The sequence below is a fragment of the Carex rostrata genome, chromosome 30 (genome assembly GCF_964058835.1).
Source record: "Carex rostrata chromosome 30, lpCarRost1.2, whole genome shotgun sequence".
NCBI classification, from domain to species: Eukaryota; Viridiplantae; Streptophyta; class Magnoliopsida; order Poales; family Cyperaceae; genus Carex; species Carex rostrata.
In genome coordinates this window covers 2,676,109-2,795,316 of record NC_135947.1, presented here as the reverse complement: position 1 = coordinate 2,795,316, position 119,208 = coordinate 2,676,109, and the positions used below count along the sequence as shown (strand labels likewise).

At 35.3% G+C, this 119,208-nt stretch overlaps 2 protein-coding genes, 4 long non-coding RNA genes and 1 pseudogene across 13 annotated transcripts; 4 read left to right on the top strand and 3 right to left on the bottom strand.

The window, feature by feature from the left end:
• Window positions 1–11,668: 11,668 nt before the first annotated feature.
• On the bottom strand, window positions 11,669–106,125 carry LOC144546675 (cytochrome P450 CYP72A616-like). Of its 7 annotated transcripts, none has more exons than XM_078295210.1 (5): window positions 105,725–106,100; window positions 14,232–14,452; window positions 13,423–13,667; window positions 12,624–13,014; window positions 11,669–12,238 (listed from the first exon to the last, which is right to left on the bottom strand). In XM_078295210.1, the coding sequence occupies exons 1-5, from the start codon at window positions 106,026–106,028 to the stop codon at window positions 11,810–11,812; spliced, it is 1,590 nt and encodes a 529-aa protein (XP_078151336.1). In that variant the 5' UTR covers window positions 106,029–106,100; the 3' UTR covers window positions 11,669–11,809. The 7 variants fall into 7 exon arrangements, with proteins under 7 accessions (XP_078151336.1, XP_078151335.1, XP_078151332.1 ...); XM_078295209.1 differs by lacking the exon at window positions 105,725–106,100 and adding an exon at window positions 73,871–74,259; XM_078295206.1 differs by lacking the exon at window positions 105,725–106,100 and adding an exon at window positions 23,611–23,984.
• On the bottom strand, window positions 30,168–31,696 carry LOC144546989 (uncharacterized). Its single transcript, XR_013508936.1, has 2 exons — window positions 31,645–31,696; window positions 30,168–30,352 (listed from the first exon to the last, which is right to left on the bottom strand). It is a non-coding gene; the product is annotated as an uncharacterized LOC144546989 (long non-coding RNA).
• On the top strand, window positions 35,725–39,479 carry LOC144546685 (cytochrome P450 CYP72A616-like; annotated as a pseudogene). The gene is made up of 5 exons (XR_013508856.1): window positions 35,725–36,154; window positions 36,657–36,872; window positions 37,485–37,700; window positions 38,170–38,577; window positions 38,770–39,479. The product of XR_013508856.1 is annotated as a cytochrome P450 CYP72A616-like (transcript).
• On the bottom strand, window positions 41,122–42,769 carry LOC144546687 (uncharacterized). Its single transcript, XR_013508858.1, has 3 exons — window positions 42,506–42,769; window positions 42,072–42,193; window positions 41,122–41,584 (listed from the first exon to the last, which is right to left on the bottom strand). It is a non-coding gene; the product is annotated as an uncharacterized LOC144546687 (long non-coding RNA).
• On the top strand, window positions 52,321–53,624 carry LOC144546996 (uncharacterized). Its single transcript, XR_013508948.1, has 2 exons — window positions 52,321–52,474; window positions 52,827–53,624. It is a non-coding gene; the product is annotated as an uncharacterized LOC144546996 (long non-coding RNA).
• Window positions 94,963–100,372, top strand: LOC144546681 (cytochrome P450 CYP72A616-like). The gene is made up of 5 exons (XM_078295218.1): window positions 94,963–95,438; window positions 97,382–97,602; window positions 98,498–98,742; window positions 98,978–99,368; window positions 99,680–100,372. The coding sequence occupies exons 1-5, from the start codon at window positions 95,144–95,146 to the stop codon at window positions 100,106–100,108; spliced, it is 1,581 nt and encodes a 526-aa protein (XP_078151344.1). The 5' UTR covers window positions 94,963–95,143; the 3' UTR covers window positions 100,109–100,372.
• LOC144546686 (uncharacterized) lies at window positions 104,565–105,660 on the top strand. The gene is made up of 2 exons (XR_013508857.1): window positions 104,565–104,718; window positions 105,010–105,660. It is a non-coding gene; the product is annotated as an uncharacterized LOC144546686 (long non-coding RNA).
• Window positions 106,126–119,208: the final 13,083 nt, after the last annotated feature.

Sequence of the window (119,208 nt, the reverse complement as noted above, 5' to 3'; positions counted from 1 at the left end):
CACGCTTTCAGAGGAGAGAGGGTTTCTTCTCCATCTAATTTTAACTCACATCTCCGACAATTCTTTTGAGCAAACAACAAATCTAATGTTAGGAGAGTACTATACTCGATTTTCTCTTTTAAATGAGTTCTATAATGCCTTGGTTTAGTCGGAGTCGCCTTCTTGACATTTTAACGAAGAAGTTCAAGGCGGGACATCAATGGCTTCTTAACCACGAGATACAAGCTTGCTTGTATGTCCGCAGGGGCGGATCCACTGTAGCACAGGGGGGGTCAGCTGCCCCCCGCTGGATTTTCAAAAATAGTGCTAAAAATTTGCTTTTCGGACCTCTGCCCCTCCCTGGAATTCAAATTGCCCCCCCATAGCCCATTCTGAAATTCTAATAGACGGAACGGAGCCCATATAAACTCTGAGCGAAACAAATTAGCATAGTCCAAATAGGCGCTGATCCCAAATAGCGAAAATTAGTTGAACCAAAATTCCCTATAAATGTTGAATTGTTGATTTTTTTCAAGTAATTTTGGATTTTTATTATATTGATTGGTATTTTTTTTTGTTATGTTGAATTGTACCCGATAAGCTATTGGATTTGAACCCGATAAGCTATTTGCATCCGATTATTGCCCCGCCCTGACAAAAATCCTGCGTCCGCCCCTGTATGTCTGTCTCTTTCTCCCTGTCACACATCTTGCCTTCTTAAAGAAATATGCTCTGTCCTACGCACGAGTTCAGATTGATAAAGATTCTCATCGAGTGAACTCCGTTTTTACATTTTGTAAACTTATATTTGATTGAAGTTTGTTTTGTTTGTTTCCTCTTCCTAGCTAATTTCTTCAATCAGCTCATGTTCATTGCTATTTGTAATGCTTCTTTGCAAATTTATATTTTCATTTCTATCTTCAATTTACAGTTTAGTTTATGAAAACTTATTATAGCTAGTTTATTTATTTCTTCTATGCCAGTTTGGAAGAAATAGATAGTAAACAGTAAACTAAAATAAACTACAATATTTAGTTTTATTAAACAATATATTTCTTCAATGTTTAGCTTCTTTTTTTTATTAAACAATAGATATGCTAGTTTTATTTAATGCAAATAGATATTAAATATTTTAAGAGAATTGAACAAATAAAACATAAAACTAGCTAGAAGAAGTTAACAGTATAATTTAATTTTATAAATTTACTTATCACATTTCGCTGTTAGTATTTTGTTGAATATGCATTTTGTTTATCTGTTAATATTCATCGTTATGAAGCATTAATCAAAAGTCAAAACTCAACAAAATCACAAGTTATTTCCTATTATTTTATATTTTAAATGAATGTCTACTTTCACTATTCTAATTGTTGAGTCTACCGAACACGTTTGGAATAGACCGGAAGAGTGATCAATTCTCAATTCCACAATTCTTCTATTCTCTTGCTATTCCTTACCTTGCCGAACAGGGGAAGTAGGCCCGGATCCAAGCCAAATGTCAACAAATACTGCGGGCGGCAAGTGCTCAGCTGAGATACAGAAGCTAATTTAACCCGAATTCGTATCCTCTGAGATATCTCAAACTTTGAATCCCAACCATTTAAATATGTTCTGCACGAATCTCAAAGTAAAATAATACTGGCCCCTTCGCTGCACCGTACACGTCGGTCACCTGAAAGTTGAGATATCTCAGATGATTCACACTCTTTTAACCCTGCGTTTCTCCAACCGAAATTTTTTTTCTTAACACCCTAAAAAATTAGAATTAAATGAATAGCATTCAGTTATTTCGAATTCAGATTCCACCACGAACTCGGACCCAATCCGCGCATGGATTCAAAATCAGAACTCCAACCACGTATGCGGACCGATTGGTGCCCGTAATGGATACGCGTACTGACCTGTTCGCGTACTGAGTCGGCACACTGACCCGTTCGCACCCTCAGTCCGGGTTCCTATTCGGAACGCTTAAATGAATAAATTAAATGGTGCGTTAATGCAGTGGATGAATAAATTACATTACTTTTCGTTCCCTTTTATATTATTCTATACTCTGTGCAGATTCCACCTAGACGGCACACGATCCTTCTATATCCAGCAACACGTTTTATGGACGGTCCCGATTTCAAAAAAGCATCGACCCCAAAAAAACATGTGCTTTTAACCACCCTGACATCTCTTTTCAAACTAAGATGTTTGGACCAGGTGTAGAATTTAAACCTACATACAGTAAAAAAAGAAGCTAGCTCATTCGGTCATTTTGTCATTCTGTTTTACTATTCAGAGGTTGCACCGAGCTCATTCGGTCATTCTGTCGTTATCATCTGAAGTTTTGAACCCACCAAAATTGCTCTACTTTGTCGTCTAGCTAATATCAGTTGCTTTCGATGTAACGGCGTACACGCTTTTTCGTAACACTGAAAGTGGGCCTCAGAAAAGAAGCTAACTAGATATTAGGTTCTGAATAGGAACTCGGACTGAGGGTGCGAACGGGTCAGTGCGCCGACCCAGTACGCGAACGGGTCAGTACGCACACTCATTAGGTGCACCAATCGGTCCGCATACATGGTTTGAGTTCTGATTTTGAATCTGTGCACGGATTGGGTCCGAGTTCGTGGCAGAATCTGAATTCGAAATAAACGGGTGGTATTTATTTAATTCTGATTTTTTAGAGTGGTAAGAAAAAAAATTTTGGTTTCTCCAACATATTATTGCGTTCGTATGTTCTGTTTTTCACCGAGACAAGCAGGTTCTTGCGATTATTTCATCCCTTTCCGTCTAAAATCTAAATTATTTTTAACGGTCTGATTTTATATCACGTTGATTTGCGTTACATTGGCCTACCCCTCCTGCCCAAGGTTAGGGGTGTTCATTGGATCCGGTTTAGTTGGTTTTGAACCGAATCGAATTAGTTTGGACCAAACGGTTCGGTTTTTCAATTTAATGGTTCGGTTCGGTTTGTTATTTAAAACGGAAGTAAACTTCGGTTCAGTTCGGTTTAGAAATTTTCAAAACTAAAATAACCGAACCGACCGAACTTTTATATATTATGAATTTGGTCCGGACTATCTTGTTTAATTTCTTAATACCCGATTTATTTCTTAATCAATTATTTTAAATACTTCGATTTATTTCTTAATATCCCGATTTATTTCTTAATATACATCAGTTTATTATAAATCAATTACTTTAAATAAAAAAAATTAGCTCAATATAAGTAGAAAACAAGCTTTTTATTGGATTATTTGAGTGTAATATTTTGTCTTAATATAGTATTTTTACAAATTATTTTTATCAAATTTTTCCTATTTTTTGGCTACAAAATAAGTTTCTGCCAAAAAAATCCGAGTTATCAATCCGATTCTTCCGATTCCTATTTCACCGTCAAGAACCCGATTTCGATTCCGATTCCGAGTTTCAGAACCATGACAGTAAGCATAATTTGCGAAGATTTTTATTAATATCCCTGAAACAAATCAAAATTTTAAAAATGCCCCTGTCCCTAATTTTTTTTTAAAAATGCCCTGACCGCCTGGGCCCAGGGCGGCCCAATATTCCCTTTGAGGCGCCACCCTATGGGGCGGCCCATAGCACAAGTGAGGCGCCACACAGCAGGGCGCCCCATATCTAATCTGATTTAAACCCCGTTTTCTGCCTCTGTCACTTCTCGATTTGAGAATTTCGCTCGAGGCGAGAAACTGAGTGAATAGGTATGTTTTTTAATTATAATAATTAGTCATTACTGTAGTTATTTTTTACTGTTGTAATTACTGTTGCGTACTGTACATTTACTATTGCGTACTGTACATTTACTGTTGCCTACTGTACATTTACTGTTGCCTACTGTACATTGTCTGTAGCGTACTGTATGTTTAGGGTAGCAATTTAGTTGTACAAGCACTGTAGCGTACCGTATATTTACTGTAGCAATTGCTGTACACGTACTGTAGCAACATTGTAATTTTTTTTTAAAATTTTTTAATTATTTTTCAATTAGTCATTTATTTTTCAATTAGTCATTTATTATTGTACCCATTATTATGTCATGTAATACTTGTCATTTTTTTTTTAAATGTAGTTTGTTAAAGAAGAGATGTTAGTTGCACTGTATGTCGGCGGCAAGCTAGAAAGGGATGAAGATGGCGTGCATTACACGAAAGAAGTCGCATTTGGCTTCGAGATTAATGAAAATACCACATTTGAGGAACTGAAGGAGCTAATATACGAAAAGACATCTGTAAACCCCAACAGGTATGAAATAGAATTGGCTACACGGATTGACAACTCACGTGTGGGGGGTAGACCTTACTTTGTTAAGTTTCTAATAACAGATGCCAATTTGTGGAGAGTTGTGTATACTCAATTTGTGGCTTGTGGGGTCCCGGTGATGGACATATATTCGAAGAGGGTTCCCCAGACGAGGGCTGGACCTTCAAGTTCGGCTGGGGCGGGACCTTCAGGTTATGACAATTCGGGTTATGACAACCAGGGGTACCACCAGCACTCCCCTTATGACAACCAAAGGTACCACCAGCACTCCCCTTATGACCACCAGGAGTACCACCAGCAATCCCCTTATGACAACCAGGAATATCACCAGCAGTCTCCTTATGACAGCCAGAGGTACCACAGCCCCGGTTATGACAACCAGGGGTACCACAACTCCCCAGAAAATACTGAAGAGTTGCCACCACCACCCAGACAGACACCCATAATCCCTAGATTTCCAACTATGCCAGAGTCAGGACCGGTACCCGTTAATCGAAATGATATTGATATTGATGTTGATGCTATTGATGCCATACCAGAAAGGGAAATGGAAACGGGGGACGAATACCAAGGGGTTTGGGAAGCTGATGACTTATCAGATGGTGATGCAAATGTACCAGGTTTATCCAGGGCAGAAAAATTCCCGATTACAGGTCGGGGAAGTAAGCATCTGGTCGTCACATTCAACGACACCACAGCTTTCGAAGAGGCAGACATTAGTTTCTTCGGTCCTCGTGTTGAATACAATAAAGAACTTGCCGCAGGGCAATTTTATACCAACATAGACGAACTTGTAAAGAAAATAAATGAGACTCATGTTCACGGCAACTGGGAATGTATACTACACAAAAGGAACCGAACAAGGTTAGTTGTGCTGTGTAAAACTCACCCGCGCTACGAGTTCCGCCTTTTTGCAACCCCTGTGGGTTCAGGGGAAGCATGGATGATTAAGAAGTGTGAACCACCTCATACATGCAAGTCTGCGTCCACAAGGACAGACCATGCGCAGCTGACGACATCACTAATTGTCGATGCAATTGAGGAGGACATTAAGTTGGATCCATCGATGAGCATCAAGGCGGTGGCTATGACCGTCAGACACAAATACAAATATGTAATCCCAAAATACAACAGGCTGTGGAGAGGTCGTGAACTTGCTATTTGCAGGATATTCGGTAGTTGGAAGGATTCGTATGGCTATCTGGCACCATTGCTCCAGGCCATGGCAAGTACAAATGTCGGCACCGTATATGAGCGATGGCATGGCCCTTTTTTTGATAAAGACGGAGTACTAATAGAGGGAGCTCAACAATTCAAGGGCATAGCATGGGCTTTCGGTGCTTGTATCCAGGCTGTGCCATACATCAGACCCGTTATCAGCATTGATGCATGCTTCATGTCTGGCCGTTACGAGGGGAGGCTACTGATAGCATACGCATATGATGCTGAGAACCAGCTATTGCCTTTGGCATTTGCAATTGTTCATAAAGAGGACGGCGAGAACTGGGGATTCTTTATGCAGTTTTTAAGAAGACGGGTGATTGGGGAAGGGAAGTTTTTCTGCGTGATATCAGACCAGCACAAAGGAATAAAATATGTTTTTGATCGTGAAGATTACGGTTGGTCAACACGTACTGGCCAGTGTGTGCACAGGTTGTGTATGCAACACGTTGCGGAGAACCTTTCCAAGGCAACCGGGGGCGACAAGTGGGTTACTGATACATTTAGATGGAATTGCAGAAAGAAAAAGCCGAGAAGGGTGGTAGAGATGACTAGCAGTTTTGCAAAGGTACATGTATTTCAATTGTTTACATATATTATTGTACTTTAAGAAAACAATATTTTTTAGTACAATTGTTTACTTACATTATTCTATTTCCTTATTTTTTATGTAGTACATGCCAAAGGCAAATCTCTACTTAATGAAGGTGGACAAAAATAATCCCCGAGATGTCAACGAAGATCCAGCATACGAGAAAATTTATCAATCCCGTGATGGAGGTTGGCGTTGGGGAATTATGACCACCAACGGGTCCGAGTCGCTGAATGCAGTATTCAAGCAGAGCCGGATGTTGCCTGTGGCTGCAGTTGTAGAGGACACATTCTACAAGTTAAATGCCTGGTTTCAGGAACGACGTGCTAAGGCCGCAGAATTAATAAGGATGAACCAGTCATTTTCAACAAGGGTGGAGGAGAAACTAAGACGACACAGGGACAAAGGTGCAACTATGACCGTGATCCCGATGGGTAATGATGGAACAGAATTCGAAGTGCAAAATTCAAATGAGTACGTTCCTACCAGCCGTAAACCAGACGGCACTATGGCATTTGTCAAGAGGGCTTGCAAGTACGCGGTTAAATTCGGAGATGCCAGGGCGGTAACCTATACATGCCAGGGACCCCAACTAAGTCACATACCATGCAGTCACGTGATGGCGGTATGCCGAGTGAGGAACTACTGCGAGGATCACTATGTTGCTGACATGTACCGTACCGATTACCTTGCTTCCACTTGGGGTGGATCTTTCCATTCTTATCCCGATCAGCACGAGTGGCCTGCATATGTCGGTGATAGAATACTCCCTTCAGAAGGATGGATAAGGAAGGGGAGGAGGAGACATAAACGTGCTATAATGACCATGGACGAGATGGGTGGTAGGAGGCCATCGGGAAATCAGGCTCGCCGTTCCGTTTCTGACAGGCGCAACGCAGGTATGTAGCATTTTTCGAAATTCATTTATGATTTTATTATATTACTAACTGAATTGTATTCTTATTTTCAGATGCCATAAACGCGCACAACGAAAGAGAAAATGCTAGAGTTGTTGCTGAAGCAACTGGTAGAACACAACCCCCCCTCCTCCGAGCCAATCATCTAGTAGCCAAGCCTCTACAAGTAATGCCGCACCTGCAGCTCATACCAGTACAACTAGTCGTTTGTTAGGTTTATTGAGACGTCGTGGTAGGGGCAGATAAACTTGCTATTTTGCTTGTGTGAACTTTTTTGTTTATTGTAATATATTTCTGACTGTAGTATTTTTACTATGGGACCGCTGTATTACATTGGCGCGCATATTTTATGTTGTTTGCACTTTACATTTCGTTATTGTAACACAGTTTAATAATACAATTAAAGTTGAACAATATAATTAAAAGCGTAACAATATAATTAAAACCGTTAGATGTTCAATCTATTATAAAATATGCTTGGAGACCAAATTTTACATTTTTTGACATACTCATAATATTTTATTTTTTGACATACACATATACATAAACCCTAAACTTTTTTCACAAAATTATTCAAATCAAAATACTAAGATTTCTCTAAAAAAAAAAAACACACACACACACATGAGGCGCCCTGCTGTGTGGCGCCTCACTTGTGCTTTGGGCCGCCCCAGGGGGTGGCGCCTCACAGGCTTTTTTGGGCCGCCCGAACCCCAGGCGGTCAGGGCATTTTTAAAAAAAAATTGGGAGCAGGGGCATTTTTAAAATTTTGATTTGTTTTAGGGATATTAATAAAAATCGCCGCATAATTTGGTGCTGGTTTGGAACTTGTTGTGAGTCTTCCTCTATATTATAGTCCGTTTTTTATGCTTCATCAATTGTTTCAAAGTTATAATTTGAGGGGCGTATGAAATTAAAGTACTTTTATTCAATTATATGATATCGGTACAAGAAAAAAAAATCATTTACTTATTTGGCAAAATTACAGCTCAAAACTATTTTATAGTCATTGATAAATATAAAATTATATAAAATTATATATTTTTTAAGTTATTCATTTATTTACGTAATGTTTATACATATTATAGTGGGATTGATTTATACAATATTTCAGATAATATTATTTAATTAGTATTATCCGTTTTAAAGTAATTGGATCATTTAAAGTAATTTATTAGTATATTTCATAAGTACTATTTATCCATATAACGTGTTTAATTAAAAAAATGAATAAAAACAGATAACGGGTATGTAATACATCTACTTGATCCATACTATATCATAGCAGTAGATGCTGAGAAAGAGAGAAAGATATAGTATTGAGTGATTTTTCAAGTTTCACAAACATAATAGACGTAAACATGACGATTTATAATTCAAATATATAATTGAAAAAATATATAATTTTTTAAGTTTGACAAATATTATTTTATTATGCAAATGTAATTTTGTTACTTGGACAAGATGAATATTAGCTTAGAGAGAGTGTTTTTGGCATGATAGTGGAGCATGCATAGTTTTCTTCACTGTATCTTGGCCTATATATATGTCCATGCATGTTAGACAAAGACAAACTGGATTCTTGACATGTCTTTGCCAATTAATTAAATTGCTACATATATCATTGTTAAGTTTGACAGTATGTAAAACTCTTTTGCGCAACAAACGAGTTCGGATAGAAGAAAAGAGAAGAGAAAATTTGTTCACAGGAATTAACCTATTTAATTAGATTAAAATTAATTTTGATTGAGTTTATACTAGTTGAAAATTGTCCACAAGAATTTATACTTGTTGAAACTTAGTACAAACTACAGACCAATCTTCACTATGCATAGTATCATAGCCTCATTCATATTTATATAGATTTTTTAACCATTAAATAAAAAAATCGGTATTTGATAGATGACATATTTATATAGATTTTTTAACCATTCAATCCCTCTCGTAAAGTACTTCTGTTGCTCTACTACTTGAGTTCCAAAATATTTTGAAAATGTTAGGCACTACGATTATCAAGAAATCTAATTACTTATTTTTAAATGAAGATTTACTTCTGGGGCGGTCATTGGAGGATGAAAAATGGAGGCCAATATCAAGAGAACAGAGCAAAACGGGAGACCAAAAACGTTGCATATTTTCATATCTAGTACTGTTGAGAAATAGCCACATAATATTTCATCATAAGCTAGTTTAGGCAACAAATATGCTAGCATCCATCTTGTAGATTTCAATTAGCTATATTTAATGTTCTAAATAGCTAGCTGTAGCTTTTTCAGACCCTAAAAGCTATGGTGCTATGGACGATATATAGTTAGCTAGCGCTATCGGCGCTATAGCTAACTACTTAATGCAATTACTTCTTTTTTTTTTAACCGTCCCGCTATACCGCTATAATTGCTATTTAAACCATTGGCTATATTTGATACCTAGCTCAATTATGTACTTAGGGTGTAAATAGGTAACAAATTCAGCAATTGTAATTAGGAATAAGCCCATTGTCTAGGAGTAAATTAGGAATTAGCCTAACAGCTAGTAGGAATACTAATGTAGTTTAAGGTATAAATACCCTTGTATACATGATGTAAAAATTAGAACAACAATCAATAAAATCACTGTTAGTCTATTTTCTATTCCACTTTAAAATTCATTATGATATCAGATCAGAGATAAATCCTGCATGTCAAGAGAGATAGAGGCAAGAGCCAAGAGTCAAAGAGCCAGAGATTTTTTCTCAACACAAAAAGACCCGAAACTTCAAAATCTGTTCTTATCAGTTTTATTCCAGCAAACTCTACTTAACAACCCTCGATCCTTATCAGCAAACATCACAAAAAAAATCCAACAAACCACACAAATTAAGCAACATCTATTCTTATTAGTATTACCACAAAAATATCAGTGTATCACACAAAGAAAGCAATTAACCAGAAACCACAGATGTCTATACCAGAAAATCATAAATTCCTTTACCAGAAATAAGAAAACTAGGTATTTCGTTACCAGAAAACCAGAAACCAGAAACCAGAAAACCCTCTACCAGAAACTAGAAATCCCTTTACCAGAAAATCAGAATTCTTTTACCAATAATCAAGAATTAATTTACCCAAAAAAAAAAACAGAAATTCTTTCACTTATCTGGGTCTATCGAGTCAAGCTACGATGCAAACCGGTCCTAAGTCCTTGCATCAGCCGAGATGACAAGCTTCGATGATGTCATGGCAAGAACTGAAGAAGAGCAGTCTAAGCGAGTCCTCATGGACCATTGACAGTGGAAAACCTCCAAGAACAAGGCTTTTAAGGTAAACAACTCAAACCCTAACTTTAGGGATGCAGCCAAAGTGAGGGGAGCTCCAAGCATCGATCGGTGTGACCATTGCAAGTGAGCAGGGCACAACCGTGATTGGTGTTGGATCCTCCAACTCCATCTCTGATCGATCCGAGAGCAATGGTGGCATTAGCAATGGAGCAGACCCTAAAGCTTAGCTCCAGAAGAAGGTACACAGAGGAAAGGGAAGGAGAAATCACTACTGTCCGGAGGGGAGATCTCACCAGCCCGCCTGGTCAGGTGTGCCTTCACCTGCTCCAAAAGGGAGAATTAGAGAGAAAATAGAGAAGAACGGTTACTGTGCAGAGGGGAGTATCGTGTAGATTTTTGGTGAAAACTTTCCCTCCCAAATCGAAGTGTAAGATTACTGTGCAAAGGGGAGACTCCCCTCCTTCTTCCCCTTCCTTTCCATTAATGAGGTTTTACCTCTGGAGCACAGCTTAAACCCTTCTCAATTAATCAAGCCAACCCCTATGGATTCTTTGTGGCTCAAGAAGTGCAGCTGATCCAACTGATAACCCAAATAAACAGTTTGCTACAACAACAAACTTCAGGTTTTGTACACTCTAAATCGTCTTTTACTACTAATTCTTGCAAAATTGACAAAAATTTTAAATCTGCAAATATATGTCACAACACAAATAAATGGATTATTGATTTATGTGCCACTGATCATATGACATGGGACAAAAATAAATTAGAAAATATCACCCTAAACCCTAAATCCAAACCCAAACACTAATCCTAAATCCTAAACCCTAAATTATAAACCCTAAAACCCTAAATCCTAAAAAAAAATATTTTTGTTTTTAGATTCATAAAATTTCTCATAGATCGTTAGAAATATAGATGAGATTGAACGAAGAAAAAAAACCAACCTCTAAAAACGTGTATGAGGGAACACCCATGTAGTTTGACATTTGGTTGGAGAGACAATTATTTATGTAAAAATTGTTCACATTATAGATATAAATAAGTCCATTCTTAGGTATAAATACCTTTGTGCATAAATATTAATACTTTAGAAAAAAAAATTAGTGATAAGAGTTTTTGTGGCCCCCCATGATAATTATGAAGTTAAGTGAGAGAATAATACAGGGATAGAGGTGAAGGGACAATTATAAGATCTATTATTTTATTATGCATATGTTTTTGTTACTTGTTGAAAATTGTCCACAATAATTAATTCGTATTACGTACCAATAAACGCTATGCATAGTACTTTAGCCTCACTCATAATTAAATATAGATTTTTTTAAACATTAAATAAATAAAAAAAGGGTATTTGATAGATAACATATCTATATATATCTAATAAGTAATACCACAATTAATCCCTCGTGTGTACTTTTTGTTGCTCTACAGTTGCAAAATCTATAATTTGCATATTTTCATATCTAGTACAGAGTTATAACATTCCACTATTATATTTTCAACAAGCTATTCCAAACTACCCAGATTAACTATTCCTACATTATACAATATAATATGTAAAATCGGTCTCAATCATATCCTGTGGAACTTAATTGGTGCACCGTACTGAGGATGTACCATAAGAACAGTGTATGGAGCATGCTGGTATTTTTCTGACAGCTCAAATTTGAAATGTTGGAGAATCATACTCAAACCCATCTTAGCCTCAAGAAGTGCAAAATTCTGGCCAATGCATATACGTGGGCCCCACCCGAAGGGAAAGAAGGCTAACTGCCCATCCTTTGTTGCCTTTGAGATGCCCTCAGCAAACCGTGTTGGTTTGAACTCGGTTGCGTCAGGACCCCATATGTCAGGATCATGATGGATGAATAGTATTGGCAATGCAAGAACCACACCAGGGGGAATGGTTACATCTCCAAGTTGCATGGTTTTGTATGTTCGACGGGTAATCATAATAACCGGACTATACAGGCGAAGCACCTCATATAGTATCATGGTCACCTAAAATTGAAATTCAATTTCAAAAATATGAATATAACAAAATGTAAAGGTGAGTTCTTAGAGCAACAATTGTATAGTTAGCATTGTAGAAGGAAGTTTTCCCTTGTGAGTTCACAACCATTAATGTTAAGGCTTTAATAAGATCTGTTTTATTGGGATACACATATGCCTTGGCACTATCAGAAACTGTTGTCATAAGAACTGGATTCATAATTGTCTTATATCCATGACCAGAAGAAAATAGTAACTATCGCATACAGTCATACCATTGGACACACATAATGATAGCCCTTCTGATATTGTGTGAAAACCAAATTTGTCCATCTTTAGAAGAAGGTGGCAACATTATCTCTCTGCATCCACAAAATTAATATTTAAAACTCACAATTTTTAGTCGGCTCAAGCCATCAAAATCTGGCTTATTCCTCCCAAAATGTTGCAAGACCTCCTCACGCGCCTTTTCTTGCCACTCAGGATGCATGCTCAACACGACCATAGTCCATGTCAGTAGCACTGATGTGGTCTCCTGTCCCGCAAAATAAAATAGCTTGCACTCCTTTATCACATCTTGAGTTGTCATACCAAGACTTGAGTCTGATTTCCCGTTTTGCCTCATTTCCCTCACGTTTGATTCCAACAAAAGACTGAGCAGATCATCTTTTGTGGTCTCTCCATTTTTTATGGCCTTCTCCCTTTTTGCAATTATGCCAATGAGAAGTGTTTCGATCTCTCTTCCGATCTGCTTCATCCTCCTATTGTTTTCAGTTGGTAGGTACCTGTGACACCAGTGAACAACTTGTAAAGAATATTGACAAGTATTTCAGTTCTTGAGAACCAGCTTTTAGTCTAGTGGCAAAGGGAATGCTCACTTGTTCGAAACCCGGAAGGGGGAATTAGAGGAGCATATATAGAGGTTAACCAATTTGACCTTTTCTGTTCTTGTTTGTCTGTTTGCATGTTTCTTTGTTTATTTAACATAGCTCTTAAACCTTGTTACACAATACTGCTATAATATATGAAATGTTGTGGAGAACTTGAGATACATAATACGGCAGAAGAGAAATTTAAATTGGTCAGCTGCTGCACGTTGTCTTTTTTTTTTTCTTGCTCAGGAATCATTAAACTGATCCCAAAATTATTTTCCAAATAAAAGGCAAAATAATATAAGGTAAATGGACTCATACCAGCTAAAAGGCAGGATGAAGGTTGGAGCAGCTTTGATGAAAACCTCAGCTAGCTCACTTTGCAGCTGGAAAATGCGTCTCCCTTCCTGGTAACTACTGCCAAATGCTGCCCTTGAAATTACATCTCCAGTTAAATTTTGCATATCTGGCCAAACATCCAGCTCAAATGACCCATCAGGCCCCACTGAGTTCTCCCATTTGTCAACTAACTCATCACAAGAGGTAGAGAATGCTGGTAGCATCCTCTGAAAAAGAAAAAAGTTTTAATTGGCTTCCAATTAAGAATAATAGAAGTGTTATGTCCATATAGTCAAAATTCAAAACATAAAAATATATAACACCATTTTTTATAACTTGCAGTGTTTAATTTGACATCCTAAAACTGAATGGTTGCCATTGAAATTAACACCGTCTCATAAATATTAGTTGATATGGAAATGTCTACTTAAAACTTTGATTATTAAGGCTTAAGCCTGATATAAAAGGACAAACTGAGACCAGCAGTACCGATTTAATACATAATTTTATAGAACACATCATAAACCACTACAATGCCAGTACCAGAGAAAAACTATTGGCACTAATTTTATCCATCAACATTGTTCCTACTTTTCCCACAAGTACAAATTAATAAGGTGCAAACTAATTAAGTTTGGTCCAATGAAAGAATTTTCTATCATAGATAGCTAATTTGTTTTTGTGTGGAAGGTTACATTTATCAGCAAAGCACCTAGATCACAAAGAAAGAGCCAGGAATATGTCACAAGCATTTAGTACTTTCCCAATTTTTATTTTAAGACATAAATTACCTTTAACTTCTCTACATGAAAGGCAGGGTTGAGAATTCTTCTATGTTTAGCCCATTTGTCCCCTTCATAACTCACAAGGCCATCAACTAACAACTGAACCAATCGGCTTATTTTCTGTTTCTCAAAGTGCCCGAATTTGTTGGATAGAATTTCTCTCACTAATGCTGGATCCCTGATGGTAATTCTTGGGATGGGCCCTAACCAAGTAAAAGACTGTTTGCCTATATTTTGTAAAAGTGAAATCACATATTAATCCAATTACAGGTTAAAAGCAGTGTTATAAAAACCGGACCGGACTGGTTGGTTGACAAACCGGTTTTCTCATAAAACCGTGGGCCGTGCTGCGTAAAATCAATTTTTTTACAAGTTTGATTCACTTCATTTTTTTTTTGTTCTTTTCTTCCAGTCTCTTCCTTCCTGGATTGTTCGTGCTGGACTCATATCTTTGGTTCCTTCTTCGATGTTGGTGATTCGCGACGATGTTTCTTTCTAAGATCCCCTGTAGTGGTGGTGTAATTTGACTAATTTTCACTGCTCTATTGGGGTGCTCACTGAATTTTTGGCCTTTCTTTGATCATCTGTACGAACTGATTTGATATACCGATTTTCTTTTATTCTTGCTTCTATTTTCATTCAACTATTTTCCTCAATACATGCAGTTTCAGTGTGATACGCCTGAAGGGCAGCACAACCTTTCTCAATACATGTTTTTGGATGGTTCAGAATTTTCAGATCAATTAATTTTCTTCTAATCTAAAAAAATAGTAACAAAATTCTAAAAAATGTAAAATTTAGTTTAAATGTACATATTCATATGAAGACTATGTTGAATCTGGGGAGGATCTACATTCACCCATACGGGTGCTAAGTCACCATATGATTTTAAAATTTTAGTTATGTATAATGAAATTTAATGAAAATTTATTTTTTTAGAACTTTTTATATAGCCTAGCTCCTCTCATAAAATATGGAGAAATTTAGATATATACCCATCAAAACTTCTTCAATTAGATATTTCCCCATCAAAACTTTAAAATTAGTTATTTCCCCATATAAACATAACTATATTATAAATATACCCATTACTCAATTAAATCAATTAAAAACACTGGTTAATAATAATAATAAAATAAAAAGACAATTATACCCCTTTTAATTAAATCACTGCTATGTCTCTCATCAAATATGATAGGTGGGACCCTTTTTGTATGTCTCAATTAAATCGCTGTTATGGTTCTTCCTGAACTCGGAGTTAATGCACCCTCTTGAATTTGCTTGCTGGCTCATGGAACACCAGACTCCTGAATAAAGAGTCTCCTTCCTCCTCAGTCGCTAAAGGGAAAAAAAAATGGAGATTTGCGAATAAGAATAAAAGGACAACAGCAGCGAAAATGGAAACGGGGAAATTGGGCTCCTTTGATTGATTCCTTGCAATTACTGAATGAGGAGGATGAGGAGAACATACTGGTCCTACCAATTTGTCCTACGGTTGCAGGAATAAAGAGAACACCATAGTGCTTAGTTCTCGGGCTTCTCGGGTTAACTTAGTCAAACTGAGCAATTGAGAACATAATAGTTTAAATCACTTGTACAGGGAGAATTGTGACACTCATACGAGACCATTTGAACGACCAATTTGGTACAAACAGTAGTAACAACTAAATACATGAAAAGATTGCCCGAATAGATCACCATAAACAGAATGTACAACGTCAGACCACTACCCTGTCATATTTTCTTTTTTGAAACCTGATTATAGTAAAAGATATTTGGCATAATGATAGAGTCATAGAACCCAAATTCATTTGAAAAGAAAGCTTAATATAAGGATGACACTATTAAAAACCCAAACCAGTTGAAAGTTGAAAAGAAAGCTTCATATCAGGGTTTAAGGGCTGTATGTGTCAGTCAAAGCAGTATGCTAGAATATGTAATAGGGTCAATTTTCTATATACCCTTCAACTTGTCTTGAGTTTCTTATTTATCCCTCTAGAGTTGAATATATTGTATATACCCTTCAACTCTTCAACACATTTTTTATTTCTCCATAACAGTAACAAAAAAGTTTATCTCAGTCAAATAATATAAAAGATTCACTAGTCATATTTAGTTTATAAAAATGGACGAAATTACCCCTATAAATTAAAGAACACCAGTTCTTTCTCTCCTCTCCATTGTTGTATTGTATCCACCAGTGAAACTCTCCCTCGTCCCTCCTTCTGACTGTCTCTGACATTGTTCCTTTTAGAATCTATTAATTCGCTCGCTCCAACACTCTCTTCTCGATAATAATTTTGCTTACTCTTTGCTCTCCAATTTGTGATCTAACGTCCTTCAAAGCGGCCGGCTGAAGGGGACTCGTTAAATTTGACATTGACGGTAATCAAATTGAAGATGCTTGTTGATCCAAAATGCATATGATGGTCAATGTTTCCAATTCATGTAAGTCTTTAAATTGGTTGGTGAGTGGTTATGTGATTAAAGACATACACTTGATGACCAATTCAGTTTTTTATAGAACTTTTCCATCGCCATTAATTTCTTAATTAAATTAACTCTTTGCTCTTCGAGATAGAAATGATGAAGTGATAGTAATACTATTGGGCGTTAATGTACATTTCATGGTGTGATACTGATAGCTCTATAACACGTGTCACATGCTTCCTGGTGAGGCATTTTATGTGTTTTCAATTATTTAGCTAAAGAGTTAAATTTTCTTTTTGTAAATTCATCTCACAATAAAGTAATCAATTTTGTACATATATTGTCATTCATCAAATATATACCAAGCAAGAGCAGGATACTGATATAAGCATGTTTATTTGATAAAGGTGTAGATATATACCAGTATACCACCCTGTTTCATCAAAGATATTTTAGATAATAAAAGAATATTACTGTTTGTAATTAATACATCATGTAGGTACTGTGGTGATATATAATTAGTTAAGAGTTGATAGTCAATGTCTTTGTTTATTTATAGAGATGTTCAAATTATCAGCATTGGCATAAAAAATCAAAGGGCTTTTTCTGAAACAAAGTGAAATTAATGTCAAATTATTACCAAAGGCACTGTTAAATTGGAGGGGGATCACACGGTGGGGGTTTGTGTGTGGGGGATGGGTGGGAAGATAAGGAGAAGAGAGAGGATCCTATCTTCAATTGAAGTATTTTACATTATTTGGAGTTGCATAGCAACGATAGGGCATCAAAGAGAGAAGGGATGAGGCTGGAAAATAATGATACGAGAATAAGGGATCATTTCGTCCTTCAAGACAAAGAAGGGTAAAATTGTCTTTTTAAAAAAAAATAGAGGTAACCATGGTTTTCCATAATTTAACTAGAAGGCTAATTATTTAAAAGACAAATAAGAAATAACTTAAATTGTTAAGGGGTAAATAAGATAAATTAAAGAGTTGAGGGATAAATAAGAAATCATAAGAGTTTTGAAGGGTATAGGAAAAATTAACCCTATGTAATAAAGCACAAGAACTACACATATGACTTTCGAAGGATACATAGTACCACTTACCAGAATAATAACATAGATACTTTGTTCAAGTCAAAGTTTCTAGGGATCTTAATGTAATTTTTGTTCAATTTGGTACTTTTTTGACATTTGTCTCAAGTCTCAACCTTGAACAATTTCAGTTCTGATATGATATATGGGTTGTCCCTGATACAATGGGTCGTGAGAGAGCGACTAAGCTCCGATTAAGCAAAGAGGTGGAGGGATTTGTTGACACAGCATCGCTCCTATCAGATCTCACTGACACTGATCGGATCTCATAGACGCTGATGAGAATGGAAGCAAATAACACTGCTGATTTTACTGATGAGGAGGGAATAACATTCCAGAGATCGATCAAAAGAGAGAGCGAGATGGTGATCGGAGGCAGCAATAGCTGGTCTTTGCATTAGATGCCATTCCAATCAAAGTGCGAGATCTAGAGGCGCAATCTGCAAAGCATTGTTGAATCAGCTGTCGTATTAAAGAAATCTCACCTTTCGTCTAACAACATAGATGACGATGCAAACAACAACTCTTCTTGCACAGTGAATTTCCACAACCATGGGATAATATCTAATGCTTTGCCAGAAATCGAGGCAAAGATGACAAAACAAACAGTTCTGATTAAGATCCACTGTAAAAACCGTAAAGGAGCCTTAGTGAAGGTCTTGATTGATATAGAGGCACTTGGTTTTAGTGTTACCAGCACAAATGTGATGCCATTTACCGGCTCGTCTCTTGACATCACAACTACTGTTCAGGTACATATTAACGACTAGTTTGTCTTTATTTATAGGTAGTCAGATATTATTGCTTTAAGTTCACAAGTATGCCATTTTGAAAAATAAAGACAAAGAGGTGAAAGATGTCATGCAACTGTTTGATAAAATGACTCAAAGAGGGGTACTATTAGCATTGTTGCCATTGTATTACCATCTACCACTTGTTCAAGGAATCGTAATGTTTGATACGTGAGCTTTAAAAGTTTGATTTAATAGGTTAAATGTTTGATACTTGAGTTTTACAAGAATAAATCCAGATTTGTTATTCTTATTTGTGCATCAGGAAGAGATGGTGAAAAATGGTAAATTAATATAACTCTTGACTAATTATTGGTCTCAATTCTCAGTTTCTCACCCACCCCGTTTTCATCACTTTTCATCAAATCAGATAGTCAAAATTAGATTGTCAAACTTCAATTATGTGAATAGTTATTTAGAAAATGTTTTGAGTTCAACTGCTTGATTCCTATCCCTGTTGCAGGTCACCTGAATCTAATGGCCACAATTTAGCTTACAGAGAGTATTAATCTCTTATTTTCATATTGTTGTTCATCCAATATATTAGACTACATTAATTTTGCAATTTCTGTTTTGAGGTAAAGAGGTGAGAGATGATATAGTTTGAATCCACCTAATTATTTTCGAGTCAACTCCTTCCACGATAATATTGGTTAGAGAAGGAATAGTTGAAGAAAATAATAACAGATTCTGGCAATTCCTTATTTCAAACCTGCTAAAGCTTGAAGGCAGGTATGGAATTCATGTAGTTTAATTTAGTGTAAAATTTTATTTCAACTTTCAAATTTTTTTATTTAGTTGATCGTTATGTTTGAATGCTTCATTCTTTAGTTTTGATTGCTTGATCATTGAGGTTAAAATGTTACATCTCACTGTAAATATATTGCATGCTTATTATTTTGTTAGTTGTCAAGTTTAAATGCTTGATACATGAGGATTATACACTTTATTCTGGAGATGTGAAGTGTTATTATTTGAGGTTTAAAGGTTTTCATGATGAGTGAACTTTAAATGTTTGAGTTTGTTTGTTAGATACATAATTGATGTGTCATTTTTGTAAACAAAAAATAAAATAGATGTGAGGGCTTATAAGCAAAATTTAAAGGATAAATATGTAACTATATGAGAATACCTCATAATTGAGCACCTAAGGATTCAAATGAGATTGCTACTTCTTTGAAACCAGAAATTTTGATTTCAGGACTTGTATGGATGATGAAGAAAATGGCAATATGCAAACTGCACCTAGAAGTAGCAACGTCATTGTACACATTTGTTTTTGTTTCTAAATTATTGACTTAAACTAATGTCATATTATTCTATCATTTCTTCTACTGCTTTACTTATCCTAATCATTATTTATACATATTTCAGTTAATGAATCCGAGCTACGAAGACTAAAATATAGAACATTATTTATACATATTTTCAATTAATGAATCCGAGCTACGAAGACTAAAATATAGAACATTATTTATACATATTTTCAGTTAAGTCTCCTATTAAAAAGCATTTCAGGTTCGTAAGTTTTTTTTTTTTTCTGGTAATTCCTTCCAATTACAGATTTGTCCTTCATTGGATATCTTTCCCATATTTATGCTTTATTGATCTATTCATTAACATGAGAACTACAAAAAAAAATATATATGTTTGATATGAGGTTTAATGCTTGACTGTAGCATGAGTTAATTTAAATAGTTTTCATGTCGGGTTTAAAAAGTTGTACACTTAGGTTTAAAAGCTTTAGAATATAAAGTGCTCATGGGTTTTAATTTAAAAAAAATAAAAATAATGATTTGAAAAAAAAATCAAAAATATTTCTTCATGGATCTCATTTGAAATTTTTTTACAAAATACCCTTTATTTTCAAATCAACAAACAAAATACTTCTCTCCCAAAATTATTAACAAAATACCCCTGTGGACCTCACTTTTTTCTCCATTTTCCCTCCCTTCCACTTCTCCACGTTTACTCCCCTTTGTTTTTTGTGGTATGTGATTAAGAGCAAGTTATGAGTTAATGACAATTATTGTGCATTCTTCAATTCGAGTAGGAAATCACAGACAATAGATATATGTTCAAGTACAGTGAATCGTGTTATTTATAATTTCTCCTTCTTAAATTTTGTAATGACCATAAAGATATTTAGAATGAGAAAATTATTATTTTGATTAAATCAATTTTTTTGGCATGCATCAATTATTTTTGTACAATGCTTCACATGAAAAGATATTTTAGTTCTTTTGCAATCGAAACTAACCAAGGTTCATTATTTTACAAAACTTCACATCTGCATAAACTATAGTTTGCATTACTGATAAAATAAAATAAGTCAGAATAATGACTACATTCTCTTAAAAAAACAATGACCACAAGTACAACCATTTTTTAATTTAAGCCAAAAATCAGCAAAGAAGGTCATTATATTTATAGGTATGGTAGGATCTCACATAAAAGTTTTTTATTAGTAATTTTATATACTATTTTTATTTCAGAAGGCTAGCATGCATGGATTGACATTTATACAGAGAGTTATATACTTTTGTAATATGTATTCATGTATTTACTAATTAAATCTCAAAGGATTAAAGGAACAAGTTAAAAGAAAGAACTCTGCATCCTCTTGAGTAATTGCACTAAAATGTTAAAGCAAACCCCACCGCATCACCATTCGCCTCCGCCTCCACTATACCGCTCCACCTCTGATTCCCTCTTTTTATGGTTCTCACCGAAATCGGTGTTTCTTCTCTCTCACGCATATACACGAGTGCCACGATGAACCCAGCTGAAACAGTTCAAGGAGTGGTTGTATGTGCAACCAACACATCCAAAGAATCAGACTCGTGCAACGACATAGCCTCCCCGTCCTGTGGAACGACACCAGGAATGCAATCAGGTAAGTGACACAGGCTTTACTTTTGGGGTTGATAGCTTCTTTAAGGAGCCAAATAATGGAGGCACATGGTATCTATTGACAAATTAATGCAGGGAGTTTGGTTCAATATGGAGCAGGCTATTGTGTCCATGCTTTCTCTTCCTTTCAAATGGAGGCACTCAACCTTTTCCGTGGAATGCAAGATGTTAAAAGAACTGGGAATAGTACACAACAAGAATGAGACACCTTTCGCGAGGATAAAAAAGTGACTTTTTGCGACGAACTACTCTCATTCTTCAGCTTTTTCTTTTTGCAACGGTACTTTTCGCGAGGGAGTACCGTCATAAATTTGTTTTTTCTCTCGCAAAAAGTATCTACATTGTTGTAGTGAGTAGAATGTGTGTTTCTTACATATACGAAGTTGTTGGTAAATTATACAGGTTTCATCAGGCCCATACTATACCTAACATAGTAAGGATTCACTCTTTGGTTTATACCTGTTTCACGTACCCTCTATGTACTTATAATGGATTTAGGGCCTGTTCGGATGTAATCCCGAAAATACTGTTTACGTGGGAAAAAAAAATTCACTCAGACTGAAATTTTTTTTTCCCACGTGAACAGTAAATTTTAATTCAAACTTTTTCTATTCCCGTTCCTATTCTCATTCCCACTGTGCAGCCGAACAGGGCCTTAGCATGTAAACTGCACGTACCACTAGCATGGTTCTTGAAAAATATCACTGATGTTGCTCTTGTAATATTTTATGTGGTCTTTGTAATATTCACTTGTAACATGTAATGTACTGAACACTTGTTCAATAAAAAAAAAATTCATACTGGACCCATGAACACAATTTCCTATACGAATTGAAGAATGCACAATAATTGTCATTAACTCATAGCTTTCTCTTAATAACTTACCAAAAAATTCATGGGAGTAAACGGGGAGGAGTGGGATGGAGGGGAAAAGAGAAAAAAATGGGACCTACAAGGACATTTTGTTAATAATTTTTAAAGAGGGGTATTTTGTTTGTTGGTTTGAAAATGAAGGGTATTTTATAAAATTTTCCTCTCATTTGAAAGATAAAATCGAGTAGAAAACATTCATATTTTTATATTCGTAAAATTTATTACGGATCATCGAGAAAATAAACGAGAATGATCAGAGAAAAAAAAATAAAAATGGGTGAAATGAATCTTTCTTTTTTTTCAGGTAGAAGAAAAAAGTAGTTATGAGTTAAAAATATCCAGATTTAGAATTTAAATAACTTTTTATAGAGGTTTACATGCTTCAAAGCAGCACTGTGAATACTGATAAATCGAACTTTAAATGCTTGAATATTAGCGTTGAAAATGGCAATTAGACATTAAGTACTTGGGGGACTTATTCGGGGTACAATTATCAGGCTCATTATTATTAATCAGTATTTTTAATTTATTTAATTGAGTAATGGGTATATTTATAATATAGTTATATTTAGATGAGGAAATAACTAATTTTAAAGTTTTGATGGGGAAATATCTAATTGATGAAGTTTTGATGGGTATATATCTAAATTTCTCTAAAATACAACATGTCTATGTGGAGCCTACTGGTTAGAGTTTATTTTGTAGTTGTTGAGAGCTTGGGTTCAATTTCAATCAATAACATATTGTTCATTTTAATTTTAGCATCCCTATCATGAATTTCTAGTTTCGCCTCTGTGTTGAATGGTTCAGATCGCTTGTTAGGTTTTTCAAACTGAAAATTTAGATCCATAGCGCAGTCTAATATGCACTATGCATAGTACCATGGCCTCTCTCTTATTTTTATATATATAACCTTGATATCTAATAAGTATCTTAAAAAAACAAAAAGATCATCGGGTGGTCCTATCAGTATACCCGTCGATTCAAAGCTTTACTTGGTTAATGTCTGATTCTTGATAACAATATTGGTTAAGAGGATCAATGAATTGATTATGCCAATGATATTAAATATATCCGTCGGTGATGAAGTTTAATTTCGGATATTGCAATTTGAAGACTAATTGATAATTTTGAATTTTGGGTGGGGCACAAAAGAAAAATAGCCTTAGACTAAAATAAATGAGCAGGGAATGGATAAGCATATTGCTGGAACAAAGATAGTTCCCTCGTAATTCACCAATCAAAACTAGAGAAAATAATAATAAGGTTTCTGAGTTCGCACCATATTCTTTCATTCTGCGATGAAGAAAGGGCGCAACACGAGGGATAATATCGTGCGAAAGTGGCATGGGCTTGGCACACGCTTCTTTTTTGAGCCGGATGTCCTCCTTCGTATCACCAGTAAGGGATCGGTACACCGCACCGCGCAGCCCTTGATTCCTGAGCGCCCGGTCCAGGCGCCTCGGCCTAAGCCACGCCCATTCAAGTGCTCGGGCTGCTCCCCATATGAGAAGCAAGGAGAAAGCGCCTATGAACAAACTCCACGCCCATAAGTTGGATCCAAAATTACAATATATTTGTTGCATCATTTTTCTTTTCTTCTCTTTTTGCTGTTCTACGTAGTATTAGAGTGGACGAGGGATTATAGAGTGAGTGGGTATAATTTGGGGAGGATTGAAGTGTTGGTTTACGAAGGGAAAGAATAGGAAAGTATGGCTTGGAAACGAAGCCACGATTAAAAAATAGGGACGTGATATGAGTGCCCGCATTCTCATCTCTCTATTATCCCTCCAATTTTATTTGTTCAATCTTATTCACATTTCTCATGATCTATAAGGAATTTTACGAATCTAAAATCACGAACGTCTTCTACGCAATTTTATCTTTCAAATGAGATTCATGATGACATACTTTCGAGTTCGTCATCACACAAGTATTTATACCTCGTCATTTAAGTATTTATACCTAGTATTTTTCACATATGACACTGCTGACATTTAAAAGTATTAATATCAAGTATTACAAGTATTTATACCTATGCACGGAAGTATTTATACCTATGTGGTCAATTATTTTTGTTAGAGAAAGGTTGATGCAGGGACGATTAGGGAAATGTGATGCGGAGATGCGGGGTCCACGATTAGGGATAAAATACTTACAAGTATAGGTATAAATATTTGCACGATGAGGTATAAATACTTGCACAATAAGGTATAAATACTTGTGTGACGATGAATCCGAAAGTACGTCATTATGGATCTCATTTGAAAGATAAAATTGCGTAGAATACGTTCATGGTTTTAGATTCGCAAAATTCCTCATAGAACGTGAGAAATGTGGAAGATATTGTAAAAAAATGTGTATGATTCTTCTCCCATGTAGTTTGAGTGGTGCCTCTATATAGTTATATCAAGTTAGACATGCAAATATTAATATCTTAATTTGAAAGTATTAATTTATTATCTTCTAAGTATTTATACCCATGAATTTAATTAAACTTGGAAGATACAGTGTTGTGAATAAATTTAATTAAACTAGTTAGTTAACTTAGTTTATGGGAAGTTAAAATCTGTTTAAGAGATGATGATACAATGCGGGTACTGGAGTGTGGGGATTGAAATAATTATTCTAAAAAATATATATGGTCAACAATTATTTGGACGTGGAGCGTAGATAAGCACTCAGCGGTGATACGGAACCTATTTCATCCAAAGATCAATGAATTATGATTTTATTGCGTTCATATCTTGTGTCTCTTCTCCAAGACAAGCTGGCCCCTGCATTAATTACATCCCTACCGTCAAAATTGTTTCAACTATATATTTAGATGAGTTGCGTTACTTTGGCCTGCCCCTCCTTTAGGGTCTAAACGGATCGGATGTTATCCGATTTCGTCCGGATTCGAATCCGAAAAATTATCTAAATTATCCGATTCGTATATATCCATATTCGTATCCATATCCGAAAAATTATAATGGATAAGGATACAGTAAGACATTTAACTATCCGTATCCGACCGTTTATATTTTTAAACCACATCAATTAATGTGCTATATGTTCTTAAATTTATTTATTAAATTCCATATTATACCCAATAATTTATTAAATTGCATATAGATATATATTTTGATGAACAATGTAATACTATGGCATAATTGGTGACTAATATTTTAGTAATATAATAAATATTTTGTAACCAATAAGCTAATTATAAAAAATATCCGTATCCGTCCGATATCCGATCCGTATCCATAACATTTAATATTCAATCCGTATTCAGATACAACTATCCGTATCCATATCCGAAAAATTATAACGGATACAAATACATCTGTATCCGACCATTTACACCTCTACCCTCCTGCCCAAGGAGTCAATATTCCTGTGGTACCGAAGGATAAAATAGCCTTCTAGTATAGCTAAAATCATTTCGATCCCTATTTGAATTATATGCTTTCAGATCTGTATTACATTAAAACGGACAATCCAATATTGTTGCATTAGGGTACAACAATGGGTCCAGATTTTTCTAATTTTTAATTTATAGAGAATATAATATTTTTTTAAAATTTATAGATAATATAATAAAAAAATAGAGGGGAAGCGAAAAAAAAAAATCTTGAAATTTCGATGTATATATGGATGGAAAAATAATTTCCAATCCAAAGAATACATTTTTTTATTTTCTAGTTGTTTTTTAATTTCCTGTAATCTTAGATAATTATATAACAAGTTATACAATGATAATATAGAAATGATGTACAGTATGACCCACTTAATTACCATCATAGTCAGAAGATTTGCGAAGTATTCACGAATAATTTGTTCTTTTTGTAATGCTGAACCAAACACCGAATTATTGAGTTGACCAAACTTTGACCAAATTATTCATGAATAATTCGCAAATTTATGAACTATTTCTGAATTTTATGAATTTTTCCCAAAACAATTTTTTTTTGTTGTTTCCTTGGAGGACTGAGATCTCTGATCCAAATAATTATAAATAATTCTCGAATTATACTCAAATTATTTCCAAATCACAAATTTTGAACTTCGCGCGAACCGAACCTGAATAATTTGTTTGTCACTATGCTTACCGTAGGTCAAATGAGTAAGTACTACAGAAATACGGTTATAGGTCGCATCATTCACATATGATCCAAGACAACTGGAAAATTAAAAAATAAACTCCCCAACTAATTTTCTTAGATTGTTTTTTACTAATTTTTAATTTTTAGATAGATACAAAATTATTATTTTTAAATAGTTCAAATTCTTCTGATTTTGTATTTATCTAAAGAGATAATAAATAATTTCCAACAAAATATAAAAAATTTAGTTTCCAAACATATTTTAGTATGAAGAACATATTGAGTGGTTCAGATCAGTTATTTAAATCTAGAAAACAAAGATAATAATATAAAGTATGATTGGAGTATAAAAATAATAAGACATTTTTTTACCATAGCAGCGTATAACTAATTAGACCAACTAATTAATTACCAACCATCGGAGCAAATCATTAACCAAAGAAATGGATTGAGATTTCAGTGCCTTAATTTTGCTGGAAAAGAAAAACAAAAAAAACAGCTGCTTAATTTTATGTTCATCAATGAAGGTTTTCATCAGCTATGTCCATTCTTCGCACTTCGTGTAGAGATAGAAGCCATGAAACGAGTTGGGATACGGTGCAAGCCGTACATTGTGCTTCATTCCGTTCAACCACGTAATATTTCAGCTGCCATTCTATGAGTATGTTGTATCCCGCAGCAGCCACCAACACCGGCGGGAACTGCTCCTCTAACTTGGTTGTCATCCTGAATGGGTGTGCGCACTCATGGTTTCGATTCGCCCCTTCGGGCAGGAACACCTTCCAGTACCAGTCTATTTTCTCTGTGGTGAGAACTGAGAACCGGGAGGTTTTGGTTATATATAAGCATCTCCATCGGTTCGCTCCTCGCCACTGAATATTATTCGAAATTCGGTATTGCTGCTTTGATGTTGATCTGATTGATATGAAAGTAAAAGAAAATTAATTAAGTAATTAACATTGAATTGACAACAGGTGCTCAGTTTGAAGTTTAAAGAGGAAATTAATTGAATAGCACTTCCACATCTAAATTTTTTGACCAGGCTCATATCTATGATTGGTGCGCTAGATAGACGATATTTGGTTTCAGATTTATATAAATTTCGTACTTTCTACGGATAAATGGTATGCTAATATCGTCATTTCCAACTTTTTGTAATTTTTTTAAAGAGAGGGAGAGAGAAAACAACATATTATTATTATTACTGCTACTACTTTTTTTATTTTTTATAAAAAGAGAGAGAGAAAATAACCTATTATTATTTTTAACAACGTATAAGCAGTTTGATCCCAGGACCGAAATAAATTAATTGCTCAAACAGTCTACATAAGCATCTTTCCTATTATTTTAATTTTCTAATGTTTTTACAAAATTAATTTCTAGATTAAAAAAATACCTTCTCCCAACTGTCAACGGTAGTAGCCCATCGGTGCACCAAGTGATGAACAATATTTCCACCAGCAGTATCCCTGGCCGGCAAGAAACAACTTCCCAAATCCACATCCAAACCCGACAGGATATCATCAACAGACCCGAGAGGCTGAGACTGCCCGAATCCAAGAACCTCAACACATGAACACCATCATCATAAAATGGATCCTTCATAGATTTAAAATAAATGTTAATAAAAATGTTATTTAAATTGATAAATTTGTGAGTTTTTGAGGTTAATTTAGAAGGATAAATATGATATGAGTAGAACTAAGGTGTTCTTAAGCTTACCAAGTCCCTTTGTGAGTTTAATTAAAAAATCTATTGAATTGGTTTCAAACGATGCATCCAAATTGTTGAAACCGATCTACTTCACGAGTGATGCGTTTATATGTAAATTTATAAATTTTCGAACTAATTTAGTATAAAGTCAAACGGTCAAAAAAAGATGGTTTATAAATTAATTTTATTGTGTTCATTTTTCATCATTTTTGACGGTTTTGACTTTATATTAAATTAGTTCAAAAAATTTAAAACTTGACATGTAAACTCATCGCTCATGAAGTAGATCCGTTTCAAAGGTTTAGATGCATCACTTGAAACCAATATGATGAATTTTTGAGTTAATGTCACACCCCCGATCCGGAAGTGCAACAACAACCTACCGCGTCTATTTACCATTCAATATACATAACACTAATTAAGCATGGATCTTGTTATGCATTGCCAATATCATCCATTATTTTTGCCACATCCCAATTTATTTACAATAATTATCTGACATTTTATAGTGGATGATGCTAGAGATATACTCTCTGCACTCTGTCAAATATAATAAACCCAAATCTCATACCTTTAGGTGGCCCTACTGTCAATTATAACCCGGAAGCGTTTCTCTGACTTCGGATAATGAACCTATAACTCACAAGGAGAAACGAGTGAGAAATAATTGGATTCAAAGAAAATCCATATTCAAAATGAAATCACCGCACGAGAAACAAACAGTTCATTTGATAATGACGAATGCAAATGCTCAATAATAGTATCCAATTGAACAACAAAAATTATATAAATAAATAAGAACTCTAAGAATCTTATCAGAATAAATGGTTTGGGACAAAATCTTTTAATCCTTTAAGTTTGATAACGTTTGGAACCTAGTCTTTACAACCACTAAGTCTGGTAACATTTGGTTTCTTAACTTTATAATTTCTAGTCTGGTAACACTGATAGATACCATAACATGTATCTGTCGTGCCAGGGCTTATACCATTCTTACTATCCTGACAACTTGTTAACAGAAACAATACGAAATCAATATCACAATAATGTCATTATCAGAAAAAAAATTAATAATAAGACAATTACCACAATTCATTAGTCTCACAGTCACAATTCACTATTTATTCAATATCTCCTATCCAACCGATACTGGGTTCAGTTGGGGTCATTCACCATATGCGCATAAGGGTCCTGGAGTAAAGTCTAGTAGCTATCTAGACTTTACAATATATTAGTCATTTTTCTCCACTATATGGAGATTCAAAAATTACAGTATTTTATATTCAATCAATTCAATCACTGTGGTCTCAATTAATCATTTATAATAAATATCAACCAATCGATGAACAATATCAACATGACAGTCAACAAACTTACCTGCAATTCAATTTCAGTTGTATTGGGCTATGCATATGATGCAACAGTTCAATCAATGCAGTCAATCAAATATTCAAAATGCACAATGAGTTATGATTTAATTCCTAGTCATGAATCTCAAACTAATCCAATAACCTCACACCTGACATCGTAGGACAATCAAGCGAGGTCACCAACTGTCTATTTTTCCTGAACATTATGTCTCTTCTGTCACTTTCATAATTACGCCTATTTTAAAACAATAAATATTTTCCGATCAATTTCTTATAATTATTTTAGTTCAACATTAAAGAATAAGACACACATAAATTATAATACCAATCCAGTTACCAACAAGAAGTTGAAAGGAGAACTAGAACCAAATTTAGGCTTATGGAAAATTGCACATTAGCCTTCTGACATGGGTTTATTATCAACATAAATATTTTACAGAACAATTTTACATGATTTAGAACAATCATAAAGAAATCCTTCATAATAAAATTAATTGCGGACTAGATTTGTTGTCCAACAGTGCACAGTCCACTTAATCAAATAAATTTCATAATATCCAAGTCTAAAGTCCAAAGTCCAATCCAGTACCACTTTAATTCAAATTATATTATTAATAACTATATATACCTAAAATGTATCAAATAAGTTTCAAAACAATATATGCTTTAATTGACATTACTATTCCACACTATTACAAATACTTTATACATTTTTAACCTAGTATTTTCATGAAATTCTCATGATAAGAGGGCTCTTCCTACAAATTTCTACATCCTGTCACAAAAAGGTCCCTGCCAGGGACTGTTTTCTAAACTAACTTATTTTCTGTCACAGTTCAGTCCTCAAATCCTGTCAGAAACGTATTCTTGCATTTTAGACCCTGACATTTACAAGAATCCACTCAATGTAGTATATAATGCTGGAAATTAACAGAAAACACCCTTAAATGATGCAGAATTGCTCCAGAACTGTACAGAAAACTAGTAACTTATAAAACAGACCCTGAACAGTATCAGAATTTTAATCAAAATGCTAAAATTTGCAGAAAACACCCTGCTTTCTACCAGAAACTTATCAGAAAGCTAGAATGCGCTGATACGAATAAAGGGCTTATGCCGATCAAGGGCTTATGCCGATGATACCAGTGGATAGTTGGATTAACATGTAAGTAGACGTTATTGTGCTCAACTACTTACACACAATCATTATCATGAGTACAACTAATCATCTTAAAAGTTTTCGATAGCGGAATTAAAAATCATTAAGAGCAAATCAAAGATCTTAGAAATCAAAGTCTCCACGTGTAAATCAATCAATTAGATTACATACCTTTATCCATTGTAAACTGTAGAACAATACTTTAAACGTTCTTCGCAAACCGTCAGAAGAACTGCAAAGCGATTTTTCTCCTCTTTCTCTTTCTAAGCAATGACAATTTGTTCTTTATGAAATATCAATGAAGAGATGATCAACCTTACTATTAGAATTTTTCATTATCCTATGCCTGTCATCAAAGCAATTATTTATAGGGAGATGAATTAACACAGCCAGTGCGCAGCCTTTTAATTCTGTGGCTAATAACAGACACCTTTTAATTAGGCTTATCTGCGCACCAGGCCATTTAATTAATCTATCAACAATATGTACTTATCTTGCTAATTAATATGCGCCTTTAAATCAGACTCTATCAACGCATCTGTTGACTATATGCACCAATTAATAGCATACTGTCAATTATTCGCACCCTTTAATTCAGCCTTTAATTAAGCCTTCTAATAGCACATCCTTTAATTATGATTTAATAGCCTCTGTGACAAAACGTACCTTTTAACCAAAGCCTTTAATAGCGCCTTTTAATTATTATGCAATGAATCTAGCCAATGCATCTTTTATTTATCAATGCACCCTTTATTTTATCAAACAGTATGCGCACTCTTAATTTAATCATGTCAGCACTTGATAACAGGCCTTTTAAATCAGCCCATTAGTTTTATTTTGGGCCACATAATTATATTTTCTTACATAACACACATATTTGGAATTACCCAAAGATAACAAAATCATACACACAAATAATAATAGTTGCTACCAATTAAAGAATTAAGCCAAGAGATCAAAGAACAAGGGGAGACAAAGAGTACCATGAATTAAATATGAAGAGAAAGATACACCATCATCACATAGCTTATTCCATATTCAGGGAGGAAGAGAGGAACAAAGTGGAGAGGACCATAGAGGGAATAATACATATAAATTACGCAAGAAAGAGCGAATAGATGCTATGCTACTGTATTGTGTGTGTGAGAGAAGAATATGGCTAAAGTCGGTAAAGAGAGCAAACAGCTCGCTCAGTTGATGTTCAATTGTGCTGGTGCATGGTGATTTTGCCACGTGCACAGTGAGAAAGAGAAGAGAGATTGATAGAAAAATTAAAAGTAGATTAAGAGTCTCACATGAATGACAAGTGGTCCCCTTGACCTAATTGTATTTATTTTAGTTTTAATTCTTTTTTTATTTTTGTTAATTTTTCATTTTCACATAATTTACCTTACAATTTTTGAACTTTGAAAATTAGTCCAAATATGCTTGAAACAAGCTTGTGTATTAGTTACCAATGTTACTTTACATTTCTCTGTCTCATATCACTCATAAAATGCAAATATTTGTTTATTGATATTTTAGAAATTTAATAAGTAACATTCACTTCATATAAGTCATATTATGATTTACTTAAAAATAACTTACTTATTTTATCAATTTGTTATATAAAATGAAATCTCACATTATAATGTTACCTATTTCACTCAAAAACACATCTAGACATATTGTATACTGCTTTTGATTATTAATTTCATATTTGTATTTTACATAATGTTACAGTTAAGCTCACAAATAGGCTTCATGAGCTTAAGAACACCCTAGTTCTACTCATATGATATTATGAATTTTAGAGGAAAAATACGTAATTTCCATTTTTTTTAGGGTTATACTGAAATTCCACCTTTTAAAATAAACATTCACACTACTACAGAAAAATACTTCTTCATTGGTTCAAAGCTGAAGTCGTCATCGGTTTCTGAACTGATGACTATTGTCCCGATAGTGAAAGTATACACATATGCCATCAGCTCAAAATCGCTGGCGTTGAGCTTCTATGCCATTGGTTCAGACTATTCGACGGTGTTGAGTATCCAATATCATTGGTTCGAAGTTATGGACAGATAGGAATAATAATTGTTCACTCATTAAAGAAGTCGTTGAGGATTGGTGAAGTAAAAGAAATTTTTTTTCTTTATTTTCTTAATAAAATATCTTCCTTTCTTAATAATTGGCTAAAATAAATAAATTCTCAAAAATAATTCAATGAATTTCTTAAATGATAGTAAAATATAATTAGCATTCAACATTAATTTTTAATGCTTTTTTTTTTTTTCTAAATTCCACTGTTATGATAATCATATTAGTTTTTATTGTACATAATCCCAAAAGCATTATAGCATTGAACATTCCAAATTAAGCACTATAGTTGTGCTGCGAACTGTACATATATAAATATTTGATGACAGCCAATAGAAATGGAACTTCTAATGTTTAAACCTTCCACTCATTACAAAATTTCTTGTAACAATTACGTAGTTTCCCATTTTCAAAGGTCCCTAATAAGTTATAAAATACTCTCCAAACGGTGAGGATTAACTGGTGAACTAAATGATCAATCCCGCGCACTAGTTGAATATTAATTCTGGAGGACGAACATAGGAAAAATATGCATACCAAGTCATTATTTATACTTCATAAAGAATATAACATGGGCTAGCATACCGTACCATACAATCACATAGCTGAAAGTAACATATATACTGCACCGTGTTATATATATAGCAAACAATAACATAACAAGGTTTGAAGGATGAACCAAGAATAAAGGTGGAGATACAAAGTCTGGAAAATGAGAGTGCCACAAAGAATGGTAGTATTCACATGACTTATACAACAACAAAGTAGACACTTTTCGTGAGAGAAAAAAATACATTTATGATGGTACTCCGTCGCGAAAAATCACTTTTTACTCTTGCAAAAAATTATAGTCACTTTTACATATTATGAGAAAATTTTGACCACTGAGAACTTGACAAAGAGAGATTGGAACATGCCTAGCACGTGTATCATGTACTACAAGGTTGAATAAACAATTACACATATTTTATTTTAGTATTTATATTTATGAAAGTTAACGCAAGAGTGTGGTAACTGAAAAAAGAAGACCATAGTATATTTTTTCTTTAATGGATCACTCTCTTTATAAATGGTTTTCATTTAGGGGTATTCCAAATCATATTTTCAATACTTTATGGAAGACTAAGATTCCTCTTAAGATAAATTTTTTGTTTGATTACTTAGACAGGATAAAATTCTAACTAAATGCAATTTACGTACTAGAGATTGGCAAGGTAATGTAGACTGTACATCATCTATTTGTTACTTGTTCATTTATTTCTACTTTGTGGACTTAGATTGGTAACCATAACAATTTTATTTTTAATTGCACATAAGTGTCTGACCTATGGAATTTTGATTATTGGATACCTTTAAAAGATTCATTGTTGGTTAAGTTAATTAGAGCAGCTACTTTATGGATTGTCTGGTTGATCAGAAATAAAATTTGTTTTTCAAAATACACTAGTACCAACTATTAGTTCTGTTGCATCTTCTATTATTACTTTGACTTCATATTTTAAATTATCATTGATTATGCATTTTGATATTTCTCCTCTGACACAGATAGGCACCCTGATAGTGATATCGGACACAGCCTCTCAGGACAGAGCCAGCTCTCCTATGGTTTTAGATGGGGTCCCTTCTCTTGGTTTAGGAGAGTCAGATGATAGGGACATCTATTATGCCATTGATTAGGCAGCTGGCTTATTGTCTCCTAATTGGTCTTTAGTTAACACTAGCTCCTACTTTGTTTTGTGGTTGCTGATATTAGTTGGTACTGGTAGTTGTTCCACTAGTTCAGAATATATAATTGAATTTTTGTATGACCTTTATTGTTTCGTAATGAAATAGGTGAAATTCCACTTTTTCAAAAAAAAAAAAAAATTAATGGAGGTGCAGAGATAAATAGAGGGTGGAGATGTAGGAATAATTATAATGATTCATATATATATAGAGAGAGAGAGAGGGTGTGACTAATGTGCATTCGTATGCATATGACTTGATATACATACAGTCCAAATTTGAAATTTCAAAATCAAAAACGTCGATCCGAACCGTTCATCTTGTTCTCCATATTAATATGTGCTTGGAGACCAAATTTTACATTTTTCTGAATTTTTTTACTATTTATTAAGCCACTTTCAAAATTGTTGATCCAACGGTGGCTGCTGATTTTACTGTTTTGTTAAGCCGCCGTTGGATCAACAATTTTCAAAGTGGCTTAATAAATAGTAAAAAAATTCAAAAAAATGTAAAATTTGGTCTCTAAGCACATATTAATATGGAGAACAAGATGAACGGTTCAGATCGACTTTTTGGATTTTGAAATTTTAAATTTGGACCGTATGCATATCGACCCATATGCTACCAAATGCATATTAGTCACTCTCTCTCTCTCTCTCTCTCTATATATATATATAGGTTGACTACTCTACTTCTATAAGCATATAAGGGTATATGCTTATAAGTCATTTTTTCATTTTCAAAATTCAAAAAGTCAATCTGAATCGTTAGATGTGATTTCTATATTGAAATGTGCTTAGAGATCAAATTTTACATTTTTCTGATTTTTTTTTACTATTTATTAAGCCACTTTGAAAATCGCTGATTCAACGGTGGTTTCTGATTTTATTGTTTTGTTAAGCTACCATTGGATCAACGATTTTCAAAGTGTTTTAATAAATAATAAAAAAAATCAGAAAAATGTAAAATTTAGTCTCCAAGCACATTTCAATGTAGAGATCACATCTAACGGTTCAAATCAATTTTTTGAATTTTAAAAATAAAAAAATAACTTATAAATATATATTCTCGTATGCTTATGTAATTAGAGTAGCCCACTATATGTGTATATAATTTTTTTTTCACACGAACAAAAATCAAAAGATAGTCAAAATTTAATGCTGACTTTTTTTCTTTTTCCTATCGGTATCCCTGAATCTTGTCGCCACTCGCCTGTCGGCTACCTCCGCATTAAATTTTGAGTATCTTTTGACACAGCTCGGTTTCAAAACCATACTTCCCTATTCTTGCCCTTTCCTATTCTCACTTCGATCATCCCCAAACTAATTCCAATCACTTGACTATTCTACACCTCAGTGAAACACTTCACTACCATTCTACTTAAGATGCAACAAACATTTTTCCAAATTGGATCGAACCTGTGGATATGGAGTTTGTTCATAGGCGCTTTCTCCTTGCTTATCCTAAGGGGAGCAGCTCAAGCACTTGAACGGGTTTGGCTTAGGCCGAGGCGCCTGGACCGGGCGCTCAGGAACCAAGGGCTGCGTGGTACTGTGTACCGGTTCCTTGCTGGTGATTTGAAGGAGAACACCCGGCTCAACAAAGAAGTGCAAGCCAAGCCCATGCCACTTTCGCACGATATTATCCCTCGCGTTGCGCCCCTTCTTCATCGCAGCATCAAGGAATTTGGTGCGAACTGAGAAATCTTATTTTCTCTTTGTTTTCGTGGGTGAATTATGAGGCAACCACAGAATTTGGTGCTTATCCAATCCCTGCTAATTTTTTTTTGGTCTATTTTTCTTTGTGGCCCTCTTAAAATTCAAATTTATTAAATTAGTCTTCAAATTGTACTGGATACACAAGGGTCACATCCATTCAAAATACACAATAGAGCGGATAAAATCTACCAGCTCACTGGTGCGCCTAACTGAATACTGGTTTATATTCTTCTTCTAGCGCTCAATTGAAATTTAACATATTAGTTATTAGTGTAGTTTACTTCTAGTTTAGCAGAATTTCTGTCTATAAATACCTTGTAATCTCTTTATTTAAGTCAATGACAAAGCAAGACACAAAAGCAATGTTAAAAATAAATCTTCATCACCAACAGATATAATTCATTTAGCATAATCAAACATTGATGTTCTTTAACATATTGGATGAATATTGGTTTAACTTCTACAAAATACAGGCAAACAGTCTATTACTTGGTATGGGCCCTTCCCAAGAGTTACTATCATGGATCCAGAATTAGTGAGAAATTCTATCCAACAAATTCGGGCACTTTGAGAAACCAAAAGTAAGCCGAGTCAGTCGGCTAGCTGAGGGGCTTGTGAGTTATGAAGGGGAGAAATGGGCTAAGCACAGAAGAATTCTCAACCCAGCCTTTCATGTAGAGAAGTTAAAGGTAATGTATGACATAAAATATAAATTAGAGAAGTACTAAATGCTTTGGACATATACCTGCTTTTTACTTTTGTGATCTAGGTGCTTTGCCTCTAAGTATATGTAATCTTCCACAGAGAATAATTAACTACCTATGATAGCAAAATTCTTTATTCTTTCGACACTTTGTCTGGCACCTTATTTATATTTGTGGTAAAAAAAGGAGGAGCAACTTTGGTGGATAATATAAGTGCCTCAGAAATCAATAGTTTGCTGTGGTACTGGTATTGTAGTGGTTTATGATGTGTTCTATAAAATTATGTACCAAATTGGTACCGCTGGTCTCAGTTTATCCTTTTGTATCAGGCTTAAGCCTTAATTAATCAAAGTTTGAGATAGTCATTCCGTACCAACTTGTATGTACAAGACGTTGTTAATTATTAACATCATTTCATCAATAATTTATTGATAAAAGGGAAAGTACCATTGCTGAAGCAACAGTTCGGTTTTAAGATGTCAAATTTGACTGTGTAAGTTTTAGAAAGAGAATTTTGATGTTTTGATTTTTGACCATGTAGATATAACACTTTTATTATCCTTAATGATAAGCCAATTAAAACATTTTCCTTTTCAGAGGATGCTGCCAGCATTCTCTACCTGTTGTGATGAATTAATTGACAGATGGGAGAACTTAGTGGGGCCTGATGGGTCATTTGAGCTGGATGTTTGGCCAGAGATGCAAAATCTAACAGGAGATGTCATTTCAAGGGCAGCATTTGATAGTGGGTACCAGGAAGGGAGACGCATTTCCCAGCTGCAGAGCGAGCTTGCTGAGCGTCTCATGAAATCTGTTCTGTCTTTCTTCCCTTCCATCTGGTATGAATCTAGTCCCTTACAATTTTGGCTTTATTTGAGAAATAAATTTTTCATCATTTGTGAACAAGAACAGACTAAATGCAGAAGTTGACCAATTTACTTTCTTCTTCTTCTTCTCTATTATGCCTTTCATATGTACTATTACTATACATTTGTTGATATTGTATAACTTAGAGATAAACATATAATATACTTCATTTTTGTAAATTCTTTAGAACATTCTTGAGATGTTAGCAGTATTGTGTAACCAGGTTTAACAGCTAAGTTTAATAAAAAAAACAATAGAAAACTAACAAGCAAACATACAAACAAACATAAACAGAAAAGGTAAAATGGAACGACGACTAAATATGCTCCTCTAATTTCTAGTCCCAGTTTAAGTCTTGCCTAGGAACTGGGATACCTGTCAATATTCTTTTGAAGAATTATGAAATGATATTGAGCCTCGTTCACTGGTGTCATAGGTACCAACTGAAAACAATAGGAGGATGAAGCAGATCACAAGAGAGGTCCAAACACTCCTCATGGGCATAGTTGCAAAAAGGGAGAAGGACATCCAAAATGGAGAGACCACAAAAGACGACCTGCTCGGTATTTTATTGGAATCAAACATCAGGGAAATGGGGCAAAACGGCAAATCACACTCAAGTCTAGGCATGACAACTAATGATGTGATAGAAGAGTGCAAACTATTTTATTTTGGAGGACAGGAGACCACGGCAGTGCTGCTGACCTGGACTATGGTTGTGTTGAGCATGCATCCTGAGTGGCAAGAAAAGGCGCGTGAGGAGGTCTTGCAATATTTTGGGAGGAAAACCCCAGATTTTGATGGCTTGAGCCGACTAAAAATTGTGAGTTATTAAATAGAAATTTTGTGATGCAGAGAGATTAGAAGGGCATATATTTATTTTTTTAATTGAAGTATGATTTTGTGTGTCCAATAGTCCGGGACAATTACGATACCATACCTGCATACCATACAAGAGTTTCTGATAGTGTCAAGGCATATGTGTATGCAAATAAAGAATTCATTTCAATTTTAGGTGACGGTGATACTACATGAGGTGCTTCGTCTGTACACTCCCGTAACTATGCTTACCCGTCAAACTTACAAAACCATGCAACTTGGTGATGTAACCTTTCCACCTGGTGTGCTTCTAGCATTGCCACTGCTATCCATCCATCATGACCCTGACATATGGGGCCCTGATGCAACTGAGTTCAAACCAACACGGTTTTCTGAAGGCATCTCAAAGGCAACAAAGGATGGACAGTTAGCATTCTTTCCCTTTGGGTGGGGCCCACGTATATGCATTGGCCAGAATTTTACACTTCTGGAGGCTAAGATGGGGTTGAGTATGATTCTTCAGCATTTCAAGTTTGAGCTGTCAGAAAAATACCAGCATGCTCCATACACTGTTATGACCATACATCCTCAGTACGGTGCACCAATTAAGTTCCATATGGTATGATTGACATGGATTTTAAGACGATATATATTATATTGCATAATGTAGGATTAATTATTCTGAGTAGTTTTGAATAGCTTATTGAAAAGATATATAGTAGGATGTTACTATGTACTAGTTCTGTTGATCTTTGCCTCTAGATTTCATCCTCCAAACCCACTAAAGTTAATTGATAGGAATATTTAAGGCTGATAGAACTGTTTTATCCAACACAACCAAATAAGCCTCCATAGCATGAGTCAATTGTTAAGATTAGAAACGTGACTTTTCTTAAAGTTGCTGGCATAGTTGCGGTTATTGGTAAAATCATATTTATATTTGTATTTGTATTTGTATTTGTATTTCTCTGTACATACAAATATATACGAATACAAAAAATTAAATAAAAAAAATAAAATCATTTTCCTACCGAATTGGTCCCGCGTTTCAATCGGAATTGTTTCGTTTTAGTGTTATAAACTTATAATTAAGAGGAAAATGTTGAAATATAATGATTAAAATTAATCTCTAGCTCTACGCCAGAAATTGTAAAAAAAAAATCCATGATTTTGTAACAAAGATAACAAATGAAAATGGCCGATATAAAAAAAAAATTGATATGTTATAAAATGGATGCCAAAATATGAGGACTATTTTTTTTAAATAACACAATATGATATGAAATTTGATAATTCAGAAAAAAAACACGGAGTTGCATATATCTTTTTTCTATTAAAAGAACACAGCAGAAATATTATTTACTTGAGAATTTTGGACGTCTGATGTATATCAAATTGATCAGATAAGTGAAAAATAATTAAGTACTGTATTCAACAGTACATAAGCAAATATAATTCAGTCAATATACAATCTACCCATGTTAAGCATGTCATATTTTTGTCTTTGCTGTATTTGCCTCCAATCAAGTCTATATTTAGTTTTTGCAATTTACATAACATTATAAATTATGGAATTATGAAGTTGTACATTTTAAAGTGATTGAACCATATACTGGGACTAGTATCGTACCCGTACGTTGTAACGAGATATATTATAAAAGTGAATAATATATAAATTTTTTTTTATTTATATTAATTTATTTGACTAATACGGACATCATTTCTGTGAGGAGGAATTTGATATTTACCTTAAAAAACCTCAAAATTACATATTTACCTCTTTAAAATTCATAATATCATATTTACTCTTGTAAATTTTAGAAACTCACAAATTTACCCAACTTACTGATTTTTTTTATTAAACTCATTTCAAATTTATAAATTATCTATTTTACCCTCTATTAAGAAATGAAAACCCCCCCCCTCCAATCTCCAAGCCAAAAATATGGAGAGTTTATAATCAAACAGATTCTAATTAATGTACAATAGTAATCAAATATTTCATTTCAATTAAAATGTAGATAAAGAGAGAAAAAATTATTCAGACCTGTACTCTATTCGGAAGATGCTCTATCAAGGCCAACCCATCAGAAATTTTTAACTAATTTATTTTATTTGCTGATATTTAAGTATGTTTTTTTTAAAGTCGGTAAGCTTGACCTACCAACATTTTCATTAATAAAGAATAATTTCCTAAACAAACAAGAAAATGTAACAGTACTTAGTTATACAAACTTCTTATACCAGCTTAAATATATTAAAAGAATAAAAAAACTGGAATGCATATTTAACGAAACCAAAAACCATTGATGTACACTCATAATAATTCATTTAAAATATTTTGTTAACCCAAAAAAAAAAATGTGCAATCATGCTTGTCTAACTATGCTTTATATATCTATGAATTTCCTGAATCAATTCCAAACAAAAGCTTGACTTTTTTATTTTCCTCTTATTTACTGGTTTTTCTATTCTAATTTACCAATTTTGATTCTCTGTTGGTTTTATCTCATTTCAACCATGCAGGGGGTTCTGATCATTGACTGGTACATTGGTAGACAGCTCTAGTAAGCATTTTATTTTCTTTGTTTAACACACAACCTTGGTACGCTTCTTTCATCCAATAAGTTTCTTGCCTCTATAGTAGTAGTCACATCAATGTACTATATTAATGCCTATCAAATATTGAAAAATGAAAAGAAATAATAATCAAGAAGCAAGAAATGATGCACCAGGTTATAAGAGTCCATAACAGTTGATTACTTAGAATCAATAAAAAATTATTAATCAGAGCATTGGAAGACAATATCATACTGTACTTATTTGTACCAGTAGCATTGGTATTCTATTTTTTCTTATGATGCTTTCACATAACCTGCAAACATCAGAACTATACTTGCATTTGATTGTGATATACATGTTCAATGAACCATCTAGCTATCTTCATGTCAGGCAGAGGTTCAAGGCTGCTCAGGTGTTTCGCTCATTGCTCCGGCCCAACTGGTTTGTGTCTGAAGAGATTGAAAAAAGAATAAGAGGTGTTAGGTTTTAGAACTGTACTTGCATTTGATTGAGGTAGATTTTACTATTTGTTTCCAAACAAATAATCTAATGCAGGGGCAGTATAGTAAAATGATGTAGCAAATAACAGTATTTTATATTTTGAAATGTGAACTTTGGAAATCCATAATAAATGATTAAAAAATCCTATAAATGTAAAATTTGGTTTCTAAAGTGTGTGTTTTTTTAGTCTTTTTTTATCTGTGAATTTGGTTTTGCCATTTGGTTATTGTAGCAGTTAATTATGTTCAGATATCTGAGACAGCTCATTTTGAGCATTTTATGTACCAGCGAAGTGCCATGAGCATTTTCAATACATCCCATTGCTGGTACAGTGCTGGATTAAGTTTCAGGGGCTGGTTAGAGGCAAGCACAACATTATGCCCTGACTGGTTGAATGCAAACTAATGTTCAAAGGGTATCAAACGGTATCAAAACCTTAATCTATCCTAGGTTAGATGTGGACGTAACGCTTAGATGCCTGTCCATCTCACCGAGCTCCCACGAGATCTCATTCATATCAGTGTGCAGCTTCTGCATGATGTTCGATCTGTCTTTAACTGGATCGTAATTGTTATGAATTGATGTAGTGTTAGAGTCAAATTTTGGTTAAAAATCTTGGCTGCATGGCTATTGGTATGCATTTAATTTAGTACATGATAAATTCAACAGGGTACTCATTGATAAACGTACCAATATGGCAATTTGATGTAAAATACTGTATATGATAAACTCTGAACGAAATCAATTAATGATACCCATCTCAGTAAAGCAAAACCACTCTAAAAAAATAGTAAAATAGAGATCCAAAATCTGGGAAATAAACAAATGGCTATAGGAGAAAATAGGTAGGGGCGGAGGAAGAATCAAACCTTGATCTTAGATACTCTTTCGTGCAGTGAGAGGGAGATTGAGCGAGAAAGTTAACGATCTGAGATCCTTGCTTGAGGAACATAGACGGAACGGCCTCTAAGACTGGTCCGTCAGTAGCAGATTCGAACTCGCTCGACCTAGTGCGGCAGGGAGAGGAAGGGGCAGGCTGTTGGCGCAGGGGCTTCTTCCGACACGTGCTATGACGGGTCGAGTGATAGAGCGATAGAGCGCAAGAGAGAGAGAGATGGCTGGGCACGGGCTGAGGCGAGAGAGACTAGTGTTGTGCTCTCGGGTAGGGTACGGGTACCTCGGGTAAACTCGGGACGGATAACGGGTAGGACGGGTAACGGGTAGGGCGGGTACGGGTAGAATGGGTAGTCGTAGGGCGGGTAACGGGTAGGGCGGGTAGGGTAGGATTGATAGTCGGGTAGAACGGATACGAGTAGGTCGGGTAATTTTTAAAAAAAGTGTACCCTACCCATTTCATATCCGTGCCCGTCTCGGGTAACGGGTACGGGTACCTCGGGTAGGGTACGGGTATTTTTTTTCTGGTTTTTTTCGGTTTTTAATACTGTTTTTTGTTTTTTTTTTCTATTTTTTTTGTTTTTTTTTTTACTTTTTTTTCTGTTTTTTTTTTTCTGTTTTTTTTTTCTTTTTTTTTGTTATTTTTTTTTCTATTTTTTACTGTTTTTATCAGTAGGGCGGCAAATTTTTTTCAAAATTTGAATTTTAAAAGTAAACAGGTAACGGGTAAACGAGTAAAGGGTGCGGGTAGAACGGGTAAAGTATGCGGGTAGAACGGGTAAAGTATTCAGGTAAATGGGTGCGGATACGGGTACAACGGGTCCGGGTAGACGGGTTTCGAGTACGGGTAAGGCGGGTATGGGTTGGGCGGATTTTTTTCTCAATTATTGGTACCCTACCCATCTCAAACCCGTACCCGTGTACCTGTTTACCCGCCTATACCCGGGCACGGGTACGGGTACAAGCCGGGCAAAACGGGTACTACCCGTTCGGGTTTTAGCAATCCTCTATTGGGGATTAGGTAGAAGAAGGGATCGTATGCGGCGCGAGCAGTGGATGCTAAGTGTTGAAGTGCATAATTTGGAAAATTCATCTATGTGCAATCTGAAAATTCAATGGCTGAGTATCCTTCTGCAAAAAAAATAGTAAATCATGATCCTTGCAAGATCTAGACATTAAGCTCCTTAATAACGAGGAGAGATAATATACCTCTATATTTTGTGTCTCAATCATGATTAATGCCTCTATTCTTTAATTTTCTTATATCAAAATTGTTACAAAATAATATATGCCAACATAAAATTATTAAATGTGATCTATATATGCTATTTTCTTTTCATACACATAAAAATTTATCACTTTTTAATTTTATTTTTATATGAAATAATAAGTTAAAAAATCAACATCTAAAAATTTCACATTAGAATATATTTGCATGCTCTTCATAAAATTTAAATGTCATAATCTTATACATGTACATAAAAAAAAATAGTTTTTAATTTTTTTTTAATTTTTGTATATTAATAGAAATTTCGGTAAAATATGGCGTCCCAAGCAATACGACACTATGTAATATGATATGTCTCAAACAAAAAAAATTGGGTAGGTTAAACAAATCAATTAATTTAATATCCACAAATAAATATTTATTTAGATTTCAAACCTATGATCTTTCACATATAGAGCCATGATTTTTATTAATACTCTCCGAAAAAAAAATCAAATCTACCTTCAAAATAAAAAATTCATAAACTATTTAAATCTACCTTCAAAATAAAAAATCAAATCTACCTTCAAAATAAAAAAATCAAATCTACCGCCCAATTGTGGGGCGGTTAGCTTTTTTCTTCTTCTTTTTTACAGAATTTTTTTTATGGGTAGGGCGCATTCTAGAGAAATAAACAAGAAGGATTTTTTTTTTCTAACGGTAAATAAACTATTTAATTATGTTGACATTAATTATATAGGATAATCTTGCAGTTTAAAAATAATTTGGAGAGATAGTTTGTTAAAATGCTTTCGATAGGTTCTCAACTCTTGTTATATATAATTGGTTTTCTCCAAACCTCCCATAAGTTCAACTTATGATATCAATGTTTAGAATTAAGAAAAGAACTAACAAATATGTTCTTATTATTTTAACCCCTTTTTAGGCTTAATTATGGGGCAAAATAATTAAAAGAACTTGGATTTGTGAATTGGAGTATGACAGAAAAGAACTTGGATTTCATTTCTCTAGGACGAATAGAAACAAAAGAGAAGAGGGAAGGGTATAATAGGTAATTTATATATTTAAAATGAGTTTTTATTAGAAATATGTAAATTGTGAGTTTTTGAACTTTAGAAGGGTAAATATGATATTATGAATTTTAGAGGGGAAAATATGTAATTCCTCCTTTTAAGAAATTATTACTCCTTTTAAGAAAATTAAACATAATTAATCTGAATTTTGAGTATATTTGATAAATACTAAAGTTATATTTGGTAAATAGGTGAGTTATCAGATTTTTAGATGGTAAATATGTAATTACAAAAATTTGAATGATAAATATGTAATTTTACAGTTCTAGAGTAGTATATATGAAATTCTCTCAACTTAGTTTGTGTGATGTACTGAGGATGTGCAATACAACACTACAAAAAACGATATTTTTAAAATTTTGCATACATAATACAGTCTTAGCTGGACGGTGAGATATAATTTAAATTACAATAAATGGAAAATATTACTTTAATATGTGTATTCTTTGTTCAATACTTGGACGGCAAGAAATATTAAATAGCATGATTTTGATCAGGTAGCTGAGTCCATAGTTTTGTTGACCGTGTCATGGTATGTGTCAGTGTAACAGTGTTAGATACAGATAAACTTTGATTTTTGACGTGTCTTCGCTAATTGCTACATCGTTTTTAAGTTTGGCTTTATGTGAAACTCTTTTTGTGTAACTAACTAATTGTAACATACTTGAATAGTTTGCTTGGGAGTTCGGATAGAAGAAAAGGAAGGAGAAAATTAATTTATCCCCAAGTATTAATTGTCGTTGCAAAAATATCCGCAAGTATTATAAGGTTCACATTTATTTTTCTACTTAAAAAAATAGAGTTTACAGGTGACATGATGTTCCGAACAAGCTAAATTATTCTCTGCTAATTAATTTTATTTTAAGGTCTTGAAAATTTTGCGGGTCCCTAGCATTTGTTGTGAGAGCAAAGTTAAAAGAGTATAACTAGGGTGCTCTTAAGCTCACCAAAGTTTTGGTAAGCTTAACTCTGAAACTCATCAAATCGATTTCAAATGACGAATCCGAACCGTTGAAACCCGCTTACCTTACGTGTGATGCATCTACATGTCAAATTTTTAAACATTCGAATTAATTTAGTATTAAGTCAAGCGGTCAAAATTAGAAGGTTAATAAATTAATTTTAGTGCATTCATTGTTGAACGTTTTTTGACCGCTTGACTTTATACTAAATTAATTTGAATGTTTAAAAATTTCACATGTAGATGCATCACACATAAGGTAGGCGAGTTTCAACGGTTCGGATTCGTCATTTGAAATCGATTTGATGAGTTTTAGAGTTAAGCTCACCAAAACTTTGGTGAGCTTAAGAGCACCCTAGTTCTACTCAAGTTAAAATATCTTATTTTTTCATATCTCAATAATGCTGAATCAGGTCCAACTGCCCTCCAATCAACTTCTAACCCCATCGGTATACAATTTGATAGAGCATTTTTTAATTCATGTAACACGTACCCAACAATAGAGTCAAAACTAAATTGTATGCAATTCCTGTGCGGCATGAACTAAAAACTAATTTCAAATGCAAATTTTGTGAGTCCCTAGCATGTTAAAATGTTCCTGCAAAATTTCCGAAAATTTTATTAATATCCAAAAAAATTAATAAATTTCAAATTCTATCTACTTTTATACGGGAATTCAAAAATTGTCTAAACCGGTCAAAATCTCACCGGTTTTCCAAATTGGGACCGGTGAGATTTTAACCGGTTTCAACAAAAGAAACTGGTGAGATTCTCACCGGTTTTGTTTTTTGTTTTTTTTTACAAAATTATATTTTTTTAAAATTTATTTATTTTTTGTATTGAAATATTAGAAATATTTAATATATTTATTTGAAAATAGATGAAATACAATATAATTTGATTTATTAGAAAGAATGTAACAAATAATCTTGATCAACATTTTTTAGGTCAAATTTTTCGCAGCTGTAAAAAAAATTAATATATTTCTTTATGTGTTATTGGAAATATATATATATATATATAGAGAGAGAGAGAGAGAGAGATAGGCTATGGTGCATTGCAATGCATAGGCACTCTTGTGCATTGGACCATAAATCACCGATCCAAACCGTTCATCTTGTTCTACATATTAATATGTGCTTGGAGACAAAATTTTACATTTTTTTGAATTTTTTTACTATTTATTAAGCCACTTTGATAATCGCCGATCCGGTGGTCCAGAAATTTTTACTGTTTTTACTGTTCACTCGGCTTTTCAGATTTTTAAAATGGCTTAATAAATAGTAAAAAAATTCCAAAAAATGTAAAATTTGGTCTCCAAGCACATATTAATATGGAGAACAAGATGAACGGTTTGGATCGGTCATTTGAACTTTGAATCGGTGATTTATGGTCCAATGCACAAGGGTGCCTATGCATTGCAATGCACCATAGCCCATCTCTCTCTCTCTCTCTCTATATATATATATATATAGATAGATGAGCTATGGTGAGCTATAGAGTAAAAAGGGTTTTTTACTCCATAGCAAAACAATTCCATTTTGAAAATTCAAACATCCGATCTGAACCGTTCATCTTGTTCTACATATTGAAATGTGCTTGGAGACCAAATTTTACATTTTTTGGAATTTTTTTACTATTTATTAAGCCACTTTGAAAATCACCGATCCAGTGGTCCAGAAATTTTTACTGTTTTTACTGTTCACCCGGATTTTCAGATTTTTCAAAGTGGCTTAATAAATAGTAAAAAAATGTAAAAATTTGTTTCCAAGCATATTTTATTATGGAGATCACATCTAACGGTTTGGATCGACGATTTGGACTTTCAAAATGAAAAAATAGCGTGGAGTACAAACGCGTTTTACTCCGCGTCTCACCGTAGCACATCTCATATATATATATATATATATATATGCTTTGAATTTGAGTTATTGATCGTGGTTTAATAAGTCACTTCTAGGTAATACAGAAAATATTGTGATCTTTCTAGTACATTTAATTTCTAAAAAATTGTATCTATTTTGAAAATTATTTTTGAATAACAATCATAAAATAATATTTTTTTTTAAAAAAATAGATACAACTTTTTAGAAATTAAATGTACGATAACAATATTTTCTGTATTTACTTAGAAGTGACTTTTGAACCGGAATCAATTACTCAGAATCCAAGCATTTTTTTCCAATAATACATAAAGAAATATATTAATTTTTCTTATAACCCCGAAAAATCCGACCTGAAAAATATTGATCTAGGTTATTTGTCGCAGTCTTTCTAATAAATTAAATTAGATTGTATTTCATCTATTTTCAAAGAAATACATTAAACATTTCTAATATTTTAATACAAAAAATTAATTAATTAAATAAATTTCTGTTTTGTAATAAATAAATAAATAAAAAAAATACAAAATCGGTGAGAATCTCATCAGAAAAAAAAATTATAGAACCGGTGAGACAGTTTGGATATTTTTCGAAATCCAGCTGAAAAAGGCTAGAATTTGAAATTTTTTAATGTTTTGGAATATCAATAAAAATTTCGGTAATGTTGGTGTGTAAGAGTTTTCTGCGACATACTCCCAAAATTTATGTGTATTAGAGCATCTCCAATGGTGCAATTCATTTGCAATTGCAAATACATGTCGGAAGTTAAAATGAAATTAACTTCAATCCTAATTTCATAACCCCTCCATCGGTGCAATTGCAAATACTGTCCCTTTCTATCTCCGCTAACTTCCTCACAGCGATAAAACAAACCAAACTTCGCTGACTTTTTTTTTTTTTTTGAAATACAACAGCTGCAAGACAATATAGTGAAATAATTAATAAAAGTCATGACATCACGTTACTAGCACGAACACCTCTAAACCCAAAACCAGTAAACGGTACCAGCAAAACTGAGTATAGCAGTTTATTGAAATAAATACACAGCAACATCCTACAACTATTTATATACTACCAGGATCTCCTTGACAACATCACACAAGTTGTCAGAATGTAAAATAAAATCTAAGTAGCCAATCAAAAAAACATCTCAAAAAGCGCAAAAAAGTAAAAACTCTTCATGTGACCCTCCCAGTTCTAACCTGGGTCCTGTACCAGATTGGTACCTAGCAGCTCGTGTCCACCCATGTTTCAAAAAGGTCATCCACACCCTGTCTTCATTGATAATACACTCTGCTATAATATTTGAAAGGGTTGCCGTGCCGGAGAAGATATTTTTCGTTTCTCCTCTTCCAAATGTACCAGCAGGTACAAGCAAAATAGGAGCCCCACTCCTTTTTGCATTTGCTGCCACATCTCTGTGCTTGTTCTCTTGAATCCACCCATATTTCTTTAATCGTCATTCTCTATACCATGACCCACTCTCTCTCTCTCTCTTTCTCTTCTCTCCACAATGCTCTCTTCACAACTTTTCTCCACCTATGGATTATTCTATTCACCTTAGGAAGCATCACATGTGCTCTTGATTTCCTCACACAATGTTGTCTAGATTTGCTGTATTGTTCCAGTTTAAGTTAAACTAAATATTCTGAACTGACAAGGATTATGGTTATTTGGTTAATTAGGCACCAAACCCCCAACCAGTTTATATCTTTGAATTCTAAATTGAACAGTTGAAGTAAATTGACCAAATTGTGTAACAATCTAGAGAAGTGCTAGCTAATTTTTGCAAGGCTATATATAGTCTTTTGTGTAAATGTAATCAGATGTGAAAATCAATACAAAAGAATTCTTTCACTCTCTCTTTCTCTAAATCTATCATGGTATCAGATGCTTCAATAGGCACACACCTTTAAGGCTTTAAGCTAATCCTAATACCCTCTTTAACAGCAAACCAAAATATTAAATTAAAATCATCACTCTTAGTCGACATTCAAACCTTAACAATCAAAGAAGAAACCTTTTTGGTAATATTGCTAACCTCCTCCAATTCTTCTTCAACCAACTGATTTCATAAAGAAATGTGAGGTCCTTTTAATCTAGCATGTTAAGGGTCTTTTGCAAATTTGTCAGAAATCATGATTACCTCGAGCGGATAGATTCACCGGTGATATCACCTACACTGGTATGCACTTTAGTGCCTCTTAGTCTAAATTAGTAAAATATTAATAATCTTATGTAAGAATTCATAATTGATTCTGGCACTTGGCATGGCAAAAACATACAGAAAGTCTCAACTGAATTCAGGTTTAATCACATCCAGCACCTGACGGTACCGTTCTGGTACCAATCAACAAGCCAACTACGGCAGTGTCAATATTTCAGTACAGTAATCCCTGATCTAGATCGAAACACTGTTGAGTTGACTAAAAAATATTTCTAATTTCAATTTGCCCTATTTACTGAAATGACTTGACTATACTAACTAAATAAATAATTCTCAAACAAGGTTTCAAAAGATACGAGTCGAGTGGTCGAAATCTCAATCCAGCCATGTGTCACATCAGCAAGATCCTTTAATGTGGTCCCCACATATACTAAGGCCAGAGTAATAGGCTGTCAATTTAAAAATCAAGACAAAGTGTCAATGTTAACAAAGGACTAAACGTTGGCTTGTCTGGTAAAAATATTAGCAGAAATACTGAAATTAACCCGAATATTTCTAACTGAGCCAATCTTGATTTGTATTGAGCCAAAAATACTGCAATTAGTCCGAATATTTCTAACTAAGCAATTAAGACTACCCACTGATAACTGAATTCAAATTTACCAGAAAAACAGTACGTAATTATCACGCACCTCATCGATGTTCCATAGTAGTGCCTCTGATGCAGCAGCGCCCGGATCCATCGGGAGGTGAGAACATGAAGACCTGGTGAGAATAGAAACCAGCAAGAGTGAGAATAGAAACTGCCATGCCTTCGAAGCTGCACTGCACGATCGACAACCCAAACAGCACTATCACTGGCCTCCTGGGTCCCACCATTCCTTCCCTAATCTCTAATCAACTGATTGATTCAATTCCTCGGCAATTCCACCTATAATCAGAAAATGAGAGAAGTTAATGAAAACCCAGTGCCTCTGCACATAGTTAATGAATGATACGTTCTCGACCTCCAGTGAGTGAATTCTGACGCAGCGACAGCTTTTTAAGATGGGACAGGAGAGAGATGCGCTCGTCAAGCTTGGTCAGACAGTTAGCGGTGAGATCGATCTCTTCCAGGATTTTTGGTAGGTCGATGTCAGCCAGATCGTGCAACTGGCAGCTCGTCGGTCGGATTGGAATCCATTTCTGATCGGAGAAACGGGGACTGGAAAGGGAAGAAGGGGAGAGGAAATTTCGACCTCGACGACTGGCAGCTCAGATTAGCGTCGAGCAGCGCGAGAGATAGCGCGATTTGAAGATTTTGAGAGACAACGGAAGCTTGGCGGAGGGTGAAATGGGGACGGGTAGAGAAAGGGGAGCGAGATATCGCGCGAACGAGAATTTTCAGCGAGCGAATGGGAATTTTCAGCGATTTGCAAGCGCTTTGCAAGCTTGCAAATCCTGAAAGCTTTCGTTTCTGAAATTTCCTCTACATCGGTCTCTTTGCAGATTTGAAATGACACGTCAGACTTTGCAAGTGTAATTGCAAGCTGATGGAGATGCTCTTACAATTGTTCGCGCGTAAGAATTTCAAAATTCCATATGATTTTCTTAAATATTTGAATATACATTTTTTTGGGTAAGGCTAAGGTGCTATGGGTTGCATAAAGACCTACGGTGCTATGGCTCAATATTTGAATTGTTAAAATCCAAACGGTCAATCTGAACTGTTCATCTTGTTATTAATATATGTTTGGAGACCAAATTTTACATTTTTTGAAAATTTTTTTTTACTATTTTTTTTAGATAAGTAGAAAATCAAATATCTAAATGGTGCATAATTTTTTAGATCAACTGATTTTCTATCTATCTAAAAAAATAATAACAAATTTCCAAAAAATGTAAAATTTGGTCTCCAAACACATATTAATATGGAGAACAAGATGAACGGTTCATATCGACCGTTTGAATTTTGAAAACTCAAATATTGAGCCGTAGCACTTTATCTAAATAAATAAAAAAATCGGAAGTTGTTAGATAACAATCTATATATCTAATGCCACATTTAATCCCTCGATCGTCAAGTACTTTTTGTTGCTCTACTCATCGAGTTGCAAAATATTTTGAAAATAGTAGGCACTACCATGATCAAGAAGTCTTATACCTTCTTTATTCATATATTAAATAAATATTCACTTTTCGCCTTCTCGGGCGGTTATTGGAGGATGAAATATGGAGGCAAAGATCGAGAGCAACATTTCAGACGGAGGTCGTATACTGTAGGGTAGTTACCTACGCATTGGCAAGAAGATAAGGTGCATTCAGCTAGAAAGAATAGCCAGGATTCTGGAGTTATTTTTCTTTTATTGACTGAGTTTTAAAATGGGCTTGTCTACTCCTGGCCCGACCCGCTACCTTCTAACTTAGACAGCCCAAGCCCCAAATTAAAATCCAGTATCCCACCCGCTAGGCCGCCCGTACCCGCTAACCAAACTAAATCCATATCGACAGAGGCGCAGCGCAGAGAGGAGTATCTGCGGCGATTTATAAAATCGCTGATTCTGACGAGGTCGCGCCTCGGAGGAGAATCTCAGAGCGCACGGATCCATGCTTTGCCGGTGCCGCCGTGCGTCTGCTCGCGTCACTGCCACTGGTACGGTACCAATTTCTTAAACCTGTTTTTAGTATAAGTGCTTCAAGTCGTCAACCAAAACTCCACCAAATCATCAGATAAATTCAAATGAAGAAGAATCTGAAGATAAAAAGAAAGAGCATAATACTCAATTTCTAATGTTAATGCTGACGAGAAAAAATAAATTGGACTATATTCTACTTTTTTTCTCTCTTAAAACTTAATAAATAACCCTTTTCTTTCGGTACACATCATAATTTAACGAAATTGGGGCAAATATTATATTAATTAACTTGATAGAGCTCCATTAATTGGAGACAGTTATTCTTTTAGAGGACTAATTTAAGAACTGTATTACTGGGATGTGAGACAGTCCTTCAAGTTAGGTAATATGCAAAGTTGTCTGCTGATGTCCACTACAAAATATCACCTTCAGAGCAGCACAGCACCTGCTGGATTCAATAGTGACAAATTTAAATATTGCCTTTAACTCTCAAGAAGATGCAATTTTATGGAAATGGGGGTCAAACTGGCAATTACAGTTGTAAATCGATTTTTCGAGTTTTAATGGAGGGAGGGAGGACATTATGCCCTTTAAGTCAATTTGGAATGCATAAGTACCACCTAGAGTGAGACTGCTTGAGTATTTTCTCCTAAACGATAAGATTTTGACAAGGTTGGTTTTGCAAAAAAGGCGCATCAATTGTGAAACTCAATGCAAAATGTGTGATGGACATTGCCCGGAATCAGCAACTCACTTGCTTTTCATGTGCCCCTATGCAAGGTCAGTGCGGGATTTTATCCAAGAATCAACACAAAAAAATGCTACTGGTACATCATCCAGTATAAGACTGGCCGATACCGGAAATCTGGGAAGCTTCGTGGAAGGAGGTTAAGCAGTATGGTTCAATTCAAAAAGCAGAATGGATGAATCAGATAGTCTTTTTGTTGGGGATTATGGCGCCAACGAAATGATTTTATTTTCAGGGGTAATAAGGTTAGATCAGACTATCAGAGGTTTAGGTATGAGAATTATTCAAGAGGGAGAATTGTGGTTTATATTTTGTTGACATAGCAACTGTGTAGGGGGCTTGTTGTAATTTTCCTTTTTACATGTACTCTTGATGGCCACTGTCAAGGATTTCAAAAAAAGTTCTTTTTTGCAACTATATATGTTCTTCTCCATATATGTTCGCCTATTCCCGGTAAAATTTCTAGCTACACCATTGATTTCAGGGCTTGTTTAGATGTTATGAAATTGTGTGCGATAAGATTTTACGAGTTTGAAAAGTCACTAGCTAACTAATTTACAGGAATCTATGCTCATGAGTATGCATGGAATGGTTATGTGAATGTACTAAAATGAATGTTCGATTATATTGTGAGATTAGCTGTTAGAAATTTTAATTTATTTTAGAAATATGTACATCAATTTAAATTATCTCATCTGTTAAAAAAAAAGAACTTACTGACTCATCTGTTTATTTTGTACCACAATAAAATAATATGTGGGAAATGTCATGATACTCTAATTTTATTTTTTAATTAGTGATAAAGAATCAAATAATTTTTCTATTTGTAACAATAATGTTTCTAAATTTCTCAAACAGTTACTTCCTAACTCTTAATTAATCTTATTTCACATTATTAATATTAAATTTAATTGCAATAAAAATACAGGGATTTAAATCTAACATTATTAATATCAAATAAACTTCTGCCATATAGCCGTTGAATTTTCTTGAGACTATATGTGTTTTATTTCAGAGTACTAAAAAAGATTGCAAGTTTGTACACATACCAGTACCATCTTGGAAGCTAGCACGCCATCTTGGGTAGAGTTTTGCTAATACCCTTAACGGGTTACCCGAACTCGGTCCGCCCGTACCCGTTACCTGAGGTACCCGTGCCCAGGTATAGGCGGGTAAACGGGTACACGGGTACGGGTTTGAGACGGACCGAACACCAATATTTGGGAAAAAAAAAACCCGCCCAACCCGTACCCGCCTTATCCGTACCTGAAACCCGCCTACCCGAACCCGTTGTACTCGTACCCACACCCATTTACCCTAATATTTTACCCGTTCTACCCGCATACTTTACCCGTTCTACCCGCACCCTTTACCCGTTTACCCGTTACCCGTTTACTTTTAAAATTCAAATTTTGAAAATTTTTTGCCGCCGTTCAGACAAACCGGGCCCGGACCGGTCAAATCAAACCCGGCCGGACCCACCCGGGTCAAATCCCGGTTTTTTTTTTTTTTAATTTCGAATTTTATTTCCCCTCCAATTTTTTCTTTAAATACATCCCCTCCAACCCTCTTTCTCTCCACATTCTATCTCAAACTCTCATTCTCTCAATTTTCATTATTCTCAATTTCTAAATTTATTGTTTAAAAAAATATATAGTTGTAATTTAATTCATTCTACAAATACACAAATGGAATTACGAAGGTATCGAAATTACAAAGTTCGGCACCTCCCGCAAAATTTTTCCGCGAGATTTAAAGGTTAGATTTATTATGTTAGATTAATTTATTTTTGTAGAGTAAATTTAGTTTAAGTTAGATTCATTGAAAGTTAAGTAATTAGATTTGTTAAATTTGTTAAATAATTAGATTTGTTAGATTTATTTTATGTTAGATTTATTGAATATGTTAGATTTATTTAGTTTATGTTAGATTTGTTAGATGTGAACTAATATTTGTTTTGAATATGTTAGTTTTTTTTTTGAAATTTGGATTTATTTTTAATAGGTTAAAAAAGATGTTAGATTTATTTTTTTGAATATGTGAAGTAATTAGATTTGTTTTGAATATGTTAGATTTTTTTTTTGAAATTCGGATTTATTTTTAATCGGTTAAAAAAGATGTTAGATTTATTTTTTTGAATATGTGAAGTAATTAGATTTGTTTTGAATATGTTAGATTTTTTTTTTAAATTCGGATTTATTTTTAATAGGTTAAAAAATATGTTAGATTTATTTTGAATATGTTAGATTTTTTTTTTGAAATTCGGATTTATTTTTAATAGGTTAAAAAAGATGTTAGATTTATTTTTTTGAATATGTGAAGTAATTAGATTTGTTTTGAATATGTTAGATTTTTTTTTGAAATTCGGATTTATTTTTAATAGATTAAAAAAGATGTTAGATTTATTTTTTTGAATATGTGAAGTAATTAGATTTGTTTTGAATATGTTAGATTTTTTTTTAAATTCGGATTTATTTTTAATAGGTTAAAAAAGATGTTAGATTTATTTTTTTGAATATGTGAAGTAATTAGATTTGTTTTGAATATGTTAGATTTTTTTTTAAATTCGGATTTATTTTTAATAGGTTAAAAAAATATGTTAGATTTATTTTTTTGAATATGTGAAGTAATTAGATTTGTTTTGAATATGTGAAGTAATTAGATTTATTTTAATCTATTGTTTTCAAATTATTCATAATTATTTTTAAAGTAATAAATTAATTTAAGAAATTTTTTATTTATATTTTATTGTGTTAATTAGAATGAGAATTTGAAAATAAAAGAAAATGACTCGCTTAAAGAAATAAATAAATAGATTTGTACTTAGCCGTATAAATATACAAATTTTCGCATGAATAATTTTTTATATATAAGGTACAAATTTTATTCATTTATAAATCATAAAGATGCGACTTGATAATTTCATGTATATATATATACTCTATTTGATATCGAACTATTCATATTGTAAAAATCTAATTATAAACACGTAATAATAATCGTACGACACTGTAAAAAAAAAGCACAAAAAAAAGCACAAAAAAGTAAAAAAAAACACAAAAAACAGTATTAAAAACCGAAAAAAACCAGAAAAAAAAATACCCGTACCCTACCCGAGGTACCCGTTACCCAAGACGGGCACGGGTATGAAACGGGTAGGGTACGTTTTTTTTTAAAATTACCCGACCTACCCGTACCCGTTCTACCCAACTACCCGTCCTACCCGTACCTGCCCTACCCGTTAGCCGTCCCCGTACCCTACCCGAGAGCACAACACTAATCTTGGGAATAAAACTGAGTCGAGTACTAACATGGATTGCAAGTTCGTATACTTATTAGTACCCAACTACCCATCTAGGGAGCTAGAACACCATCTTGGGAAAAAAGAATTGAGTCAGACTCCAACCCTTTTTCCCCACAATTTTACACTGTATGGAGAAATGGTGTTCAATCCTATCTTAGTAACTTTTTTCCCCACAATTTTTCCTCGCTATTATTTTTTTAATAACTTATTCCAAATTATTCCAAATTAATCCTACATTGTACAACATAATACATAAAATTGGTTTCAATCATATCCTGTAGAACTTAATTGGTACATCGTACTGAGGATGTACCGTAATAACAGTGTATGGAGCGTGCTGGTATTTTTCTGACAGCTCAAATTTGAAATGTTGGAGAATCATACTCAACCCCAACTTAGCCTCAAGAAGTGTGAAATTCTGACCAATACATATACGTGGGCCCCACCCAAAGGGAAAGAAGGCTAACTGTCCATCCTTGGTTGCCTTCGAGATACCTTCAGCAAACCGTGTTGGTTTGAACTTGGTTGCGTCAGGGCCCCATATATCAGGGTCATGATGGATGAATAGTATTGGCAATGCTAGAAGCACACCAGGTGGAATGGTTACATCTCCAAGTTGAATGGTTTTGTATGTTCGACGGATAAGCATAGGCACGGGCGTGTACAGTCGAAGCACCTCATATAGTATCATGGTCACCTAAAATTAAAATTAAATTTTAAAATATGAATAAGAAAATGTAAGGGGGAATTCCTAGAGCAACAATTGTAGTTAACATACAAAACAAAACAAAAATTGTAGTCAACATTATAGGAAGTCCTCCCTTCTGAGTTCATAAAATATAAAAATAATTGACTTGCAGTTAGAGCGACTCCCTTTAGTCAAAAACCATTATTTTTAAGGCTTTAATTTGACATGTTTAATTTGGATACAAATATGCGTTGGCACTATCAGAAACTGTTGTAAGGTATGGGTTCAGAATTGTCCCATAACAATCACCAGAAAGAGAATAATAACTATATATCTCATACCATTGGACACACATATTAATCGTACTTCCAATATTAAAGTATGTAAATTCCCTTCTAATATTGTGAAAACCAAATTAGTCAATATTTAGCACAAGGTGGCCACATGATCTATGTGCATTCACATAATTAATTACATTTAATTAAAACTCACAATTTTAAGTCGGCTCAAGCCATCAAAATCTGGCTTTTCCCTCCCAAAATGTTGCAAGACCTCCTCACGCGCCTTTTCTTGCCACTCAGGATGCATGCTCAACACGACCATAGTCCATGTCAGCAGCACTGACGTGGTCTCCTGTCCCGCAAAATAAAATAGCTTGCACTCCTTTATCACATCTTGAGTTGTCATACCAAGACTTGAGTCTGATTTCCCGTTTTGCCTCATTTCCCTCATGTTTGATTCCAACAAAAGACTGAGCAGATCATCTTTTGTGGTCTCTCCATTTTTTATGGCCTTCTCCCTTTTTGCAATTATGCCCATGAGAAGTGTTTCGACCTCTCTTGAGATTTGCTTCATCCTCCTGTTGTTTTCAGTTGGTAGGTAACTGTGACACCAGCAAATGAGGCCCAATATCATTTCACAATTCTTGAAAATAATATTGACAAGTGACCCATTTCCTAGGCAAGGCTAATGAAACTAGAAAAAAGAGCGTATTTAATGATTAATCACTTTAACCATTTTATTGTTTTATCTTTTGTTTGTTTTTTGAAGAGAAATGAGGGTCATGCCCACATTTATATTAATTGAAGATAAATTCCATTACACAAGGGTGGTAAGTGGTAACCACCAAAATAAAATGGAAAACATTGCTCAAAACATTTGAGCTTAAATTTTGACAGAAATTGGAAAATAGAAATAAAAGTCAAACGAAAAATAAAGAAAGAAAATGATAAAGGAAAGAAATAGCAAAATCTGAGCAAAATCCAAGTAGGAATCCTGCTGGTACGCATGCTAGTATGTTGCCTTCCCACTACTGGTACGCTGGTACCAGCCATTCATTCTCCCCCACTTTTCATGGAATTTTTCTGTCTAGTCCAAAAATGTTTTCATTATCTAATTTGTTGCTATTGTGTGTGTCCTTGCTTAATAAAACTGTATTTTCCAAAGCACTTCATTCTTGAGTTCCTCGATGCTCTTGATGTTGTCTGTGAATGTTCTTGTACAACGCTCGCGCCATACTTTTTGTTTGTTTGTTTTGAACATAGCTCTTAAACATGGTTACACAATACTGCTATAATATCGGAAGAATGTTGTGGAGAACTTATGAAAGGCATAATACGACAGAACAAAATTGTAAATTTATCAACTGCTGTATGTAGTCTGTTCTTGTTCCCAAATGATTAAAAAATTATTTCTAAAATAAAAGCCAAAATAATAAGGGAATAGACTCCTACCAGCTGAAAGGGATGAAAAGGGTTGGAGCAGCTCTGATGAGACGCTCAGCTAGCTCACTTTGCAGCTGGAAGATGCGTCTCCCATCTAAGTAACTACTGCCAAATGCTGCCCGTGAAATTACATCTCCTGTTAAATTTTGCATCTCTGGCCAAACATCCAGCTCAAATGACCCATCGGACCCCACTGAATTCTCCCAGTTGACAATTAGCTCATCACAACAGGCGGAGAACGCTGGCAGCATCCTCTGAATGGTAGCAGCAACAATTAGTTGTGTACAAAGAAATCGTAGTTGGCTTCACATTAAGAATAATAAAAGTGTTATATCTACAGTCAATATTCAAAACATAAAAAGTACAGATCAAGTAAACGGTTAAAAGGGTACCATTGACACCCCTAATACAATTACATAGCAGCGAAGCACCTAGCTAGATGGCTAGATCACAGAAGTAAGAACCAGGAATATAACGAAAGCAACCATTTAGTACTTTCCTAATTTTTATTTTATGACATAAATTACCTTTATCTTTTCTACATGAAAGGCAGGGTTGAGAAGTCCTCTGTGCTTAGCCCATTTCTCCCCTTCATAGTTCAGAAGTCCGTCAACTAACAGCCGAAAAATTCGGTTCATTTTTAGTTTCTCAAAGTGCCCAAATTTATTGGTTAGAATTTCTCTCACTAATTCTGGATCACTGATGGTTACTCTTGGTAATGGCCCAAACCAAGTAATAGACTGTTTTCCTGTTTATTGTAAAAGTGAAATCAATATTAATCAAAAGGTTAACAGCATGCATCGATCAATGAATGATTATGCCAATGATGTTATATCCATCGGTGATGAAATTTTGGATATATATTGCAATTTGAAAACTTATTGGTAATTTTAAACTTTTGGGAAAACCACAAAATAATAATAGTCTTAGACTAAACTAAATGAGCAAGGGTTGGATAACCATATAGTAGGAACAAATATAATTCCCTCGTAATTCACCCATCTAAACTAAGAGAACATAATAATACGGTTTCTCTCTTCGCACCAAATTCTTTAATGGTGCGACTAAGCAGCGGCGCAACACGAGGGATAATATCGTGCGAAAGTGGCATGGGCTTAGCTTGCGCTTCTTTGTTGAGCCGGATGTCCTCCATCAAATCACCAGCAAGGGGCTGCCGGTACGCAGTACCACGCAACCCTTGCTCTCTGAGTGCCCGGTCCAGGCGCCTCGGCCTAAGCCACGCCCATTCAAGTGTTTGGGCTGCTCCCCATAGGAGAAGCAAGGAGAAAGCGCCTATGAACAAACTCCACGTCCATAAGTTGGATCCAAATTGTGAAAATATTTTTTGCATCTTGGTTGTGGGGCGTTTCCCTGAGGTTATAGAGTGAGTCAATATAATTTCGGGAGGATTGAAGTATTGGTTTATAAAGGGAAAGAATAGGAATGTATGGCTATGATACCAAGCAATGACTTAAAATGTGGTCAACAATTAATTATTGGGAGCGTCAAGTACTCAGCAGTAGAGTGAAAAACATGTGTCATAATGTGACTAATATGTTGTGACTTTGATCACGTGCCGTGTCATGTTGTGAACAAGTCAATTTTTCATATTACCGTGACGTGACTAAAATGGCGATAGGTGATCACGCCACGCAAGTCATGCTGTGACCAAGTTCGGATAATAGGAGAATGGAAAAAATTTGGATTGATATTAACAGAATAGACGATTCAAGTATCTATAACTTTTTCTCATCTGATAGTATAAATTCAACGGTCAATAGAATCCTACTTCTATGAAAAGAACCTGATATGGACTCACTAAGAATATTAGCTCGTTACAACTTGCAAGTCTTAATTTGTTTCTGTAACAAGCATGGAGTGTGCTCTCCTGCAAAGTTTATTATCTCTGGTACAAATTGTTAGTACTTTGCTCTCTTCTTTTGATGTTCTAACACATGGTTGTAGTGCCTTGTTGCTTTTCTGTGTAAGACATTTTATATAATGGAAGGGCTTTTTAGCCTATTTTTCAAAAAAAAAAAAAACTTACAAGTCTTAATGATGAAAAGCTACTAACCAAGAGCCACTAAGGATGTTTGACTAATCCAGAGAGAGAAAGAGTAGTAGTGTTATTTATAACTTTTCTCTCATCTGGTAGTATAAATTCAACGGTCAGTAGAGTCGTACTTCTATGAAAAGAACCTGATATGGACTCACTAAGAATATTAGCTCCTTACAAGTTTTAATGATGACAAGTTAATAACCAAGAGCCACTAAGGATAGTAGACTAATCCAGATAGGGAAAGAGGAGAGAAAGAGGAGCTGTATTATTTAATTTGCAGCCATAATTAACCAAGTGGGATTGAAATTTGAAATCGTACCTGATAGGCATTGCTTCCTTCAATGAGTTTGTTTGCCGCAACTTTCTTTGTCATATTTCGGTGGGAAATATTTGAATCCCGATCGCTAAAATTGTTAATTATTTTATTCCACCAATAGCCCAGGGCGATGATTTTATTGTGCTAGCTAGCTAGCTAGCTAGTGGATAATAATGTGCCTGTACTCCTGGAGTCTGGAGAATTGGCTCGTATCAAGAATTCAATTTGTTTAATATATTTTAATGAATTCGAATATGTATTTTATTTGATCTGTTTTGTTTGAATTCAATATAAAATAGTTCGATACATGATAATTTAATTTAATTTTAAGTATCTTATTATTAAATAAAATAAATTGCTTGCAATATTTTACATTAATGTCAATTTTAATTTTAAAGTTTTATGAATTAATAAAAATATATGGATGTCCATTTATTTTTCAACTCTCAATATTAATCATTTCTTCTCCTCAAAGACATATTTCTCTCTCCTCGTTTATAATTAATGGAAATAATTTAGATGGTTGTTTCATAATTTATAATTTCTAACATACAAATAGAAGGTTTATAAGCTTGTATTGTACACATGAAAAACAAATTAATAAGAACCTCGATTGAGCCTTGAATTGTTGTTGTGAATCTTGCGCTAGTGGATCATTTGAATTTCTCATGAATTGTGTTCATGTGCGGAAAAATGATTGTTGAATTATTGTGACCCGATACGAATCTCCCACAAAGAATTTTCTGTAAGAATCCTTTGGAACACCGAAGCCGGCCCCTTTCAAACACACAAACTGCCCTAAGCAGCCTAAGCAGAAAGAATCGGCCCACAGGGCCGAAATCAACTTAAATCCTACTGGATTTTATGAGGTGTCGGTCCAATATGATCTTTTGCTCAGATTTGGGAAAAAGATGTGGGCTCAAAGCAGTGGATGTCTCATAGGCTTTCATTGAGGATAATCTCCAAAGGTGTGAAAACAACTTCAAACCGATCCATGGGGATGGCCAATCTCAAAACCAGGATGGGCCAATAGTTGACTAGTCAACTTTGAGTCTGATGAGAACTTGATGTCGAATAAAGAAGTGGAGTGATTAGGATAACTCAAGGGAGATTATATATGTGGTCGTTTATTTAAGTTTTTAATGTTATAAAAATAATTAATGTCATGGAATGTAAGGAGACTAGGTAGTGATGAAAATGCAATGTAGTGCGGAACGTGATTAAAAATTCAAGGTGCGATGTAGTCGTGTTTCAAAAAACTAAGCGCAATACAATGGATTTCGCTTATTTTGTTCAGTTTTTGCCTTCCCTTTTCAGCAATGAGATGACTTTCAATTTAGCAAACAACTCAGTAGGAGGCACGCTAATAGCTTGGAAACACTCTTTTAGTTGATAACCTCATGGTCGACTATACATACCATATCGGTATAGCTCAAGCAGACTGGTACCGACCAGGTATTCACTGTCACCAATGCTTATGGCCCAATTGAAAATGCGCTGAAAGGGGGGGTCTTTGTTCAAGAACTTCAACTTTGTGTTACTTTAAATAATAACCCCTTGGTTATTAGCATGTGACTTTAATCTGGTTCGTTGGCTGATAGACAGATCGAGCAGCATTCACAGCTTTCGCCTGATGGAGGTCTTTAACAGGTTTATTACCAATGCAGGTATCATTGATATCCAACTACAAAATTGGTCGTTTACCTGGTCAAGTAAGAGACTTGTTGCTTCTTTCTCCAAACTTGACAGAGTTTTCACCTCCACTGAGTGGACCATCGCTTATCCGATCATCACACTGGAGGCCTTAGAGGTTCTAGTTTTGGATCACACCCCGCTAGTGCTCACCTACAACGGAAACCTAGAATGGAGCTATTTTGGTTTAACTACCAAACTCCTCAAATTATGGTCCATCAGCTCTAAGAAAACCTGTCAAGCGCTTAGGAAGGATCGATTGCCTCATTTGAACACAAGGTAAATATCCTTCAAAAGGCTCTCTTACTGTGGCAGAAGGAGTTGTTTGGAGAAATAGGAAAACAATTGGTTTTTTGCAAAAAAAACCATATTGTTTTTTTAACAAATTGTGGAGAAGCGAGTATTATTCGAGCATGAATTCAGATTGATGCTAAAAATAAAGGAGAGAGCATTTTAATTAGCAAACAATATCGAATCAAAGTGGAAATAATGATCGAGATTCAATTGGTTGGCTAATGGAGATCGAAATAGCAAATTCTTCCATGCTTTTGCGTCTTCCCGCATGAGAAGGAATATGGTCACAGAATTAGAGGTTGATGACCAGTTGATCACAGAACGAATCAGATCCTGCAAACCTTCACAGCATCAATGAAGAGCTTGCTCGGTACCAAACAGTCAGTCCTACCTTTATGTGCAAAAGCTTTATACCCGATCAATCCGTGCCTTAAGCAACTGGTAGTTAATTTCACCATGAATGAGGTTGAGACAAGCATTAAACAACTAGTAAATAATAAGACATCGGGTCCCAACGGACTACCAAGTAAGTTTGTTAAGATATATTGGAATGAGATCAAAGTGGAAATTTTCCAAATCATGCTCAATTATATGACAACAAATTGGACCTTCGATCATTTAATCAAGCAAACATCATCTTGATACCAAAGATTGATGCCCCAGAACCACTTCAGACTTTAGGCCAATCAGTGTTCTCAATCTCATTCTGAAATTAATTTTCAAAATCTTGTCTAATAGGCTGCGTCCGATGTTACCTGAGTTGATCTCCTCAAATCAAACAACATTCATGCATTGGAGGTAGATTTCAGAGAACTTCGTCACCACTAGTGTCAAACTCCAAACTGGAAATTCCGAATTAAGGTGTGATCATGCCACCCTAAGGATGTCACACCTCAACTGGGAATTTCGGATTAAGGTGTGATCATTCCTCACCTCGTGTTTATTAAACAATAACACGCAAGGCTAAATAAACACAAATAACAATAAAAGCGAAAGCTTGCATAATATCAAACGAGCATTAGTCATGCATCCATAAATAAACATACACATACAGTGTTCATACAATCCACATCACCATAAAGTAAAACATAACCTAAGGAAGCGGATACATGATCTATCAAGTCTCATGTATTAATCAGGAACATCGGAACTCGTAAACCTAATCAAAAACCCTAAATATAGAAAATCAAACGATGTGGCCATCGGAGACAGCTCCTGGCAACTCCTACTGCAGATCGCTAGTCTCTGTACCTAAAACTCACAAAACAACTTGTGGGTGAGCAACTAATTGCCCAGTATGTGACCCAGAATTATCCATCAAGGGATTATCTATGGTCAAAACACTTTTAGTTATAACTTACGTACAGTTTATAATGGTAATTTATATGCACATGAGTTATTATAATATCCTAACTTAATAACTATTGAAAAGAAATATATATATATATATATATATATATATATATATATATGATGTGGCTAATTTGCTACCAGTAGCATTTCTGCCGGCAGTGCTGCCGTTGTTTTTATTTATTTTGTGATGTCTATACAACAAATCCAAACCGTTAGATGTTTAATCTATATTATAATCTAGTTGGAGATCAAATTTTACATTTTTTGGAATTTGTTTACTATATATTAAGCTGGTTTGAAAACCGCTGATTTCAATGTTGCAGAAATTTACTGAAATTAGCGGTTTTCAAACCAGCTTAATATATAGTAAAAAAATTCAAAAAAATGTAAAATTTGGTCTCCAAGTAGATTATAATATAGATTAAACATCTAACGGTTTGGATTTGTTGTATAGATATCACACGGCTAAATATAGCCCCGGCAGCACCTCTGCTGAAATGCTGCCAGCAGCAATTTAGACAGACCCTATATATATATATATATATATATATATATATATAGGAATATGCTAGCATGCTATGCATAGCATAGAGCCCCTCCATGCAACGGCTCGGATTTTGAGTTTTCAAAATTCTAACGGTCGATCCGAACCATTTATCTTGTTCTCCATATTAATGTGTGTTTGGAAACCAAATTTTACATTTTTTGGAATTTTTTTACTATTTCTTTAGATTTATTGAAAATCCCTGTTTTCAGTTGGACCATAAAAAAACAGCGATTTTTAATAAATCTAAAGTAATAGTAAAAAAATTCCAAAAAATGTAAAATTTCGTCTCCAAACACATATTAATATGGAGAACAAGATGAACGGTTCGGATCGACCGTTAGGAGTTTGAAAACTCGAAATCCGAGCCGTTGCATGGAGGGGCTCTATGCTATGCATAGCATGCTAGCATATTCATATATATATATATATATATATATATATATATATATATATATATATATATATATATATATATATATATATATATATATATATATATATATATATATATATATATGTATAGAGAGAGAGAGAGAGAGAGTGACTAATGTGCATTTGAATGTATACGGGCCGAAATACATACGGTCCAATCCAAACGATCGATCCGAACCGTTCATCTTGTTCTCCATATTAATATGTGCTTGGAGACCAAATTTTATATTTTTTTTCTGAATTGTTTTACTATTTATTAAGTATTTTACAAAATTGTTGATCCAACGGTGGCTGCTGATTTTACTGTTTTGTTAAGCCATCGTTGGATCAACAATTTTGTAAAATACTTAATAAATAGTAAAAAAAAGTCAGAAAAATGTAAAATTTGGTCTCCAAGCACATATTAATATGAATAACAAGATGAACAGTTCGGATCGACCGTTTGGATTTTGAAAAGTCGAATTTGGACAGTATGTATTTCGACCCATATACATTCGAATGCACATTAGTCACTCTCTCTCTCTCTATATATATATAATAGATGCCATGGTGTGATTAATCTATTATGCCAACATGCAAATATACCAAAAAGAAAAATATAAGGAGAGTGTTGTATTCATATCCAAATCGGAGTCCAGTACATGAGTACTGTGTGTAGGAATAAATATAATAATGATATAGATAAAAAATATCTCGTGCCGTACAAATCGGATCTATAGATCCAATACGATATAATCCAAGTACTGCTATCAGGGGGTGCAATAGTACACGTTGCCTAGTGACATCTAGCATTGCCCCCACAAGACAATGCACGCTAGCAGATGGTTATATCCAAATCCTGGGTATCATTTCGCCTAAATAATTATTAATTCAACCAAACATAAAAAATAGGAGAAATCATACAAGCATGACATAAAATATAGTTAATCTCATCCCTCATGAGAAGGAGAGAACTCTACCGTCCGGCCAGACTAATGGGACCAAGGGCTCGAGTCCGGCCCTATGCAAAACAATAAAATGTTCCACCACATATCATGGAAGCCGTTCCAGGCATGTATCTCCTAATGTAGGGGAGACAATCTCGAATCGTTTCATACATCGGACTCGAGTCTAGAACCGGTGCACGTAAATGTATAATGAAACGAGAAAGGTATATAGTTTCCAACTAATATATATTATAGTTCCTAGAAGACCTCTTGAGATATCAAGTGATCAATTGGCTTAGTAGATGACGGGCCGTCTCGTATCCCATCCTACAAGACGGAACGAAGTCACTCAGCCTTTTCTCAGCTCTCATCAATGCATGCGTGTGACTACATAATAATAATAAAATATTGCCCTCTACAAAAAGAAGACAAATAATACCCTAAAATAATCTAATATAATCTAATATATATTAGATACTCTACTCCTAAGAATGCGGTAAATTATCATTTCAGGGATTATGCAAATTCAATCTACAATGCAGAAAGGATAAAGATGCTCTACAGTTTTCAATGCAACTATTTAAATTAAGTACGAATGACAGGTCAGATGGGTCGACACGTAAGAGTACGCAACGAAAAGAATAATTCAGATATTCCACACCTAAATAGCAAGCTGGAGTTGTGCACACAAGTTAGCCACCGGTGTAGTTTGCAGGGTCCTCGCTTGCTCCGGTATACTCGTCAGCGGGATCAGCCCACAGATCGGAATCAAGGGTAGGTCAGATGACCTGTAATTCGTAATGTAATTAAATTAAAATCTACACTAAATTCCCATAACACTACGTAGAATAGAAAAAAAAAAAATCATAACCTCAGGGAAACCTGCTTCTCCTATTTTTTTTTTTATCAAAAAAAAGGAGAAGCAAGGAGAAAGCTCCTATGAACAAACTCCACATCCACAGGTTATGGGGTGTTTCTCCGAGGTTATGACTTTTTTTTTCTTTTCCACGTAGTATATTAGAATGGAAGACGATTATAGAGAGAGTCGGTATAATTTTGGGAGGATCGAAGTGTTGGTCTAATTATATAGGGAAAGAATAGGAATGTATGGCTATGATACCAAGCCATGACTTAAAAGATGGTTGGTCAATAATTATTGGGAGCATCAAGTACTCACCAGTAGAGTGGAACAATTATTGTCGTGTCATGAACAAATTAATTTTTCATGTGGCGTGCTCTAATCAAAATGACTATGATACTAACCAAGATCCACTAAGTATATTAGAGTACTATTACTGATGACAAGTTACTAACCAAGAGCCACTAAATATATTAGAGTACTATTAGAGAGAGAGAGGGGCAGTATTATTTAATTTGCTGCCATGCAATTCACCAAGTGGGGTTGAAATTTGAAAAACTGGAAAATGTGGGACGCCAGCACGGCAGCACGGGCGTCAGCCTTCTTGACTTTCGGTGGCAAATATTTGAATCCCGATAGCTAGCGAATTCGTATCCTCTGCATTAACTAAAAGAAATATCTTTGTTAATGCCCTGTGGACCGTCCCATTCTCTTTACGATTCATGCATACTAGATCCATACTAATAATATTAAATAGTTCTTAAATTATAGATTGTGATCGGATTGACTCCGTTTAAAATGAGATGATCGAGATGTATGAACTCAAATTTGTACTTTATTTTATTTGATATGATTTGCTTGAATTCAATTTAAAATAGTTCGATATATGATAATATCATTTTATTTGAAGTATCTTATTATTAATATAAAATAAATTGCTTGCATTTTATATGAATGTCAACTTTTAAAGTGTTATGAATTAATAATAAATATGGATGTTCATTCATTTTGTAATTCTTAACATTAATCATTTTATTCTTCACAAAAAAAATATTTTTATCTCCCAAATTAGTAATGAAATTAATTTAGATGTTTTTCATTTACAATTTCTAACATATAAATAGAGACTTTATAAGTTTGTATTGTACATGTGAAAAAAATATTAATAAGAGAACCATATTTTATACATTCTCATTATGTTTTTTCCTCTTCAATTTATAATGAGTTTGGCTAATATAACATCAGCGTCATTTTAGCCTATATGACACCAACTCTAAAATCTATCAAATCGACTTCGAACGACTAATCCAAACCATTCAAATCGATTTACATTATGAGTGATGCGTTTACATATAATTTTTTTTATATTTTCGAGTTATTTTAGTATCAAATCAAGCGGTAAAAGTATTGAAAAATGAATGTATTACAATTAACTTAAAAACTCACATATTTAACCGCTTGACTTAATACTAAATAAATTTAAAAGTTATAAATTTTGCATGTCGATTTGATAGGTTTTAGAGTTGGTGTTATATAGGTTAAAATGACACTGATGTTATACAAGTCAAACTCGTTTATAACAGACATTACCGTGATCAAGAATCTTATCCCTTCTTTTTTTTCTTTTTATTCATCTATAAAATGAAGGTTCACTTCTAGGGCAGTCATTGGAGCGATGAAATCTGGAGGTAAAGAAAAAAAACTGGGCAAATCTATAAGAGAGGAAGTTGCAGATTTTCATATCTAGTACGGTACTGAGTAACATTCCATTATTATTTTTTTTAATAACTTGCACCAAACTATCCAGATTAAATAATCCTACATTATACAATATATTACATAAAATCGGTCTCAATCATATCCTGTGGAACTTAATTGGTACACCATACTGAGGATGTACCGTAATAACAGTGTATGGAGCATGCTGGTATTTTTCTGACAGCTCAAATTTGAAATGTTGGAGAATCATACTCAACCCCATCTTAGCCTCAAGAAGTGCAAAATTCTGGCCAATGCATATACGTGGGCCCCACCCAAAGGGAAAGAAGGCTAACTGTCCATCCTTGGTTGCCTTCGAGATACCTTCAGCAAACCGTGTTGGTTTGAACTCGGTTGCGTCAGGGCCCCATATGTCAGGGTCATGATGGATGAATAGTATTGGCAATGCTAGAAGCACACCAGGTGGAATGGTTAAATCTCCCAGTTGCATGGTTTTGTATGTTTGACGGGAAAGCATAATCACCGGAGAGTACAGGCGAAGCACCTCATATAGTATCATGGTCACCTACATTTGAAATTAAGTTTTAAGAATATGAATAACAAAATGTAAGGGTGAGGTCTTAGAGCAACTATTGTATTTCACATTATGGTAGGATATTCCCCCTTCTGACTTCATAAAAAATTAATATAATGGACTTGCAGTTGCAGAAACTCCCTCATCATTGGTCTTTAATTGAATCTGTTTTATGGATCCTCATATACCTTGGCACTATCAGAAACTGTTGTACGGTATGGAATCATAATTGTTCCATACCATTGGACACACATGATCATACTTCTATTAAAACAATAAATGAAGGGCAATCTAATATTGTTTCCACCAAATTAGTCAATCTTTAGCACATGATCTCTCCGCATCCACATAATTAATATTTAAACTCACAATTTTTAGTCGGCTCAAGCCATCAAAATCTGGCTTTTTCCTTCCAAAATGTTGCAAGACCTCCTCACGCGCCTTTTCTTGCCATTCTGGATGCATACTCAACACAACCATAGTCCAGGTCAGCAGCACTGACGTGGTCTCCTGTCCTGCAAAATAAAATAGTTTGCACTCTTCTATCACATCGTTAGTTGTCATGCCGAGACTTGAGTCTGATTTCCCGTTTTGCCCCATTTCCCTCATGTTTGACTCCAACAAAAGGCCGAGCAGGTCATCTTTTGTGGTCTCTCCATCTTGGATGGCCTTCTCCCTTTTTGCAATTATACCCATTAGGAGTGTTTGGACCTCACTTGAGATCTGCTTCATCCTCCTATTGTTTTCAGTTGGTAGGTACCTGTGGCACCAGCAAACAAGGCCCGATATCATTTCACAATTCTTGGAAAGTACATTGACAAGTATCCCAGTCCTAGGCAAGGAATAAACTAGAACTGGAAATAAGAGCAGCATATTTAGTGGCCAATCACTTTAACAGTTTTTGTTTGTTTTTTATTTTTTTTAACTTAGCTGTTATACCTGGCTACCCAATACTACTATAATATCTGAAGAATTAATGTTGTGGAGAATTTAGAAAGAAAAAAAAAGGTACTATATGTTTTTCTCTAAGTTACACAATATCAACAAATATATATTAAATGGTACATATGAAAGGCATAACAAAGGAAGAAAAAAATGTAAATTGCCTAACTGCTGCACTTCATTTTTCTTGTTCACGAATCATTAAACTGATCACAAAATCACTGTTCAACAACAACAACAACCAAGTCTTTAGTCCCAAACGAATAGCCAAATAATAAGGTAAATGGACTCGTACCAGATGAATGGCAAAAAGAAGGTTGGAACAGCTTTGATGACACGCTCAGCTAGCTCACTTTGCAACTGGAATATCCGTCTCCCTTCCTGGTAACTACTGCCAAATGCTGCCCTTGAAATGACATCTCCCGTAAAATTTTGCATATCTGGCCAAATATCCAGTTCAAATGACCCATCAGGCCCAACTGAGTTCTCCCATCTGTGAACTAGCTCATCACAACAGGTAGAGAATGCCGGCAGCATCCTCTGCAAAGGAAAATGTTTTAATTGGCTTCCTATTAAGAATGATAAAAAAGTGTTTTATCCACACAGCCATTATTTAAAATTAAGAATTTGTAGTATGTCCATGTAAACTTTTAAAACAGGGTTCCAATTAATCCCTCTTCCACTCTATTACTTGGATTCAGTTGGCGATTCAGCAAAAAAAAAACATATATGCTTAGGTGTCATTTGAGCATAGCTTAAGATGCCTATTCTATGTGGAGAGATTGGTTATTTGTGTAATCAAAGTCTTTTGATGCATTTTCTGGACTCTGTTATCAGAATTGAAGTTGTTATCTAAAATGTTGGTTTGTTCTCACATTTACCAGATACCCTCGGATCATTTGCATCTTAAAGTGTCTTTTGTCCTATAAATACGTTGAATTCTTCTTAATCCATATATTGAAAAATTGAATATTTCTAACTGTTTGAAATCAAGCTTGAATACAACTAGGAATTTAACACCAACATTGATAACAGAGTAGACTCTGTTACTAAACCAACATTCACAATCGCCAAAATGTTGGTTATTATGCCCCTTTGGTTCAGTTGGCACAAAAGAAAGATGAGGCAATAATCCAAGTAGACCCTGTTATCAGAATTGAAGAGAGGAGAGAGCAGAATTTGAAATGAATGGTATGTTGGTCAATTTAATTTTCAAAATAACCAAATAAAAGGTTAAATAAATAAAAAGGGTTATTGAATAAAATGTTTACTTTTAGTGGGGATATTGGATATTATGGTGATTTTATGGGTACATTGGCTATTTTATAAGCTTACATGGGTACACTAGAAATTCTTCCTATTTAAAGCATCAAAATTCATAATTTTCTATATATAAATTGAAGTGTTAAATATGACATCCTAAAACTGAATGGTTGTAACAAAAATTGTAGTTCCATTTTTATCATGAAATTATTGATGAAATGATGTTAGTAATTTTCGAGTGTAAAGGTTAGAGATCAAGTCATCCAATTATTTAATATCCATAAGAGATTCTCCCATCCAGTTTTCGAACATACGGCCTCCCATATGGAGAGAATTATTTTTGCCACTAGACCAATTAGTCTTGTTCTCAAAATAATGTTAATAATTAACACCATCTCATACATATTAGTTGATATGGAAATGTCTACCTCAAAACTTCGATTATTAAGGCTTAAGGCTGGTACAAAAGGATAAACAGAGAACAACAGTACCAATTGAATACATAATTTTATAGAACACATCATAAACCACCACAATACCAGTACTAGAGCAAAATATTTGTTCCCTGAGGCACTAAACACCAGCATTGCTCCTATTTTTTTTCAAAAAAAAAAATAAAGGTGCCAAACAAAGTTGGTCGAATGAAGGAATTTTCTACCATAGGTAGCAAATTTGTTTATGTGAAAAGTTTCGGGATGAAAACGGATCGGAGACGGAGCGGATAGTAGTAAAATCATATCTCTATCCGTTTATATTTTTCAAATACTGATATAGATTGGATATTAGACGGATACAGATGAGATATTTATTAAAAAATATAAAATATTATTAAAATACAAAAGTTCATAATATTTATCTAATTGTAATGATAAATAATTTTTTTTTCATAACATATGTTAAAATATATGGTATATTTCTATTATTCAAATACAAATAATTGAAACATAAAACCATATCCTTATCCATATCCACACGGATATTTGGATATCGGATATCCATTTCTAATTTTTTGCATAAAGATCGAATACGGATATTCAGAACTGTGTTTTCACCCCTAGAAAAAGTTACATTTACTTGGCAGCGAAGGATCTAGATCACAAAACTAAGAAAAGGAATATGTCGAAAATATTTAGTACTTTCCTAATTTTTATTTTATGACATAAATTACCTTCAACTTCTCTACATGAAAGGCAGGATTGAGAAGCCTTCTGTGCTTAGCCCATTTCTCCCCTTCATGATTCGCAAACCCGTTAGACAACAGCTGGCCCAATCGGCCTATTTTTTGTTTCTCAAAGTGCCCAAATTTGTTGGATAGAATCTCTCTCACTAATTCTGGATCCCTGATAGTAACTCTTGGGAATGGCCCAAACCATGTAATAGACTGTTTGCCTGTATTTTGTACAAGTAATTAAATCAATATTCATCCAACAGGTTAAAGAGCATCAATGAATGATTATGACCGGTTGGTGATGAGTTTTATATGGGATATTGTAATTGAAGAACAATTGACAGCATCTACATTTTTGAAACTATTAGAGTTTTTAATTTAATGTGACAGTTTCTAATTTAGTTTAAAAATGTGAGAGAATTTATTATTTAGAAAGTATACAAAAAAGTTTCTTATTAATAAATTATTTATAAACTCCATGCCGATCAAATAATTGGCTCAAATTTTTTTCTCTTTTTTAATTTGTTGCTGATGTGATTTAATAGAAATTTTAAAATTAATTTCTTAATTTCAGAGATGTGAAAGTTATAAACTTTAGAAAGCATTAGTTTCTAAAAAGTGGTTAACATTTATTTTGAAACTTCAGTTAAATTTCAGCAATGTAAATACTCTGATAATTTCAAATCTTGGGAGGACCGAAAAGAAAAATAGCTTTAGATATTAGGATTTAGGAACAAGATAATTCCCTCGTAATTCACCCATCAAATCTAAGAGAAGTTAATAATAATGTTTTTTCACTTCGCACCAAATTCTTTCATGCTGCGATGGAGAAGGGGCGCCACACGAGGGATAATATCGTGCGAAAATGGCATGGGCTTGGCGCATGCTTCTTTGTTGAGCCGGCTGTTATCCTTCATATCACCAGCAAGGAGTCGATACACAGTTCCGCGCAGCCCTTGCTTCCTGAGCGCCCAGTCCAGGCGTCTCGGCCTAAGCCACACCCATTCAAGTGCTCGGGCTCCCCCCCATAGGAGAAGCAAGCAGAAAGCGCCTATGAACAAACTCCCCATCCACAGGTTGGCTCCAAATTGTGAAAATATTTGCTGCATCTTGTCCGTAGGGTGTTTCCCAGAGGTTATGATATTATTATTTTTTTGTTAGGAATTAGAGTGGAAGAGGGATTATAGAGTGAGTCGGTATAATTTGGGGAGGATGGAAGTGTTGGACTGTTGGTTTAAAGAACAGGAAAGTATGGCTTGGAAACCAAGCCACGAGTCAAAAAATGGTGAAAATATATCGGGACCGTCAAGTACTCGTCAGAGATACGGGACCTTTGTTTTAACGGTTCAGATTTTATATCATGTTGAGCTGCGTTACTTTGGGTCCTACAGTACTTCAAAATTTAAAAGAATAAATGATATCTCAAACTGGATTTATCCGAATTCTTATCGAATGGTCCGGATTCAAATTTAAAATTCGAGTTATGCGGACCATGTTGGTCCCCCTCTTATCCGATATATTTGTTTTATTTTTCTCTTCAGATAATAGGAGAATGGGCAAAAGGTCAGATCGATATGAAAGGAAGAGACGATTCAAATATTCTAAGATTCAAATAAATTTTGAACGAAAGTAGAATTCTGTTTTTTCTATAAAAGAACAGCTGATATGTAGGGACCCACCAAGGATATTAGCTCGTTACAAGTATTAATGATGACAAGTTGCCAAAGGTATCAAGATATAGAAAGATCACCTGTTTTATTCAATTTGCAACTAATCAACCACGTGTGATCGGAATTAGAAATCGGTCAAATGTGTGATGTCAGCGCTGGTGCAGGACAAATATCTCCGTGGGAGTTACTTAAATGTTAAGTCTAGATTGCTACAACCCACCGAAATTTTTAAGGCCCTGTTCGGCCAGCATGGGTTCGGTGGCATTTCCAATGGTTGTGATTAAATTTCATATATTTGTTGGGCTGTCACAGTTTATTCCGATTTTTTTATTTTTATCCAAAATTTAAATTTAATTTCAAAAATCAACCGGTTTGCTTTTCAAATTTTAAAACTACCCAAACCGCTAAACGGTTAACCGGACCCTAGGTTCGGTTAACGGTTTAGCGAACCCTTGGTTCGGTTAACCGTTTAGCGAACCCTTGGTTCGGTTAACCGTTTAGCGGACCAAGGCTTTGGGTTCGGTTAACCGTTTAGCGGACCAAGGGTTCGGTTAACGGTTAACCGAACCAAGGGTATGGCTTCAGCTCTATAAATTTGAGCCCGACAGAGAGATGAAACCAAAAAAAAAAAATTGTTGTTTGAGAGACGAACGGAAGAAAAGGAAAAAAAAAAAAAACCGCTGTTTGAGATACGAACCGAAGAAAACAAGAAAAAAGAAGGTAATTTATTTTTATAATTAATTTGTAAATTATATAAGTTTATTTTTTAACTATCGATTTTTGAAATTTCGTCTGCTGGAGAAGAAGAAAATAAAATATGGTTTCAAAATACAACATATTATAACCGTAATATTTGCATATATTATTGTTATTCAATATGTACCACAATTTTTTTTTTGACCAACTTGTGATAAATAAAATAAATTGGCAAATTGTTCATTATTGTTATTAAAAATATAAATCAAAAGTAATGGAGAAAGATTGTTACTTATTATTTAATTTATTATTTAATTTAATAACAAATTACGGATTCTTTTTTTTTTGAAAACTTGGTAGTAGCTACCAAGGTTCCAAAATAGTTTAGAATATGACAAAAAAATTCTAAAATGATTTAGAATTGTTTTAGGAATCCTTACGGAGCTCTGACTGTCTGATCAATCGGCTCTTCGATTCAGGTATTTTTTGTTTTTTATTTATTTTAATTGATAATATAATTAATTAGTTCATTTTAAACGGTTCAGAATATTGTCGAAATAATTTATAATTTTTTAGAACATTCCAAAACGGTGTAGAATAATTTAGGAATATCCAAAATGGTCTAGAATAATTTAGAAAAATGTAAAATGATATAGAATAATTTTTAGAGGTCCAGACAAGTTTTAATTACTTATATGTTGTTATTTTTTAAATTGCCAGACCAATCGAAACTAAAAATGACAACCATTTGTGCGAAAATTTTTATTGGAGGGGAAATCAAATACAATGATGACGGGGTCTTTTACAGTACCCGAGCTAAATACTCAGTACCGCTAACCGTGAACCACAATTTTGATTATCTTCAGAATGAGATTTATAAATTTGTTGGGTACAATGCTAGTCAAGCAAATCTGGAAATTCAAGCCAGGTTTAATATGTCCACCGATGGACAACGTGACTATCAATTAGTACCGGTAATGGACCAACAATCGTTCGAATTCATGTTAGGAGTTGTGTCCTCTTTTTCACAAAGGTTACCAATTCTGGAGTTATATGTAGAATTGGAACCGAACTGTACCAGTCAGATTCCTGAACCTCGATCCCGACCCAGTACAAGTCGAAATCCTGTGGATCCTGACCCAATGCCAGTTAGATCCCGACCCAGTACCGGTCGGCACTCTGTGGATGTACCAATGAGACACCGACCCAGTATCGTTAGCAACTCTGTGGATCAACCAGTTATACCCGGACTCAGTACCAGTCGAAACTCTGTGGATTTACCAGTTAGACCCCGACCCAATACCAGTCGGGTCCGTAGACAGGTACGTGATTATTCGCATGTACCTGTGGATGCAATTGATTCTGACAGTTTGGAAAGTGGAGATGAGATGCTCTCAGATGAGTCATTGGGTTCCGACGATGACATTGAACCACTCAGCCAGTCGCAATCAAAGTCTCGTCAAACACAATCTCGTCAATCACAGTACCCGATAACTGGTCGAGAAAATATGACACATCCGGTTGATAGTTTCAATGACATATCCGGTTTTCGGCCTGCGGATGTCGATTTTTTCGGCAGCTCAAAAAAAACATTCGATAATCCGTTGGCTAAGGGCGTAGTCTATGAGTCAAAAACGGCTCTAAGGATAGCAATCAATGAGTTCCATCTCGATAAGAACTGTGAGTGCAAGGTTCTTAGAAGTGAACCCAGACGTTACGAGGTGGCGTGCAGAGATGTTTTTTGTAAATTTAAGTTATGCGCCAAGCAAAACGGTATTTCAGAATCTTGGATTATTACCAAACAAGCGTATCCTCATACGTGCAGAGTATCAGCAACACGTACTGATCATTGTCAGCTGACAGCAGAGATGGTTGCCCTTGCAATTGATAAGACTATTAGAAGGGATGTGTGCTCTCCTATAAATCATATCCGAGATATCATCATGCAGAAATATAATAAGGTAACCCCCAAGTACAATAAATTATGGAGAGGCCGTGAGCTTGCTATTGCAAATCTGTTTGGGAGTTGGGAGAACTCGTACAACTTGCTTATTCCACTATTAGAAGCCATCAAAAGAAACAATCCAGGAACCAAGTATTGTGTGATCTCGACCCCGATTGATGGAGAAACTGACAGGCTTTTCCACAGAGCGGCATGGGCATTTGGAGCTTGTATTGCAGCGATACCGTTCCTCAGACCAGTGATTAGTATCGATGCATGTTTCATGTCGGGACGGTACCAAGGAAGGCTGCTGATGGCATGTATGTACGATGCCGAAAACCAATTACTTCCAGTGGCTTTTACAATTGTGGAGAAAGAAAGTGCTGACAACTGGGGTTTTTTTATGAGATGGTTGAGGCTGGAAGTAATTGGAGATAATCGATTCTTTTGTGTCATATCGGATAGACATTTGGGAATTAAAGCCGTGTTCCAGGATCCAAATCTCGGGTGGGATGAGACTACCGATCAATGTGTGCACCGGTATTGCTCTCAACATGTTGCCGAAAATCTCTACAAGCACGTGGGGCGTAAGAGAGAGGTTAGCGATAGGTTCATAGCTGGAGTGAACAAATGCAAACCTAGGAGGTTGCAGGAGATGTTACAAGACTTTGAAATTGGTTGTCCGAATGCTATCGACTACCTTAACAAGGTGGGTAAGAGGAACCCTAATGATGAAGACGAGCTTCCATGTCCGGAGAAGTTGTATCAAGCAGAGGACGGAGGTCACCGATGGGGGATAATGACAACAAATGGTTCAGAGTCACTGAACGCCGTGTTCAAAATTAGTCGGCGATTACCGGTTTCAGCGGTCGTGGAGGACACGTTTTATAAGTTGAATAAATGGTTTTTTGACCGATGGAGCAAAGCTCAAATGAGATTTCAGCATGGTCAGGTGTGGTCCGAAAGGGTAACCCAGTTATTGCAAAAGCGTATCGAAAAAGGAAGGGACATGACTGTGATTCCTTACCGTGGAAGACATGGTATTTTTGAGGTCATGGTTAAGGGTGAAAAAATACCAGCAAGGCGTAATCAACCGAGACTTGAGTATACTCGTAGGGATTTCGGTTATAGGGTTGTTGTTATGGACAACAACAAGGTTGAATGTGAATGTCAGAAGCCTCAACTGACCGGCATACCATGTTCTCATTTCATGGCAGTTGTCCGCGAAATGAGATATGATGAAAATTTATACGTCAACCCCTTGTACCGTATGTCAATAGTGTTACAAACATGGAGCGGACATTGGGAACCGAAAGGCAACCAATGTGAATGGCCTGCATATAATGGCCCGAAAATTATACCTGATTCGAATCTGATCAAGAAAGGACGGAGACGACACGACCGCATACCGATGGAAATGGACAGAATGCGTGGTCGGAGACTTGGACACCAGCCTCATCGTGAGACAATTGATCGGAATGCTGCAGGTATAGCTGATCAATCAACTATAAATACATGTTTTAATTAAATTCACAATTTAATACATGCTCTACACTACACATGTAGAGGATGCAACAAGACAGGCACAAGCAGCGGCAGAGCAACCGGCAAGAACAAATACAACTGTTTGGCGCACCATCGGACAACATTTCAATCTGCGTCGTAGAAATTAACTTGTGTGTTATTTTATTTGTATGTGTTTAGAACTAATTCATTATGTATGTGTTGAGAACTATTTTAATTTGCTGATTTTTAAATTGTAGACGATAAAGATGAACAGTAACAATCGAGAAAAGACCGAGAAAAAGAAAAACAACTGTCAAGACCGAAGAAAAGAAAAGACAGAGGAAAAGAAAAACAACTATTTTGAAATATCTGATGATGATTTTGTAGATAAAAAGGTCTGGCTAGCACGTCCTATGGGAGTGATAAAAAAGACTGGCTAGCATTGTTAGTAAGTAGGTTGTCAATTTAAGTTTAGTTCAACTATTTTATTTGTATGTGCTAAGAACTATTTTATTTGTACGTGTTGAAAACTATTTTAGTTTAGAGGAGGCGGTTACGATGAAATGGTTAAAGTTACAGATAACGGTTTCGAATACCAATTAAAAGACAGAAGAAAATAAAAAAAATTAAAACTGAACAACTAGTTCCAAATCTAACGGGCAGTACAACCAAAATAGATAACTTTTACAGACATAGATAAAAGATAAGTAAATAGATCAAAGGCCGGGCATGTGGCCGGGATAATCTGCATACGTGAAGCGCCGTGTCGCACGGCGGCGCCTACGACCCCTTCCCAGTTGTTCTTCTGGACTTCTCTCGCCTGCAGTACCATCGGATGGACGTGAATGGGATGTGGATGCCTCTGCGTCAACAGTATCTATAGGTGGACGTGAATGGGATGTGGATGCTCCTGCGTCACCAATATCGATAGGTGGCCCTTCAAATAACCAACTAGTCCTCGGATGCTCTTGCCGCAAAGTCTCCATAGATACTCGTCTGCGACTGGATGTGGTGGATTTACGGGTGCAAATGCTTCTGGTGAGATGTACTTTCTCCATTCGGTGCCGTCGTATAACCAACCCTTAAAAGGATCTGGGCCTTCGAATCTAGGCGGTTCTGGATATGGATACGCCCCAATAGGAGTAGGCTCGTCCGATGGGATCGCTTCCCAGTTTTCTGGAATCCCCGCCTCGTCCATCATTTGCTGGGCACGTGGACCGAAACCTGTATCACAGCAGAGACGCCAGCCGGTTCTCATCAGTTTTTTACCAAGCTTTCGCCACCCCTTGGTAAAGAACATCTTGACGCCGTGCGCCAACTCTCCAATCCCAGTCAATGCCTATACACAAACAGTTTCAATTATAGCAATTAGGAGTCTTAAATAACTGAATCAACGAGGATAGCAATTAAAAATATTTACAGTTCGAGTGACAAGTGGTCCGCTGGGAATGTATCCACTCGGCCCGTGCTCTGCTCTGGGGAGCCAATTCGTACGATCCATTCCTTCCACGTGCTGACTAAACAGATAGACAGATGCCATACATCCCTTCTGGTACCACTTGCGATAACGCGGAAGGTCGTTTTGGTCAAACGAGCGACCTTCTCTGATTACTTGCGCCTCATATGCAGTAGCCAACTGAACATATTCCACGTGTCTTGTGGCCCAGGACTCGTTCTTCTTTGAGCCCAACATCAACCTGTTCATAATTTTATAAGAACTTAACATCCAAAGATAAGTAACATAAATAAGGAAATTGACGGTGAGTAAACCTTACTTGTGCAACTCAACATGCGTGTGCCTATTCAATGGTTCTGGCACCGGAATCTCTTGAAATAATCCGAATTGTCGCATGCAGCGATCCGGATAGGTATGCTCAACGATCCAATAAAATAACAGTGGACCGCGATACAAGTAGTAGGGCTGATAAATTTATCAAGAATGTGAGTTATAATTTATAAATACGGTAACACATAACTAAATAAATAACTAGATTGAAACATACCCTTCCCTGCTGGGTCACTGTCGGAAGCTTGCTATAGACCGTCCCATACGGCTCCCAATTCACATGATCCTCCGTCAAACTCTGAAACTGGCCCCGCGGGATACGTGCACCCTGGGTCTTGTAGTGGGAGGATGACACGTATTTGTGCGGACAACACCATTTGTACGCAAAAGATGCGCATGTATCAAGCGATGGAGTGCCCCAGGTAGGTTCCCAATTTTTAGTTTGCGGCTCAGGCCGGAGAACTGGAAAGCGGGTCCATGACCAGTGCTGCAGAAGCATCACCGGACCATACATAGATCCTCTCCCGGGCTCGGTAGCGAGACATAGATGCCGATACAGATATGCAAGAACTGCTCCACCCCAATTGTACTGTACCGGCGTGTCCAAATCCACAATTAGATCGAGATACCACAATGGTATCCCGTCCCCGCCACTGTCTGGGTACAAACTGGACGACATCAGGTCCAAGATATATGCACGGACATACCTAGCAAAATTCAAGACAAGGTGAGTACATTATTGATAGGCTAAAGAACGGATAAATTGATATATATATATATACTTACCACTTCAGCGTATCCTCGTCGCGTTCTACTGGTAGATTCTCAAATCGTTCACGAAACTTAGATTTGAGGAAAGTCAACTCCATGCTTTTTTCATTTCTCTCAGACCCCCGTTTTTTCAAAAGATCACTCTGCTCATGCTCTTTGATTCCTAACAATTCGAAGAGCCTGCCTTTTGCATTCCTCCCGTCTGTAGTCCCCGTCACTGGGACTCCCGTAATGGGCAAACCCCATAAACAGCTGACGTCCTCCAAAGTAACTGTAATTTATCAAATTAAAAAATATAAATTTCTTCATTTGAATTGTCAGTAAATTATCACAAAGAACAGATTTATTTGAAATGGTTTCGAAGTTAATACCTGTCATCTCTCCGAAGGGAAGATGAAAGGTGTGTGTCTCGGGACGCCACCGCTCCACAAGTCCGTGTATCAGCGCTGCATCGATTTTTTTGTGAGGCATGCATGCGATCTGGTATAAACCCAATCGAATCAAGAATGGCGCGTATGCAGCGTGGTACGCGGTCATGCAACGGTAGTGCTTCACGTTTATAACATCCTTTTTCTACATTACCGAAAATAAAAATTAGAAATTAAAACAAGATGATATTTCTGAACAATTCAGAAAAAAAGAAATAAGTAATTGCTTACCTCCTCAGAAGCCTGACACACCCTGTGACTGGTATGCGGTATCCACAACAGATCACTAAAAGTATCCCGCGCCATAGGTACTTCATCATTGATTTCGTCTGTCATGCTACAAAATTAATTAAAAGTTAATTCATTATTTTCAAAAAATTTAAACTAATCTAAACCGTTTTTTCTGTTTCTGATTATTTCTAAACCAATTTGGATTACCTAAATTTTCTAAACTATTTTACACTATTTTAAAATTTTCTAAATTATTCTAGACTGTTTTTGAACTTTTCTAAATTATTATCGACTATTTTGGAACTTTCTAAATTATTCGGGCACCACTTTAAAATTTTCTAAATTATTCTACACTATTTTACAACTTCCTAATTTATTTTTCACCATTTTGGTATTTTACAAATTACTCTAAACTATTTTGGAACTTTTCTAAATTATTATACACTATTTTGGAAGTTTCTAAATTATTTTTCACCATTTTGGAATTTTACAAATTACTCTAAACCATTTTGGAACTTTTCTAAATTATTCTAAACTATTTTGAATTTTCTAAATTATTTTTCACCATTTTGGAATTTTACAAATTACTCTATTTTTGAACTTTCTAATTTATTTTTCACCATTTTGGTATTTTACAAATTACTCTAAACTATTTTGGAACTTTTCTAAATTATTCTACACTATTTTGGAAGTTTCTAAATTATTCGAGCAACACTTTAAAATTTTCTAAATTAATCTACACTATTTTGGAACTTCCTAAATTATTCTACACTATTTTGGAACTTTTCTAAATTATTCTACACTATTTTGCAACTTTCTAAATTATTCAGGCTACTATTTTAAATTTTTCTAAACGGAACTAACCAATTTCAAAATAATCAAAACAATATTCCAAATAATATTCCAAACAAATTCTAAACAATCTTTCAATATTCCAAATAATATTTCAAATAAATATTTGAAATATATTTCCAAATAATTTTCCAAACAATCTTAAACAATATTCGAAATAATTTCAAGAATCTAAACAATCTAAACAATATTCCATGATTCTAAACAATCTAATCAATATTCCATGATTCTAAACAATCTAATCAATATTCTAAACTATTCTAATTAGTATCATAAACTATTTTAATATTTAAAAAAAAAAAAACCTGATTAATATCTGAAATCTTCCTCTTCTCTGCTCTTCTTCCCGCACTGATGCAAATCTGAAATGGAAAGCCACACTCAAATTCGAATTAAATGCAGCAGCTCCACGGGTGTACAGTAACCGGTTAGCCACGTGTCGTCACCCCAGTATGCATGACCCCCAGGTGTAAAAAAAAAAAAAAAAAAAAAAAATGTGGGTTCGGTTAACCAATAACCGGACCAAGGATTGTACAGCCACGTGTCAAAAGCCCTGCATGACCCCCACCCCCACGCGTCGACCCCCAGCGCCACGCATCTAAAAAAAAAAAAGGGCTGGGTTCGGTTAACCAATAACCGGACCATTCTTTCCGCTAAACCGTTAACCGAACCAAGCCAGTCCGGTTCACAGCTAACCGAACCTATCTCTATCTTTCCGCTAAACAGATAACCGGGTTCTTTGTATTGGTCCGGTTAACGGTTAACCGGAAATTTGGTCCGGTTAACGGTTAACCGGTTTGGGTAGATTTCAAATTTGACAGACAGTTCGGTTAATTTTTGAAATTTAATTTAAATTTTGGATATAAATAAAAAAATCGGCAGTTTATTTCTCACGGACTACATTTTCAATTTTTCAACTGCTCTCTCTCATCTCACTAATTTTAGTTTTCATCATCCGGACCCACTAATTTTAGGCACGGTATGTCAATGCAAGGACCTAATATATATACACCTCTTTAGCACCTAAGTTTTCTCATGTGGGACTAATTAAAATCTAGATCCGGCACAAATCTTTTTCTCTCTCTTTTTTTTTTCTCGGTCAAACAATTTGACAATTAAGAAAAAATTCAACAGTATATATTAATAAAGGTTAATCCCAAAAAACCGAACAATACATCATTTATTATTATTATTATTTATTCTTTCTTCTTACAAATTAAGTTGGGATGTGACATGTACAAATATAATTTTCATGAAAAATAAAGAAATTATAAAACATGAGACCAAGAAAAAATTAAAAATATACCAAATCTCATTAAAACATCTTATTTAATTATAACGATAAAATTTGTATTTTTATAATAATAATTAATCAATGTTGTTATGTTATTGTTTAATCCAATTAATTTAATTATATGTATATTAATAAAAAACATTGTATAATATCAAATTTTTTAGAAAGAAAAATAGAATTTCTAACAATTAATTCCACCGTACAATCAAACACTCATTTCAACATATTCTCATAATTAATCATGTGCGTTCCCGCACTCATGGGTTTCCATTTTTTCAAAAGTGGATACCCATCCCCGTCAAATCTCATCCCATATAATCCTGTGACATCCGAACAAGCTCTAAATATACCATAATCCAAAAAAATAAACCAAATAACCACGATTCTATAAAAATTTGAAAATTGACACGACCGCATCTAGGCGGAGCGGCCACCTTTATTGAGGCCACATCTAGGCAAAGTGGCCCCAAATTGGGGTCCGTTTCTAGGGGATGCAGCCCCAGGTTTTTTTTTTCATAATGTATATATTTTTTTATTTATTTGTTGTTTTTATTTTTCAAAATAGTTGTAATTGTGTTTTTTTTATGTTTGTTATTTTGAAAAGATTTTACGTTTGTCGGAAGAAATATTATGTTCGAAATGTCGTTACGTTTAGATTTTACTGTGAAAAAAAACTATAAATAATAAAAACAATAAATAAAACAGCAAAATAGTACAATAAATAAACTGTATCTGAGAAAATAAGTATCCTGCTATACTAAATCACATTATAAAAAAAAACACTAGAGTAAAAAAAGTACAAAAACAAACTACAACCTAATAGTCAGAAGGATTGAACAACTGCCTCGCCTTCTTAACCTTCAAACCCCGAATCCGCACTGGGACCCTTACAGTATTTGAGCAAATCCTAGCACAAGGACCTGAAATCCCCGTACTCGATGCCTGTCACAGGCTCCCCGACAATAGTCATTATCCACAGACAGTTAACATCCTGTAGGATGACTGTCATCTCAACATGAGGGAGATGAAATGTGTGGGTCTCGGGACGCCATCGCTCAATGAGGCCAAACGACAATCCCTCGTCGGTTTTCTCCTCGGCCATCAGGGATAGCTGATACAATCTCATGACACGCAATGTCCTTACATAGGCTGTCTGGTACCTAAGCCACATATTATTGTAGCGTACCGTAACTGCATCTAGTCCCTAAATTAAAATAAAATGTCAGACTATTCAAATATTCATATAAATAAAATTTGAAATAAAATTATAATTTTATTAATAATATAAAACTTACCTAGTGGCAGCCTCTAAGATATGGTGCTTCTCATTCGGGTACCAGAGAAAGTATGATACCCAATCAGTGCGATGCCAGATACCGAGTACCACAGATGTCAACGCCGTCTCGATGTATTGTGACATCTCAAACGGAGTGGGTATAGGAGTTACACCTCTATTTGGAAGAAAGTACATCCATACTAGAAGACGGTATATCTCTCATAGATGCCATGCTGTATTTTATATTTTGGTCTTATTAGGATTTGCAATTAAATTTCATAAAATTAACCTAATTACAATTTGGGTATTGGTCTAAACATGATCGGTGTTAATTTTGGTAGCTAATTAAAATTTGGATCTAATTTAATGTAACTTCTAACAACATATTGATTAATTTAAGTAAAATAACAACAAATACGGGTTGGTATTGGTCTAATTTAATTTATCTGGTAAAAATAATTAATTTTGGAAAAATAAACTAATTATTTTGGTCAATAACTAATTTTAGTACAATTCGATATTTATTTTGGTCAATAACTAATTACAATTTGATATTCCTATAATTTAATTAAATTGGTTAAAATTTCGGTTACAAATCTAAATCATAAATCATAAATCATAAATCATAATCATAATCATAATCCTAAGCCCTAAATACTAAACCCTAAACCCTAATCATACTCCTACTCCTAATCTAAACTAAAAATTGAAATCAGAAAAGAAAAAGAAAATTACTCGATTCGAAGAGATTCTAAACAGATTGAGATTGTGAGAAAAAATGAAAACAACGGTTCCTTATATAGGGCTGGGGGGTGGCCGCTTCTCGAAGATGCGGCACGCATTTTGGGTCTGCTTTGCCTAGATGCGGCCTGCAGAAAGGTGGCCGCTTTGCCTAGATGCGACCGTGTCAAAATTCGAATTTTTACGAAATCGTTGCTATTTAATTTATATTTTTTTGAATTATAGTATATTTAAAAATTTCGGTAGAACCTACAAAGAAAGGTTAATTCTAAGGGTGATAAATGGATTCGGACATAATATTTACCGTTTGAATTCGATGCAGATCTGAATTTGAATAAACGAAGAGGATAATTTTTCGGATTGAGATCCTAATATTTATTTAATAACAAAAAGTATTCCAGATTTGGATAAATGAAACAGATAATTTTACAGATCCAAATTCGGATATTTATTGAATAAAAAAAAAGAGAGAAAAGGTAATGTCCCCCGGGCTACAGTCTCCCAAAAATTTCCGTGTATAAAAGTCTTCCTTTTTTAGCTTAGTTCTGACGCATTTTTAACTGCCACAATTGCCATAATTTCAACTGTTATAATTTCAAGTACACTATGTATGTTTACAGAATTATATGTGTATGTTTATAGGATAATATGTGTATGTTTACAGGATAATATGTGTATGTTTACAGGATATTATGTGTATGTTCACAGAAATAAAAGGTAATGTTTACAGAATTATATGTGTATGTTTATAGGATAACATGTGTATGTTTACAGGATAATATGTGTATGTTTACAGGATATTATGTGTATGTTCACAGAAGGTGGTCCCCAACAGCTGTCACGCGTTTTCAACAACTGTCACGCGTTTTTAACAACTTTCACGTGTTTTTAACAGCTTTCACGTGTTTTTATGTTTACATGATTTAGTATTGATGTTTACAGAATTAGTTGAAAATATTCGAAGATTTTTGGAGGACTGTTGGCTGCTTTCTAAAAAATAAGGAACGGATTCAAAACGATATTTTGTCAATTTTGTCATGAAAACTTTATTCTCACTTCCCAAATAAAAAGAGAGTTAAAAGCAGTGTTATCCATATCGGATCGGACCGACAATTGGACTGAAATAACCGTACCTGGCACTCTTTATGATTTGATTCGTTTAGAATATAACACTCTTTACGATTTAATTAGTTTAGAATACCCGACACTCTTTATGATTTGATTCGTTTAGAATATAACACTCTTTACGATTTAATTAGTTTAGAATACCGTTTATGCTATTAAACTGTTAAAAACTAAATAAAAGCCAGTTTTGATAAAAGGTACCAGCTCGTTTTTTAAAATAACCGGTTTCTTTTCTACACTGGTTGATTCTTTTTTTTTTCTCGGAAGCATATAATTGTCCACAACTAAGTTTTTTCACAAAAAAATTGTTATTTAACTTGCACCGATGCACGAATTCTATAAAATTTCAATTCAATACTATAATCTCATATAACAAATTATATACAAAACGCACTTTAAAATTATAACATCTAGCGGGCCACTTTGTGTACTTGCAACTTGCACAACTTGTATAACTTGTCAAACTAAGTGTACTTGCTGCGGGACCACTTGGTGTACTTCTCTAACTTACAGTTAATGATAGTTTTAAAACCTTCTAGAATATTTTAAAACCGGACCACTTCTCAAACTTGTAGTTTTTTTCAATATAACCCCGGCAATGATGCAAAATTAATTTTTTTGAATCAAAATTTTTGTTTAAATCAATTTTTTTATATACATCTATATCCTATAAATTAACACTACACATACTATATTAATATTTGTTTAATTTTTTTTCTTCAATTATTAATATTTTTATATACATCTATATCCTATAAATTAACACTACACATACTGTAAAACATACATATGCAAACTATAAAACTTCAATACTGTAAAATTCTCAAATGTAAACTACAAAACTAACAGATGCAAACTATAAAACTGTAAATTTGAAACTTAAAACACTATAAAACTGAGATAAATACACTGCAAACTTCAATACTATAAATTTAAAAGATATAAACAGTAAAACTAACAGATGCAAACTATACAACATCAATACATCAACTATTCACAACCACATTGTTAAATATTAGTAACTGTTTACAAGCATAAACTATCACTATTGAAAACATCACTATTCAACAGTAGCAAAAACATACAATAACATTCTAAACATAAATTCATTCATTCCACAAAAAACATACTATTCAGCATACAAAAACTTTTACTTCATAATCCTTTGTTTAGCATTGTTTAGATGAGTTAGAAGTTTCATCACTAGAACAATGTGTTCTTTAGAAATATCATCCTGCAAAAAAAAAAAACAAAACAATTAAGATTATAAAACTGTGAACTATATCCTGTAGAACACTCTATATATCATGTAAAACTGTAAACTATATAATGTAAACCTTTAAACATAAATAATAATAGATATTGTAAAATAATGCATATATCATATAAAATTATGAACTATATCCGGTAAAATACTCTACATAACATTTAAACCTAATTCACATATCATGTAAAATACTGTGTAGATCCTATAAATCTCTTAGAAAAATACTGAAAATTTAAATGAGTATTAGAAACAATTGCAAATTTTTTGTAAAACTATTTCAAGAATTCTGTACAACTAGTGCAAGAATCTTATAAAATAATTACAACAATCCTTAAAACAACTGCATCAGCTGGAATACTAACTCAACAAGATGCATGAATTGATCTAGATATGTAAAATAAAGATTTGAAAACTATTGCATAGATCTTGTAAACTATTGCATAATAAATATTAATTAAGATCACAACAGATATGATCCTCAATTGAAGCCGTATAACATGTAAAAGAATGATCTAAATAGATGTAAATAGAAGGAAACAAATAGATGTAAAAGAACGATCTAAACAGATCTAAATACAAAGAAACAACAGACCTAATATGCTCGGACGCCATAATAGCGTTGGAGAGGTGGTGCGGAGGAGAGGGAAGTGGTAAGCTCTAGGGAATACTATAAAACAACAAGATTAATACTCTATATCGTCTCTATGTCATCTCTCTCCTCAAGATCATCTCCTCTTATCTTCTCCAGATCGCCTCTCCATTATTTTTTTTCTCCATATTTTCATAAGAGGAATACTGTAAAATTACAAAATGCATATTGTAAAACCACAAGATGAATACTATAAAACAACAAGATCAATACTCCAGATTGCCTCGTTTTCATCTCTCCTCCATATCTGTCACACCTCGCGGCCACGGGTTGTAACAGTCTCCCGCCGTAAGCATACAACGCCGTGTATACTTACAAGGCTATTCAAATCTTACTCAACAATTCAACAGATAATAATATAAACTAAGTTTATAGATACACAAATCAGAGTACACAGTCTGGTCAGAATATAATACAACATAAGTATCTCATCCGGATACTAACCATAAGGCCTACCCTAAATCTATACAACAAAACATATCTAGGGTTATCAAGTGGTAAGCTACTAAGGCCTACTACTCTCGTGCCTCTCCGGAATCAGTCGCACCAGTACCTGTAAAATAACCGGGAGGGTGGGGGTGAGAATAAATTCTCAGTGCGAATTTTGCCACAGTTTAGACTATTGGACTTGCAATCAAACTCTATATTCAACAATGAAACCCAAACAATAACAGTTCAAACAGATATATATAATCATAAATAACAGAATGCCAATGCTCGACAACAGTTTAATCAACCTGAACACAGTTTACGGAATTTCCAAGATGAATTTCAAACACAACATATATTTTGGCTTAACTCAATTCAATAACTCAATTCAATAACTCAATTCAATAGGGCTTGTAGCAATTACAGATGTTCTTTCAAGCTGAACCATTATCAAACCCACATCTGTAGGGTTACAGACGCCTACAGATGGCCAACCGCTGGACCCTTTATCTGACACCCATCTGCAATCGCTTGGCTTAACAGTTTATTACGGTCTGGTTCAAATCATATAAAGAAAATCCTCTTTGGAATCATTCCAATAGTCGTAATATTCAATTGACCTTCAAAATGCATTAACCCGTAGGAGAATGCTACCGAGTCACAGACGTTACACATGTCACCCACGAGTTCCATTCACATCTCATAACATAATCACCTTCCCTCGTCCCAACCGGTACTGGGAATATTGAGGGCCGTTCACCTAAGGCCATTTAGGATCCTGGGAATCCAAGTCAGCATACAGCCCGACTTGGCAAATTCATTGGATCCAAGTGCTTAACTTCGTAAATCCATTCACATACATTCACATATTCAATCCAATCGTGGTGACTTTCAATCAAGATCAGATCACAATAGATCAACATAACCTATAACCATACCAGCATGCAAATCATTCAATTCAGATCAATTCGAGTTTAATTTGATTGGGCTATGCAAATGCTCTACACAATTCAGTGATGCAATCAATGATATTCAACATGACAAACGAATACACAGTTTAATTCCTGAAAATAAAGTATCAAACAAGTCCAAGAATCCCGCACCTGAGTATGACGAGCGTACCGCTTAATTTAAGGATCGGACGTCTCGTATTGTCTCGCAAGTTCTTGCTCGACCGAGCCTATACCTATATTATACGTATACTTGGTTTAACATTGGTTCACTATTGGAAACATTTACTCGAGTTACATCAGGCTTACACCTTAATCAATTTCCTATCCTTTGGTACCAATCCGTTCAATTCCTGATTTCTTACTTACAACCTTTCAAATCACACCATTTACCTCGGGTTCCTTCAAACCCTACACAATTATAATTAGGTAACCATTCAGTCACAGTTTCACTACTTTGGTTCTCGGTTCATTTCAATTTACCGTTTGGTTAACCCTAATTTGGTCAAAACCTAAAATCAGCCGTTAAATGTTCTAAAAATTCACGATCAGGAGGCAACCCTACCGATTACAAGTCTAAGTGGTTGGGTTAAGCAAATCAAATCACGATTATGCCAACTTTCAATTTTGGCACGAAACCCTAGAAATCAGATTTCACAAATCGGAAGAAATCGGGAAAAAGATTGACAAATAAACAAGTAAGGAGTGTAGAGGAACTAGTCCTCGAGCAATTCGAACACAAATCTCGAGTTTAAAACGAAAACCAGAGAAATCGAGAAATCGTAGATTTTAGAGAGAAACAAAAAGAGAAAAGAATACCGAATAGGAGAGTTTGAAGAGATCCATGGGCGTTTACTCGGTTCCGGTTTCGATTTCTCGCAACAATCGGGGGTTTGAGAGGAACGGAAAACTCTCTCGCTCCTTTTCTTCTCTCTTGGCAGAAATTTCACTTAAAATGGTAAAGGAATGAAGTGGGAGAGAGAGAGAGAGCAGGCATTTTGCAAATAAGCCCTTGGTATCACCCAGTGCGGATCACTCACCCGCACTGGATCTGAGTGCGGACGCACTCGACAGTTTGTAGGTCCTTCCAGCACTTTCCAGTGCAAAAATCGGTGTCGGTGCGGGTCACTTCACCCGCACTCAGCACTTAGTCAGTTTTCAGCATGAATTTTAACACAGAAATCACCCGCAGTGCGGGTGGCTTCACCCGCAGTCAGGACTTAGTAGATTTTTGGAATGAATTTTAACACAGAAATCACCCGCAGTGCGGGTGGCCTCACCCGCACTCAGTACTTAGCCAATTTCAGTTCAACCCAGAAAATCATGAGTGCGGCCGCACCCACCCGCAGTGCGGGTGGCCTCACCCGCACTCACAGAAATTTCAAAGGCAATTTAAGGAAAACAGAAGTCAGTGCGGGTCAGTCACCCGCAGTCACCTACCAGTGCGGACGCAGTGAGCCTGTAAAGTCTCAAATTCTCGAAATTTCGACGCGGTTTCGATTCACACTTAACTTACTTAATTAGAGGAACCTAAATTAAGGTTTTAACTTCCATTTTGTTAGCGCAATTAACTTGATTCTTGCTTTTAATTCATTTGAATTTAATTGTAAAAATTTAGTAACGTAACAATATCATATCTCAGATCGTTCCTCATATATCCTCCATATCACCTCTCTCTCCTCTCTCTCGTCCAGATTGTCACAAGATGAATACTGTAAAACTACAAGATGCATGTTATAAAACCACAAGGTGAATACTGTAAAATAACCCGATTATTCTCCAGATCGCCTTCGCCCTTATCTCTCTCCTCTAGATCGCCTATCTTAGATTGTCTTTTACTATCTTCGTGGTTAGACCAACGGCCGGGCCGACAGTTGTTGTGGATTCCAATGGCTCGCACAGTTTGAAAGGATGCACATGACGCGAAGAATAGATGGAGAAGAGGAAGAGGTGGATGGACGGAGATGGGAGGCGGAAGGACAGAGGTGGGAGGCGGAGGCAACTGGAGAAAAAGTAACATGAGGGGAGGAGTTCTCTATCTGAAAATGATTTTGTTTTTGTGTGGGTAAGGGTGTCAATGATACCCGTTTAGACGTTTACCCGACCTGTACCGTATTTGATAAGGTGGGTATGGGTAAGATTTTTTTTCGTTAGCTAAACGGATAAGGGTACGGGTAAAGTCTATTTCGTACCTATTACCCTATAGGGTAATTATATAAAATATAATAATATGATAATTTTTTAGCAATAATTAGTGAGTATTTTTCTTATTTAGTGTATTATTTTTATTGTAATAAAAATATTAAATATATTATTTTTATTTGTATGTCTTATTCTTTAATTAAATATTTAAATTTGTCGGAAGATATATTTTTATTTTTGAATTATCTTGTTTTATAAAAAAAATACAATTAATTTGAAATTGATTGCACATTTATTTTTATTTTTATTTTTATTTTTTATTAGTAATATTATTGCATATGTGAGAAATAAATAAGTTTTGATATATTATTTGTAAAATATAATAAAATTAATTATTATAGTAGTATTATTCGTTATTCACCCGCTACCGTTTCATTGCCCGATAATTTTAACGGGTAAGGATAGAGTAGGGTAAGGCCAAATCTTAATGGGTAAGGGTAGGGTATCGGTAAGGTCATTCTTAGTGGATATGGGTATGAAAATGCTTCCATCCTATTCGTATTGTACCCACTGACATGACACCCCTATGTGTGGGTGAGAGAGAGAAATATGAGGAAAGGAGAGAAAATATGAAAAATAGAAAAAGTTACTTATATGACTGTTACGAAGTTTTAATCAAATATTTGTAAAAAAAGTGTGAAAAAAAGGTTGTGGATAGAAGTTTTTTCAAGTTTTTTTCTTTGATTGATTCAGTGTTTTTTTTTTTTTTTCTTTTCTAGACTTGTTCCAGGACATTGATTAGAGGTTTAGCGACAAATAAAGAAAATATGTCATGCTTAACATGACGTACATTTGTTATTGACTAAATTATGTTTGTTTTTGTACGGTTGAGTACAGTACCTAATTTTCATTCAATAAAACACAAAATTACCTATTAGTTTCTATACAGTTTGACAAATTAAGAAAATATTTCTGTTGTGTTATTTATAAGGGAAAAAACATATGCAACTCATTGTTTTTCAATTTTCATAGTTGTCAAATTTCAATTCATAGTGTTATCTTAGATAAAATAGCCCTCATATTTTAATATAGATTTCAGAACCTAATAACTGCCCTTCAGATTTAATATTCGGCCAAATCTCCCAACTCTAATTATTTTTACTAGGATCACTTTTTAGAAAATTGCTGGTGCATTTACAACTGGCGCTAGTTGATGCGTATAAATTTATAACATCCAAATTTTATTTAAACATAGCATGTTAAGAAGAAAAAAAAAAGTAGCAACACAAATATAACTTAAAAGTAATTTATCATGGATCTAATTTGAAAAAATAAAATCAAATAAAAGATGTTAGTAGTTTTAGATTTACTAAATTACTCACATATCGTTGAAAAAATAAACGAGATTAATCGAAGGAAAATTATAAGTGTTGGTGATAGTTTTTAAAAGGTTCAAAGTGCAGTATTTATACATACATATTAAGTCTTTATATCTAGCATATGAACTCTTTGAATCTAATATATCAAGAAAAAAAAACAGTAACACAAATACAACTAAAAAGTACTTTGTCGTTGATCTAATTTGAAAAAAAAATCAAGTAAAAAATATTTGTAATTTAAAATTTAATAAAATTTCTCACATATCTTAAAAAAAAAATAGACAAGATTGATAGGAGGGATAAAAAAGTTGATGGAAGAAATTTTTATTTTTTGACGAGAAAATGAAAGAGTTGGGCGGCCAAACATGTTATCTTACTTTATATTATCCAATTACTTTGTAATGAATAATACTAGTTAAATAATTTTATTTTAAATATTGTATAAATCAATCCCACTATAATTATAAACATTAGCGTAGAAAAATTAAAAGTTTTCAAGAAAAGATAACGTTATATAATTTTATATTTATCAATTATTTGGTACTATCAAATAGATCTGAGCTGTAATCTTGCCAAACAAGTGAATAAACTTTTTTTTCTTTTCTTGTACCGATATCAGATAATTAAACAAAAGTACTTTAAAACCAGACCGTTAAAATAATTTAGACGGAAAGGGATGAAATAAACGCAGGAACCTGCTTGTCATGGAGAAAAGCAGGGTTCAAACAGGTTCCGTATGGACATGTCGCCCGCATTATTTGACAATCTTTCATTGTTTTGACACGTAGCTCGGAAATTTCCAACCCATACTTTCCTATTCGATCCTCCCCAAATTATAACTCTCATTTTATAATAACTGTTTTTCCTCTGTAATACTCCATAAAATAGAAAGAAAAAAAAGAACCCCATAAGCTCGGTGAAACTGAAACACCCCCACTAACAAGATGCAACAGATATTTTCAGAATTTGGATTGATATGGAGTTTGTTAGTAGGCGCTTTTTCCTTGCTTCTCGTATGGGGCGTGGCTCAAGTACTTGAATGGGCGTGGCTTAGGCCGAGGCGCCTGGACCTGGCGCTCAGGAAGCAAGGGCTGCGGGGTACTGTGTACCGGTCCCTTGCTGGTGATTTGAAGGAGAACACCCGGCTCAACAAAGAAGCGTGCGCCAAGCCCATGCCATTTTCACACGATATTATCCCTCGTGTTGCGCCCATGCTTCATCGCAGCATGAAAGAATTTGGTACGAACTGAGAATTCTCATTCTTATTATTTTATCTTAGTTTTGATGGGTGAATTACGAGAGAATTATCTTGTTCCTACTATCTAAAGCGAATTCAGATCCAGTGAAATAAGGGAATTTTTTTTTGGTAGTAATTAATAGAAAATAAGAGAGAAATAGAAAGAGTACATTTTTTTTTATATGAGTAATAAGATTGGTACGGTTCATACTGATTTTAATTTTTTTTTTTTAACTTTAATCTGTATGGATTCAAACTTTGCAAAAAAAAAAAAAAAAAATTAGGATCGTTATGAACAGTAACGATCCTAACTTTGCAAGAAAAAAGAGTTAGAATCGATATGAATCTTACTATCTATATAAAAAAAATATGTATTCTTTCTATTTCTCTCTCTTCTTTTCTACTAATTACTACTAATAAAAATCCCACGTGAAATAACCTATGGTACTACCATCTCTGCTCATCTATTTTAGTCTAAAGCTATTTTCCTTTTATGGTCCTGCCAAAATAAAAAGTTAGGGAAATTTTTTTTGATACCACTCTAAAATATGGAATTTAGGAATTTGCCATCCAAAACTTTAAATTAGCTAACTGTCACTCCAAAATTATTATATTTAGCAAATTATCACAATTATATGTATAATTCAGATATTAAAATTATTATATTTAGCAAATTATCACAATTATATGTATAATTCAGATATTTAATTAAAATTTGCTGAAAAGTAGTGTATAATAAAACGTATTTTGGTATTTTCAAAATTGCTCTTCACAGGCTTCTTTCTTTCACGTGCCACTAATTATTCTTCTCTCCCATGCTTTTCACTCTGATTTCATTTCACCGTCCTTTTCAGATTATACTAAACTGAGTATAAACGAGTTGTTCTCTCTCTTGACTACTTTTTGATTTTATCGCACCGTAAAACCATCTCTCATTTACTCTATTAATCAGATAATTCACAAATGAGCCCCTGTTAAGATAAGAAATTAAGAATTTCAGAGATCAGGATAAAGAGCTTTCATGTTTCGTTGGGGAGAGCGGTGGAAGACGCAGTATACTGGTACAACATACCAGATGGTGCAGTATACTGGTACAGGTGTGTGAGGGATAAGGAGTTCATGGTGCAGTATACTGGTAATGCAGTGAAGGTGTTTGAGGTAATGTCAGGAAGTAAAATAGAATGCCTAAATTGGAACTATGTACGTAGCATGTTAATTTCTGGGTACTCTATGATTGGGAAGCTTTAATTGGGTTTTAGATTTATGAAAGAGTAAAATATTAGGCCAATTTTCTCCAAATTTGGTTACATATACTGATATACAGCTTTAACTGATGCACTGTGAAAAAAGAAGGTAGAATTGAGGAGATTTCTGATTTGATTTTTGAAATGGAGGAGAAAGGGATCGTTTTAGACCCAGTTCTCTATAGTAGTTTAATTTATGGATATTTCACCAATCAAATCTTTACTTCTGTATTGGATCATTTGAGAAATGAAAAAAGGAGATAAAAAAACATTACCTAGGTTAGCGAGAGGGAAGCGTCGGGAGAGGCTGGCAGGCATCAGCAGCGGGAAGGAGAGGTTGTGTGGGGTGAGGGAGAGAGAAGGGCAATTTTGGAAATACCAAAATACGTTTTATTATACACTACTTTTCAGCAAATTTTAGTCAAATATCTGAATTATATGTATAATTGTGACAATTTCCTAAATATAATGATTTTGGAGTGGCAATTAGCTAATTTAAGGTTTTGGGGTGGCAAATTCCTAAATTCCATGTTTTGGACTGGCATAAAAAAAAAATTTCCCAAAAAATTATCAATTTTGCTTCAAATTGCAATATCCCAAATTAAACTTCATCACCAATGGATTAAATGTCAATGGCATAATCATTCATTGATGATCTTTAACCTGTTGGATGAAATTGATTTCACTTTTACAAAATACAGGCAAACAGTCTTTCACTTGGTTTGGACCGATCCCAAGAATTACCATCAGGGATCCAGAATTAGTGAGAGAAATTCTATCCAATAAATTTGGGCACTTTCATAAACAAAAAATAAGCCGATTTGGCCGGCTATTAGCTGATGGCCTTGTGAATTATGATGGGGAGAAATGGGCTAAGCACAGAAGACTTCTCAACCCTGCCTTTCATGTAGAGAAGTTAAAGGTAATTTATGGCATAAAATAAAAATTAGGGAAGATATTCTTTCGACATGAACCTGGTTCTTACTTTTGTGATCTCGGTGCTTTGCGACTAAGTTAATGAAACCTTTCACATAAAATTCTTTCATTCAAGAAACTTTATTTGGCACCTTATTTGTACTAGCGGGAAAAGAAATAGGAGCAATGTTGGTGGATAGTATATTAGTGCGAGTAGAACTAGAGCGTTCCTAAGTTCATCAACTCTCTTTGTGAACTCAAACTCTAAAATTTATCGGATTTACTTTAATTGACCAAACAGTTTAAACCTGTCTTCCTTAAGAGTGATGCATCTACATGCAAAAATTTAAATTTTCCAATTAATTTTGTATAAAGTCAAGTGGTAAAAAATTGTTCAAAAAATGAATGTATTTAAATTAATTTATAAATCTTCTAATTTTGACCGCTTGACTTTATACAAAATTAATTTGAAAGTTAAATTTTTTTGCATATAGACGCATCACTCGTAAGGTAGACGGATTTTAACGGTTTGGATTTGTCATTTGAAGTCAATCCGATAGGTTTTAAAATTGAGTTCACAAAGAGGGTTGATGAACTTAGGAACACCCTATTTCTACTCATATTAGTGCCATGGGAACCAATAGGTTATCATGTGTTATATATAATCACGTATTAAAATGCTACTGCTGGTATCAGTTAATTATTAACATCATTTTATCAATTCATGATAAAAACAAAAGTATGATATCTGTAGCGCCCATTCAGTTTTAGGATGTCAAATTTAAATCCGCAAGTTTAAGAAAGAGAATTATGAATTTTATGTTTTAAATATTGACAGTGTAGGTATAACACTTATATTATTCTTAATGGGAAGTCAATTAATAAAATCTTTTCCTTTTCAGATGATGCTACCAGCATTCTCTACCTGTTGTGATGAGTTAGTTGACAGATGGGAGAACTCAGTGGGGCCCGATGGGTCATTTGAGATGGATGTTTGGCCCGAGATGCAAAATTTAACAGGAGATGTCATTTCAAGGGCAGCATTTGGCAGTAGTTACCTGGAAGGGAGACGCATTTTCCAGCTGCAAAGTGAGATGGCTGAGCGTCTCATCAAAGCTTCTCCTAACTTGTTCTTGCCTTTGAACTGGTACGAGTCCATTTACCTTGTTATTTTGGCTTTTATTTAAAAAATAAATTTATAATTTGTGATAAGTTTGATGATTCGTGTAAAGGAAAAAATGAAGTGCAGCAGTTGACCAATTTTCTTCTGCCGTATTATGCCTTTCATATGTACTATTACTATAAACATATAGTACCGGGGTAGTTAATATTCTATTCAAGAATTGTGAAATGATATTGGGCCTCGTTCACTGGTATCACAGGTACCTACCAACTGAAAACAATAGGAGGATGAAGCAGATCGGAAGAGAGGTCCGAACACTGCTCATGGGCATTATTGCAAAAAGAGAGAAGGCCATCCAAAATGGGGAGACCACAACAGATGACCTGCTCGGTCTTTTGCTGGAATCGAACATGAGGGAAATGGGGCAAAACGGGAAATTAGACTCAAGTCTCGGCATGACAACTAACGATGTGATAGAAGAGTGCAAACTATTTTATTTTGCAGGACAGGAGACCACGTCAGTACTGCTGACCTGGACTATGGTCATGTTGGGCATGCATCCTGAGTGGCAAGAAAAGGCGCGCGAGGAGGTCTTTCAACATTTTGGGAGGAATAAGCCAGATTTCGATGGCTTAAGCCGACTAAAAATTGTGAGTTTCAAATATTAATTATGTGGAAACAGAGATCATTTTGCCACCTTGTGCTCACTGCTAAAAATGGACTAATTTGGTTTTCACAATATTAGAAGCACATTTTTTTTATATGAAGTATTATTATGTGTCCAATGGTAGAGAAATTTGATTCCATACCTTACAACAATAGTTGCTCTAATTCCAAGTCAATTATCTTTACTTTTTATTTAACTCAGAAGGGGGAACTTCCTACTGTAATGTTAACTATAATAGTTACTGTAGCTCTTCATATTCTTCAAATTTAATTTCAATTTTAATTTATTAAATAGGTGACCATGATACTATATGAGGTGCTTCGCCTGTACACTCCATTTATTATGATTAGCCGTCGAACATACAAAACCATGCAACTTGGAGATGTAACCATCCCACCTGGTGTTCTTCTAGGACTGCCACTACTATTCATCCATCATGACCCTGACATATGGGGCCCTGACGTAAATGAGTTCAATCCAACACGGTTTTCTGAAGGTATCTCAAAGGCAACAAAGGATGGGCAGTTAGCCTTCTTTCCCTTTGGATGGGGCCCACGTATATGCATTGGCCAGAATTTTGCACTTCTTGAGGCTAAGATGGGGTTGAGTTTGATTCTCCAGCATTTCAAATTTGAGTTATCAGAAAAATACCAGCATGCTCCATACACTGTTCTTGCCTTACATCCTCAATACGGTGTACCAACTAAGTTCTACAGGCTATGATTGGCACTGATTATCCGATAATAAATATTATATTGTATAATGTAGGATTAATATTCTCGATAGTTTTGAATAGCATTATTAGAAAGATAATAGCGGAGATAACAATTTTTTGGTCTAGTGGCAATCTATATTGGAGATTGCGTTTTCAAAATCCAGATGAAAGATCTCTTGTGGATATTAAATGGTTAGGTGGGTTGAACTCCAACTTTACTAAAATAAAATAAATGTGGAATGTTACTATGTATTAGAGATGAAAATATGCAACTTTTTGTCTCCCAGATTTGTCCAGTTCTCTTGACCTTTGCCTCTGGATTTCATTGTCCATGACTGCCTATGAAATTAAATCTTGATTTGATTGATGAATGAAAAAGGGATAAGATTCCTTGATCATGCATGGTAGGCCCTACTATTTCATAATATTTGGCAAATCAAGTAATTGAACAACATAACTGAAAGAACTTTAGGAGGGATTAAATGTGGTATATACATATATTTTATCCTCCAAATATATATATATTTTTTTTTATAGTGGAAAAATCTATATTTAAATATTTAAGAAAATCATATGGAATTTCCAAAAAAAATTGTTGGATTAAAATAAATGTGTTATAGGTTCAAATTATGCAGTAAAATTGAGTAGAGTTTTGCTTGGAGAAAGACCAAAAATCTTGTTTCACTTGGGATTTCCAACGAGAAAATTTTTCTTACAAAAATTTTGAGTAGCATTGCAAGAATTGATGAAAAGAAGCTTATGGAAGTGGACTCGGGAGAAATCGAGCCGAAACAAAGAATCTAAACTCTGTTACGGGTCGCATTGCAAGCCACCGCCAATGCCGCCAAGACTGGAGACCTTTAACTCAACAAAATTGATATATGAGATATAAAAGTTATCATATGCATTTGCATAGGCATTAACTTGTTAGTGCTAATTCAAAAAAAGATCAAATATATACTGTGGATAAAAATTGAATGTATGCTCAAAGCTACTCATAAAATTATATCAAGTAGGTATTAAAAAGATGTTTATTTTAGGATCACAAAGTAGGAATATGTTTATTGTGAAAAATGATAGGAGCTGCTAGCCTGCTATTGTCCAGCTGCCGCTTTGTTGCTCTGACCTGTACCTGTGGATTATGTTCTTAATATTAACTGTGCGATTTTCTTCTTGTTGATTTTAGCTAAAGATTTGAGACAGAAATTGAGATGATGAATTGTATTTTTTATATTGCAGTTCTGATTTTATACAAGAGGATACAGGGTGTATTTATACAATCCTCTCCAACATTTTTTTCACCTAATCATAACAGTAACATTCTATTTTAGAAAAAAAAGAGGTGGAGTTTTATCTTAGCTCCCTTTTTTCTATTTTAGCCAATGATAACATGGCCATATGACTTTGAGGGTAACTACCTAATAATTATATTTCTCTTAATTTTACATTTCATTTCTCAAGATTCCCCCTCAAGCTTGTATTGTAGATGTCCATCAATTCTAATTAGAGGATGAAATCTGGAGGCAAAGATCAACAGATCAAGTGATAGGCATAAACTGGATACATCCAGTCCAGCATGCATTACATTAGTTAAGCAGTGACTGTTAGACAAGTTGTTAGGCTCTCTGTGAGTAAGTATTGTAACAAATTATTACTATTCTATAAATAGCCCTGTACATGTAATCAGATTACATCAATGAAATACAAGATTCATTTGCGCAATTCTTGCTCTCTGAACTAAACTTATCAACTAGGCAAATCACGGAGACAAAAGTTGCATAGTTTCATCTCTAGTACAGAGTAACATTTCACTATATATCTTGTCCATATATAAGCTATTCAAAACTACCAAGATTATTCAATCCTACTTAATTATACAGTATGATATTTTTTTTTGTCGTAATATCGGTGCCAATCATATCCTGTGGAAGTTAATTGGTGCACCATACTGAGGATGTATGGCAAGAGCAGTGAATGGAGCATGCTGGTATTTTTCAGACAGTTCAAACTTGAAATGTTGGAGAATCGTGCTCAACCCCATCTTAGCCTCAAGAAGTGCAAAATTCTGGCCAATGCATATACGCGGGCCCCACCCGAAGGGAAAGAATGCTAATTGCCCATTCTTTGTTGCCTTTGAGATACCTTCAGAAAATCGTGTTGGTTTGAACTCGGTTGCGTCAGGGCCCCATATGTCAGGATCATGATGGATGAACAGTTGTGGCAATGCTAGAAGCACACCAGATGGAATGGTTACATCACCAAGTTGCATGGTTTTGCATGTTTGCTTTTTAAGCATAACCACCGGAGGGTACAAGCGAAGAACCTCATATAGTATCATCGTCACCTAAAATTGAAATTGTAATTTAGGAATATGAAATAACAAAATATAAGGATGTGTTTTTAGAGCAACTCTGTTAACTATATAGTAGCAAACTCTCCCTTTTGGGTTCATCACAATTAAACTAACATAACTGACTTGCAGTTATCTTTAAGGATTTAATTGCATATGATTTATTTGTATAAACATCCTTGACATTATCAGAAACTCTTGTATGGTATGCAGGTATGGTATCGTAATTGTCCCGCACTATTGGACACACGGAATCATACTTCAATTAAAAAAACCAATATATGCCCTTCTTATCTCTCTGCATTACAAAATTTCTATTTAATAACTCACAATTTTTAGTCGGCTCAAGCCATCAAAATCTGGGGTTTTCCTCCCAAAATATTGCAAGACCTCCTCACGTGCCTTTTCTTGCCACTCAGGATGCATGCTCAACACAACCATAGTCCAGGTCAGCAGCACTGACGTGGTCTCCTTTCCAGCAATATAAAAAACTTTGCACTCTTCTATGATCTCGTTCGTTGTCATGCCGAGACTTGAGTCTGATTTCCCATTTTGCCCCATTTCCTTCATGTTTGACTCCAACAAATGACCAAGCAGGTCATCTTTTGTGGTCTCTCCATTTTGGATGGCCTTCTCCCTTTTTGCAATTATGCCCTTGAGGAGTGTATGTACCTCTTTTGACATCTGCTTCATCCTCCTATTGTTTTCAGTTGGTAGGTACCTATGGCACCAGTGAATGAGGGCCAATATCATTTCACAATTCTTGAAAAGAATATTGACAAGTATCCGAGTTCCTGGACAAGGCTTAAACTGGAACTAGAAATAAGAGGAGCATATTTAGCGATCAATTACTTTAACCTTTCTGTTTTTGTTTGTTTATTTGTTTTCATGTTTGTTTGATTACACAATACTGCTATCATATTGGAAGAATGTTGGATAACTTAAGAAAGGTATTACAGCAGAAGAAAATTGTAAATTGTCAACTTCTGCACTTCGTAACTTTTTATTCACAAATCATTATAACCGATCAAGATTATATTATTTTTCAAATAAACCCATAATACTAAGGTAAATGGACTCATACCAGCTGAAAGGCAAGAAGGAGGCTGGAACAGTTTTGGGGAAACGCTCGATAAGCTCACTTTGCAGCTCAAAAATCCGTCTCCCTTCCTGGTAACTACTACCAAATGCTGCCCTTGAAATGACATCTGCAGTTAAAATTTTCATCTCTGGCCAAACATCCAGCTCAAATGACCCATCAGGACCCACCGAGTTCCCCCATCTGTCAACTAGCTCATCACAACAGGTAACAAATGCTGGCAGCATCCTCTGAAAAAGGAATAGGTTTTAATTGGTTTCAATATTCAAAACATCAAAATTCATGGTAGTCTTTCTAAAACTTGGGGTGTTAAATTTGACATTCTAAACCTGAATGGTTGCTACAGAAATCATAGTTTCCATCTTATCATGAAATTAATGTGAAATGTTAATATTAACAGTCTCATACATATTTGTTGATATGGAAATGTCTACCTCAAACTTCGATTATTAAGGCTTAAACCTGATATGAAAGAATAAACTGAGACCAGCAGTACCAATTAAATACACAATTTTATAGAAAACATCATATAAACCACTAAAATGCCAGTATCAGAGCAAATTGTTGGTTCCCGTTGCACTAAATACTATCCACCAACATTGCTCCTATGTTTTTCCCACGAGTACAAAAAGGGTGCAAACAAAGGGAGCTAATTTTTTTTTTTTTTTTTATGTATAAGGTTACATTTACTTAGCAGCAAAGCACCTAGATCACAAAACTAAGAACCAGGTATATGTCGAAAGGATTTAGTACTTTCCTAATTTTTATTTTATTCCATAAATTACCTTTAACTTCTCTACATGAAAGGAAGGGTTGAGAATTCTTCTGTGCTTAGCCCATTTCTCCCCATCATACATAATAAGCCCCCCATCAGCCAACAACCGACCGAATCGGCTTACTTTTTCTGTCTTGAAGTGCCCAAATTTGTTAGAGAGAATTTCTCTCACTAATTCTGGATCCCTGATGGTAACTCTTGGTAAGGGCCCAAACCAAGTAAATGACTGTTTGCCTGTATTTTGTAAAACTGAAATCAATATTCATCAAACAGGTTAAAGATCATCAATGAATGATTATGCCAATATATTATATCTGTTGGTGATGATGATTTATTTGGGAAATTGTTTCAAAATAAATCAAACAAAAGTGGAAACCGGAAAGTAAATTTATAAGTGAACTCAATATTCATCCAACAGGTTAAAGATCAAAATGAATGATTATGCCAGTATATTATATCGATCTGTTGGTGATGATGATTTATTTGGGAAATTGTTCAAAATAAATCAAACAAATGTGAAAACCGGAAAGTAAATATATAAGTGAAATCAATATTCCTCCAACAGGTTAAAGATCATCAATGAATGATTATGCCAGTATATTATATCTTTGGTGATGATTATTTGTTGGGGACATTGTTTCAAAATAAATCAAACAAAAGTGAAAACCCGAAAGTAAATTTATAGGATATAAAGTCAAACAGTGAGTTAACAAAGAGGATTTGAATTCCCCTCCCCTCTCCTCCTGAGAATTAAAATCACCCAAGGACCTCAAATGTTGAGTTTAAATACGGTCTGTTCGTTAGCATGGACCTCAAAGGGGCCCCGCTCATTGTAGTCTATGGTCGAATTGACAAATTGGCCTGAATTCTTTTCAGATGGTCCAGATTCAAACTCAAATGGTGAGGTAATGCAGAGGAAAAAGATTAAGAATGTTTTAACATCACTTTTGTCATTTTGTGTATTGCTTTTTCATTGACTGGTCAATAAAGAGAATTGCAAGGTACTTATAATAAAGACAGAGAAATGAGCTAAACTAGATCTAAATTACACTAGTAGTAACTATGCCTAAACTACAGTTAACATCTCTAGTTAAATTTGAATTGAGCACTAGAAGAAGGAATAGAAATCAGTATTCAGTTAGGCATGCCAGTGATGCTGGTAGTGGTAGAGAAGTTGTACGCCAGATTTTATTCTATCCATTGTGTATTTGAATGGATGTGTCCATTGTGTATCTAATACAATTTGAAGACTAATTGATCCAAGGTTTCTAAAAAAAAAAAGACTAATTAATAATTTCAATTTTGGGAGGACCACAAAAGAAAAATAGCCTTAGACGTCTAAAAAAATGAGCATGGGAATTAACTAAGAGAAAATAATAATAAAGTTTCTCAGTTCGCACCAAATTCTTTCATGCTGCGATGAAGAAGGGGCTCAACACGAGAGATAATATCATGCGAAAGTGGTATAGGCTTGGCTTGCGCTTCTTTGATGAGCCGGATGTTCTCCTTCAAATCACCAGCAAGGGGCCGGTACACAGTACCCTGCAGCCCTTGCTTCCTGAGCGCCTTTTCCAGGCGCCTTGGCCTAAACCACGCCCATTCAAGTGCTCGGGCTGCTCTCCATATCAGAAGCAAGGAGAAAGCGCCTATGAACAAACTCCACATCCATAGGCTGGATCCAAATTGTGAAAATATTTGTTGCATGTTGGTTGTGGGGTGTTTCCCTAGTGTTAGAGTGGAAGAGGGATTATAGAGTGAGTGGGTATAATTTCGGAAGGATGGAAGTGTTGGTTTATAAAGGAAAGACTAGGTAGGAAAGTATGGCTTGGAAACTAAGCCACGAGTTAAAAAAAATGGTCAACAATTATATTTGGAGCGTCAAGTGCTCGGCGGTGATACGGAACCTATTTCATCCCTGCGTTTCTCCAAGACGAGCATTTCCTGCGTTAATTACATCCCTGCCAACTAAATTGTTTTACGGTTCATTTTTACATCGGAAGGAGATCACCTGCCTCCCGGTTGCAGAAAAATCCAGTCACTGTTGGATGGGGCCGGGGCCGGTCACTGTTAAAGAAGTCGATCACGGTTAATTTTTGAACTGAGGGCCCACCAACAGCAACTCTAGGAACAAGAATTTCCTGCCCCAGAGGAGAGGATTCAGTCTCACCTTTTACATCATGTTGAGTTGGCCTTACTCTGGCCTGCCCCTCCTGCCCTAAATCATACAGCCTGAGATAATGGAATATTTCTGTTTGGTTCCAGGCCGTCCGATCAGAATTCGCACGAATATTAAAAGAGCTTCGTACATTTCACATTTGATCGGATTGATGCAGATTCTGATCAGACGGTCTGAATCGATACTTAAATATTCTGTTACCCCAGAGGATATGGACTCCCTCCTGCCCAAGAACTGGACCTCTTAATTTTTTTGAATTTGAAAGACACGATTCAAGTATTTATGCCACGGGTAGAATTTCAATAATCAGAATATCAGATGAGAGAAAAGTAGAATCCTATCTTTCTAAAAAAGCATCTGATACGTAACATCAAGGATTCTACGCCGCACGTAAAAATTTCAAAGTCAGAGGAAATTTGTGATGTTTACCATGACGTAAATATAAACGGGGGAATTTTGATGGAAAATATTCCTACTATAATTCTATCACTGCAGGAAGGCTCCGTGATTCAAGGGCGATTTTGAAGCGATGGGAGGCCGCACCCGAGCCGTACCGACTGGAGATGGTTGGACTACCATAGTGTCGAATCGCCGCCGCCGCCCAAGATACCGCTCTCACTACGCCGCTCCCAGAAGAAACCCTCAGTCCCATCGCCGACGCCGCTACAGTTACTGTGCCCACAAAACCGGTGGAGAGTCGGCGCCGCTGCTACAGGGCAGAGCCGCTGCCTACCTTCAACCACCCAGATCCATCTCTCAACTCTTCCCTCTACCGCCTGGAGCCACTAAAACAGGGATTAGACAGCCTCTGACCTACTACATCAGCCACCACCTCCTTGCAAACCATTTATTCCCCCTTTCCTCACCTCCTTGCAAACCATCCTCTATCCAATTCAAACGACAGAACCATTCAATCCTTTCCAACAACCAAAAATTAAATATGCAAGGCAGCTCTAACCTCACTAAATACGCCATTAATGCCATGGCACCAACCCCGGGCTTCCCTCATAACTCTTATGCTGCTGCCTTGGGTTCCAATAACCCTACTAGACATGCCTCTCAGCCATTACCTCCACAAAATCACCCATGGAACTACTTCCTTGACCAAAACCCTTGGACATCGGTGGCTATCAACCAGGGAGGCAAGCATGCCCAAATCCACCCTTCTCTGCCTCTCCCCCCAGACCCCACAAGTGTAGCCTGGAAAGGCAGATGCTACAACTGCCTTCAGTTCGGCCATGACCAAAACATGTGCCCATGCCCTGATCGGGTATGTGCGGTCTGCTGGAAGACAGGCCATGAAGCACGAGCATGCAACCAATCAGTCCTAGCGAAAAGGCAACGCTTTGACCCTTTAGAACCTAGAGGCAACCTTGGTGAATCTGACCTACCACCTAATAGACCGCAACTAGCATCGGTCTTCCTGCCGGAAACTAGACAGATGCAGCAAGAGCGCTATGAACTCAATGGTGCTATTATCCTTGATGCAAGACTAATGCACGACCACAACTACCATGTCGTGCAATCAAGTCTCATGGTAGCTTGCAAATCAGAAGTTCCATTTGCTCTTACTCATATTGAAGGGTATCGGTACCTAGTGCTACTCCCACTAAGCATCGAGCGGCACAGCTTCCTTACCCGACATGGCAAGGACATCCAAACATTTGGCCTCGTGGCATACCCGTGGACTCCGGGAGTTAACGCATTCCCTCTGCAACTAAAATACAAGTGCTGGATCGAACTCCGACGGCTTTCACCTCAACAATGGAACCTTGATCACATTATTCCAGCTGTTAGTTCTTTCGGGGTTGTGCTCGATCATGGCCCCATAACCGATGTTCGTTCTCTGGAAAAACTTATGGTAGTTGTAGCTCTCCCTGATTTAGCAAAAATTCCAAGACAAATAATGTTGTGGGTGCGTGGGATGGGACGATACCTTGACGTTGAAGTTCGTGGATGGATTGAGGAACCTTCTCCCCTCAACCAACAATTGGATACAACACCTGACCACTCAGTTTTTGAAGAAGTCAAGCGGGTGCAGCAAGAGGTTGTTGCAGCCTATGACAAACAACGCCAGAAAAAAGAGACGGTGGCGGTCGAATTCAACACACTACTAGATGTCTGGGGTAAGATGGAGAAGGGACCCAAGCGCGATGAGCTTGAGCGATCGCTCAGGCAAAGCCAGTGCTTTGCTATTTGGGAGAACTCAGGTTTGCTGCCCGGCAACAATGGTGAAAATGACTCAATGGAGGAGTCCAGTCAGGTGCCAAATGGAGATAATAGTAACAATCAAACGGTCAAAAGGTCAGGGCAAGTTCAGAGAGAAACTGGAGAGGGCTCGGGCACGCAAACCGAGCTTTCAAATTTTTTCAAGCTGACAGGTGTGCAACAACTCGAGCCTACACTAGAACTCACAGCTGGCACCAACAAGGTAAATTCAAATAATCCTCTCCTTCTTCCTAACACTTCTGTAGAAATACAGGGGCCCAGCAAGGTCGGCCCAGCAAGCAAAAAAAAGGATAATTTATCTTGGGCTGACTTGGCTGAAATGGAGCAAGAGGGCTTTGCTGATGAAATTGGTTCGCCTATTAGCCCGATTCTATCTCCGGGCCGTATGGACTCTCCTAGACTCAATTCCCCAGCAATTGGACAACTAATTCTGGGCTCTAATCGGCACAACTCCCCTGAAATGGATGAAGTCATTTCTCCAGAACCAGCCTTATACATCCCTCCTTCAAAACGAGGCCCAGTTCGTGAACTTCTCTTCCAAGGCTTTACCACCCCAACCCCAAACAACAATACACCCTCCCCGACAACCAATCTCCCTTCGGACAACACTCATATATCCAACCCGCTTCCTGAACAAAACTCGCTATCTCCAACTCCATCAATACCCACTAACCCGACCCCTTTTACCAATACCAATACCGCCACTATCCCTAACACCAACCCAATCATCCCTTCTCCAAACCGCTCTACCCGTCAACCACCGGCCGGAGGCAGGAAGGGGAAAGGTAAGGCCGTAGCCTCTCCAAAACAGTCATGTGCCACTCAGTCCCTGCGTAGGAGTGCACGTATCAACGGTAGGAGTCCCCAAACAGAGTTCTACAAAAAAAGAAATAAGGTTTTGAAGGGAGAAAGCTCGGCAGGGCTAAAGAAGGCGGTGCAAGTTGCAGTTCAGGAGGCAAATGTTATTGAGGCGCTTCGTGAGGAGAATCTAAAGGCCACTCCTCTTACTGCAGCTCAGATCGCTGACGTAGAGGCTTATTGTGGCATTACTGCCCAAACAATTCAGCCGAACCAACTTGGTCAAGAGGACCCACCACCGCCACAGAATATGAACTTGGATGACAAATACCTCTATGAAGAATCAGTCATGCCAGCTTTTGAATCAGAACCGGAGGAGATGTCCGATGAAGAGCCCGAATCAGACTAAGGTCATGAGTAAAATGGGGTTAGTTTTTGGAAACATTAGTTGTGAGCTTTTGATGGATTATATGATGATCCTTTTAATTTCAAGTATTTTATTTTGTTTTAGTGCTTCCAGTATTTGCTTTTGCTTTGGTGCTTTCTTTATTTTAGTGATATGCCAATGCCTTTATATGGCCTTTTTGTGTAATCGGATCAATGTCAAGCATCATTAATGAATTTAATTTTCCTTTTAGTGTGATGAGTTGGAATGTTCGTGGATTGGGCGATATTAATAAATGTGCGGTGATTAAAAACCTAGTGAATGATTTAAATTGTGACATTATATCATTTCAAGAAACTAAGTGGAGTGACACTTCGATATTTAAAATGAGGCAAGTGTGCCCTTCTAAATATCAAAATTTTGCAAAACTTAATGCATCAGGAACCAAGGGAGGTATCCTCCTTGCATGGTCTGACGCTTTCACTGAGTTGCAATCCCTAATAAATGAGTTTAGTGTGACCATAATACTGTGTAGAGGTGTTTTTAAATTTATGATTACTAGTGTCTATGGTCCACAAGATGAAAATAAAAAAATGCTTTTCTTGGCCGAATTAAGACTAATCAGATTTCAAAATGATTTGCCTTGGATTATTATTGGAGATTTTAACATATTGCGAACCATTGAGGAAACAACAGGGGGGGTGAGAAACATGCCAAATATACGGGAATTTAACAATTTTATTGATGACATAACTTTGCTAGATATACCGTTAACAGGTAGGAAATTTACATGGAGCAACGGACGGCCGAATCCGACCTTTTCCCGTCTAGATAGAGCTCTCATTTCAGCACATTGGATTGATTCTGGAACCATTCTAAGTCTGAGGGATGCACCAGCGACTACTTCTGACCATCCACCGCTCATTCTAACCTTGAAACCACATCAATACTCTTTTAAGAGAACCTTCAAGTTTGAAAATTATTGGCTATCTTATAGTGACATTAATGAAGTGGTCAGCATAGCATGGGAGTCGGCAACTGCTACATCTAATTCGGCCCAGAGATTTATGAGGAAAATTAAAAAAACTCAAATAGCTCTTAACAACTGGGCACAACTTAAATTCAGAAACAAAGATACATTCCTCAAAAGAGCAAGATGGGTTGTGCAGCAATTAGATCGGGTTGAAGAGTCTAGAACTCTAAATGAATTAGAAAGGAGATTGAGAATTAAATTAAAAGAGCATATCTATCAATGGGCAAATGAGAAAGAAACAAAGTGGAAACAACGCTCTGGATGTCGGTGGTTGCAGCTCGGAGATAATAACACAAGATATTTTCATGCAATTGCGAACCAGAGGAAAAACAACAATCACATTTCGGCACTACAAAAAGATGATGGCTCTCCAGTCCCACAACATAGGATTGCTGAAACACTTCTAAGCCACTTCAAGCAATCCTTTGGGGAAAAACAAAGCTTCCGAAGATCTTTTGACTTGACTAGTAGGATCGGCCCTTCCTTTCACCAGCAGCTAGCTGACCTAGATCGTCTGATTACAAGTGAGGAAATACACAAGGCATTGACTGCATTACCAAAGAACAAGGCGAGTGGTCCCGACGGGTTCCCGGCAGAATTTTATCAGACCTTTTGGGAGATAGTCAAAAATGATCTTACGGACCTAATCATTGATTTTCAGTTAAACAAATGCAACCTAAAATCATTGAATAAGGCGGCAATTACTCTAATCCCAAAGAAGGAAGGAGCGTCAAAAATGGAGGACTTCCGTCCTATTAGTGTTATCAATACGGTCTCTAAAATCATCACTAAAATTCTCGCTGACAGATTACAGCCGATGTTAGATGAGTTGATCTCGAAGAAACAAACGGCCTTCATTAAAGGTAGATCTATTACGGAATCCTTCTTAACAACAAGAGAAATTCTACAGTTCTGTGACAAGAATAAAATCCCGACAATCATGTTAAAGATTGATTTTGCGAAAGCCTTTGATACGGTTGATTGGTGCTTCATGATAAACCTACTAATTGAAAGAGGATTCCCGCCGGGTTGGATAAGCCAAGTGTTGAGCATACTAAAGTCCTCCTCCTCAGCAATACGGTTTAATGGACAACTAACTTCCTTCTTTGATCATAAGAGAGGCCTTCGGCAAGGGGATCCATTATCACCCCTATTATTCATCCTGGTAACCGACTCCCTCCAGTGGTTCATCAAAAATTGTGTACCGACAATGCATCACACTATGTTCATGACACCCCAGGTCATTCAGTTTGCAGATGATACCGTCATTATTGTGGAACCACACCCGACAACCTTGCGAGTACTATCATTGATCCTGGAATTATACGAAGATTTGACGGGACTCAGGATCAATTTGGGTAAAAGCTCCTTTGTTCCAATCGCTCTACCCCAAGATCTGATTACCACGGTCAAAAATCTGATCTCATGTGACCCATCAGACCTACCGATGAAATATCTGGGTCTACCCCTAACCAAGAGGAAACCATCCAACCTACACTTCCAATCTTTAATCGATGCGGTGCGGAAAAAGCTAGCGGGATGGAAGGCAAATGTACTATCCTATGGAGGTAGAGTGACATTGATCGAAGCGGTCTTGTCATCGATCCCTCTGCATTTCATGCAGGCATTCAAAATCCCGAAAGGAGTTATCATGGAAATAGACAAAATACGCAGAAGCTTCCTCTGGAAAGGAAATGGAACCTGCACGGGTATTAATTGTTTGGCAAATTGGGAGAAAGTATGCTCTCTTAAGAAAAATGGAGGTCTCGGTTTCATTGACCTAACAACACAAAACGAAGCACTGCTCATGAAATGGATATGGAAGATAGAAAAAAACAGTGACAGTCAGTGGTCAAAGACTATAGCAAACTTGCATAACATCACAAACCCGATACACCTGTCATCTCAAACCCAGTCATTCTTTCTGGTGGACTTATCCAAACTAAAAGACTTCTATTGCATCTCTGTGGAGTACCGGACGGACCTGGTAAATTGGCGATGGACGACGGGGGGAGACTTCTCGAGCGCATCCGCATATCACATGATGCACAACTCAGGAGTGATGTGCCGATACCACAAATACCTATGGAAGATCAAAGCTCCACTAAAGGTAAAAATTTTTCTATGGTTGCTGAGGGGGAACAGAATACTGACCCAAAAGGTTCTTACCAAGAGGGGAATACAAGTCACTCCTCACTGTGTGTTATGCAACCAGGATGTCCTTGAGGACAGGGATCATATTATGTGGTCATGTGCATTTGCACGGCGTTTATGGAGGTGCATTATACCAAACTTAAACAACTTACCGGCTACAGCCACAATCACACAAATTTGGATGATCCGGCGTAATTTTATACAAGAAAGTCAAAGGATTCCATGGGATGCGACGTGGGCAGCGGCGGTTTGGGCGTTGTGGCGAGAGAGGAATAGACGTGTCTTTTCCCAAGAGAATAAGGAGGTGCAAATACTGGTAAATGAGATACAATTACAAGTCAAATTATGGTGCTCAATGTTATAGTTTAGGGGTGTTAATGGGTCGGAGTCAGCAGGAAAGAGATCAATCAAGCTGCTATTGCGTTTTCTTAGAAGTTTTATTTAATAGTTAGGTTGCGTTTTCTTAGAAGTTTCTTTCTTTCTTTCATTCATGTAACTTAAGTCAAGGTGATTCTGATATTTAGTCTTGACTTTGACCTAGCAGATTAGGGCATTGTAAATATTTTTTTCGTTAATTAATTCAAAATGTTAGTGAGCCATTGCTCACTGACCCTCAAAAAAAAAAAAAACGGGGGAATTTCATGTATACCTCTCAAAAAGTTCAAAATTTTGTATTGCCCTCTAAACTTAAAATTACGTATTTCCTCCTTGAAATTTTCAAAACTCATAAATTTATTCATTTTTATTGTTTTTTATATTAAAACTCATTTTAAATTTATAAAATATATATTTTACTCTTTATTAAAAAAATAAAAAAAATATAGCTTGTTTAAGAAAAATGTCGGTCTTATATTTGATCGGTTTTCGAGAGCAAAATGAAAATATAATGGATAAAGGATATAATGGGTATCCGATTTTCAAGAACAAAATTATTTTTTATTTTGATATAGAATTAAAATGGATATTTTATAAATATAGAATGAGTTTTAATATAAAATACAATAAAATGTGTAAATTTGTGAGTTTTGGAAGTTTAGAGAGGGGAATACATAATTTTAAAATTTAGAGAAATATGTATTATGAAGTTTTATATTTGTACTATTGAAGACACTACTTACTTTTCATTCTCAAATAAACAATATTTCTGTTGTGTTTTTTTAAAAAGAAAAAGACATGAAACTCACTGTTTTTTTTTTCCGAATTATCAAGTTTCAAATTATATTGTGCTATTTCCAAAAAGAAGAGGGATCCGATTACTACAATTTTAAGTTACCACAACTATTTTTTACATTTTCAAAGTCCAAATCGTCAATCCAAATTGTTCAACATGATCTCCACAATAAAATGTGCTTGCAAATCAAATTTTACTTATTTTTTTTTACTTTTTTTACTATTTATTAAGTATTTTACAAAAAATAGTTAAATTTAGACCATTGAATTTTGTACCCATTTTAATAAATAGTAAAAAAATTCAAAAAAAAAGTTAAAATTTGATATGAAAGCACATTTTATTGTGGAGATCATTTTGAATGGTTAGGATCGACGAATTAGAATTTGAAAATGTAAAAAATAGTTGTGGTAACTCAAAATTGTGGTAATCGGATTCCTCCTCTTTCAAAAATTATGCCTCATATTTTGACATTGATTAATTGTATAACATATACTGTTTGTTTCTTCTTTTAATGGTAGGATATAGAGCGATAAAATATATATCCGCCTTTTCCATTTGTTATATTGGTTACAAACCTATCGATTTTTGTTTCATTTTTTATAATTTCTGTTCGGAGAGCTAGAGATTAATTTTACTGCTCATTATATTTCTATATTTTCCTCTTAATTATAAGTTTACAACCCGCAAACAAAATAGATCCGATTGAAACGCGGGACACATTTCTGGTATTAATCAGGCACCACGTAGCCACATTTTCAAATACATCAGTTTGGATCCAAATTTTTTTTTCTATCCAAAGTGATACATTTTCCGTGTGGCTAATGGTAATACTGCGACCACCAAAAAAACCTATTGTTTCTTTCCTCTGAATAAGGTGGATTTTTACTTTATGTGGTTTCTATGATTTCAATAATTTGAGGGGGGTTTTTTGTAAAAATGATTGTGACCTGCATACCGACTAGTTTGGTACCAGGATCAATTTCATTTTTTCTTCTTCAAACGAGTTTGAGGTATTTTCGCTGTTTTTAGGAGGGCTGTTTTTAGAAGGGCTGTTTGTAGTTATTAAATCTAACCTGGTACCGAGCGGTACAGGATAGGAAGGTACTGATGCAATGACCTTTAATTAAGTAATCTATATTATTTCAATTGGCAGCTGCTGCCAATATTTCAAAAAAAAGAAAAAAAAGAATAAGGTGGATCGGATATTTAAAAATACTGTTCTTACAGTGGACCAGGAGCCTACAATTCTCCAGCCCAAATCGCTAATTCTCCCTACTCGGCCCAGCGTTGCTACAGATCCAGCCCAAATCGCTAATTCTCCCTACTCACAAGCTCCTCTACTGCAGCCCACTTCTACTCTTTAATAAATTCCAGAGCAGCCCATATATGAGTCTGCTGGCCATTCCTCTCGGCCCACTCCACCTCCTGCTGCCTCAACCGAGCCTGCTACGTATTTCAATCTTCATATTGGCGCTCCTCAACCTTTCCAATCAGAGGATGGTAAAATAACACCCAGGCAGCCACCTGCTGCTGCTTCTCACTCTCAAGTAAATTGCTCATAACTCGTGAGCCGTTCATAACTCATTTATTAAAAGCTCGTCTAAACTCGCTCATTTATCCGCTCATTTAAACTCGCTCATTAACAACTCGCTCATTTACTTAATAAGTGAGCATGAGCATGACCCAACTCGCTCATTAAGAATTTGCCACATCTAATCCCTGTCACATTTAATCCTATGTAATTATGTGTAACATCAACCTTGCCTCATTAAGATTGATAGATAGTGAGCATAGTTTCATATTTAATCCTGTGTAATATAGTGAGCACAATGTAACATTTAATCCTGTGTAATATACTAATATTCATAGTTTCATATTCATTTTTTTTTTGTAAATCGGCAGAACCAAAACCTCCGCCTAAAGCCCAAAACAAGTAATAGTCATAACAACTCGCTCATTTAAATGAATTATGACAATTTGTTGGATTTTGTTATAATGACTTTTAATAAATTTTGTTATGCGTGGGCACACTATATAATTTTGTTATGAGTCATAAGTCATAACTCGTGAGCCGCTCATAACTTGCTCATTAAAAGCTCACTCATTTAAACTCGCTCATTTATTTAATGAGCAAGCATGAGTATACCCTAACTCGCTCATGCTCGCTCATTAATCACCTCTACTCTCAACATCACATGGTGACCAGACAAAACAGGGTGGATCTAGTGTAGCCCAGGGGCGGACTCAATTTAAATTTTCTTAGTTCACATGAGAAGGAAGAATATTGTATGGTTTGAAAAAACAAGCTATTTGTCATAATATGTTAAATATTTCAAATATTATATTTGGATCGTGAAAGACCGAATTTCTTATTCCTGGCATTTAAAAAAAAAAATTCGAAGGTGGCAAGACCTGTTATAAACTCAAATCTAGCATAGATCTGTGTTCTACTCAAAGGTGATGCAGATTAGTGTTGGATCTTAATTAATTCAACGTTGAGCATATATGTAATATAATTATGAATTGTTTATTGTCATATATAGTTGTCACAATTAAAGTGATCTAATATGGAATTAAGATATTAGACAATCAATGTATTCAATAGGATGTGGTCCATAAATGTGTAGAAATAATTTAGGCAAATATTAAATCATTAATGGACTGATTCTGAGATTTGCTAATGCAGAAAACTGTTTTCAGAACCCTGAGTGCGGACGCACTCAGTACTTAGCCATTTTTGGGAACTTCATAACAACCCAGGGAAAAAGTCTGAGCCTAGTGCGGATGAATTGAGCTCCAGTGCGGACGCACTGAGCTCCAGTGCGGTTCAGGCATCCGCACTCAGGACTTAGGTGATTTTCTGAAGTTCAATGCAGAAAAAAGTTCGAGTCTAGTGCGGACGCACTGAGCTCCAGTGCGGGTCAAGCACCCGCACTCAGGACTTAGAAAAAAATCAGGGCTAAAAGAAAAGCAGTTATTTGGACACGTCTCAACCCATTGCGGCCTAGTGCACCCGCACTCGCCCTGCCAGATGTGTAAACCTATATAAGGATGGGTCCTCAAGGCATAAGATAACCAACTCATCTCAGAATTCTAAAAGAAGTTATTCTTAGACATAATTTTGAGAGCCTTCTCCCTTCTTCCACCATCAAAGAATTGAGATGAGAAATACATTATAAATTTGGAAATGATTTCTCAAGGGCAATCTTGTTGCTTTGGAAGACCTAATCTAAGATTCAACCAAAAAGGCGTGAGGAAATAGCTAGGCATCTAGAGTCTTGTCTCGCGCTCACGGAGACAGTTGTTGCTCCACCATAGGCTTTGATATTCCATGGCAAATGATATGGAATCAGATATTATATTCCACACTAAAGATTATGTTTTGAGAGTCTTTGACATATGACGGTCTTAGGTTAAGGTGGGGATTGTTTCTTTTTTTCCGGGGTGTAAGTGTTTGACCCTTAGATGAGATATAATTGTTTGATCTCTAAATAAGGCGTAATTGTTTTGCCTTTATGATTTCCAACAATTAGGTCTCTATATGTTTTTGAGAGAGGCGCAGATTATAGATCTCTTTTTGTAGAAAGAAAAAATAAACTGTGAAAGATTAAAATTCAGCTCAAGTTTTGAAGCACTAAATACTATTTTTGGCCCTGAAACGTGGGATTTTTAAGATAAAGTCAAGGAAATATTTTAAATCTGTTGACGAGCTTACTGAATTGTGATTATAGTTGAAATTGAAGTTTTCTAAAAAAAAAGTTGTACATGCTTGAAATTTGAATTTTTATTAGCTTTTTTGTTGAATTTCTTTAACCTGCAAATTAATTTCTTTTTTCAAAATTAATTATTTGTTAACAAATTAAAAATAACCTATCTTGATGGTCTTATTACTTCAGCACACTTCATTTTAATGCATTTCATAATAAATGCCAGTTCATAGGGGACAGTGAACAAGAATCCTAATATATACTCTAAGGGAGAATAGTATCATCTGTGGAGTCGTTCCGTGTGAAGCTTTTAATCTAATCCGGAACTTTTAATCTAGTCTGTCCGATTCAAAACAAACGAATCAGATTAAAAGCTCCGCACGCAACTACTCCGCAATACTATTCCCTCTAAGAGGCCGTTTGGTCCGCGCTTTTAGACGATGATTTCATGGCATGGTAATTTCCTGGAATGCGATTACTCCGTTTGGCAATGTTAGAAAGGGAATAGCGATGGTAATTAGGAATTTCTGGCTATTCCGATTACTAAATCTGTGATTATTGCGATACCAAAAGATTTTTCATTCCCGATCGACAGGAATCAGACGAAATGTGCAATTTTTCTTTTTCATTTTGTCTCCCAACTCATCTCTTCTCCAAAGGTTTGTTCTCACTCTGTGCTACCCGTCGTCACTCTCCTTCTTCCCGTTTCTCTGCCTTTCCTCTCTCCTTCTCTTCGTGCTACCCATCGCCTCCTTCACACCTCTTTCATGCTAGTCGGCACAAGCGCACGCGCCAAGGCGACGCTGAGAGGGGTAGAGTTCGACAGTGATGGTACACTCACTTTACAAATTGATTTTCAGGTGATGTACAGGGGAGTGTTCAGACCAGAGGCGTACGCCGTGATGAAGTAGACTGGAGGCGGGATATTGACATCTTACGCCATGGCTCTCTCCAGGTCTCTTTCATTTCTCTAATTACTTCTAATATTGTACTGTTTACTGTATGTTTTGATGCTCTTTGCAAATGCGGCAAAATATAACGTGAAAGTTTGCATCAAATTAATAATTAATAAAATATCTAATTGACAATTTTGCCCCTAGCTTTAAGCTATACTAGTATTCTGAATCAAGTCCAGCCTCAAATAGACCGAAGAAGCTAAAATTCTTGTTCAGGTCAGTCTTGCTCTCAAATAGATTTAATGCACGCACTGCCGCAGAATCCAGCTTCATGT

What these genes read in the sequence shown, in the direction of transcription:
- LOC144546681 (XM_078295218.1), top strand. Translation starts at nt 95,144, where the DNA reads ATGCAACAGATATTTTCAGAATTTGGATTGATATGGAGTTTGTTAGTA. An exon ending in TTCATGTAGAGAAGTTAAAG is followed by an intron (nt 97,603 to 98,497) that starts GTAATTTATGGC and finishes TTTCCTTTTCAG; the next exon opens with ATGATGCTACCAGCATTCTC. An exon ending in GCTTAAGCCGACTAAAAATT is followed by an intron (nt 99,369 to 99,679) that starts GTGAGTTTCAAA and finishes TTTATTAAATAG; the next exon opens with GTGACCATGATACTATATGA.
- LOC144546675 (XM_078295207.1), bottom strand. Translation starts at nt 106,028, where the DNA reads ATGCAACAAATATTTTCACAATTTGGATCCAGCCTATGGATGTGGAGT. An exon ending in TCGCAGCATGAAAGAATTTG is followed by an intron (nt 104,559 to 105,724) that starts GTGCGAACTGAG and finishes TACAAAATACAG; the next exon opens with GCAAACAGTCATTTACTTGG. An exon ending in GCTTGAGCCGACTAAAAATT is followed by an intron (nt 102,445 to 102,780) that starts GTGAGTTATTAA and finishes TTTCAATTTTAG; the next exon opens with GTGACGATGATACTATATGA.